Source organism: Cupressus sempervirens, chromosome 10, assembly GCF_028749045.1.
Source record: "Cupressus sempervirens isolate cs-2001-9-10 chromosome 10, ASM2874904v1, whole genome shotgun sequence".
NCBI classification, from domain to species: Eukaryota; Viridiplantae; Streptophyta; class Pinopsida; order Cupressales; family Cupressaceae; genus Cupressus; species Cupressus sempervirens.
In genome coordinates, this window is record NC_143127.1 from 290298476 (window position 1) to 290442654 (window position 144179).

Genomic DNA, 144179 nt, shown 5'->3' on the forward strand with positions numbered 1-144179 from the left:
ATGGAGAAGAATGTGTCACATAAATATTAGAGAGAAGATGGAAGTACAATTGTTTATATTTTGAATAGAGTGCAAGTAAAGAAAGGTACAAATACCAGAGACCTTTTGAATTGTGGTATGGATGTATGTGAAATATATCAATTTTTTTGGAAGAAAATTTTACATACTTAAAGACAATAGAAATACAATACTCAATGCTAAAAGTTATGAAGGTATACTCCTAGGATATTCCACTAAGAGAAAAACTTATAAGTGTTTGAACTCTAACACTAAAAAAGTTGTGGAAAGAAAAAATATGAAAGTTGATGAATATATAGAGAAAAATGAAGTTGAATGTAAAACAAAACCTGAAGACTACATTTCATTCATATATGTGAATGATGGTGCTCCAAGCACTCCCGTTGAATAAGAAAATAATGTTGCAAATTCTCAATAGGCTGAGGATGCTGAGCAATAGATAAATGATGTCAAGTCACAAACAAAGGAAGCCAATCATCAGGAACACAATGCCGATTGTGAAAAACATGAGCCAAAACCTAAACAAGAGAGAGATAATGTGCTTAAAATATATTTTTAAGATGAAACTACTAAAGGGAAAAGAAGAAAATAGCATGTGTTAGCAAAATATATGAGAAGACATCACACACCTAAACAAATCATTGGAGATAAAGAGTATGGTGTTATGAAAAGAAAAAGGACTCATAAGTGGTACATGCTTACTTTGTGAGTTTGAGCCCAAATTTGTGAAAGATGTCTGGATAATGATGATTGGATACAAGAAATGAATGAAGAAATTGAGTGGATTAAAAAGAATAAAACATGAACCCTAGTACCTAGACTTAAAGACAAAATTTTTATTAGAACTAAGTGAGTATTGAGGAATAAAATGAATGAAAAAGGTGAGGTCACAAGGAACAAGGAAAGATTGGTATGCAAAGGATATGCACAAGAGGAAGGTGTTGACTATGGGGAAACATTTTCTCCTATATCAAGATTAGAAGGAGTTAGAAAAAGCCTTGCATATTCTTCTTATAAAGGATTTAAGGTATATCAAATGGATGCCAAATTTGCATTTCTAAATGGGATGCTTGATGAAAAAGTATACATAGAATAGCTTGAAGAGTTTGTGAATCCAAACAAGAAGAATACAGTATGTAAGCTACACAAAGCTTTATATGGTTTGAAACAAGCCCCTAGAGCATGGTATGGAAGACTGTATAATTGTTTGGTGATGATTGGTTTTGCAAGAGCAAACAAGAACATCAATATGTATTTAAAGAATGGCAAGAACCATGAGGTATTGTTATTTGAAACTTTTGTTGATGATATCATATTTGGAGGTAAGAAAGCATTATGTAAATCATTTGCTAATGAAATGGAGAAGTAATTTAAAATTTCAATGTTTGGTGAGATTATATTCTTTGTTGGTTTAAAAGTGTATCAAATGAAGCAAGGTTTCTTCATTACTCAGTCCAAATTTATCAAGGAGATACTCAAAACTTTTGGAATGGAAGATTCAAAACTAGTGAGTACACCTATGGTTACTGGACATAAATTATCTAAGAATGATGATTCTACTAATGTGGGCTAGACACAATACATATCAATGACTAGTAAACTACAATATGTTGTTCATAACAGACTAGATATTGCATTAGTAGTCGGTATAGTTGCAAGATTTCTAGCAAGTCCTAAAGAAAATAACATGATGGTAACACAAATAATACTAAGATGTCTGAAAGGAATAAACGATTATGGATTATATTGCGACAAGAATGATAAGTTTGAACTGAAGGTATTCATTGAATCTTATTGCGAAGGAAATGTTGATGATAGAAAGATCACAAGTAGTGGTGCATTCTTTCTAGGAAAGAGACTCATTTCATGGACAAGCAAGAAGTATAACTACATTTTCCAATCACTAACTGAAGCTAAGTATGTGGAAGAAATACTGAATTGTTCAAATATAATATGGACAAATTGTTGAAAGGTATGAAGGAATATATTATTGATCCAATGATTATCTCTTATAATAACACAAGTGCTATTAACATATCAAAGAACTTTGTTATGCATAAAAAGACAAAGCACATTGTTATTAAGTGTCATTACTTAAGAGTGCTAGTTGAAGACAAAAAATATAAATTGGAATATGTGAACACAAAAGAGAAAATAAAGAGCATATTCACTAAAGATTTACCAAAGGATGCTCATGAATATCTTAGTAGTAAACTAGGATGATTCACCTAGATAAAGCTACTTAAGAAAAAGTGAAGCAATACATCAAATGTGTTGATCAAACTATCTTACACATTGATGCAGATAGTTCTACTTTAGGAGTTGCATAAGGTAGTAGTAAAGAACAATGAAAGAATAATGGATCAATCATATGAATATGAAAAAAGAAAAATTTAGAACTAGCATGAAGGTATCTACATGAAAATATACATGATATAGAGATAGTATCTTTGGCATTATTGCCAAAAGAGGGAGATAATATCTAATTTACCATGAAGAAGGAGAAATCACAAGGAAGAAATTTTCAGAGAGTTAGGAATGAAGATGAAAGAGGGAGATAATGAAAGCTTACAAAGATATCTACCTAGGAGGGAGTGATTACTTAGAGGGAGCTCATAAAATTTACTTGAGATGTTTCCATAGATATGAATTAGAATGAAACTAAGGATATTAATGAAGATTTGATACATTGAGGGTGTTTCTCATGTATGTGCAAGTTTTGTATTGTATGATACCCTAAAGTAAATTTCTAATTTTTTTTGGGTGTCTCCATTAATACCAAAGAAGGAGATTATAATGCCCCACCAAGGGATCCAAAAGAATTAACCTAAAGTTTTATTAAGTTTTCCAAACATTTTTTTTAAAAACAAGAAAGAATAACATACACATCAAACATAAAGTAGCGGAAGCAATAACATACAATCATCTATAAGCATACATAACAAGTTACATTCCTTAAGGATCCCAAGATGTTGAATCACATTTAAAAATAATTAATACTAAGTCTAACAATACCACATCCATATGAAAGAACAATTAAAAGTCTAATTTTCATTTAAATAATATACATTTTTTTTCGAATGCCACTTGGCAATAAAACTTGGAATGCTCAATCATCCATTGTACATGTCACAGGGTATGAAAGGCTAAAAGAATATACATTTATAAAAATAGAATTACATCAACCTCCTTGGAGCCATAATACAAAATACAATACAATAAATGAAACCATCCACAATAAAAGATATAAACATCCATCATAAGATATAATCATCCATCATAATGATACAAAGATATAATGAAAGGAAATGCAGACAAGGAAACTCTAACCACGGTAGCAACAGATAGATCTCAATGATAAGAGTAAAAAGCACTACCACCCGACTGCGTGGAACCTAAATGGCCCACTCCCACCACATTGAGGAGATAGTCTCAAGTCCCAAATAGTATAAAAAACCAAATGTCAAAAGGAATCTCTAAGTCTAGGAAACCCTATAAGCAATCTAACTCAAAGGTTCTAAGATAGATCGACATCTAGACCTAGAGGCACACAAAGACACGTATGAAACCTACTATGTAAGTGGGAAAGTGTTATTGCAAAAATGATGCTAGAGTTACCCTAACAAAATCTTAGGACCCCGACCCCTTAGTGATCCCTATGTGGCTACTAGTATCCTCTCGTACTAACAAAGCATACTACAGATGCAAGGTCGCAACCAAGCATTCTCTCTACTCCCATCCTAGTCGGTACTAGCACTCAAGGCATGGGAAAGAACATATAAAGAACCTTAGTATAGTGTTTTCACTTATTAATCAACTTACAATGGGTTACCCTGGGAACCACTTGGGGCCTCGGCCTCCATTGCAAGCCACTTCCCGACATTACATATAGATAACCTACCCTAGGCTCATAAAAGTATAAATCAAAGCATCATATAAAATCACCTTAGTCCTATACAAGCGACCAGAAAGCATCAAAAGATAATTCACAATAACACATCAATTCTCTATGAGCAACTGGAAAGCATCCTCAAAAATACTAATTGAAGACTCAAAATGGTTAAGTCAAATATCTCATAGCATGATATCACCAAGAACAAAACATAAAAACACCTCAGTCCTATAAAAGAAACTAGAAAACAATTCAAATACAATTGATCAAAGACTCAAAATGGTTATATCAGATAGGTCACACCTTTCACCTCAGTTTCATAGGAGAACACTGGAAAGCAATAACAATCAATAGATCAATACACATCATAGAGTATATTAGACACATTACCATGGTTGAATATAAAAGATCAAAATCAAATCATCATAACCTCACAAATGCAGAACTCCCAAGCCTTTGGTAACATCCTAAGATTGGTCAACACTCTAGTCAACCAAACCCAAAACATAGACAACATATATATAACAAAGTGTTGGTTTCATAGTTTGGTTTAATTTTGAAAACACATGGTTGAGTTAAATGTAAGATTTCAGTTTTCATTTTCTCAAAATATTATAATTACTAAAGTTTTCGAATAATAAAATTTCCCTAGTATTCCAAACCATTTTCATATATTTGAACCATATAAACACATCCAAGTTTATAAAAGAAAACATTAATTCTCCCAATTAATTACTTTGATTTTTAATTTACTTTAGAATTATATTTAAATAATAAAATAATAAATCAAAATTTCAAATAATTAAATTTCAAATTTTAACAATACTTATTAAAATTATTATTAATAATAATTTTAATTTAATTAAACTTAGAAAAAAATTTCCCAAAAAGGAAACCTGCTAAAAATAGGAACTTCAAAAAATAGAAACCCACTAAGAATATAAACTTTCCAAAATAGAAACCTACTAAAAACATAAACTTTCCAAAAATAGAAGCATTCTAAAAATAGAAACTTTCTTGAAATAGAAACTTACTAAAAGTAGAGACTTTGCAGATAGAAACCTATTAAAAAAAGAAACTTTCTCGAAATAGAAACTTGCTAAAAATAGAGACTTTCTAAAAATAAAAACCTATTAAAAACATAAGCTTTTCAAAATAACCCTGATATAGAAATCCAAACCAAACAGTCAAATTCTATAAAATGAATTTTTTTTTCTTTTCAGAACCCAAAACTTGATTTAATAATTCCATTTACAAAACCTCAATTTAACAATAAGGGTTTCAATTTAACTCTTTCATAGATATATTCAAGAATAGAGAACAATAAATCTTAACACAAGGGTTTTCTAGTTTCTAATTTGTATACAGATGTTTCCTAAGAATGATGAACAACCAAATCCACACACAAGGTTTTCAATCATTAAATTGGTTACAAAAGTTCCCAAAATGAAGAACAATAAATATGCAAAAAAGAGTCTCAACTCACAAGAATTCTAAAATCCAAAACACAACAGACATAGAGAAGACATGAATTCAAAGGACGAAAAACCAATGTACAAATAAACCATGAGATCCTACCTAGATCTGATGCTAAAACAACAATCACATGAAGCACACAAAACAATCCCCTTTCTTTGAAAACTTCGCTCTTCAAAATTGCTCCTCCAAAACCTATGTAATTGCATAATGAGCTCTAGACCTCTGATAAAGAGTTCTCCCTTAATTTAGCGCTCTGATTGTGCAATCACACAATCTTTGATAAAGAGTTCTTCTTTAATTTGAGGCTCTAATTGTGCAATCATGCGAGAGAACTCACTGATCAATTACTATTTATTACTTGTTATCTTTTACCTCTTCATGCACAAACTTTTAGATATTAAAATATCTTTGTTAAATTAATTAGCTTTCTCACTTTATTTAATTTATTATCTTTTAATTTCATGCATACACTTTATGCAATTTAACTAAAATAAACTTTATTAAATAATTTCTTACTCTCTCTTTAATTAATTTATTATATTTTAATTTCATGCATAAGTTTTATGCAATTTAATTAAAATAAACTTTATTAAATTATGTTTTCTCTCTCTTATTAAATCATGAGACACTTTAATAATATATTTATTAATTCAACTAGCAATATTATTTAGAGTTTATTAATTAAAATAAAACTCTTAAATAAATTATTATTAAATTAAATAAATATAAAACACCAAAATTAGAACTATAATCTTATCTTTTTCATGCATATTTATTGAATTATAAAATAACTTTATTTAATTTCACTTGACTTCTCTTTTTAATTAATTTAATAAATTTTAATCTCATGCACACTTTATGGAATCTTTCTACTTTTAATAAATTAATATCTTTTCCATGTTTTTAATTTATTTTTGAAATGTTAATTGATAAAATATTTACTAACTTAAATAATAATATTTAACATTTATTTAAAAATAAACTCTAAATATATTATTGTTAAATTAAATTAATATTATCACGTTTTAAAATTAAACTTATAACTTTTATCTTTACATTTAATTCTTTTTATTTATTTAATTTCTTAATTAATTAAATATAATTAAATATTAAAAAATACCATAATGATTTTCCATTAAATTAAATCATTTAATTAAACTTAATTAATAGAAAAGTCACCAAAGAGTAATAAAACAAAATACAAAAATCCATCATAGAAAATTGCATTTGAAAGGTAAACAACTCAGATACTTGTCCTACTTTTATAGGACAAATGGTTTAAAGGTTTAGGATTTGGACTTAACAATTTATCTCCCCTCTTTCCATTGAGATAATGTGATAGGGTACACTCATCTTGGCAATTTAGGGAAGTCGATACCCAGTACTTACAATCTGCATAAAATCCACATCCATGTACAAACACAATATTCTAAACTAAATAGGCAATGGTAGGAAGTGGTGCATTGTGTAGATCCTGACTAGTAGGTGACTATGACTCCCTTCCTTAACCACATCAGAAACACTATACATAAAGAAAATATACATGCATACCATACACATGTAGTATGGGGTAAGTATCTATAAGAAGACACATAATAATCCATCTAACTAATCATCATCAATAATTGAAAACACTATAATAATCATCTTACATACATGAAATATAGAGTACCAAGTAATCTCATCATAAATCAACTAAATATGAAACAATATCTGATAATCCCAAAACAATGCTACTAATAAAAAAACATAAAACTGGCCTAAAAGAGTTTAGCAATGATAACATAAATGTAAATTAGGGGCAAGCACTACATCCACCCCCCTAGACTTAGGCTTACTATTGGAAACCTACAAGAAAGGTATAACTAAAGAACTCATTGTGTAGATCCCATTGGACCCTTTTCCCCATAGGAGGATCTGACTCCACTTAGAACACTCCAACAATAATACCCAAGATAACAAGATGCTTTAATAACCATAAATGTACCACTATAAAGCATATAAAAAAAGAGACACATTTTGAAAACAATATAAGTTCAATTTTCAGTTTTGCCTATTTTTAGGTTTAAGTACATTTCAGTTTTGAAGTTTAAGTGTTCAAGTATGAGAATATACAACTAAAGTTTAAGTTTTGTTTCAGTTCAACTATTTCAGGTTTCAGTTTGAAAAAAAATTCACATAATAGTTAAAATTTTATTTTTGTTCAACTAGTTAACAACTAGTGGTGTTCTAATATACCTAGAGCCCCCAATGTAGAACTCGAGCTCTGATAAAGATTGTTAGAAACTACAATTGGAACAATTGTTATGTTGGCATTGATGTCAAATCTATTGATAAGATAGTTTTCTATCTGATCTAAATGTGATATCTATTTGGTTGATGAAGAGCATTTGAGAAATTGTTCATAACAAAGAATATAGAGGATAGGTTGATTTATGAAGAGGAAACTAAAAATGGACATTTGATTAGTTGGAATTTGAGAAGATAAATTTATAGTTTAAATTATGTTACAAGAGGAGAAGACAATAATGTTCAAGTCTTGAAAGTGTGAACAAAGATAGATCAAATGCACCGGCTTGACCAAGCAACAAAGTAGAAGACTAAAGAATTTTGTTGTACATGCTGAGTGATGCTAGTGTTAACCGAGCCATAGAAAGTGTTGAGAAAAGTCAATGTTCATTGAGCATCAATATATACCGAGTGACAACAGAGGTTCTAAAAAAGAAGTTTAATAGAGACTGAGTAACCCATTGATGATCCAGTGTCTGAACACAATGTTGGCTGATGAACAACATTTTAACTAATTTTGAGGAATCTTAATTTCCAACCAACTAATTTGATTTCTTAGGATATGGAAAGTGTGTTCAAGATAAGGATCAATGAGTTGGATCATTTAGTTCCAGGAGAGGATTTGGTAAATGACCTAAGGGATTGGAATCCAAGGGAAGTTTCTAGAAAAGGAGACAGAACATAGAATGACAATTATATTCATTGTATTTGATGGATCAAATTGTAAACCCTAAGATCTACAATGGTGTTTAAGTAGAGAAAGATTAGAACTACCTATTTAAAGAAATACAAGGGTCAAATTTATGTATCAATATAGATGCTATGCATGTGTTAGGGAGTTCTAGAGAGTTGGAGTTATTGTATTTATGTTATTGATTGGTGAGTCTATGTAGAAGGATGAATCAAGTTAAGAAGAAGTGAAGTGTGACTACTTGAAGGGTTACCAAGAAAATGAGAACTAAGATGACAATGGAGGCTAGACAGTGAATCAGTACATGAGAGCTGAACAGAGATCGAGATACATGTGAATAGAGTTGTACTTAACAAATCAAAACTTGATGTTACCTTCTAATCATTCTAAACAATATTTGAAATTCTTTAATCAAGGTTGACCTAACATTCATATGTATTTATCCTTTAATAGGGTGACATTCTAATGTAATGTTCTAAAGTCCTCTAAAAAGGTCACTCCTAATAGGGTGATTAAATCCTTTAACAATGTCACATTTTATAGTGTGTTTTGTAACCTTGACTAGGGTTGGCTCCTAACAGAGCTTACTTTAGAAGAGTGAAAATTGGTGACATATTGCTAGTAAATTTTCCCAAATTGGGTTTTTATGTTAAATCCTAGTGTTAAACTTGTGTGGATGTTATTATGATGTTTTACTGATTGTAAATTAAGATTCCTCAAAAATATGGACTCCACATATGAGCAAGTCGGTAACGTGAAATGTGAAGTCCATATTGTGTGATATATTAAATCCTTTTTTTATCTTCTTTGAATATATTTGGTTATAGGTCAATATGGAGATTGTTAGTTGTAAGAGGGCTATTGTTTTATTTTGCTAGAGGGGGTTATTTATTAATTATGGAGGTTACAGTCCACATAACATATTCTTATGCATTTAAGAGGGTAAGGATCTATTAAAAAGAAAATCTAGGAGAAAATTCTTATGTATTCTCATTCTTTGTAGAAACTATTGGAGAGAATATTATCTCTTAGCAAAGGGTTTGGAGTGAGGGTTATTGAGAGTTTTATGAACTAAGTGGTCTCTTGTTAGAAAAATGGGGAGATAAAAACATAGTGGCTTCTTTATGAGAATTTTCATGACTTTAAAGTCAATTATAAGGCTTGATGCCTATGTATGTTTGCATGGGACAGAGTTGCAAGTTTATTGCTTAGCATTGTAAAAAGTAACAAAAGGACTAGGCAGGATTGTAATATCCTCCCCTGATTTTGAACTTTGACTTGTAGAAATTTAACTTAAGGAATATTGTCAAACACTTTGTATGCAAACTCATAAAGCTGATTTCCTCAATAAATTGCTTTCCAATGAGTAGATTTACGAACAACTATGAAGTGACATTAAAATGCATAATACACATCATAACATTTTCACAAACACTTGGCACACATTCAACAGTATATGAAAAATCTGAAAACTCTTTCAATCTGCTGATAAAGGGTGATTTTTAAATGTAGATGTGCACTTACAGCTGCCTTAAAGGCTGCAACAACTATTCAGACTTGTATTCAACAATTATTATGCAAAGTATCAAAATTTGATAGAAGAAACCTGGAATTAGTTGCCGTAGTATTTTGCAGATGTAGTTGGCAGCCCTCCAAACTTCTAATCAGCTGAAAAAACAAGTAAACTTGATACCAACATTGTTCACGCTGTACTATAGCAAAATACTGTTCATGCCGACTGTAGCAAAATACTGTTCATGCGGCACTATAGCAATAACTAACTTCAGATCTGCACCTCAAACCCTTGTAAATTTCTTTATACGAACGCCCCAAATGAAACCCAGTGTGTTTCCTGAAGTGAAAACACCCTTGATCCTCCTGACTGTGTCTTCCAACAGTGAAGAGAATGCTAGCAAAGAGGGATTCCATCCTCCAAGCCTGATAATCAGATATCCAGCAACATAACATTAATCTTCATCCAAGCATACAAAAAAAAAGCTCTTCCATTTCTTTTATAGTGTTCTCACAAGAGCTCAATCCTTCGTTTTCTCAATGTGGGATAAAACATATCTCCCTTTATGTACCTTATGTCTCCAATGTGTTATAAAAATAAAGGGAACTCTTTTAATTTAAATATTTCGCATAAACTATAGTCTATGCATTAATAAAGTTAAATATTTAAATTTAACTTTATAAAATGGCTTTATCAATGCATAAAAAATCTTATCAATGATAAATAAGTTTTCCTATCGATTTTAAACAATTACCATCGACATACCACTGTGACTGAATGTCCGGCCATGTCCAAGATGACTTACTATAAATAGTAAGTATGCCCAAAGTTGCCCCAGAACGCCTCAGAAAGACCTGCAACTGAAACTGTCTACGCCAAATGGCCTCTAAGCCCCTTTAATGTCCTAGTTAGCCTACGAGACTGTGGGGAAATAGGCTAATGACAACATCATGCTATGAATGCTAGAAAGGGGACATTATAGTCCACCCTTCCCAAAATTGCTTGTCCTCAAGCAATTTCAGCTCTGGATGCTGCAATATTTGCTCATTTTCCCAAGTAGCATCCTCGACAGGTAGGTTCCTCCACTTCACTAGATACTCCCTGATAGTCCTCTAGCGAAGCACCCTCTCCCTAGAGTCAAGTATGGCCTCGGGAACCAAGATAAGCTTTCCCTCATCATCAAGAGGTGGCAATACTACTGAAGGCACCACATTGTGACCCAATGCCTTCTTAAGGCGTGACACATGGAACACATTATGCACTTTACTGTCTGCAGGAAACTCCAACTCATAAGCTACTTCGCCCACTCTCCTGATTACTTTGAACGGTCCATAGTAGCGTGGTTTCAATTTCTCTACTCCATTCTTCTTGAGAGAGGACTATCTATACGGCTGTAACACGAGGTACACCATATCTCCCACCTCAAAAGACCTCTCAACCCTGTGCTGATCAGCATATTGCTTCTGCTGATTTTGTGCTTTTTGCAAATTTTCCTTCAAGGATCGCATAATGTCCTAGCACTCTTGCAAAGTATCCTTGGCCTTAGGCACCCTGCTGTCCCCAAATAACAAATCCAAAAAATTAGGAGCATCATACTCGTACAGTGCCATAAAAGGGGACATTTGAATAGACATATGGAAAGAGGTATTATAGCAGTACTCCCCTAGATGTAGCCACTTCACCCAAGCCTTCTGCTCTCCTGCAATGTAGTTTTGAAGGTACCCCTCAACCCATTTGTTCACTATCTCTGTTTACCCATCAGTTTGGGGGTGGTAGCTAGTACTCGAAGTGAGCTCTATTCCACATAACCTGAACAACTCCTGCCAAAAGTGGCTCATAAATCTGCTGTCTCTGTCACTGACTATGCTCCGTGGTATCCCATGTAGTCTGAATACCTCGTCAAAAAATAGTTCTGTTGTTTGTGCTGCTGAATATGTAGAAAAAATTGCAAAGAAATGTGCAAATTTCGTCAATCTGTCTACCACAACAAAGATACAATCCCGACCCTGTGCCTTGGGGAGGCCTGTGATAAAATCCATGGAAATGCTATCCCACTTCTTCTCTGGTATGGGTAGGGGCTGTAGTAAACCACCCGGAAAAGAATGTTCCTATTTGTTCTACTGACACACAGGGCATTCCCTCACAAACTGAAGCACCTCTAATTTGAGTCCTTTCCAAGTGAAGCGCTCTCTCACCTGCCGATATGTCTTAAAGAATCTAGGATGTCCTGCCATTGGTGAATCATGAAATGCCCTCAAAACCTTTTGCTTCATAGCAGACCTGGGTACTAAATAAATCCTTTCCTTGTAGATGATCAGATCATTTACGACAGTATATTGACTATCTTGAATAGCTCCCTCAATAATGCTAGATGCCCAACTATCCTTAGCATATTCTGCCAAGATCATCTCTCTCCAATCATCCATGACTATCCCAAAAACAAGCAAATGAGGCCTTCTAGATAAAACATCTGCAACAATATTTTTCTTCCCTTTGACATAGGCTATGTCGAAATCATAGGCCTATAATTTACTCACCCATTTCTGTTGCTTGTCATTAAGGTCCTTCTGTCCAAGGAAATGTTTCAAGCTATTATGATTTCTTTTTACTGTGAACCGGCTTTCCACTAAGTACTGCTTGAACTTAGCTAGCGCGTGCATGATTGCTAGCATCTCTTTGTTGTAGATGCTGTAGGTTCTCTCCACACCTCGTAATTTTCTACTCTCATATGCGATGGGATGTTTTTCTTGCATTAGAACAGATCCTATGCCCTCTCCTGAGGCATCACACTGCAGCTCAAAGGGCCTGGTGAAATTTGGAATGGCTAAAACAGGACATGTACTCATCAGCTCCTTAAACTTGTCAAAACAATCTTGAGCCCTCTCTGACCACTTGAAACTATCTTTCTATGTCAAATCTATAAGTGGTGCTGCTATCTGTGAAAATCTCTTCACAAATCTGTGGTAGAACCCATAAAGCCCGAGAAATCCCTTGAGTTGTGAAGTGTTCCTCGGTGGTGGCCAATCCAGAATGGCCCTGATCTTGTCTGGGTCAACCCGAACACTTCTTGCACTAATAATATGCCCTAGATAGAGCAACTCTATCATCCCAAACTCACATTTACTCATCTTGGCATATAATGACTCCCTCTCTAGAATACTGAGCACTGTATCAATATGCTTCAAATGTTCCTCCCAAGTACGGTTGTATATCAGTATATCATTAAAAAATATCAACACAAACTTCCTCAACTGATCTCTGAACACTCTATTCATACAGGACTGGAAAGTGGCAGGGGCATTTGTCAACCCAAAGGGCATGACTAAGAACTCAAAATGTCCATAGTGGCATCTAAAAGCTGTCTTCTCCACATCCACCTCTCTAACCCGTATCTGATGGTAGCCGAATCTCAAATCAATCTTGGAGAAGTAGCATGCACCATGCAATTCATCAATAAGCTCATCGATGTGCAGGATAGGGTATCGGTTCTTGATTGTCTTCTTGTTTAGCTCCCTATAATCAATGCACATCCTCATTGTACCATCCTTCTTCTTCACCAATACTACTGAAGAAGCGAAAGGACTTTTTCTTGGCCGTATGTGCCCCATGTCAATCAACTCCTTAATTGCCTTTTCTATTTCATCCTTACATCTCTTCGGATGGCGGTAAGGTGTGATGATAACTAGCTTAGCCCCTTCCTCTAATTCAATAACATGCTCAATTCCCCTATCCGGGGGTCTCCCTGGAGGTATCTCACCAAACACCTTAGTATGTTTGGTTATTATTTTTTGTACATCAGGTGGATACTCTTGTTTATGCTGCTTTGTCATCTCAGGCATTACTCTAAACTCTACTGCCCACTGCACCTGATCATGTCTAAAGAAACTCTGCATCTGCTTGAGTGACACCACTCGAAGTCTCCCATCTAACAGACCTTTGAGCACTATCTTCTTACCATTTGCCTCAAACCTCATTTCCATTTTCTCAAGGTTAAATGTAAACTCTACCAGAGACTTCATCCAGTTCATCCCAAGCACCATATCCTGATCACCAATGTTGACCACAAAGAAATCTCCTGTCATGTCATAATCTCCCAAACGAAGCTGGAAGTTGGATATTTTCTTGGTACATTCAATTTTGAAGCCATCAACAACCATTTCCTTAAATCCCCTATGCTCCTCTGTATGTAGCCCTCTGCGTGTCACAAACTTCTCATCAATGAAGTTATGTGTCGCCCTTGTATCAATGAGTGCCACAACTCTCTGTCCATCTAAGGTTCCCCTAACTCTGAAAGTGACGGCCTCCTGTATACTTGACAACTGAGCTATCATGCTATCACCGCGTGCTTCCTCCTATGAAGAACTATCATTATCTCCATCTGATTCAGATGACTACTCTGAATCTCCATCTACTGACTCTTTGGCTGAAAAGTACTCCATCTGCTTAGCTTTTTCTTTCAATGGACACTTATGTGACAAATCCCAAGGCTCCCTGCAATGAAAACAAAGCTTCTTCTTCTTGAGATCATTAAGTGTCTCATTGTCCAACCTCTTACTTTCCTCCTTAGCTGGCTGAACCTCTTTATGAAAAGGTTTCCTGTTCTTATCTTTCCTTGAAGGGAAACTCTTTGCCTGGAATTTATTTTTTGAAGATGAAGAGGAATCCATGTCACGATCTTTCTTAATGGCTTCCTGCAAAGTGGGAGGGTTGAGAGCTTGAATCCACCCTCTCAACGAATCAGCTAACCCATCCATAAATAGGACTAGTATCCTCCGTTCAGATACATCTGTTACTAACACTGCAAGTTTCTGAAACTCTGAAATGTATGTTTCCAATGATCACCATTGTTTAAGCTGAGCTAACTCCTTGAAATGGAGTTCTGGATCCTTCCTATCAAAACGTTCAATTAGCCTCTCTGTAAACTCCACATACGAGGTAATGTGTGCATGTCCCATAGTGACCATACCATGATGCCACCACTTGTGTGCTAACCCATCCAGATGAATTGCTACATACTTAATAGCTTCTTCCTCGGGCATAGGGTTCAATTGAAAGTATGTGTCAAGCTTTTGAACCCAAGCTCTTGCTGTAGACTTTCCTAAGCCATCATAATATGGTAACTCAAGTCTCCCTACTTTCTTCTGTAGCTCATAGCTCTGGTTCCTATCATGTCCACGTGGCATATGTTTCATCCGCACATCCATATACTCCCTAAAGGTAATTGCAGAAGTAAAATTTGGCCCTCCGGCTTCCCAATCTCTCCTCAACTGGTCCTGTATATCAGTAATCTGGGGCTCTGGTACAAGCTGCTCTGGAGCTCTAGGAGGAAATGTAGGAATCATGGGCCTTGAACTCATTGTCCTAGCTCGCTGGGGTGCATGACCGAAATTGTTCCCAACTTGTTCATCTCCATTATGTGTCCCATCCTGATCATTTCCATTCTGATTGTTACCATTCTGATTATTTCCTCCACCCATGTTAGCATTCAACCCCATTTGACGAGCCATCATCTGCATCATAAGATCCAATCTCTGATTCTGTTCCTATGCCCTTTGTTCTACTACTCACTGACCCTATACCAAGGTCTCTAATAACTGTAAGAATCTTTCCTCTCCAGGTTCTGGACCAGCATTCTCGCCTCCACCTAATCTTGTATTCCTATCATCTCGGTCACCCATATTGCTGTCTTGATCAAAGAATACGTCCACTGTGTCTGTATGACTAGATTCTATACCCCCTGTACGGATGAACTAGACTGTTTTCTTTGCAGGTTTGAACTCCTACTTTGTCTTGCTCTGGTATTGCGGAAATTATAAGGCCCTTGTCACATGCTCAAACATAAATGCTCTGATTTTAGTGTTTTGACATTTCATCAAACACTTTCCCCTCTATCCGCCAGTTCCAAATTTCCTATAAGACCTCCATAAGATGGCATGACTTATAGCTCTGATACCACTGTAATATTCTCCCCTGATTTTGAACTTTGACTTGTAGAAATTTAACTTAAGGAATATTGTCAAACACTTTGTATGCAAACTCATAAAGCTGATTTCCTCAATAAATTGCTTTCCAATGAGTAGATTTACGAACAACTATGAAGTGACATTAAAATGCATAATACACATCATAACATTTTCACAAACACTTGGCACACATTCAACAGTATATGAAAAATCTGGAAACTCTTTCAATCTGCTGATAAAGGGTGATTTTTAAATGTAGATGTGCACTTATAGCTGCCTTAAAGGCTGCAACAACTATTCAGACTTGTATTCAACAATTATTATGCAAAGTATCAAAATTTGATAGAAGAAACCTGGAATTAGTTGTCGTAGTATTTTGCAGATGTAGTCGGCAGCCCTCCAAACTTCTAATCAGCTGAAAAAACAAGTAAACTTGATACCAACACTGTTCACGCCGTACTGTAGAAAAATACTATTCATGCTGACTGTAGCAAAATACTGTTCATGCGGCACTATAGCAATAACTAACTTCAGATCTGCACCTCAAACCTTTGTAAATTTCTTTATGCGAACACCCCAAATGAAACCCAGTGTGTTTCCTGAAGTGAAAAAACCCTTGATCCTCCTGACTGTGTCTTCCAACAATGAAGAGAATGCTAGCAAAGAGGGATTCCGTCCTCCAAGCCCGATAATCAGATATCCAGCAACATAACATTAATCTTCATCCAAGCATACAAAAAAAAGCTCTTCCATGTCTTTTATAGTGTTCTCACAAGAGCTCAATCCTTCGTTTTCTCAATGTGGGATAAAACATAATTCCCTTTATGTACCTTATGTCTCCAATGTGTTATAAAAATAAAGGGAACTCTTTTAATTTAAATATTTCCCACAACCTATAGTCTATGCATTAATAAAGTTAAATATTTAAATTTAACTTTATAAAATGGCTTTATCAATGCATAACAAATCTTATCAATGATAAATAAGTTTTCCTGTTGATTTTAAACAATTACTATCGACATACCACTGTGACTGAATGTCCGGCCATGTCCAAGATGACTTACTATAAATAGTAAGTATGCCCAAAGTTGCCCCAGAACCCCTCAGAAAGACTTGCAACTGAAACTATCTACGCCAAATGGCCTCTAAGCCCCTTTAATGTCCTAGTTAGCCTACGGGACTGTGGGTAAATAGGCTAATGACAACATCATGGTATGAATGCTAGAAAGGGGACATTACAAGGATGCTAACAAGTTCTTGTCATTACAATGTGGAAGTAGGAACTCAATGAAAGACCATGTTGATACAAGAGTTTTTTACATTATAATAATGACATTGATCTTGCATGTTTGTAGATCCAGAGAGGTAGCCAGAGTCTAGTGAACTCCAAAATCAAATCCTTTCTCTCTTGTTCTTTTTGATGCATGTTTCCATCTACCTCCATTATTTTCTACATTTCTAAGTATTATTTTTTAAGTTTGCAAGAAATGTTAGTATTGAACTTCATTTTAAATTTGTATCTTGGTGAATCTAAAAATTATGTGATTCATAATAAGGATTTTATAGATCACCTCTTAGCCAAATTTCCAACCATTGTTGTTCATTTGATGTTAATGTGATGGTTATTGATAAGAAATATCTCATGGGACAACTCCAATGATCTTGTCAAAAAATTGAGATTCATGCTTAGGGGTACGGTTAGGATCTTTGAGATCTCATGATGGCATAATGGTAGGAAGGAAACAAGCATGGTTGTTTTGGTTTGGTTGCTTCTCTGCTTGTGATTTTTCCTTCTTGACATGTTGCTTATGTATATATATCCTATGAGGATGTTGATTTACTTCATTGAGATGTTATTTATCAAGGTTTAGAGTAGCATGTTATTTATGGGAGCTATCTAGATCTTCTTTATGCTTTTGATTTTATCAAGTGTCTATTCCTTGAGTTTGGTGGTTTCGATACTTCCTGGTGTGGAGGTTCTAACCCTATTTGCTTCCTAGTTTAGCCTTCTAACTTTTCTTCTAGTCTTGGGCGATAGTAGGAAAACATATTGGATGATAATAGAAAAGTAACACACTAAAGAAATGAAAAATATTGTACGATACTGGTAGAGTATCACACTATAGGTACATATAATGTTATACGATATTGGTTAAATATCACACCATAGTTAGGAGAAGTATTATATAGCTTTAAATTAAGAAGTGTCATATTGTTTCTTTGGGTTCTTTGGTTGTATATAAAATATATCATTTACAATTGGCATACCCTTCTTTCTCTTCTTTCTTATACTTAAGATATATTTAATATATACGACAATTCATTTGGGATGGGCTTGAGCTCTCTAGGAGTTAAGATAAAATTTTCAAGATTTTATAGTTGACAAAATTTCTGACTTAGTCTTACTTCACGAGTTCACAATTCAGACTTAGCCTAATTTCAAGATGGTTATTCATGAATTTTTTCATGTTCTATGTATATGGTGAATGAAATTTGTATTTTTAATTCTTGTAGATGAAATTGAGTGTGTTATTGGTGATGAACGCTTGGGGATCTTTGGTGGTTGGTTTTAGTCTTCCTTTGCAATCTTATGTTTATAGTTGTTGGTATGTGTGCTTTATCTTAAAAATATATATGTTCATCTTTGTTTATCCTCGTCTCCAAGGATCTCTGAGCAGGGCATTACAACAACCTTATGTATGCAATGGTTTGCACTACATTGGATATTTATTAAGGAGTGGGATTAGTGAGAAAATTTGTTAGTAATTTGGATAAACAACATTGAGATGCATTTAAATAGATTTTGAGATAACATAAGGGTACCTCTAATTTTGTGTTGTGTTTTGGTGGAAAACATACATCATTACTAGGATACACTGATTCAGATATGGATGGAAATTTAGACAACAAAAAATCCACTACTAGTTATGTATTTTTATTTGCTAGGGAAGTGATCAGTTGGGCATTAAAGTTGCAACAAGTGGTCTCACTTTCATCTACTGAGGTTGAATATATTGCTCCCACCAAAGGGGAAAATGAATTGACTTGGTTATAGCATTTTTTCATAATATTGGTTGTCCTCAGCAAGGTTCAATTTTGTTTTGCGATAGTTAAAGTGTTGTTGATTTAACAAAGAATGCATTTTTCATGGTAGGACTAAACATGTTGAAGTTCATTATCATTTCATTCAAAGTACACTTAAGGAGGAAAATATTCAAGCCATGAAGATTAAAACCAAAGATGATGTAGTTTATGTACTTACAAAGGTTGTTCCATGAGAGAAGTTTGAGTTTTCTCAAGCTTCTCTTGACATTATAAAGAGATAACAATAGAGGATTGTAGGAGAGTCTCACACACTAAAGCAGTTGGATTTCAAGTGGAAGTGTTGGGTATATGTGAAGCCGAACAACTTGTATATTTTATTATCATATTTTATTATTGTTTCCCTCTATACTTCAATGACTCTTTAATTCTTGAGAGTCTTTATAAATATATATTTGGAGGCTTATTGATATATTTTATACAGCAAGCTGAAGCTACAACTGTGATGTAAGGACAGGAATTCAAATTTATAGGAGATTCCCCTAATCAGTATGAACATGGCCACAAATTGTAGTGAACCATGATAAACACTTGTATTGTGTGTTTACTTTGTCTGAACATGTTGTTCTAGATTTTTCATTTCCACTTTCAACATATCTTGAATATGTGTTTTCCAGTGTGATGGGATGAGATCTCATGCGCTGATGAGACTCTGCATGTTATGAGGATACCCCAGCATATTATGACTTGGAGTTGGACGAGCCCAGATTAGATGGGTAGGCTCAAGATGCAAAGTCCGATGGGCTCTGTCCAAGCTCAAGAGTCATAGGCATGAGTGGAGTCTCAAAATGATTTTGGCTTCCGAAAATATCTGAATTCAATGTAAGATCTCTGCATAGGTGAGATTGATCAGGCCCCCAAGCCGAAAGAAATCTTTCCCAAACTAGATATGGATGGTTCCACGGTGAGCTCAGAGATTAGGCTCGCTGAGATTTGAATGGATCATGCTCAATGTACTCGATGTGATTGACTGGAGGATTAATGTGGGCTGATAAGAATGAGCCACCCTGTACAATGTATTCAGAGATATAGATCGACAATGTGAGTTAGATCTATGTTGAGTCATCTCACCGAACCATGATCATTGTGGATGTGTACCAAGAAAGATGGGGTGTTAGGGACTGTCTCCGAATTACAGGGAAATGTTCTGGAGTGACTAGATTCCATGTTGGACCTCTTTCAGAGTTAGAGAAGTCTACATGAGACTCAGATACCGCGTGTCAGACTGCTTAATGCCAAATCTGTCGTCAATTGTTGAGCTTAGTTTGTATGATGGCATAAATTTCTGTGGGTGCAGTCACTATCAAAACTGTGATCAGCTTGGCAGAGGTGGGTGCTGATTGAATTGTGTACAAAGAGAAGTGGTCGCAGGGGACACAAAGAAGGATGACCAAATCCTGTGTGACGCTCCCTGCCAGATTGCAAAGTGAAATGTGATTCTGGTTGGAGGGAGGATTAAAAGACAATATCAAGTCGGTTTTAGCTCGATAGCAGATTACACAATGATGAACGCTTGATAGCGGACTTGGTAGACGCTTAACTTGGCCCTCGAGTTCATCATTGTGTAGAACCCGACTTACCACCTTCTCTACACACTAAGGCAAATAGAGGTGCAGAGACCAATTTGGCCCAATATAATTTTGCCCCACAAAATTGGAAAGAAGAAATTAATGATGAATATAAAACAAGATCCCAAAAGCTCAAATTTGACTTTTTCCCACATAGGTAAATTTATAGTCAAAATTCACCAAAATGATCACTCAGATTCGATGGTGAGGTCAGATCATTCTCTAGAAACTCTCACAAGAATGTTGATCCTCGATCTGAATTATGACCCTCTAAAATGAAAAAAATACTATCGAATGGCTATGCAATGAAACACTCATTTGGCACTGATACCATGTAAGAATATGGCTCTAATACCATTTAAGGATATGACTTTGATAACATGTAAGAATTTGCCTAATGCAAAGAATGGAATGCTAAGATTAAGAAGTTTAAGAGATAGCACAAGAGAGATAGGCAAAGTGATGAATGATTGATTATGTCAATGATGATCAATACTATAATATAGAATGCCCATTTTTTACAATATAGATAAGCTTGAATATATAGGAAATGTATGATAACTAGGAGTGATGATAGAGGCATGCTATCAAATATGCAAGGTGTAATCACATGTCCATGAAAGGTGGATCATCCTCTATTGTGTCATAAAGTATATGAAGTAATGAGAGTGTGATAATAGGATAAGAATAGTAAGGTGGAGCTCAAAAACAATAGGGTCTGAGACAACAACTAAGTGCAAGTGGATCTCTCCTACACCATGTGCTCAAATAGAATGCAAAATCCTAGGTGTCTATGTGAAGACTAATATAAAAATGCATTATTGCAAGAAAACATAAGTATAGTAAAATTAGTAATATTTAATTACATTGACATCATGATTGGGTTTAAAACCCTAAGTAAGTGAAGATTTATTTAAAAATGATACATTACTTGAAAATCCTCTAGTATCTATTAACGAACTTTTAGGGATTACAAGTAGAATAAACATCTTGAATTTTTCTAATCTATTTAGTTGAATAAACCTTCGAGTGTCATAGAAAAATGATAAGTATCTGAGAATCTTTAACACAATTTTATCTACATTAGTGGCTCCACCAACAACTCTAATTCCACAAATAACTTTTGTTATCTTCTACACATATGTTTTGATTGTCTCATCTTCAATCATCCTCATAGATTCAAACTTTGATTTAAGACTTTGTAATTTTTTTCATTGTACAATTTTAAAAAATTTTCATAAAGTGATTGCAGTTTCATCCAAATTTCATGAGAAGTCTCATGCTTCATCACATTTAAGTATATTTGATATCATGTAGGGAACTGAGTAAGGCTTCCTTAGGAATTATATTGCGACAAAAGTTCATAAATGTCTCATTTTCATTCTCAATATCTAGAATATTCTATTATGGGTCCCTTGTAATGTTTCCATGCTTTATACCCATGAAAATTAAGTGTTTATTTATATAGTTTCCTTTCCATAGTACATAGTTAGATCCATCAAACTTCAAATTTTCCTTGTTAAAGGGTATTGTAAATCTCCTTAATTGGTTAAGGTTTAAAAAGAGGACCAAATATCTTTGATACTAATCCTTAGGAATAACTATTCAGAAAACTCAACTAAGAAGGGACAATGAATCAATTGTTAGCAAATAAGATACTAAATCATCCATCACTTATTGGATCTATAACCTTAAACGTGATGCAAAGAAAATAACACTATAACACTATATCTTACTACCCTGCACTTTCTTATCCTGATGATGGATCATGTAGTGTGATCCGAAACGTTGATGAAATAAACAAACACAATCTAATCCAGAAAACTTAGTACTTTACATAATACCATTTTTTTAAGATGAAAAATTGATTAAGGAAAAAAACAAGGTCAGGATAAAACCCACTTGGAGCATCCAATGGTGTAAGGGCAGTCCTATATCACCCAAAAATATGCTTAGTGTTAGTTTTTTTTTAATGTGTCTTTATTTCTAGATACCCATTTGGGTCAAAAAGAGATTCCAACTCTCATAGTTCCACTACTGATTTTTTGGATCAGAGTTTTTGAGCACCTTGGGATACGTGCCAATATAAAAAATAAGTTATTTTGTAATCAATCCATAATGATGATGAGTTAGAGGGTGTAAGTTGGAGGGATGATTATACTTGTAATTTAAAGCACTCTAGAAATAATTAGGTCAAAAGGCTTTATAGTTTGAAAGTTATTGCAATTTTAAGTTGCCTAGAGACCCCCTAAGAATGCTTAAAAGTCAGATTTGAGGCACTAAATGGCCTCGTATGGGCTAAAAAAAATGGGGGTGAGCATAGTTGGTCCATACGGGAGCTTTCTAGAAATGAAAATGGTTTGTCAATCGGAGCCTTGGATCAAAAGTTATGCCTTCCAAAATTTGGACTACCATTTTTGGATTCTTCTAATTTTACATTGACTTCTAACATAATTTCAAGAACCTTCTATTTTGGTGGTGGATTCCAAATGACATATTCTAGAATGTATTCCTAACCCTAAACCTAATTTGGATTACTTAAGGTTATTTCTAGCACTGTAAATGCAATTTTGATGGAGTTTTGGAGAAGGTACCATGAGGAGGATTTTTCTCTAGAATAAGACAACATTGTAAGTCCCTAGGGCATGTCATTTAGTCTGTTTTCATTGTATTGAATGTAATAGCATATGACTTCTGATAATAATATTCCCCTTTTCCTATTGTGTTCATTTTGTCTTGGGTTGTGCCCTCATCAAGTGGTATCAAAGAAAGAGTTCCTAAGTGTGTGGATAGATCACCGAATGTGAGGTAGTTTGCACTAGGACCTTGAGTTGGGTAAAGTTTATCAAGAAGGAGTTCTTGATTCTATAGACAGATTGTCGATTGTGAAGCAGTTTGCACGAGTTGCTTCTATTGCACAATATTTTTCTTATGAAGACATAATTATGGAGAAGAGAAAGAAGAAGATGACTTTTGTTATTGGATGGATTCTAAGGATTCCTAGACTTGAGAAAATTAGAGCAAGAAATAAAGAGGCATTGCGAGTTGCATTCTTTGATTTACAGAAGCAAGCGAATAAATTAGAAGCAAAGTTGTGGAAGAGAAGAGTGTGCAATCAGAAAAGAGATGTTGACGATTCTTTGGATGTGAAAAAGAAAGAAGATCTAGTGGAGTATCACACATACAACACAAAAGAAGAGCAAAAGGATGAAGAGGAAAATATTTGTGAACTTGATGTTGACGAAGATGAAAGAGAAGAGGAAGAGCATCATGATGACAAGATTTGTGAGCTTGAAGTGGATGAAGATGATTTAAAGACTATAGTAGTAGAGGACACATATAATTCCTTGGTAGAGGACGTAGTAGTAGAGGACGCTTTTTTTTTTTTTTAATCCTTGATCTCAATTATGAAAGTGTGGGATTTAAATCATTACTTACTTATGGACTTGAAGATTCTCCATGTTCAACTTGATTTTGTGAATCATCTCTTTGTTGACTTCTTGGTGGAGTTCCTACTTGGTCGATTGGCTAGTTCTCTTGATCCTTTATATACCCCTCATCATAAGGTATTGTTGCATCACATGTCACTATTTTCCCTATATTTCCATCCACTTCATCATAAGGCATTCTTCATCTTGAAACATAACATCCCTAATCACAATGACTTTCTTGATGATAGGGTTAAACAACATATATGTCTTAAATTTCTCACCATAGTCAATAACAATCCATTTTTCACTCTTATCATCTAATTTAATTCTATTTTCCTTAAGAACATGTGCATATGCAATACAACCAAATACTTTGAGACCAAAAATTATATGAATCTTACCACTCTAGGCTTGTTGTAGAATCATACACTACTACATTTGGGCCCAAATTGTGACAACAAGCCATCACAATCATGATGGCCACACATCACCTAAGTGATAGTACCACAAATTTTCTCTTGTCAAACTTTTGTTATTGCAAATTACGACCGCAAGGGCATCCATCAAAATTGTGATGGATCAAGTTGTCGTAACTTGGAACAAGGCAAGGGTAAGAGCTTATCTTCATGCCATCCCAATTATGACAGTAGATTGTTGCAATTCCAATGACTTAAGTTTTTAGTTTGTTGTCACAAGTTCAATGGGTATGCGACAATAGTGTTGTGGGACTGACGAATATCCATCATAATTGTGATGGGTATGTAACAACAATGTTGTTGGAGTGATGACTATCTATTAGAACAAGCTGTCACAATTGTGACAACTTGCTCAATTATAAATAAATAAAATTGCCTGCAACTAAGATGATCTAGGGAAGAAAAAGGAGATGTTCTTGAATGCAACATCTTTCTTCATTGGATAAGGAAGAAGTGCGGCCATTGCAACATGGGACACTAAATTTTATGGAACACTTGGTTGGGGAACTTTTTTCAATAGATGTCTTGTTTAGGAGGACTAAGATGGTTGGATAAGAAACATGATCACTTGAGGGACATGGGGAGGGACATTGTAATTGGACAATTGCCATACCACCTTTGGTCTCCAAAGTAGGTTATTGAGGTGAAGTTGCATGAATTGCCATATTCTTTTAAGAAGCTAACACTCTTGGAGTATCTTAGTTTAGAAGGGTTTCAAAACTATTAAAAAGTAATCCAATACAAGGGACTGAGATTTGACATGTCTTACAAATGTCTATAAATGACTATTTGTAATCATTTGTCATCTAAGTACTAATTGATATCAATGTATCCTTTATAATTGTTGCATTTGTGTGGATGCACATTTTTGTTATCAAATCAATCTATTTTGGTTATCATTTACATATAATTGTGTACAGGGTTCTATTCTCAAAACTTCAAAGCTATTTTAATTGTAGTAGCATATTAAACTATGGCATCCTTCTACATTGCCTAAACCAATTATATACAAATTGTTATTTGTCATGTAATCATAGGTTAAATTTATTGAGATTCACTTAGTTTTGAGTATAGTTAAATATTCTATACTAATCAGGGAAAACCATGTGAAGGTGGAAACTCATTTGCCCCCCTTGCCCCCACCCCCCTCTAACATTTAAATTCCTCGTTAACATCTAAAATTCATTAATTCCATTAATAAATTTCTCGTTAACATTATGTCATTGATTTTATAAACTTGTGAATGCCAATCTAAATTGAGAATGCACATGTAGCTACGTTCTATATGCATGGATAATATGTAGAGCTGAAAAAGTCACCATGTTTACATTTATTTAATAGGTCTATGCAAACCTGTTGGGGTCTTTAAGCTCCACTTGATGTTGTATGCATACGAATTGAGATTGCATATTGAACTATAGATTACGTAAAACCAAGACATTCACATAGTTAGTTGTCATACAGTCATAGGTTAATGTTGAGATTCACATGGTTTTGATAATAGTTTATGCTGCATGTCATTTTTCTATCACATCCAAAATAAGATTATTCCACTCTAAATCAAGAATACACGTGCAGTTGCATTTTGTAAGCATGGAAAATAGGTGGAGCTGAAATAACACAACACGATTACATTTATTTAATATGTTTATTAAGATTTTAAAATTTTAGACCATCATGCACATTAGAACTCTAGCTGATATGGCCAAGAGAATGTCCTCAGCAAGCCAACAGATAGAAAGTGTTGATTTTCTTACATGTTGACAACATTACCTTGGCCTACAAGAGTCAAAGTTACAATGTTCGTGATGGTCTATAAACTAAAATGCCTAATTAAAGAACTCTAACAAAAATACAAACCTGTTACATTTTTCAGGTCCACCTGATGTCATATGCATATGAATGGAGATTGTATATTGAACTATATCATTGCCTAAAACCAAGAAATTCAGACAGTTAGTTGTAATGCAATCATAGGTTAATGTTGAGCTTCACTTGGTTTTGAGAATAGTTTAATATTATCTACTAATCAAGGCCAACCATGTGAAGGTGGAAGTTCATTTGGCCCCAACCCCCTTGCCCACTAACATCTAAATTCCTTGTTAACATCTATAATATTTAAGAAAGGAGATCAATCTTTAAAGTACTTGGAATGTTCTCATCACCTCCTCCTACTCTCAGGGGAAGTCCATCTTCATTTCTCATGAGAAATTTATCACAATTCATTAGTAATTTCCATACATCTAACATGGGTACATCCAAGAATTTTCTCATTGTGTCCTGCATAAAATGTATCCAATATTACAAAATGCCCCCTAATAAACAATAGTTTAAGTCAAATAAACACATGAAAAATAACAACGAAAAAGAGGAATCTGCTTAGCAATAGGTGTTGCCAGCACATTTGTGGCCATGCTACCTGTTGTGCAAGTTTTTATTGTTTTTAGTTTATATAAATACATACATAGACACACACATATGTGTGTACATATTAATATATACACATATATGTACATATACATATCTATATATATGTACATACATATATATATACATGTACAAAGATCACAAGGGCACAACAACAAGATGCAGAGATCAGAAGGGCATGACAACAAAATGTAGCTATCACAAAGTCATGACAATGAAATCGTAGATCTCCACTAATCTCCACAATCCACAAGATCTCTCTCTCTATATATACATACATAGAGACATAGACACACACAAGTGTGTATGTATACACACACACACACACACACACACACACACACACACATATACAATGCATATGTATATACTTACATACATATACATACATAAATACATCCGCTATGCAATTTTGTCACTTTGGAAAATTGTATTTGATCTTTCTAGCTTAGAAAAACTGATTGTTCTTGTTATGATATGTCTTTTGTAAATTTTCTTGTGAACTCTGCCCATTTTTGCTAGTTTGCATTACTTTTGTGCAGGATCTTGAGGCAAGTCACTTAGCATGGGTTAAGTGAGTTTTCTTCTTTTATTATTTTGATTTTGAAATCTTATGCAATTGGATAATTTTTTCTATTGTGCCAAGATCTCTCTATATAGATACGTACATAGGCACACACATATGTGTGTGTCTGTATATATATACACACATATATACATATACATACATATATATATATGTGTGTGTGTGTGTGTGTGTGTGTGTGTGTGTACATACATACATATATACATACATACATACATATGTATATACATAAATAATAGTAATATATGTGTTGCATCTACATTCCCTTTGTCATTGCTATAAGAGTGTTTCAAGGTTGGGAACCACTTCAAAATCCTTTGCATGGTTCAGAGGTAATGTCATTGTAGTAGAGGCTTCTACAAGGGAATGAGCCTCATGATTATGGCATTTACCTAGAAGAAGAACTTTCTTCTTCAACTCCTTACACTCAACTCTTCACTAAAGTTATTCTTCCACTAATGAGATTAGTTGTTACAAATTCCTAGGAGTAAAGCTACCCTAAACCTATGCTATGTTTTCTAAAGACATGAGAGAAGTTATGCCCAAATTAACAATAGCAGTAGCTACATGGGATCCTCACAGGGAGAGTATGATAATACATGCATGGTTACATCATAGGTTTACATACTTGGGAAAACATATGGAGCCTTTATATCCAACCATTATTTATAAAATGGGGAATGTGATTCATGCCTGGCATGAAAGTGATGCATCTGCATATGCAATTTTATTACCTTGGAAAACTGTATTTGATCCTACTAGCTGGCAACAACTGATTATTTCTTTTATTGTACCTAATTTGATGATAGTTCTATAGGAATTTTTAATCAACCTAGCTAATTATCAAACTAGACCAAATTAATCAAGTTATGGCTTGTTTCTTTCTAAAAATATTTGCTAAGATATATTTTTTGTAAAATTTCTTGCAAACTCTACCCATTTTTCCTAGTCTACATTATTTTTGTGTAGGACTACCGATATCACATGTAGGGACATTAAACTTGGATTGAGTAAGGGAAGTAGGTTGTTGTTTCAAGGAAGAAACAATTTGAGCAATAATAATAATAGTGGAATTAATAGAGGAAATAGGTGGCAATGACACATTCGACACACAAGGAAAGGTGTAAAAAAATAGCTATAATAGAAGGTGCTATAGGTGGGACATTGAGAACCATAGTAGGAGGATTAGGATAGGTGTAAGGAACACTATTCTATGAAAGCTGTGAGATAGGAAATGAACTAGGTGTAGCACTCACAAGTAGAGAAGAAATAGTAAGACCACTAATAAGAGGATTAAATCAGCTCTTCGCTTGCTACTACAACTCAAGATGAAATGAATAATAATTGTTGCAATCCTTCATTGATTATAAATTTTCTTTCTTCTTCTAGTAATCTTAATTAAAAGATCAAATAATTTTCTTTCAATGGTAGGAACCTCAACCATAGGTATTTTCTATCTTCAAACTGAAATTCTTAAAAGCACATAAGTTCAATACAACATTTGGGATCAAATTGAGATGAAAATTTTCTATGGTAGGGTAATTTGTGGATTTTCATCTTTTTTTTGCAATTGTCCGCAACTTCGTTGAAATACCAACATTTTTTTCACAATTGCGATGCCCACGTAAGTGTATGTGTGTGTGTGTGTGTGTGTGTGTGTGTGTGTGCAAAACAAATGGGCAGATATATATATATATATATACAATCAATCAATCAATCATTCCCCATTTGTTTTGATTGATTGTGGACAATGTGGAGAGATCCAAATGAGGGTGGAGAGCTCTAAATATTGGCATAGAGCTTTGAGTTCAAAATGTTGGCGGAGATTTCATTTTCATGCCCTTTTGATCATTACATTTCATTGTCATGCCCTTCTAATCTCTACATTTCATTGTCATTCCCTTGGTGGAGATCAGTGGAGATCTAGGATTTTTCTTCTGTGCCCTTCTAATTGATGCACTTTATTTTCATGACCTTGTGATCTCTATATTTCATTGTTGTACTCTTGTTATCTCTGTGCCCTTGCTCTGCAATTTCATTGTCACATCATGCCATTGTGATCTATGTGCCCTTGCTCTGTGATTTTCTTCAAGGGGAGAAGAGGTACCTATGTAAATGTTATTTTCTTTTCCTTTTAAACATGTATCTCTTTATATTTCCCCCACCAAGTGATTAGAGAAGCTTTTCCTTATGTATATTTATGTGTCTACACACACACACACACACACACACGTGTGTGTGTGTGTATATATACATACACACACATATATGTGTGTGTATATATATAGAGAAGCTTTTGTTTATGTATATGCATATGTATATATACATACATAGACATGTGTTTGTCTATTTATGGATGTATGTATATATATACATATACATATATCTATACATACATACATACATACATACATACATACATATACAAAGATCACAAGGGCACATGAATGAGATGCAAAGATCACAAGGGCACAACAACAAAATGTAGTGATCACAAGGGCACCACAATGAAATAATAGATTTTCATTGATCTCCACAATCCACAAGATCTCTCTTTATATATATACATACATACATATATATATACACATATATATACATACACATATACATACATACTTATATACATACATACATAAATACATATATACATACATACATACATCTACATACACAATTTTATCACCTTGGAAAAGTGTATTTGATCCTGTTAGCTGGGAACAACTGATTGTTCATTTATTATACCCAATTTGATGATAGTTCTACAAGAATTTGTAATCAACCTAGCTAATCAGCACTAGACCCATTTAACTAGGTTATGGCTTGTTTCTTTCTAAAAATATCTACTGTGACATGTTTTATAAAGTTTCTTGCAAACTATGCCCATTTTTCCTGGCCTACATTATTTTTGTGCAAGATTTTGAGGTAAGTCACTTAGCATGGGTTGAGTGAGTTTTATTGTTTTCTTATTCTGATTCTAGAATATGTATGCAGCTAGATAAATCTTTATTTTGTGCTAAGATGTAATAATCTCTATGTATATATACATACATACATATACACATAAATATATACATACATATATGCATGCATACATACATACATACACACATACATACATACTTTTGCATATGCAATTTTATCACCTTGGAAAATTGTATTTGATCCTGCTAGTTGGGAACACCTAATTTTTCATTTTACTATACCTAATTTGATGACAATTCTATAGGAATTCTTAATCAACCCAGCTAATCAACAAATAGACCCATTTAATTGGGTTATGACTTCTTTCTTTCTAAAAATATCTTGTTAATGATGTTTGGTATGCAAAGGAAGATTGGTATGGTGTTGTTGACTTTATTATAGGTGTGATTAATTCAACAAGATTAGAGGAGGATGAGAGTTATACTTGGACAAAGTTCATTGCACAGGAGTATTTTCAGCAGAAGACACTTGTTCTACCTAGCTGTTGGAAAAGAAGAAAGAAGGAAATATATTGACGATAGATACTTGTTCTAGCTAGGTGTTGGAAGAGAAGAAAAAAAATGGTCAGCAATGGCTACTTCATTTTGTGAATCTATATTCACAAAAATTTTCCTACCATGGGTGTCTAATGCAGGAGCATCTTGCATCACAAAAAAGGGGGTTTGATAAAAAATTATAAATAAAAAAAATCAAAGGAAAAAGAGGAAAAAGTGGAATTTCTATTTTGAAGGTGCATAGGTGGCATAAATAGAAAAATAAATAATTAGTTATCATTTCATTTATCGAGGTGTGTAGGTGGCATCTTAGAAGTTTGTGGAAAGTTCCTTAAATCATGCATTTAATATTTGCTGTGATCCACAAAGGAAATGTAATTTTGTAATTGGCCATATGGTGGTGCTTAGTTGTATTTGGGTGGGAATTTAATATCTGTTTTAAGGTAGCTATATTCACCTTTTATCCCACATTGGTTGTGTTTGTAATATCTTGGGTGGTAAGTTCCTATCTAAGAAAGGCTTATGAGAATTTGTAATCAAGCCCTTCAAGTAGAAGCTCTTCAACAATAAGCTCTTCAAGTAGAACCTCTTGAAGTATAAGCTCTTGAAGTGTAAGCTATTCAAGTGTAATCTCTTATAGTGAAGCTTCAAGGTGTGATCTCTTCTTGTAGAAGCTCTTGGTGTGCAAGCTAGTTGGAAGCTCTCTTATATTGTAAGAGTTTGGATTTCTCTCATTTGGAGAATATTGTAATGAATTTCATGTATTAATGGATGCTTTATGAAGCATTTTATCTTCTCTTTATCTCCATATTGTTGTATGTTTGGTTGTGAGTTGGTAAGGGTGGTGTGGCCAAGGAGATGAAGAAGTCCTAAACCAAGAAAAGGAGAAATTTTTTAGGGTCAATGCGAAGTTGGGGAAAAGACCTAAAATTGGTGTCGGTATGTTTTTGGAAAATCTAAACCTAGATGAGTTGATCGACTAGATCAATGAATTGAGTATGAGGATATCAGGGACCTTGATAGGGTTAAGTTTGGGAAGGCCAAACTGAAAGGTCAAGCCAAAATTTGGTGACAAGAGATTCAGTTGGAAAGAAATAGAAGAGGAAAGGAGAACATCACAAGGTGGGATCGCATGGTGGACTAACTAAAGAGGCAATTCATTCCTATTGATCATGAGCTTGATTTGTTCAAGAATATGCAATGGTTAAAGCAAGAAGAAAAATTTGTCCAGGAATACATAGAGGATTTTTACCAAGTCCTTATTAGGTTGGCACATGTGGAAGAAAACAAGGAGAAGGTTTTCTGTTACCTTAATGTGTTCAAACCTAGCATTTAGGCAGAGTTAAGTCTAGTTAGAATGACCAATATTGAAGAGGCATACGAATTTTCCTTGCAAGTTGAGGAGAAGTTAAACAAAAAGTTTGATGGAAGGAAAAGAGGGTGTAGTCAAGGAGGAAGGGGCAGTGGCAGGTCATTTGGAGGCCAAAATGAGAACCAAAAAAAGAAGAAGATGTGGGTACTAACCAAAACTAGAGGAACAAGGGTTTCAACCACTCCCATGATCAAAAGTTTGGAGATCAGAGAGGAAGAGTTAGAGGATTTGGACAAGATTCACGAAGAGGAGGCTTCCATGGTACTTGTTTTCATTGCAATGAAGAAGGTCATTGTGCCTACGAATGCCCTCAATGCCAAGGAAGGATAGATAGGAGATTTTATGGTCAAGAAAGGGTTCCTCATGTGGATGATGATGCACAATCATCATGTTCAAAGGATGTAGAAAGAGGAGAGTTTCTGGTTAATGAAAGGGTCTTGCTGAGTAGTGAGACTAAACCTAGACAAAGGAGGAGTTTCTTTCATACTAGGTGCAAGTGTGAGGGTAAATATTGTGATGTGATTGTTGATGGTGGGAGAATTGACAACTTGGTGTTAGAGGAGATGGTATCCAAGCTAAAGCTCAAGAGGGAGAAACATCCTCATCCCTATCATATTTATTGAGTGCAGGATGATCATAAGGTCCTGGTTAGTGAGCAATGTTTGGTAAAGTTCAAGATTGGGAGTTACCATGACGAGGCTCTCTGTGACATCATCCCAATGGATTTTTTCCATTTATTGTTGAGAAGGTCGTGGTAGTTTGATAGGAAATTTATACATGATGTTCATGCCAAATACATACTCTTCGACAAAGGATGAAGTTCACCACAAATTGAAGCCCTTGACAAAGGAAGGTGAAAAGGTATGTAGTAGTGCTAGGGTATGTCTTGTTGATGGAAGATAATTTCTAGATGGCATGAAACATCAACATATGTGTTATGATTTAATTCCTAGAAAGGATAAGGAAGTTAGTAGTGAAGTTCCACTTGAAGTTTTGGGTCTATTAAGTGAGTATGGAGATGTCATCTCTGATAATGTTCCAAAAGGGTTGACACCAATAAGGCAAATCAATCATCAATTAGATTTAGTCCTTGGAGCTAATTTGCTTAACAAGGCTTCTCATAGGATAACTCCTATCGAGACTGTGAAGCTAAATAGACAAGTTTAGGAGCTATTTAGGAAAGGTTTAATTTTAGAGAGCTCGAGTCCATGTGTAGTACCTATAGTGCTAGCACCAAAGAAGGATGGAGAGTGAAGAATGTGTACGGACTCTTAGGCTATAAATAAAATAACCATCAAGTACCAGTTTCCTTTGCCAAGGATGGATGATCTTATGGACTGTTTGAGTGGAGCTTAGTACTTCACAAAGATAGATCTCAAGAGTAGTTATCACTAGATACAGATGCAAGAGAGAGATGAGTGGAAGACTAAATTGAAGACCAAGGAGGGTCTATATGAGTGGTTAGTCATGCCCTTTGGAATGACGGATGTGCCAAGCACCTTCGTGCGACTTATGAATGAGGTACTCAAGAAAGTTTTGGGAAAATTTGTTACTATCTATCTGGATGATATTTTGACTTTTAGTAAGTCTTTGAATGAAAATTTATTGCACATTCATAATGTCCTTGAAAGGTTGAGGGAAGAGAAATTGTTGATTAATTTGAAGAAGTGTAGCTTTGTCTAAAGGTAGTTAGTCTATTTGGGGTTTTTTGTATCAGCTGAATGTCTCAAAATGGACCCAAAGAAGGTGAAGTTCATCTTGGAATGGCCTACTCCAAGGTTTGCCACTAAGGTAAGGTCATTCCATGGTTTGCCTAGTTTTTATAGGAAGTTCATTAGGAATTTTAGTACTATATGTGCACCCCTAACTGAAACAATGAGAGGGAATACAAAAGAGTTCAAGTGGACTACAAAAGCTGCAATGAGTTTTGAATTGTTGAAGAAGAAGGTGACAGAGAAACCTGTGTTGACATTTCCAGATTTCAACAAGGTGTTCTAGGTGGATTACGATGCTAGTGCTAGTGCTATTGGGGCTACATTGAGCCAAGAAGGTAAGCCTATTTCCTATTTTAGTGAAAAATTGAATGATACAAAGAAGTATTATGTTTATAATAAGGACTTCTATAAAATAGTTTAGGCCTTATAGAAATGAAGACATTATTTTTGCCAAAAGAATTTGTCTTGTATACTGATCATTAGGCATTATAGTACCTAAATAGCTAAGGTAAATTGAATCAAGGACATTTGAAATGGGTAGATTTTATGCAAAGCTATATATTTGCATTGAAACATAGAAGCAAAAATTCTAATAGGGTTGCAGGTGCATTAAGTAGGAGATAGTTGTTGCTGACAGAAATGTAGGTTAAAGTGGTTGGGTTTGATGAACTCAAGAATTTTTACCCTAAGGATCTTGACATTGTAGAGGCTTGGAAGGCTTGTAAAGAACGTGTCACTCTAGACAGGACCAGATGGCTAGATTACATGATCCAAGATGGTATGTTGTTTAAAGGAAGTTAATTGTGTATTCCAAGGAGTTCCATGAGGGAGAACTTGATCAAGGAGAAACATAGTGGAGAGATGGCAGGACACTTTGGTTAAGATAAGACCATTTTCATTATTAGTGAACATTACTTTTGGCCTCAACTATCGCAAGATGTGAAGAATTTTGTGTAGATTTGCTGAGTATTTCAAATAGCCAAAGGATTTAGTCAAAATACTAGAATTTATCAGCCATTGCTAGTTCCATTGAAGCCTTGGAAGGATATAAGTATGAATTTTGTTCTTAGATTATCGAGGACACAAAGGGGTAATGACCCTGTATTTGTGGTGGTTGATAGGTTCTCCAAGATGACACACTTCATTCCATGCCACAGGACTCATGATGTAGTGCATATTGCAAAAAAATTTTTTAGAGAAGTGGTGAGGCTACATGGTCTCCCAAAAATTATTGTTTCTGATAGAGATACTAAATTTTTTGGGTATTTTTTGAGGATTTTGTGGAAGAAGTTGAAGATTGAATTGAAGTTTAGTTATGCACATCATCCGTAGACTGATGGGCAAATAGACATAGTGAATTGAAGTCTTGGCAATTTGTTAAGGTGTTTAGTAGAAGATAAGCCCAAGGGATGGGACTTGATTCTACCACAAGAAAAAATTGCTTAAAATAATTCTGTTAATAGGAGTACTGGTAGATCTCCATTCCAAATTATGTATGAGAGTAGTCCAAGGATTGCACCAGAGCTGAGGAAGATGGAGGAAGGAGAGAGGATAAGTGCTAATGTAGAATTCTTTGGTGAACATGTCAAGAACCTACATGAGGAGGCACATGCACATATTACCAAGATGAACCTATAGTATAAGTGTAGAGTAGATCAAAAGAGGAGACCTAAGGAGTTCCAAGTTGGGGATTTGGTTATGGTATACTTGAGGAAGGAACAATTTCTAGTGGGTACCTACAACATGCTAAAGATGAAGAAATTTGGTCCCTGCAAAATTTTGAAGAAACATGATTTAGGAAATGCATATGAGGTGGAGTTGCTAGATGAGATTCACATTTCTCCTATTTTCAATATTGCAAACTTAATAGAATATCATGATGATGGTGTAGAGGAGGAGTTTATGTTGGAGCCATGTTGAATTCCTACTTCTGAGAAGGAAGAAATTGAAGAAATTTTGGATAGTAGTGTGGGCTAGAGTACCAAAAATAGGCAGTATGAAGAATACCTAGCAAAGTGAAAAGGATGACTAGTGGAAGATTCAAATTGGATATCCATAGCAGAGGTTGCCCATTTGGGTTTTCTTCTACCAATTATAAAGTGACAAGGTCACTTTTCAATCTAACTTGGGTGTCTGATGTAGGAGCATCTAATGGTGTATGGGCAATCTTGTATCACCTAAAAATATGCATAGTGTTAGTTTCTATTTAATGTGTCTTTATCTATAGATACCCATTTGGGTCAAATAGAGATTCCAACTCTCATAATTCTACTATTGGTTTTCTGGGTTAGAGTTTTTGAGCACCTTGGGATATGTGCCAATGTAGAAAATAAGTTATTTTGTATTTGAGCCATAATTATGATGAGTTAGAGGGTTTAAGTTTTAGGATGATTATACTTGTATTTTGAAGCACTCCAAAAAAAAATCAAGTCAAAAGGCTTTATGGTTTGAAAGTTATTGTAGTTTTAAGTTGCCTGGAGACCCCTTAAGAGCACTTCAAAGTCAAATTTTAGGCTCTAAATGGCCCTGTATGGACCCAAAAAAATGGGGGACAAGTAGAGTTGGTCCATAGGGTTATAGAGCACTTGGAGAGCTTTTCGAAAATATAAACAGTTTGTCAATCGGAGTCCCAAATCAAAAGTTATGCCTCCCAAAAGTTGGACTACTAGTTTTGGATTCTTCTAATTTTACACTGACTTTTGATGTATTTTCTAGAACCTTTTGTTTTGGTGGTGGATTCCAAATGGCATATTCTAAAATGTATTCCTAACCCTAAACCTAATTAGGGTTACTTAAGGTCATTTATAGCATTGTAAATGCAGTTTTGGTGGGGTTTGGGAGAAGGTACTGTGATGAGGATTTTTCTCCAGAATTAGACAACATTATAAGCTCCTAGGGCACATCATTGAGTCTATTTTCATTGTATTTAATGTAATAGCATATCACTTTTGATAATAATATTACCCTTTTCCTATTATGTTCATTTTGTCTTGGGTTGTGCCCTCATCACCACTAGATGATGTGGTAGTTCATATAATACTCTATTAAAGTATGAGGAATAAAAATTATTGTATAAACTCACCTAGAGCTTAATTATCTATTAAAACATGGGAAAAAACTCTAATTAGAAAAAACTCCAAATAGGTGGACACAAATCACTATGAACAACTATCCACTAAGATAAGCCATCTAAAATCATTAATCGTGCCAATACATTTCCTTTGGTGTACGATAAAAAATCCAATCATACCTCTTGTCAATCAAGTTTGATATCTGCCAATGATCCAAACTTCACATTTCACACTCTTTCCATTCGCTATTCTTAGTGAGCTACATGTATTCAAAAATTAAATCAATCTTTTATACAAGTATCCAAGGCTTATTAACTTAGATAAATATTATACCTAATTAAAAAAAAGCTATATCAACCTATGTGATTCCATAAGTGTTGGCTAGAATACATATAGAATACATTACAATATCAAATAACACACTAACATCCAATATTTAATCATAATAATTTATTGAAACAAATATTATGAAAGAATTATCCATGAAATAAATTCCCTTTTACTATTGAATGAGTAAACCAAATTCCAATCCACCAATCCTCAAGAAAATGCATAGATAAACATAATTTTGCATATCCATAATGTATCTTGAATTATAGGCCAACATTATGCTCTATTAAAACTCATCAAAGAGTATACCAAACCTCTATTTGAAATGGTTATCAATAAATACTATATATAACCAATCTTTAGTAAAACATCTGTAACTTTTTCAATCAACTCAAAAACATGTGTGATGGAAAATATAGCATGTACACTTATGAAACATTATCCCATAAGGTTCATGCGATTAGGTATAAAAAACTTCATCTTTATTGAAAGTCCTTTTGCATTGTACATCAACAAGAACACTTTGTAATAAACATAATACCAAAAATAACCAACAACAATTCCTAATAGGAATCTTTAACAATCTCCAACATTTTCATTGACCACTTCACAATGTTTAGTTCTCAAATACATTTCCAAGTGTGCATGTAAAGCTTAAATCTATTCTAATTCAAACCTAAAAGATCATTCCATAAAAGCATACCAAAAGTGAATGACCCATATTTCTATAGAAAGATATTATCACACAAGAAATATGCCATATGGTAAAAAATTGAGTCTTGTGATTTGCAATTGCCAATTTATATCAACATGAATGTGGGTAAAAAAGTGTTGTACCACCTCAAACATACAATAAATGGTCTTGAAATACAATATAGCTACATATGACCCAACTCTTTTTTATAGAAATCACTTATAACTTGTTACACTAATTGAATCTACAAGATATTATATGTATGTTGTCAGTGACAAAAGATACAAATCACATTATAGAATATTAAAAGAAATATTCCATGTCTTTCCAAGGTTTTATGTAATTCCAAACAAAGACTCTAAACATTTTAAGATATTATTTTGGAGCAAGATACTTCTATAAAATACTTTTCAAGGAATATAAAGAGATATAGGCCTAAATAAAGAACAAGTTATTAGTAATTGGAAGCACATGAGTACACATGAATATAGTGTGTGGCATGTTGATTTCAAATATCAATTTGAATCCATGTCTTCAAAGATGAAATGAATTTAATTGAGAGATGGACAAGCACAACATTTTACAAATGAATGAGTGGGAGCTATTATCTCAAATGGGACTTGTTAATAATATCAACTTAAATGAGTTTGACATTGGGAAATCATGGTTTTGACAACAATAATAGATTGTAAGAACTTAGTGTTCCTTCATATTTTTATGAAATTGTAATTCAATTTGTATATAGAAATAAGTTATCTCAAAACAATATTGATACCACCACTAATCAATATAGTCAAAACCACATGCTATCATTTCAACAACTAACACAAGTCTCTCATTATAGACCAAGTTCCATAGCCGATTTTGTAATATGAAATTTGTATATTTCTACACAAGGAACAACATGATGTCTAAAATCATATCTAATTAGTCATATAAGAAATGCACTTTTGAACTATAGAAAAAATAAATTAAATCCACTCCTTTTTATTGCTCCAATAGGAATCACAACATTTAATATACAAACATCAACCATGTATGCATTGCTCAAGATTTAGTTAGAGATATCAAACTACTACAATAAAAACATTGATAATATTCCAAGAATACATGAAAAATATATAATGCATTCTCATCAACAAGTTGAGATTCATATAATGAAAACTACTAAATTGAGTATAGATAGTTGATTATGTGAAGCAATAGTACACCAACAAAATATACCCTTTGGTGGTATATCTATAATTCTATTAGGAGACCTTTCCTAACTCCCACATGATATAGAAAAATTTATCTGTGCATGAAATACAAATTATAAGAAATCCATGACACAAATTTAGTTCAATTGTAACATTGTAGATAATTTTTAGACAAGAGGGTATGACCCACTTCAAAATCAAATTTTCTCAATAATTACAAAACATGCCCACTATGGAGTGAATAGAGCATGATTGGAAGTTGCTAATTATGTGCGCTCTCTCTCTCTCTCTCTCTCTCTCTCTCTCTCTCTCTCGCATGCGTGTGTGCATGCATGCATGCACACACACACACAATTGACATCAATTTGACCAAAAAATACTATTATTTTCTACAAATAGACCAGTATTATTTCACAACATAAAATGGCTAAAAAAAATCAATGTACCTATTGTACTTTTTTTTGCACTCAACCCAAAATGTTTAAATCTCTAGCAGTTGGAAATGATGGCCAAATTTCCCCTAAAGTCTTATTATGGAGATTTCAACATGTCATGCTGACAAAAAATCTATGTATAAAAGTTAGTATTTCAATAGATCTCTTAGAGAGGTCAAAGATAGGGTATCTTCCTATGACTCTAAATCCCAAAATTTTGAATAAATATTTTTATTGAATTTGATAAGTATAATTTCCCATCATGGGATAAATGACAACCAAAAAAATTCTGATACAACCCAAAACCTAATGCACTTGGACACAAATACTACTAACCATTGTATGGCCTATCACTATACATAAACCAGAATGCATAACACTAGATATATACATAGTTGATATATGTAAAAGTGAAATAGAAGGGCTCACCTTTACAACAGTCTTTAGATATAAACCCCTATAAGTGTTAGTGTAGTTTTTTATTTTTCCTATTTTGCTAGGTTTTTTCTACACTTTTAATAATCTCGCTTAGGTTAATAAAACATGTCTTATTAGGTGAATGGTTGTGAGGTGTCACCTTCCTACATGTGAACATCCACTAGCTATCTTGGGAAGATACTTTTCTATCTCTAGTCTGATAGATAGTTGCTCCTCATTGGTTGGTGTTGCCACTTCCTCCCTCTTTCTAGCCTATATAAGCATGCTACCTGACTTGTATTTGCATCTCTTATTTTTGCATCCTCTTAATGCTATTTTTCTTCCAGCATTTGCATTACTCTCTTGGAGACCAACTCTATGTTGCTATTTTGATTTTATATCATTTGCATTCATAGTTTAGATATTTATTCTTTGCACTAGTTTTCTGGGTTATCAATCTTTTTAGATTCTAACATGGTATCAGAGCTTTTCTATGTGCAAGAGTAGATTTTAGTTTCCTTATTTGAGAGATTCGGGGGGGGGGGGGGGGGGGGGAGCTGATAAACTTTATTGTAATTTTTTGAAAAATGAAGTATGCTCTTCTCTTGCATCTTTGGATGATCTTGAGAATCAGAAAAGTTTTGACAAAAATGGTTTTTCTCTAGGGTTTCAATCTCAAATCTGACAACCAACTTGCATATTCAGAGTTTTCAATTAGTTTTGTAGGTTCTAGCATGCCATTGATGGACTTAGGAAGCTGATTCAGCATTTGCATGTCATATTCTGGTTGCTAGGGTCATTTTTTGATTTTTGGAGCCATTTTTTACTGTTAAAGGCATCTAATTTACACTACAACAACATCTTCTGTACATTAGCAAGAAAAATGCTTTCTGGGTTTTGTTTGCATTCCAAAAAAACCATCTGGGTATCTTTTAGATTTTTCATGCAAGCTATATATTTTGTAGAATCGAGAATGAAAAGCTATAGCCATACCCCTCTCCATTGGCAATCACAGATTTGAATGTAGTTTTCAAATGTCTCGTTCTTGCTCATACGGACTCCGATTTTGATGGTTCTTCTTATGACCTTCGCTATTTTTTTGTGCTCTATCCACTAGTGGAGTTTTAAAAAAAATTTCATGCATAAATTTTTCAGAAATTGCAGATTCTTGGCCGTAACTGTGCACAGTTCTCATTTTGGAAACTTCAAAGGATCATAACTTTCTCATACGACCTCGTATCGAGGCGATTCTTTTTTTGAAAGTGCATGATTTTTTGAGTAGATCATAATGGGGCTATTTGTTTCCTTGATTATTGTGCCTAAATTTTACGTTCAACATATGCTCTTCATGAGGGTTTGTAATGCATTGAAATCAAGACCACTAAGTATTTCTTTCTAGTGGTAGTTGTAAACACACTAAAATAAAGTGCCAAATCATATTTCTTTGGAGGGGTTATTTGATTGAGCAAAAATGGAGGGGGGCATTGTCGTGGCTGGGTTCTCTTCTTTTTAGCATTTCTTCTCTGCATTTCTTCATCATGGATCAAACAAATATGCCCATACTAACTCCATACAATTACTTTGAGTGGAAATCATGCATGACAATTCACTTAAAGAAAGCTGGATTAAATAGGATAACTATGAGACTTGAAACTGAACTTGCTAAAGATGAAGATAAGCCTAAGTGGTTTAACAAATGTGATGAGGCATATGGAACATTGTGTTTGTCTGTTTCTCCTAACTTGCTATTTCACATTGAGTCTTTGGATACACTAAATGAAGTATGGACAAAGCTAGAAATACTATTTGGAACACAAGATTCAATGAGGGGTCATATGTTGAAAAATGAATTAATTAGGTTAAGTCTAGGAAATTTCAACACAATCCAAAATTTCTTCACCAAATTAAAATCACTAAGGCTACAGCTAAAACAATGTGGAATTGAAAAGAAAGATGAACAATTGATTCTTAGTATTCTCTCTAAGCCAAGTTCAGAATATTCTGTGTTTGTCTCTACCTTCTATGCTACTAAGGGTGCACTTGGTACTCAATTCACCATGCCATATTTAGATGATTTTTCTATCAATCTCACTCGAGAACAAGACAAGCTAATCCAAATGGGCACTCTTAAGTCCTCTAAGTCACATGCCTTGGCTGCCAACCAAGACACAAAAGAACAACAAGGACAAAGTAGTAACAACAATAGTAAGGACAAGAAAAAAAAGAATAGCAAGGAGAAGAAGGATCAGATACATGTTTCTTCAAAAGCAACTATTGATACACCATCTTCCAAGGGTGATAAGCCTAAGAAAGAAAAGGTCAAATGTGCCTATTGTAAAAGACCTGGTCATGATGAACATAAATGGTTGCAGAAACAACTTGATCACTTGACATACATTATTGAGAAGAATAATATCAATGTTCCTGAGTCTATCAAACAAAGTTCTAATGAAGGGTCTAACAAGGAAAAAGAAAACAACAAGGGGAAAGGAAAGGGCAAGGCCCTTTTTGCAGTTGCTTCCTCACCATCCACTTGGGTTCTTGATTCTGGTGCTTCACACCACATGGCTTCATCTAAGGAAGAACTTGCATCCTTGGAGTTGTGTACTATGCCTTCTATTTTGATGGGTGATAACACTCCTGTTGAGGTGTGTGGGAGAGGGTCTGTTGATGTGGGGGATGACACATTCCATGATGTTCCTTGTGTACCCTCATTGTCAACTAATCTCCTATTGGTATACTAGATCACTCACACAAGTTTAGGCAAGCGAGTTGAGTTCACACCTGATTCAGTGGAGATATGTGAGTTGCACAATGATTCTACAGTTGCAGTTGGGAGAGCAGATCATCAGTCATGACTCTATATATTTTCTCACTTTGTTCCTGATCCTCCTTTGACTGTTTTGCTCACTCACTCTAATGATGTGAGCAGATTATGGCATAAGCGGTTTGGCGATCTTAACTTCCACTACTTGCATCAGTTTAACCAGCAGAGCATGGTCACAGGGTTGCCTTCTACTTTGACATTGGAGTCACTTGGAATACATGATAGATCTTCTAATGGGTCAAATTCACTTGAGCAGTCTTCTACCTCCACTTTTGATGTAGATAGTGATTCAAAGGACTCACCTCCTTCCTCTCCTAGTCATCATTCACAAGTTGATTATTCTCCTCTAGATTCTCCATCTTCTGGTCCACTTTGGGCTAGACAAACCTTGCAGTTTGTAGGTGATTAGGTTGGGGATCCATCAGACACCAAGCAAACTCATTCACAATTCCAAGATGCTCTGCATATCTTCATTGCTACTGCTTCAAATCCACAGTCCTTTCATGAGGCTTCTAGTATTTTTGAGTGGGATACAACTATGCAGGAAGAGTATAGTTCCTTGATGAGGAACCACACTTGGGATCTTGTCCCTTTTCCTAAGGGAAGAAAAGTTGTTCAATGTAAGTGGATCTACCGGACAAAATTTGCAAGCTTTGCTGGGGGTGCGGGATGCTTCATCTTTTGGGGGGGCCTCTTCCTCTCACTTGGAGTCCTAATTTTATTTGGGGATTCTCTTTTCTCTCTCTTTTGGGAGAATTTTATGTACATGGGTACCTCATCAGGCTTGACTTGCCGGGACCCATTTCTACATCCACCTAAGCTCCGCTTATGGGGGGGCGTTAGTGTAGTTTTTTATTTTTCTTATTTTGCTAGATTTTTTCTACACTTTTAATAATCTCGCTTAGGTTAATAAAGTATGTCTTATTAGGTGAATGGTTGTGAGGTGTCACCTTCCTACATGTGAACATCCATTAGCTATCTTGGGAAGATACTTTTCTATCTTTAGTTTGATAGATGGTTGCTCCTCATTGGTTGGTGTTGCCACCTCCTCCCTCTTTCTAGCCTATATAAGCATGCTACCTTACTTGTATTTGTATCTCTTATTTTTGCATCCTCTTAATGCTATTTTTCTTCCAGCATTTGCATTACTCTCTTGGAGACTAACTCTATGTTGCTATTTTGATTTTATATCATTTGCATTCATAGTTTAGATATTTATTCTTTGCACTAGTTTTCTGGGTTATCAATCTTTTTAGATTCTAACAATAAGGCCTTCACATAGAAGATTCTTTCTCATGGGATTGATATTGAAAAATGAAAAGGAATCCTTAAGACATTTTTAGAAAGAAATAATAAGGTCACATGCAATTTATTTCTCATGAAGCTCAGGTATGTGACATTACTTGCACACACTCTTTGGTGATACTACATTTCAAACTTTTCCCGTATTTTATTTCAACCAATTTTTTCCTGTATCAATCATTGCTTTTTCTCCTTTACAAGTTCTTGCCATAGCTAATGAAGAAAAATGATAAATGAATATTTATTGCATGAAGCTCAAGTATTTGATGTGCTTGCACACTTTTGTAGTACTACAACTGAAAATTTTCCCTTCTTTCATTTCAACCACATTTTTATTTCTCACCAATCATAGTGTTTTATTCCCGTGTTTGATGATGAAGAGGAGACAAATAAAATTTATAATTACAAATACAATATATTTTTATATGCTCTAATGCATTTCAATGTTACATTTTTTGGGAAGACCTACACAAACTACAATACAACAATATTGTAACTTAAATTTATCCAAAGTTGATGCTTCTATATGCACCATTTCATTCTAAAATGTAATATATTATTAGAACATCTTAATATATTCCATTATATTATGCATAGCTACAATTATACTTTCACATCAAAGACCTATCAAAATATCAACTACAATAAATAAGAAGTTAGAAAAATAACATTTGTGAAAACTTTTAACTATCACATATAAAACCATATCAAATTTGATGGCAACTTGGTGGAACCTTAGTTATAAGCACTTGTAAATATCTATAATTAACAATAACGCCACTTGAAGTTCTAAAGGTAAGACGGATCTTAATCAAACTTTTTATATTCCCTCTTTATAGGGGAATGATAAAACTATGCAATAATTTTAATTAAATTTATTACTTCTTCAACCATTGTTTCTTGTTTGGGATCTTCTTTAATATCTATCTTTCTCTTGGAACCAATTTTAGAACTGATAGTTTTAGAGTCTCTTACATAGCTTCTTGTTTGCGGATTGGTAGCATGAGTTTCTTCTAATGATAAGAGCAGGTTTTACAGTCGTCTATGAATAGGTTTAAATGTTCAAAGATTGATTTTGGTTAGCAGGATATTTTTGGGGATTAATTTTTAGTCTTTAGGCTGAGAAATTTACTATCTGCGATTTCAAATTAAATATTTCTATGCCATCTATATTCTTCATATATTCATTCAAAAAGAAGATGGGCATACTATTATTGTGTCTTTGAAATTTTTCTATAGCATCTATATTTTGTGACACAGTAGAAAATCTATATTTTGTGACACAGTAGAAAATAAAAGAGCATACAATTCTTGAGTCTTTGAAATTCTTGTATAGTATTTATATTCTCCATATATTCACAGTAAACAAAGATGGGCATACTATTCTTGTGCCTTTGAAATTTTTGTATGGTATCTGTACTCTCCATATATTCACTGCAAAAGAAGATGTGCAGACTATTCTTGGATCTCTGAAATCCTTTGTATGGTATCTATATTCTTCATATATTCACAATAAAAGAAGATGGGCATACTATTCTTGTGTCTTTGAAATTTTTGTATGACATCTATATTCTCCATATATTCACAATAAAAGAATATGGGCATACTGATAATCAAAACCACAAGATTATAAGAAAGACACAAAGTTCTCGGCAATATGGAATTTCATGGACTTATCCTAAAATTGGTTACCGCAGCGAAAATGACATCCAACTCACTGTCAAATTCTCATAAGTACATTTTGATTCTGCGAAGTTCCTGGGATTCGATGCTGAAGTTCCGGGACAGTATTTTATTTGAATTCTGTTTGAGCTTATTACTTACAGTTATCAATACTGTAATGCAAATCCATATATGGCTTTATTTCCTCCACATGAGTACCTTCTATTTTCCTACTAGTTGTCCAAGTACTGCTCTCTACTCAAAATGATCAGCAGAGTTGTTGGAAGAATGACTGACCGCTAGTTGTTGTTAGGCACCGGTTATTTTCCCGCGCCATGTATGAATGTATCTCTGCCCATGTTCGTTATATATATATAATCATGACATAATTAGAAGTTATAATACTTTTGAATAAGACAAAATCGCACAATATTCTGATGATTTATGCAACTTCATTGCTTATAAGTATTCTTCTTCCTTTGGATAGTTAAGACAAATATATGTAAAAAAAAAAAGTAAGTGGATTTTATAGTCCACGACACTATGCCATAGTTTTTGGATTTACATATGGTGACAGTGATATGGGACTACCTCGTACTCTTTTTCGAGAGGCGCTTGGCGCTACAAACGAGGCATACATACCCTACCCCCTTAGTGGGATTTGAACTTGTGACCTCTCTTTCAAGAGTACAAGTTCTCCACCACTAGGCCAACTCGGGTTGTACGAAATTGTATGAAACATATTAAAAAGTTGTATGAAACTATTGGTCCATAATCTATGGGTTTTATCTGAATACCAAAATATTTGATCAAATGTCCAAATATTTGTGCACTATTGCTACCAAAAAACTTGCAGTACAATTGATTAAATTACTATTTATTTCCATAAATTAGGTAGCTATTGGCTCAGTTTTTTACTATATTTTTACATTGTGAAATCTAGAATGCAGTAATTGGTACATGTGTCATAAGTGGTGCTCTTCCCCAACCTATTGTTATGGTAGTACTAAATATAATTGTTGTGGGATCCATCATGCCTACAAGGCTAAAAAAATTGTCATTTCAAACTATAATTTAGAACATATGTTTTTTAAGGCATAATCTATTCAATTTGACAATTTTTTTATTTTAATTTTATAGATTTGATCGAATGCTTCTACACAAATGCCCAATATCATGTGCTATTGGTACCAATAATGTTGTATAATTTATTTAAGTGCTAACTTTCTTTCTAAAATATAGGTGGTTGCTAGCCCACTAAATGGTTTTTAATCAGACAAATGTATAGAACTATAGCAAGAACATGTGTGATAAGCACTTGTGTTCTTTCCTTACAACTCCTAAAATGCATATAAGATTAGAAATTGTCTATCCACATAGAGAAAGAGTCAATCAACAATGCATCTTAAATCTTGGATCAAAGTGAGAGTATTGTAGATATTCAAATTCATGATTTTTCTCACTTGGAAAATCTCATGATTTTCTTCTATTCTAATATAGTTTTTAGCACGCTAGTATTTGTAGTAGAGAGGCACAACATGTCTACAATAAAGATATTGTGGAAAACTCTAGACGAAAGATAAGTACTCATCCATGTATTAATTGTTAATGTGTTCTTGATAGCTTAAGTTTCTTATTACTATCTTTAAAGACTATGAATACTAGAAGTCTATTAACATTTTTTCATGTGTATTGATTAAAATACTTATACTAAGGGACATTCTATACAATGGAAAACAAAGGCCCATCATGAGAATATGTCAAAATAGATTCCTTGTTAATAAAAAAAAAAATGGAGTAATTTCAAACTTTTAAATTAAATATTAAATTAAAAAATAAAAATCATTTTTGAAAACATAAAACCCATTGTTTTTGGGGTTTTTTGTCATTGTTACTGCTGATTAGTATTTGGAGATGGGAGCCCGATTTGTGCTTGGAAATGAGAGCCCAATTTGAGCTTTCTACTGACCCCCCAACAATTTTTTCAATCTTCCAAATATTTTAATTTGTTTTATATTATTTTATTTCATTTTTAATTTTCTTTTGACTTTACAATTTCATCAAATTATTTGTTTTTGTTCACGATCAATAGTTTTATATATGTAAAATTCTAGATTTGTATTTTAAATTAATGTCTTGTATGGATTATTATTCAAATTATATTTAGATTATGTTTTCTCTCCTACCTTTTTTGATAGTTAGATGTTCATTTAAACTTTTGTGTTGTAGATATTCATTTAAAAATTAGAATTTTAGATGTTTGGATGTATTTAATTAATATGAAACATAATTAAAGTTAAAGTGATGAGATGATTCTAGATGCATTACATGTTTAGATTGTTCAAACATGTATTTACATTGATGCTTTAGATTTATTTCAACTTTAAATTAGTAATTATAATATTTTTTTTTGTACATATTAAATATTAACCAAACTTTATGGTTAGGATTTGTATAAAACCTATACTTGAACCTACACTTTACACTTAAATATATTTTTATGAAATAATTTTCTAACTCTAATATATTAACTTATTACCCTATTTGTACCCCTAATTCAACTATAATCCAAATCTTACATATATATTAGACCTTGAATTTAATAGTCAAACTCTAACCATAATCTTGAACCATAACTATAATTCACTTTTTGACCTTAACTATAACTAGTTCATATTTCACTTTACTTGAACCATAACCCTATTCTATCCTTAAGTCTAGTAAAAATTATGCTTCAACCATAAGAGAAATTAAACTATATAACTCTATCCTAATTTGAATGCTAACCATAATCCAATCTCAACTAGAGGCATAGTAACACTAACCTTAACATGCACATCCTAACTAAGCCTTACATAATGCATAATCTAAAACCATTCAATCTTAAAACTAAATCTAAACCTTAAATTCCTAGTTCTAAATATAAGTTTAAGTTTCAAATGTTATATTCCTAACCCTACCATATAGAGACTAAATTCTAAATGTAAATGTAAACCATGATGTTAGCCCATATCTATACCCTAACACTAAACTAACCAAGTTTTATGAACTGATACCCTAAAATGTTATTTCTAAAGCCTAACCATTTAACCCTAATCCTATAGTTTAAGGTATATCTTTTAATATTTCAAAAAAAAATTAAAAGTAAAAATTTGTATTTATTTTGACATTTTGAGCTATAGCTCAAAGGTTGACTTGCAACCAACTAAAGGTGATGGTAGTGAAGAAAAATACCATCACTTCTACAACTAGAGGTATGTCACTAAGTCATCATGACCTCAAGTAATTAAAATTATCATTAGTTATCTAAAATTCTTTCTTGATAAGGGATGTAGGATACTTTCAAAAGTTACAAGAAAAGGATGCTGGTTATTTTAGCCATCTATAAGCTATCCTTTGAACACTTAAAAAAATTACTTTACCACGAAATGTTTTACATATATATATATATATATATATATATATATATCCTTGAGTTTGAATCTTATATTTTATGCTTTTCTAAGACAAATATCGTAGGAGATTTAGACATAAATAAACCATCTATAAACCACCAATTCTGTTTATATTGTAGACCTTGAAAAGTTCAATTCCAAAACTTACATAGGTGATGTACATGTATGTTTGAATTGAATGTAAGTTCAATATTTTATTTCTGTATTAAATTTATAAATTGGTAAGTGTTGCACTCTCTCAATTATTCCTATATGTTCACATGTGTGAATTGATAACATTGAATGAAAAATCAAGCTAGAATCTATTTTAATTTTTAAATAATAAATAATCAATATTTTTGTATTAATATAAATTATAAATGATATATCAATTAATAGATTAAGTAATACCTGTATATCAAATGATCTAGAGCTAATAATAATAAATTAGTCATAATATGTAGAATAAATCAACATAATTATCTAGTCATGATATAAATATATAAAAATAAATATTAGCAAATATAATATTAATTCGTCTATTTCATCTATATATTAAATAGATCATTACAAATCTATAATGTATATGGATTCAATTGTTAATATTCCTTTCCCCCTTATTAAATACAAGTGTCATCTTTGGTTTGCATTGAATGTATACATGTTTATTGAATTTATGAATTTTTATAATTTGTAAATAAATCACATCTAAGAAAATACCATAGGATGGATTGTAAATGCCTTAACCACTAAAATGCTTCTTTTACACCTCAACCTAAACCCTAATCCTATATTCCTAAATCATATTCTCCTACCTAACAAGATTATCATAATTTATATATATTAAATTCCAAAACCTTTTTTAAAAACACATCTAATCCTTAGCCTAATCTTGACCCTTATCTAAATACGATTTGAATCCTAATCCATACCCTAACCCCAGTCCTTTGTGTAATAATAATTTTAACTGTATTGTACAATTGTGAGTTTGTAAGCCTTAACAATATAATTATATTGATCCATTTAGATCAAATTTAACTAAATAGTAAATGTAAATTAATTTTATGTTGTACATATTAAACACTAACCAAAGTTAAGGATTATATTTTACTTAAAACTACACTTTACAGTTATGTTTTTTTATGATTCAATGTTTATCTAACCCTAACCATAATCCAATCCTAGAACTAGAGCAAAAATAACCCTAATCTTAATATGTACACTCTAACTAAACCCTGACTATGCATAATACCAAACCCTTAACCTAATCCCAAAAAAAATTCTAATGTTATATGCATGTAGCTCTAGATAATATAAGCTTGTTTCAAACCATATTTCTGACAAAATTATCATTAATGTAAAAATTGAAGATTTAAGCCTAACCCTTAAATCATAAATTCTAAATTGTCATCTTAATTGTAAATAGAATTTTTTAATAAAAAATGTTAAATCCTAAATCTTAATCAACATATATTAATCTCAATCTAGTAAAATCTAATTTTGTAAATGTTAACACTTTAGAACACTTTTGTAAAGTCTACACACAATCATAACATTAACCTTTTTTTAAAACACTACTAATCCTTAGCCTAATCTTGACCATAATCTAAATATAATTTGAATCCTAATGCATACCCTAACCCTAAATTATACTTTATAGTTATGCATGTTTATGATGTACAATGTTTCTTTAATCCTAATATATTAATTCATTACCATGAATATCCTCTCCTCCTCTTTATGTTATATTCAAGTAATTAAAGATGTATTACATGTAAATATGTGGTTTTAAAGATGTATTTATATTTCAATATTTTAGATTTATTTTAATTAAATAGTAATTTTGTAAATTTTTATGTTGTATACAAATATGCAGATTATATTTGATGGACCCACCCACACCTCAACCCCTACCCTCGCTCTTTCTATCTCCACCTCCACCTCCACCTCCATCCCCACCTCCACAACCACCTAGTCCTCCTCCTCCCCCTACCCTAGAGGATCTATGTGAGAGCATGAGGCACAACCTTCACAACCTCATTTGAGATATAAAGACTATTAGGTGTGAGACCCAGTACCTCCCCACCTACTTTTCCTTGTAGATAGCATGTAAAGCCTTGTTTAGTCTATTGAGCACTTAGACAATGACATAGATAGCTTCAAAGCATGGAGGAAAAATATGCATACCTTCTACTCTAACAACCTATCTTATAGACAGGTCCATCAACTAATATTAACTAAATGATATTTTAAAAGAGATTTTGTAAATCTAAAGACAAGTATTGATATAAGTGAGAAGAAGCCTCATATATATATATATATATATATATATATATATATATATTAGATGGTGCACACATCCATGTATATGCGAGCACTATTGGGAGTGGTGGTGGATGGTATTTGACCATCGACCACATGCTAATCATGAGGTGCCCATGTATTTTCTTAAGAAATTATGGGCAGAGTTTGAATTGGGTTTAAAACCCAATTGTTTTGATATTAGATCATTTTAGGGGGTCAGTGGAGGGATACCTCAAGATAGGCCTTTTCATGTCCCCTTTTCAAATAATTAAAAATAATAATCTTTGCTAAGGCAGACAGGCCCAAAAAATTGAAGTTTCGGCAAAAGGGGCTAATGTTTGGAAACAATGGACTAATAAGTAAAAATTATTATTAAAATATGTTTTATTAACCCCTCTTGGATGTGAGTTAGGGTTACACCCTCTTTTAAGGGATTTGGTGGCATTTCGGGCTCATTCCAGAACTTGATTTTCGCTTATTGATTTGTTGTTCTTCAAAGGCTGCCAAACTTGTGGAGAAGGAGATCCAAGAACGGGAGTTTGTAGGTTTATAGGAAGGCTAAGGATGAGATTTTAAAGAAATTCCATGTGCAAGCTCATGCAAAGTTTGCCCTTCTGCTGAACAATGCAAATTTGTGGGTTTCAGGTGTGTTTTTGTAAGAGTTTGGTGTTTTTGGTTGAGTATTTCATATTAGTTTGGGTTGATGCTATATTTTAGACTTTTAGATGTTAAAATAGAGCTGAATATATGTATTAGGATGTGGTTAACTTCTGTGATAGATTATTAGTGTTTTTGTGGTGTTTCCAGGCTATTTTATGTTATTTTCGGGAGCCCGATGAGCATTGTTTTGTCCTCTATTTGAGAGCTATGGTGTAAATGATATATAGATCTGGAAATGTCATTTTGTAGGCCATTATGCTACTGAAATTTTTGTAAAAATTTCGATTTTCAGATTTATTAATAATATGTGAAGCTGTGAAGTTTTTGGCACTATTTCGGGCATACCCGATTTGGGTTTTATTGAGAAATTGGTGGATCTTTGAAATATTGGTTGTTTGATTTTAAAAATTTGATTGGAGGATTTAAATATCATATTAAATTAGTAATGGGATATTTTAGTGGTATTAGAACTATGATCTTGCCAACCTAAGGGTTTGTAGAAGTTTGCATGCAACCAAGTGAAAGAAAAAAGAGATATTTGCAGCGAGAAAAGAATAAAGAAATTTTGATCAAACCTCTAGTTAAAAGTAAAAGTACAAAATCCAAGGAAGGAAAAAGTATGGCTGATCAAGATAAGATGGCAAAGAATTTTTTCCAAGACATCCAAAATACTCAGAAGCAAACAGTGGATAGTTTGGTGGAAACTAGAGAGGCTTTGCGGATATTGACAGAAAAACTGCAAGGAGTTGCATCTATTAATGAGAAAGGGAGCAATTTAGAGGAGCCAAGAAATCTGAAACCTACATGCTCTAAATCAACAAAAACTAATTTCCTGCCTACAAATGAGCCACCAGTACCAAATCTAGCCCTTAATCCCGTGGAAGAGGTTACAGGTAACTTGATTGCATTAAGAGCTACTTACATTGGCTTAGATGATGACTTTCGTAGTTCAGTTCCTTTTAGAGAATATGTGGATATGATGAACACTTTGATGCCCAAGAAAGAGTATAGGAGGGAGCATGACATAAGTGGAAGAGAGCTCAAAAGTAAAATAAGCAAGTTTACAACACTTACTTTTGATGGAACAAATAAAATTTCAGCTAGAGCATGGCTACAAAAATTACAGACCTTCTTCACACTTAACCCCATGAAGGAGAGTGATGTCGTTCAATTTGCAAATCTACACTTGGAAGATGCAGACTATGATTGGTGGTATCATGGAATGACTACTCAAGGTCATGATCAGGTAACTACATTTGATGATTTCAGTCAAAGAGTGATAGATAGATTTGACCTCAAGGATGATGAAGAGTACTTTAAAGAATTGTCAAAGTTGAAGCAAACCAAATCCGTTAATGAGTATATAGAAGAGTTTCAAAAAGTGGCTATTATGGTACCTGATATGAGTGAAAAGAGGATTGTTTATCTTTTTTTTGATGGTTAGGAAGATTCTTTTAAGGGTTTGGTTAAGGCTTTCTAACCCTCAACCTTCCAGGAAGCTATCAAAATAAGCTTGCAACTTGAAACTTGTGTGCCTATGAAACCAGTCACTACTCAAAAACCCCCAAATCTTGGGCACCATAAGGGGAATTTTTAGAAAAAGAATTTCTCAACACTACCACCAAAAGATGTGATAAATGTCGCAAAAAAGAAGGTAGATGAAGAGGCTAGGAGTGAATTATGAAGGAAAAAGCTTTGTTTCACTTGTAGAGAACCATGGGTTCCAGGACATAGATGTTTGGGGAAAGGTCAAGTGCACTATATTGAAGTTGCTTCAGAATCTAATTCAGATGAGCATGAGGAATTTCATGACACTAAGGAGAAGGAAGAAGAAGAGAAAGGAAAAGAAATCAGCAAGGATGGCACTTTAGCAGCATTATCAAGAGTCCCAAGATACCATCCCTTTCGAATTTGAGGGGTACTAGCAGGGAAAAGGTTGACAGTTCTTCTTGATAGTGGGGCAACTCACAATTTTATTGATGAGGGATTTGTCATGAAAAGAGGGCTTAAAGCAGAAGATTTTGAGGGATTCAATGTTACTGTAGCTGATGGATTCACTATGCCTTGCACACGGGTGGTGAAACAACTCAAGATGACCTTAGGAGATTATGAGTTATGTGATGACTTCTATGTTGTTGGCATTGGGGAGACATATTTTGTATTGGGTGTTCAATGGTTGCACTCTATTGGAGGCTATTACATGAACCATCAAAATATGGAGTTTAAATTTCATTCCAATGGGAAAGAGGTCTTATTGAGAGGCTTATCGAATGGAGCACCTAAGGCAATCTCTGCAAAGAGGATGGAGAGGATTTTTTGAAGAGGAAAAGTAGCATGGGCAGCAAGAGTCATAATCCATTCAACTCAAGCCAAGGTTCTATGGGCCTTATAAGATCACCAAGAAGGTAGGAGAGGTAGCTTATGAATTAGAGCTCCCATCAAACAGAAAAATACATAATGTTTTTCATGTATCTTGCCTGAAGATGGTTCTAGGCCAGTAAACCATAGTATCTACAGAATTACCACCTCTTGATGATGAAGGGAAATTAGTTTTGATACTAGAAGAGATTTTGGATACAAGAGAGAAAAGATTGAGAAATAGGAGCATCACAGAGCATTTGGTCAAATGGAAAGGATTACCACTGGAGGATACAACTTGGGAAGGAAAAAATATTCTTAAGCATTCCAACCTTCATTGCATGAGGAAAAGCAATATTTGGGAGGGGAGAACTTGTCATGTCCCCTTTTCAAATAATTAAAAATAATAATCTTTGCTAAGGCAAGCAGGCCCAAAAAAAGTGAAGTTTCAAAAAAAGGGGCTAATCTTTGGAAACCAATGGACTAATAAGTAAAAATTATTATTAAAATATATTTTATTAATCCCTCTTCAATGTGAGTTAGGTTTATGCCCTCTTTTAAGAGATTTGGAGGCATTTTGGGCTCATTCTAGAACTTGATTTTCGCTTATTGCTTTGTTGTTCTTCAGAGGCTACCAAACCTGTGGAGAAGGAGACCCAAGAATGTGAGTTTTCAAGTTTCAAGGAAGGCTAAGGATGGGGGTTTAAATCCATTCTATGTGCAAGCTCATGCAGAGTTTGCCCTTGTGCTGAACAGTGCAAATTTGTGGGTTTCAGGTGTGTTTTTGTAAGAGTTTGGTGTTTTTGGTTCAGTATTTCATATCAGTTTGGGTTGCTGCTATATTTCAGACTTTTAGATGTTAAACTAGAGCTAAATATATGTATTGGGATGTGATTAAACTTCTGTGATAGATTATTAGTGTTTTTGTGGTGTTTCCGGGCTATTTTATGTTATTTTTGGGAGCCCGATGAGCATTGTTTTGTCCTCTATTTGAGAGCTATTGTGTAAGTGATATACAGATTTGGAAATATCATTTTGTAGGCCATTATTTTTTTGAAATTTCTATAAAAATTTCCATTTTCAGATTTATTAATAATATGTGAAGCTGTGAAGTTTTTGGCACTATTTCAGGCATACCCGATTTGGGTTTTATTGAGAAATTGGTGGATCTTTGAAATATTGGTTGTTTGATTTTAAAAATCTGATTAGAGGCTTTAAATATCATATTAAATTAGTAAGGGTATATCTCAGGCCTTGGGAAAATCTAAGTCATAATACAAGGAATCACCAACATAGTTAGCCCCTTATTCCTCTTCTTGTAATTTAGTAGACTAGTGAATGCAGGAAACAAATATTCATCCAATTGGATACATTTGTACTAGTTATTGAGGTATATGTAGATGTCTGCAAAGAATTTCTGATGTAGCACAGGATGGCCATGATGCTGAGGGTGGTAATTTTAATGATGAGGCATATGCTGGTTATGGTAGTGCTAGTGATGATATTGACATGTCATTATTTGTTCACATTCTTTGTGGGGAGGGAGATAGTTAGGAGCAGTAGGTAAAAATTAAATTAAATTTTATAAGGTAAATTATTATTTAATTTCTACATATATATGCATAATTTTATTAACCATATTAATGTATGTTGATTTTCAATTAACAGAGGATGGATGATACTATTCCTCCTAGGAGATAATATAGTCTTTTTTCAAGACCTTTAGACTTGGGCATCCCTCATACAACATGCACTTTAAATTACACTATAAATAATGTACATTGGAACTCGAATTTAATACTATGTAGCCATATATTCATTTTATCTAATTTTGTAGGGATTACCATCCATTACATAGTTAGATGCTTGTAGAGGTCTTGATCCATCCACCACTAAGGCATAACCTCTAATATGTATGGTATGAACTTTTCAAGAGAAATAATTTGTATTATTTTTATGTACACATTGTTATTAAATTATCTTCAACTTTGATTCATCTATAATAATGTATGTTGGTTTTACAAACATGAGATGGATCATACTTTTCCATGTAGGTGTTAGTATAGTCTATTTTTGACTCCTTCATCTTTTGACCATTTTAGACATGTTGATGATCATCATGGTAGTATATCTCTAGAGACATCTATGACACTGGCTAGTGCTCAACCATGATATATATGTTTTTATTTTAAAAAGAATAGTGTAAATTATGTATTTTTAATTTACGTACTTTGTAATTCATGTATATATAAGTTTGACTCAAGATTTATGTATTGATGATTTTAGGATGATTTTGCCATGAGTGTTGGTGGGCCAATAGGACTAAGCTAGATGGAGGTACAAACATCATCCTTTCAGGTCAGTATTGTTATTTACACATAGTTCATTATGATCTTTATCAAATTTTTAACATTTATGTATTCTATTATAGGACCTTAGGACTACCAGATTTGGTAGCTATGCCAATGAACCTCCTCTTGTTACAAAGGGACACCTATAGCTCATGTGGCATTATTTTAAATAAGTACTAAATATTTAAATTTATTTGCAAGCTAGATTTTGAAACCCATTTCAATTAAGCATGTACTTATTGTCTTCTCAAGATGTGACACACAATGACCCACAAGATGTCCCACATGATGAGGAAAATCATGGTACATTGGATGAGACACATCATGTTACATAGGATGATCCATTTGAGTCCTCTTTGCATGGAGTAAACAGGACCATAGATCAAGTAGATTAGGTCTTTTGCCACCTTTAGATTGTGTTTTTATGACACATGTTGTTTATTATGATACACTTTGTATTAAGGTAGTTATCTATATTATATATTGTCTTTAACTTCATAGATCATGTTACCACATGTTAGACCATGTTATATAATTTTATGAATTCTTATCATGCTAGTCTATCCAGTATAGATTCTCATGTTATTCATGTTATGACACACTTTTCTAGTATATGGTACATGAATGATGCAGGGAGTTTGGAGAATCATAACTTTTGCCTTGGATCTAGATTTTGTTAGATTTTTCTAGCTTTTTTTCAAAATCTATAGTTGAGGTGGATTCCAAATCAACCAGCTCTGATGGGGCCATTTTGATTTATCTTTTGAGAGCCAAAAATTCCATCTTGACCTCTGAATTTTAGTTTTAAAATATCTTAGGTTTTTTTTTTTTTTTTTTTCCTGCTTTGTAATAACTTTTAAATTTCTTTCTAAATTTCAGAGATTAGTCAGCAATTCAACTTTATGGTTTAAAGGGTAGATATAGGAAACTTCAAATTTTCTTTCAAATGTTTTTTAGAAGTTACCAAAAACAACATATTTTTCTAGTTGTTGAAATCTACCAAATTTGAAAATTTCCTATTTTCTCATTTTGGAGTCTATTGTTATTTAATGGAGTTAGAGATCCATGTAGAAGGAATTTTTGGTAATGAAAATTCAGAGTTTGAATCTATATTAGGTTTTGCTATGAGTTATTAAGTTCTTGGTGAATTGAGATTAGTGTGCTACATCATTGAACAATAATTTTAATACTTTTAATTAAATATTAGAATATTAATTTAAACATGTTTGAATGTAAAAGTAATGGAAAAATATAGGAGGTCATTACTTGAATTGATAAAGAATTTAATAGCAAGTGCACAACGTTAACTTTAAAATAGAAGTGAACTCCTATATTTTACACAACTAAACTCATATATTATAAAAAAAAAGTAATGTCATATCTTTAAAACAAGTGAAGCCATATATATGTAACACAATGTGAAGGACATAAATACAAGTGAACTCCTATTTTCAAATGTTTACAACAAGTTTCAATTTCAAAACAAAAAAGGTTCAACACATTTCTTCAAATTATATAAGTACATTTATAAAAAGAGCACAATAAACAAAAAACTTACATGTGTTTATTTTGTAGTCTTCCCAATGTATCATATGCATCCTCTCTCTTTTGCAATGCATCTATGATTTCCTTGTGGTAATCCATTGAAATTGTCTATAATACCTTATTGGCTAGTCTCCCTTTGTATCTTTCTAAGTTGATATTCATTGTCACAGCCAAATGAGAATAGTGCAAAATCCTTTTCTTAGATTGGTAGTCTTCAAGTGTTGGTAAACAATTTCTTCTTGTTAGGTACATACGTAGCCAGGTGCCTGCTACAATGATAGACCTAATTGGATACTCAAAACCATCATCATCTACTTGATGACATATCAATTTTTAATTAGGTGCCACACATCTAGCTAGCCAATATTCAGTCTATACATCATTATCATTAGGTGTAATAACAACATAAACGTGTCTTTCAAGATAAGATAAAGTGCATAAATGATTTAATCACATGTGTACATAAATAAATAATCTATTAATAACACATGCTTGAATTATAATTAATGAATTCTACATAAATAAATAATATAAATTGAAGCATGATCACAACAAAATTTAATTAAATTGTGCATACTAGGTTGTATGAGGTTTGAAATACAACCATAGTATTTTGATGCAAATGTAACATTTGGGCCTTCATTTACTATATCATCTTGAAAATGTGTGTCAGTAGGTGCTAATGATTTTTTTTACAATCTTCAACCCATCAGATATTCTCACATTCTTCTGATTCACTTGTAAGACAAAACTGATAAACACAAGCAAGCTCCATAGTCCATATCGTCCAAGTGTTAAAATTCAAACTCCTAAATGAATGCCATTTAGCTGACCCACTAATTGTCTCACAGTCATATCTAAAAAGGATATTCTTCTCTTCAATTGGGTAGAAGAAACATCTTATTGTAGAGTTCTGACTTGATCCTGTGTATTAATATTTATTACACCATTACATAATCTCATGTGCATTTTTGAATTTTTCTTTTTCCTCAAATTTTGATTTCTCTCTACTAAGGGCTCTCTTCACACATGCAATAGTACCATCATGTTCTCCTTTACCATGTCTAGCCTCAAAAAAACTCCACATATGCTGGATATTAGTTTTCCTATGTGTCCTACTCAATCAATAGAACATTCTAGCTTTCTTGAATTATCTTGAACAATTATCTGACGATATCCAATGTTGTGTCATTTGAATTTGTCTCTCTCTTAAATTATCACTCATAGAAATGGTACTCTCTCAATTTTTTCTATCATTCTTTATACTATTAGGTGCATGCCTATAAACTATATGAACAAAAATTGCTACTTACACTAAATTGTAAATTATGCTTTTGCCTCATCTTGGGGTGCAAGTGTGTAGTTCTCTACAAAATCAACAATTGAAAGTTTAGTACTAGTTGTAAACATATTCTTGCATATGTGAAATTGTTCATAAAGCCATCTAGCATATTGAGAGTGTTTAACATATTTTGGTATGATCTCACTCTCAAACTCATCCATAAATGCATGACAACTAACTTTATTTATAACTAGATCACACCTTCTTCCAATCTCCCCATCCTTCAATGGATATTCAATAGTTTTGAATCTTTTTACATCAACTAATTGTTTTACAAAATTAGTCAAATAATTTACATGCAAACATTCATCTAACAAAAAAATATTGCCACACATATCACATGTAACATAAAGAAATGCATTGAAAAGAAAACAAACCCGATATGAAATCTTTTATAGTTTGAGGTGGTATTTTTATACCACATTCCTACAACATTTCTTTACTATGCATGGTACCATGTATAGATTGAAATACATCATAATGGTAATGAAGTTGAACATGAGTTCTACAACATGTGATTATTTCCTTGGTAATCCTTACATACCATGGTTTACACTTTTCAAAATATCTTTGAATAATGGTAATAGTTAACACCTTATCATCTAAATTTTTTCTGAACAATTTAGTGTGAGTCATGTCCAAAAGGTGTTTAGGATGTGGATCACCTATTTTTGAGCCAACTCTCAATTTATGAACATCTCTTGAATTAGATGATACTCTTGTATTATCATGCCAAAAAAATTCAACCAAACTTTTGACTTCACTTGTAAGTTTTATATTAGATCTCAAGAGTCTACCATTAGAAGTCCACAAAGTATTTGTTGGATCACATTCAAAGTTAACCCTTCTCTTTACAACTCTTTCTAAAGTTTCACGACTCACATTAAGATATCCACTTATGTTGCTAATCAATCCTTTGTTAGTAGTTGATTTATTAACTAAAGCTGTTGTTATTGCTTGTCAAGCTAAATTCTTATATTTAGAGCAACTTCTCTTGTCAATAACATTAAAGGAACTAGCAATAGTGGATACATCTTGTTTTAAAGAATCATTTTTATTCTTGGGTTTTGCATACATTCTTAACCTTTTAATTACTTTTTGCATCTTAGACATTTTAATTAGTTGTAACATCAACTGACATTAAAACCCAAAAATCTTATTATAAAAAAATTGTCTATATAATCTCTTAGCATGTGTCCTAATCTGACTCCACAAAACCAATCCATAGAGATTATCTAGCACATTATTAGAAAAATAAAAATTTATGTTCATGCACTACAATATCATTCAAACATGTTTTCTTAGTACTTGGTGTTTCCATATCTACATTCATATAATTGTTATTTTCAATTTGCATTTCATTTTCAATGTTATTTGGAATTTGAATCTCATTTTCACTTTTTCTTGGTATTACTTTTGGGGCTTGTGTTTCCATTGGAGTTAGTTATGCATGATCATTTGATCAATAATCTATTCTCATGAAGAAAACCAAAATCATTAGAATTGTAACCTACTGCTACAAAATCACTAATTTCATTATCAGAAAAAACTTGAGGGTTTGGACATACACTTGTATTGAATGTTTGATTAGAATGTGCACCTAAATCTCTTTGTATTATGTTCTATTTTTCAACTTCTTCATCCATCATGGTATCCTCAATATTTTTCTTTACTAAAGCAATATTTGAAATTGAAGACCTAACATTGCTCAACTGTATAATTCTTTGTCTTCTCTCTCATTGGCATTGTACTTCCTTCTCTTTGTTTCTTGCAATCTCCTCATTTCTCAGAATTTTTAGTTTATTCTTTCTTTGTTGTTTTGATCCCATGTTTGTACCCATTTTGAATTCAAATAAATTGCTTGCAAATTGTAGAAGATGACAAGAAAACAAAATAGTTATGACAAAAATTTGTTGTTGTAGCTCAAAATTGTCAATCAATCATTGCAATGATTGATAAGTGCTTTGTGGGTCATCTTTTGGGGCCCAATGGGTACTTAACAATTGGGCATCTAATTTTTAAATAATTGGGTACCCAATTCTAAATCAAGTGCTTGATTTGTACAATGGATAAATTAGAATCAAGCACTCAATTTTTGAATTGAAAATTGGGTGCCCGATTCTAATGCCATGAACAAGAATTTCCCTTTGGCATTGGGTTTTTCCTTAGGAAAAGACATTGTACAAACTTGGTTAGACCAAGCCTGTGTCTTCTTTATGTATAAAATTCTAGCTAAGGCAATTACTCGACAATTCCATGGTTTGTCATAATTTTTCTACAGTCTTCTACATTAAATTTTTTGACAAAATGAAAACCCATTATAAGTCTTATTGTTCGAATTTTAAAAATGTAAATTTTATAGTGTTATGAGTTCATTTTCTATTTTGCATAATTTATTGATCAAAGATGTCTCTTCAACATAAAATGGTGAGATTCACTAAAACTTTAATAATTTTTTAAAAATATATATATTTCTTAAATAAATTTATATGTCATCAATCTACACACAATTCTTTTGAAAATTAAATTAAAAATTCAAAAAAGTTAGGTTTTGATTAAATTATGGTGTTCGTATTAGAAATTAGACATTAATTAAAAATTAATGAAAAAAATCATTAAACTATTAAAGAAAATCATTCTCATCAATCTTTGGTGTGTAAGGTAACTTCTTTAAAAATGATTCACAAAAAATAATTTAGTTGTGTCAAATTATGGTGTCCTTACATGAGTGTGGTATGGTCCTAAATTAGACATTTTGAAAAAGTGGTTTTTAAATATCCACACCCAAAAATATTTCTATCATATGAGTACACAAATAAATTAGATATACAAAAAGGAGATTCCAGGCACTAAAATTTTTATTTATGAATATTTTTTATATTTAATCTCAAAATGCCTCAAATTTTGACACCAATTGACAATATATTTTAAAAACAGAAAAATACTTCCACTTTTCGACCAAAAGTGAGACTCAACTTCTTGTACTGACCCATATATATAGATATATATGCATACATACATACATACATACATACACATATATGCATATGTATGTATATATGTATATATTCATATATATAGACATATGTATGTATATATGTATCTATGTATATACATACATACATACATACATACATACATACATATAGATACACACACACACACACACACACACATTAAGGATTGTTTCTACATGCAATTGCATTTCCATTTTTGGTATATGATTTTCAAATGCATTAATCTCCTGACAGACATATATATATATATAGTGAATGAGACATGGAGAGACATATCACCTCATGAGATGTGTCCATCCATTACAATTAATAAAATAACAAATTATACAATATCTCATATATTAAATATATGTATGTGTGTGGGTGTGTGTGTGTGTGTGTGTGTGTGTGTATACTATAGTCTCATAGGTTTAACCAATTGAAGCTACCAAACATCAACAAACACACACACACGTTTGACCTTCATTTCATTTGTATGAGCTTTTAGTGATGTTCTATTTGATCATGGTTGTTGAACAACATTTCAAAATTTATATATTTTAACATGCTTACAATTTGTTTCCTATTGTTGTTCATATGGACATACTTATGATTATCATTTTATGTATTTATATCAACAACCTATCCTTTTACTCTTATTTTTATTCATAAAGTATCCAATATGATCTTCATTCAATTGCAACTTATAGAGCAATCCTAGGGAAATTGATAAAAGAGGACATTAATTATCAATAAATTGCTGAATGATACATTCATTTTCTCTTATGATTAAATTTTTCTTCATGAAATATTTCATTCCTTTTATTTCAAGAATTCATGGAAGGATATAGAAGGATATATGCAATAGACTTATATTGGAGGATATTCTTTTTCCTCTATAAAGAAATGAGTTTGTTAGAGTTTTCATCTAATATATGCCTTTTCTCTAGAATGTATGTATTTAAGGATGTATGATTATTTATTCTTGGGGGGTTAATTGATTGACAAATTTATATAGCTACAAATTATGCACAGATGGGTTTGCATATACAACCTTCATTTTTGCAAGTCTTATTACCATAAATTATTCTATACAATCTTTAATCCATTCCAAATGTAAAATTAAAACCATATACATTAATCGACCTACCATCTTATACTTTGGTCCGATAATAGAATGGAAAAAAATCTTTCAATTTAGTTATACGTCCTTACATAAAGAAACATTCACATCATCATTTTTTTAAAGATGCCATGAAATGTTATGTCCTTGATAAAGAAATGTCTACAATGTACCAGCTTAAATAAGTTTGCAATCATAAATTTGATTAGTTCGCAAAAAAATTAATTCTCAAAATGAAAGAGAACATATTTTGATTTTGATCTACATATACGATCATCTAGGGGAGATGGCCTAGTAGCTGTCTAGGCTAACTTTGGGCACCTAGAACTCCCAATTTGTATGTTAAAATTTGCTGATTTTTTTGGTGAACCTCTATAGGTGAGCGAAGAGCTTAATGCTGAACTTTCAATTTTTTTGCATTTATGAAACTTTCTATAGAACTCATAGGGTGCAAGGTGGTCTAAAAAACTTGTTATGTTTACCCCCCAATAGCCACTCAGTATGTTTTGCACAAATGGGACAATTAGAAACCAATCAAGCTTAAAAATGATCAACTATTACTAAATATGTGATCACTATTAGTACATGTGCTATCATTTTTTATCAGAAATAATTAGAAAGTAGCATTCAAACATAGATGACAAGATTCATCCCTTAAATCATCTAATGAACAAAAGGTTCATGGCCATTAGTGTCTAAAAAAATTGATACTAATGTTCAAGCATAAGATTACACATCATCTTTCATTAATGATTTTTTGTAAATATATTTAATATAATTGGCTTTTACATGAAGAAAAGCCATTTAACATCTGATACAAAATAATCTAATTCTATTTCACCCCATCTAATAGCACATTGCTCTATTGAAGTAGCGCTATAGCATTTATGGAGGCTTCAACACAACTATCTTAGGAAAATGTTAGAGGATCTAACATTGAACTCAATGGAAAGTTCCTACCCATGACCAATGTTTGTCCTGTAATTGAGTTGTAATTCTCATCACAGGTAACAATGTGGTGTGCTTTACATATCTAAAGACTATGATACTGCTGACTATTCCATCATCCATTAAATACATCTGCAATTGTTTAATGAGTGTCTGACTCTAAAATATACTTTCAGTAAATGCACTAACCCTCAAAACAATTATGAATTTATTTTTTCCATACCAACTGATTCCATAGTGAATAGCCATAGAAATCATGAAGACCCTAGATTTGAAAGTCCACTTTAGTTAGAATTGAAACTTGAGCTTGTAGAAGAAGATAAAATCATGTGGATGTATATGAGACTAATGTGTTCTTCCATCGACACTCAGATTCTATAAAGATTTTAAGTTCCCTAACTTGCAAGGCCATAAGTTGAGTTCATTATATCTTAGCAGAGATTGAAAGCTTTGCAAATAGCCTAAGTTTACTTCTTTTATACAACATAGAGTATGGGATGCACCACTTATGATGAGGGTAACATTGTAAGGAAGAAGAAAGGTCCATGGACTCTTGTGTTGGAAATTGAACATTGAGAACATGCAGGTTATCCTTGAGCCCCGCGCCCATCTACCCTGTCACTTTGTTTCCCACAGGCATCCATGGACGACAGACATTTATTTTGGTAGGTAATTTTGAAATTTGAACGTTGAAAGGGAAAATAGAATATGACAAAAGGAACATTTTCTACATTCATTCATTCAGAGAGAGAGTCAGTTCAGAAAAGCAGAGAAGATAGAAGTTGCAGAGCAGAACAAAGCAAAAGGAAAGAGATTAGTAGATCTAGTTGGCAAGTGTTTCCCTTGTTCACTCTGTAAGTTTGCTATTGTTGGTTTTGTCCTATTGAAGCAGTGATTGCTCCATGCACCATTGTATGCAGCCATTAGAGTTGCAAGTTTAAAGTTCATTGAAGTTTGAAGTTTTACTAGTTTAGGGTTATTTTAGGTTTTTCTAATTGAAGCCGAATGCTTCCAGATTTTGTAATATTTTTAATCAAAATTGAATAGAAAGAAAGCAGGCATACTTGAATCCATTGTTCTTCTTCTATTCATTATTTTTTGAGAAGTTTATTATTGAATACTTCAGTGTTCGCTCTCTAGTTTTAATGGTGGAAACATTCATGTTGAAATTTCTCTAAGTTATAATTTGTCTAGTTTGAGCCAAGCTCACTTGGCATCCATTGTTGCTGAGCATTACCCTTTGTGTGCTGAGCTTACTCGGCTTCTTTGTGTGCTGAGCTTACTCGACTTCTTTTTGTGATGAGATAACTCAACACCTACTGCCTATCACTTGACACGTTGACGTGCCGAGCAAACTACCACTTGGCTCCTTAAGGTGTCGAGCAAACTGGCACTTAGCAATAGTTAATGCCAAGCAAAGTTTTTAAAGTTGTGATTTATTTCTCACATGGTATCAGAGCTTTGAGGCTCCACATCCATAGTGAGTTAGGGCATTTATTTTCTTGGGATATTTGACATGACAGTAGATATAGGAAAGATATGGCAGGAGCTACCATCTTTTAATGGGCAAAATTATCATACATGGGCAAAGAAGATGAAAACCATAATGGTTGCAAATGATTTATGAGAGTTTGTTATAAATGGATTCAATGATGTGATAGACCCAACTTAGTATGCTACCCTCACAAATGCACAAAAGACTCATTTGAAAGAGTCAAGGAGGAAAGATGCAAAGACATTAAGTCTTATTGAAGTAGCAATGACAGAGACAATTTTTTTCAAAATTGCAAAAGAAAATTATGCAAAGGAAGCATGGGATATCCTTGAGACGAACTTCAAGGGGACTGATAAAGTCTATATAGTAAAGCTAAAAAATATAAGGAGGGAGTTTGAGAACTTTTAGATGAAGGAAAATGAATTAGTTACAGATTTTAGTTCAAGGAACTCCAATGTGATTAACCAACTGAAGTCAAATGGAGAAGACTATCAAGAGTAGAGGATAGTGGAAAAGATATTGAGGAGTTTACCTCATAAATATGACAATTTGGTCATGACCATAGAAGAGGCAAAAGACCTCACTATTTTGACAATGGATGAGTTGATGGGTACTCTTCAAACCCATGAGCATAGGATCAACAAATCTACATCTTCTTCTTCCCAAGAGCAAGCATTCAAGGTTTAGTCAAATCCAAGAGGAAGGGGGAGAGGAAGAAATGGCTTAGGCAGAAACTCTAGAGGCAGAGGTCGAGGTAATGGATGACAATGAAATGATGCAGCAAAAAGCTCAAGAAGAGCAGATGGAGCAAGTAGCTCACAAAATACTTCAAGAGGAGGTAAGAAAAAATACAACTCAAATAGGAGTAATGTAGAATGCTACTGCTGTCATAAATATGGGCATTATACAAGTGAATGTTGGAAGAAGAAAAATGATCAGTCAGGACAAGAAAATGTGGCTGATGTGAACATGAAAAGTGAAAACAATGCCATTGCCTTCATCATGTGTAATGTTAGTGAAGAAGGAAGCCCTGAGATTTGGTACCTCGACAGTGGATGTAGCAACTACATGAGTGGTAATGAAACCTTGTTTTCATTTACTGACAAGAGTTTCAAATCTGAGATTAAAATGGGTAACAATGGAACCCTACCAGTTGTCGGCAAAGGATCTATTATGGTCCACACCAAGAAAGGTGAGAAGAAGGAAATACAAAATGTGTATTTTTCCCCTAGTATGAAGCACAATTTGATGAGTATTGGTCAGCTCATTCAAAATGGATACAAAGTTCTGATGGAAAATGACACGTGTGTCATTCATGAAAGGGATGGGAGCAAGAACTTACTTGCAGTAGTTCAAATGACAAAGAATAGAATGTTTTCCTTGAGGATAGAGACATGTTTCTCATCTCAAGTTGGTGTTGCACCTCTCACACAATCAGCTCTAAGGAGTATGATTGAAGACCCCTCACAGCTATGGCACCTCAGGTATGGTCATCTTGGCTATGCTGGTTTAAATTTGTTGTCAAATAAAAGAATGGTAGAAGGTTTGCCACATATAGAAAATTCATGTGACAACTGTGAGGGTTGTATTTTGGGTAAGCAACATAGGCTTCTCTTTAATTCTGAAAATTTTAAGAGGGCTAGATATCCATTAGAGTTAGTGCATACTATTCTAGTTGGTCCTATGCAAGTTACTTCCATTGGGGGGGAGTACTTATTTCATGACATTTATTGATGATTTCAGTTGTAGGACATGGGTTTATTTTTTGAAATCTAAATCTAAGGCATTTGATAAGTTTCTTGAGTTTAAAGTCCAAGTTGAAAGAGAATGTGGACACTATATTAAGGTCCTAAGATCAGATAGAGGAGGGGAGTATACCTCCAATTCTTTTGTAAATTTTTGCAGGAAACATGGTATAAAGAAAGAACTCACAGCTAGCTATACACCAGAATAGAATGGAGTGGCTGAAAGAAAGAACATGACCATTATTGAAATGGCAAGGAGCATGATGAAAGAGAAAGGTCTACCAACTGAATTTTGGGGAGAGGTTGTTGCAATAGAATTTTACTTAATTAATAGGTGTCCTACAAAGACAGTCTATGATAGAATTTCAATGGAAGCACAGTCACTGGACAGTTGAATACCTAAAGGTGTTTGGATGTGTTGCATATGCACATGTGCCTAAAGAGAAAAGGCAAAAATTGGATGACAAAGGTGTGAAGTGTATCTTTACAGGGTTCAACTCAGAATCAAAGGCATACATATTATATGACCCATTGAACAACAAGATGATTCTCTCAAGAGATGTGGAATTTCTTGAAAATTAGTCATGGTATGGACTAACTAATGAATCACCAAGCACCTCAAGTAAATTGCCAATTATAAGTGAAGAAGATGCTGATGAACAACAAGAAGGAGTAGATAGAAGAAAAGGCAAGCAACCTCAGTCATTGTCGAGCTCCTCTAGGCATGACTGAGTGTCAGTGCCAAGTAACAGTGAAGACCGAGCTGGTTGCTAAAACAGTAGCAGTGAAGATTTTGATCCCACACTCTCCTCCCCGTTACCAAGAAAGAACAAGAGTCTTAGGGAGATATACCAAGATGAAAGGTATGAAGATTATGATGAGAGTGTTAATTTGCTTTATTTTCTCATAGTAATCTAATATATTTTGAAGAAGCTATTAAGGAGAAGAAATGGTGTAAGGCCATGGATGAGGAGATAGATGCTATAGAAAGGAATGAGACATGGGAGCTAATTGATTTGCCTCCCAAGAAGCAAGTGATTGGAGTGAAATGGGTCTACAAGACCAAATGCAATGCTGAAGGAAAAATTGATAGGAATAAGGCAAGGCTAGTAGTCAAAGGCTACAAACAATAGTATAGCAGAGATTATGATGAGACATATGCCCTGGTTGCAAGAATGAAAACTGTGTATGTTGTCATAGAAATTGCAGCTTAGCACAAATGGAAGGTATATCAAATGGATCTGAAGTCCGCCTTCTTAAATGGTGTATTGAAGGAAGAAGTATATGTAGAGCAGCCACCTAGTTATGAAGTTGTAGGTGAAGAGAATAAAGTATATAGATTGAAGAGAGCTCTTTATGGGTTCAAGCAAGCTCCAAGGGCATGGTATAGTAGGATTGACTCATATTGGATGAGCAATGGCTTTAGCAAAAGTAATGGTGAGCCTACTCTCTACATCAAGGCAGAAAATAGAAATGTGTTGATTGTTGTCTTGTATGTAGATGGTTTGATTTTTACTGGTAATGACAAGGATCTAATTGGTGAGTTCAAAGAGGCCATGAAAAATGAATTTGAAATAATAGACCTAGGTCTCTTGAAGTACTTTCTAGGAATAGAAGTAAAACAAATGCATGATGGCATCTTCATCTCTCAAGAAAAATATGCAAGGTAGATCTTGGAGAGATTTAAAATGCAGAATAGTAAGGCAAGCCCAATGCCAATAGTAGTAGGTCTGAAGTTGAGCAAGGAAGACTCTAGCAAGAGAGTGGATCCAACACTATACAAGAGTATGGTTGGAAGTTTAATGTATTTGACTGCAACTCAGCCAAACTTGATGCATGCAGTAAGTCTGATTTCTAGATTTATGGAAACACCAAAAGATTTCCATTGGCAAGTGAGAAAGAGGATCCTAAGGTATGTGAATGGTACCAAGGTATTTGAAATTTTTTATACTACATCAAATAATTTCAAGTTGGTGGGTTATACTGATAGTGATTGGGCCGTAAGTATAGATAATAGGAAGAGCACTTCTGGATACATGTTTCATATGGGATCGAGTGCAATTTTATGGGCATCCAAGAAGCAACCTATTGTTGCTCAATCTACAATAGAGGCAGAATACATAGCAGAAAATGTAGTAGCATGTCAAGCTATTTGGTTAAGGAAGATCTTGACAGACTTGAAAGAAAGGCAAAAGGATGGAACCACAATTTATTGTGACAACATCTCTTCAATTGCATTGTCCAAGAATCCATTCTTCCATGGTAGAAGTAAGCATATTAAGACCAGATATCACTTCGTCAGAGAGTTGGTGGAGAATGAGGATATTAAAATAGAATTTTGTAAGTCTGAACATCAACTAGCAGACATTTTCACAAATTCATTAGGCATTAGAAGTTTTGTACACCTAAGACAGTGTCTTGGTGTAGTTGATTTGGATCAATAGTGATCCTTGTTTGTGGGTCTCAGAACAAAGGGGGAGTGTTAGAAATTGAACATTGAGAGCCTGCAGGTTGTCCTCGAGCCCCACACCCATCTACCATGTCAGTTTGTTTCCCACAAGCATCCATGGACAATAGGCAGTTATTTTGGTAGGTGATTTTGAAATTTGAACATTGAGAGGAAAAATGGAATATGACAAAAGGAATGTTTTCTACATTCATTCATTTAGAGAGAGAGTCAGTTCAACAGAACAAACAAGATAGAAGTTGCAGAGCAGAGCAAAGCAAAAGGAAAGAGATCAGGGTAAGTGTTTCCCTTGTTCACTTTGTAAGTTTGCTATTGTTGATTTTTCCCTGTTGAAGCAGTGATTGCTCCAGGCACCATTGTATGTAGCCATTAGAGCTGCAAGTTTAAAGTTAATTGAAGTTTGAAGTTTTACCAGTTTAGGATTATTTTAGCATTTTCTAGTTGAAGCTGAATACTCCCAGATTTTGTAATATTTTTAATCAAAGTTGAATAGAAAGCAAATAGACATACTTGAATCCATTGTTCTTCCTCTATTCATTATTTTTTGAGAAGTTTATTATTGAATACTTCAGCTTTGGCTCTCTGGTTTTAATAGTGGAAACATTTACATTAAAATTTCTCTAAGCTATAATTTTTCCAGTTTGAGCCAAGCTCACTTGACATCCATTGTTGTCGAGCATTGCCCTTTGTGTGCCAAGCTTAATCAGCTTCTTCGTGTGTTGAGATAACTTGGCACCTACTACTTGTCACTCAACACCTTCACGTGCCAAGCAAATTGCCACTTGGCTCCTTAAGGTGCCGAGCAAAATGACACTCAACAATAGTTAGTGACGAGTGAAAGTTTTGAAGTTGTGATTTATTTCTCACATCCTGAAGAAGACCTTTTACTCATTCAATACATACAATCTCATGGTGTAGGACAGTGGTGTACTTTGCCCCACAAAGCAGGTTTGGAATACTTAGCCTTAAGAAAGATCAATCAATCCTTTTTGTTATTGAATAGTGGAGGCTTGTGGCTTTGATGATTGTGTGTGTCTTTGTCTTATTTATTTATTTTTATCATATTTCATAATCAATTATGAGAATATTGAACTAGACAAGAAAAAACCACAGACTTATCTTTTGTTTCAGTTTTAAATGCCAGAATTTTTCTATTCTGCTTCGACTATGAATCCTTTTCCCCATTCAGGTTTGCAACGATGTCCGAAAGGCTGCCGGTTGCGGTGGATGAACTACCTGCGTCCAAATGTGAAACAGGGGAACATGTCTTTGGACGACGAAGATCTCATTATTAGACTACATAAGCTCATTGGCAATAGGTATAAAGTGTTCATATAAGTGCTACTCAGTTTAATTTGAAAATATTATTTTTAGATTTACTGCGTTTGTGGGTTTTATACACATCAAATCTAAAAGTTATCTTTTAAAGATAGATATAAACTTATGAAAGTATTTGTAGGTTGTAAATATATGATTTTACAATTTATAATATATTATAAGTATTATATATAAATTCTTATATTAATTGAATTCATTTATTTCTGTCAATCTCTTATATCAAACTATATGATGCATCATTCAAAAGAAGTTTTAAAAAAAGAGAATCTAGTATAAGTAGTATAAATTAATTTAAAATATTCATAAAATAAATTATGAATACCAAAAAATATGCTCAATAATTGTGTATTATTTGCTATCTTACGTATGTGCAAGAGGCTTATAACAAAGCTTATCTTATTTGATCGTTTTATTTGTAAATTCAGGTGGTCCTTGATAGCTGGAAGGATCCCCGGTCGAACAGACAATGAAATCAAGAACTATTGGAATTCTCACTTGTGCAAGAAACTCCCTTCCAATGCCCTTCACCACAAAGCCCGCCCTTCCAAGAAATCCTCCTCCCTCTCAGAACTCTCTAACATCAATCCATTGCCCACCTTTAATGGGCATTTGCAATGTAATACAGTGGACTCTCTAGTAGGAAATCAAAGATGCAAGAACATGAATTCTTTTCCAGTAGATCTAATTAACCACAAAGTCTCTAATGAGAGCAACTTTCTCTCTAACTATAATATGGGCCCTTTGACAACTCAGTTGCATTCAAATGAGCACAGTCTCCTGAAAAGCACCATTTTCAATGTTGGGGTACCTACTCAAAACTATCAACATCAAATTTTCCTCCATAATCCAACAGATGCAAGCTCTTCGTAGTGCCATGGTGTATACTTCAATACAGTGGACCAGCTAAGGATATTGTATTGTGTGAGAGATGACATTGAAATCCCCATGATGGGAGAAATGGGAGCATCTCATCAAATACAACGGTTATTTGGAAAACCTAATGAGTTCATATTCTCTTCAAGGGCGAACAATCAATTTTCTCCTTTACCATCACAGAATGTCGGCGATAGTACTGATGATGGTGCTAATCAACTTGGACCATGGAATCAGTTCTCTGTTGGTTGTAAAGATCTACGAGAGACTACTCAGCTCAAGTCATATGATGGCCATCTGTCTTCGTTATATGAAGATTATTCTACCACTGATCTTGCTGTAGTTGCAAATGATTACATGAACCAGGATGATAGTCTAGGGTCTAGGTATTTGGCACAGAACTGAAGGGATATAGACTCACAATCCACTAGGGAGAAAAGTATCTTGAAGGCTTTGCAGAAATTGATCGTTCCATATGAATGTTATGTTTTTCATAGACCAATTAGATATCAGTGTAAGACCTCACTTAAGATTTGAATAGGATCTTTTATTTGCTCGTAGAATGTTCTACAGAGTTACCAGCCTCTCTAAAATCAACCCACCTTTATTTAGGATGTGAATCATTTGTCAAACTTTAATATTTTCGTTTACAAAATCTTTGCAAATTTTTTTAACCTACTTCATAGACTATCGTAGCCTTCTTAATGTACTTGATTCTACCAACTCGTTCACAAATTGGTTATGTTATATTTTTTGGGTTATTGCTATTTGAATTCTAATGCTTAAAATTTCAGATCTATATGAGAAATTTCTGTTATTTTGTGCCATCAAAGCGTACGGTGTTTTAAAGCCATAGTTGTCTACTTTCTTTCTCGATTACTAGATTTTTTAAATTTGATTAAAAAAAGAGTTCAAAGCCCAAAAATATCAAACGATAGTTCTCACGTGGTACCGAACTTCTAAGCTTTAAATGATGGGTAAAATAGAACACAATGTGCTGCAATACAATTAAATTGATTTTATTTCATTTATGGTGCTTTCAAAATGAATATATAATATTCTTTTTATAGGGAAATTAAAATATTCTAGAAATTTCAAACATTAGTCGATAAAAACAAATATTACAATATTATGGAAATTACTACAGCCGATACACACAAAATCGCTTAACCTAAAATTGTAGAAATATCTAATGACAAACAAAACTAAATTAATTTTAGAGAGTAGAAATTAATATTTCTAACACTCCCCTCTAATTTCTATGTCAACTGATGAAATTGCCACTATAGGTTGCTTCTTTGATGCCCATGCCACAATACTTGTCCCAATATGAAATGCATATCAAGATGTACTCCTCATATAATTAGCATTCCTTGCAAAATCACTATCTTTATATCCAACTAATTGGAAATTATCTCAAGTAGAATATAATATGCCATGATTTATATTTCGTTCAATAAAACTCAATATTATCTTTCCTATTGGCCAATGTGAGTTCTTAGATGAATCCATGCATCTAGAAATCAAACTCATGTCGTACATAATATCATCTAGTTGTTGTGAGATACATCAAACTACCAACTAATTTTTTGAATATAATTAAGTCAAAATCTTTCATATTATCTTCTCTACATAATTTTGTGCCTACTACCACTCGTGTAGAAAGTAGACTCCAATTTATCAATCTAAATCTTCTGAAAACATCTTTTGCATATTAACCCTGACAAATGAAAATGCTCTTATCATTTTGAGTAACTTTAATGGCAAGAAAATATTTCATCAATCAAAAACCTGTCACATCAAATTTCTTTTGCATTACATATTTAAACATGTCAATAGAAATATTGCCTATAAAAATCAAATCATCAACATATAAGAAAATAATCAAAATCTGTCCTTGTTTATTGATGTTTGTATATAGCGTAGGCTCACTAGTTTTTCTATTAATTATATTTTCTATCATGTATGAATCTAGCTTACTATACAAGGATTTTGGAGCTTTCTTTAATCCATAAAGTGCCTTCTTCAACTTATAAAGTTCATCTTCATCTACTTTTATTTCATAACCTCATGGTTTTTTTTCATCTATTTGATAAATCGTCAATTTATTTTGAGCTGCAATAGATAGAACCATTTGAATAGTATCATGTCTTGTTATAGGTTGAAATGTTCCAGTGTTCACCCTAGCCAACCCCATATTCTTCTACAAATCCCTTAGCACTTAACACTGCCTTATATTTGTGTACATCTCCTTTTTCTTTAAACTTAGTCTTATAAACCGATTTCATGCCTATGAATTCTTTTTCCTTAGGGAAATAAACTAATTCCCATGTATCATTCTTTTCAATAGATTCTATTTTATCTTTCATTAGATTAACCTAATATTCTTCCTTAATTACATCTTCAAAATATATAGGATCTTGAGCAATTAAAGAAAAGTTTGTTTGCAAAGATCTATTTTACTTCCTTGAACATAAATCTCATTCAAGATTCTATTTTTTTTCTTTTAATCCTTGATCTCAATTGTGCAAGTGTGGGATTTAAATCATTACTTACTTATGGACTTGAAGATTCTCCATGTTCAACTTGATTTTGTGAATCATCTCCTTATGGACTTCTTGGTGGAGTTCTTGCTTGGTCAATCGCCTAGTCCTCTTAATCCTTTATATCCCCCTCATCATAAGGTATTGTTGTATCACATGTAACTATTTTTCCTATATTTCCATCCACTTCATCATAAGACATTCTTCCTCTTGAAACACAACATCCCTAGTCACAATGACTTTCTCAGTGATAGTGTTAAACAACACATATGCCTTAGATTTGTCATCATAGCTAATAAAAGTCCATTTTTCACTTTTATCATCTAATTTACTTCTATTTTCCTTAAGAAAATGTGCATATGTAATACAACCAAATACTTTGAGATAAGAAATTATATGAATCTTACCACTCTAGGTTTGTTGTAGAATCATACACTACTACATTTGGGCCTAAATTGTGACAATAAGCCATCACAATTGTGATGGCAACTTGTCACCTAAGTGATAGTACCACAAATTGCTCCCATGGGATAGATGTTAGACTTTTTCTATCACAAATTATGACTGCAAGGGTGTCCATTGCAATTGCAATGGATCAAGTTGTCGTAACTTGGAACAAGGCAAGAGTAATAGTTCATCTTCATGCCATCCCAATTACAATAGTAGATCATTGCAATTCCAATGACTTAAGCTTTTAGTCCATTGTCGCAAGTGCAATAGGTATGCGATAATAGTACTGTAGGAGCGATGACTATCTATCATAATAGTCCATCAAAATTGTGACAGGTATGTAAAAATAATGTTGTGGGAGCAATGACTATGTATCAGAACAAGCTGCCACAATTGTGACAACTTGCTCGATTATAAATAAAAATTTGGCTGCAACTATGATGACCTAGGGAAGAAAAAGAGGATGTTCTTGGATGCAACATGTTTCATCATTGGAGAAAGAAGAAGTGCAGCCATTGCAACATGGGACACTAAATTTTATGGAACACTTGGTTGGGGAACTTTTTAGAATAGATGTCTTGTTGAGGAGGACTAAGATGGTCAAATAAGAATGCATGATCACTTGAGGGACATGGGGAGGGACATTGCAACTGGACAATTGCCATACTACCTTTGGTCTCTAAAGTAGGCTATTGAGGTGAAGTTGCACAAATTGCCATATTCTTTTAAGAAGCTAACACTCCTAGAGTATCTTAGTTTAGAAGGGTTTCATAACTATTAAAAACTAATCCAATACAAGGGACTGAGATTTGACACATCTTACAGGTGTCTGTAAATGGCTATTTGTAATAATTTCTCATACACGTGATAATTGATATCAATGTATCTTTTGGGTGAACCCACAATATTGGGTACCACTTTAGGGGGACGAAGGATATTGCAAAACAATGAAAAATTCGCATATAGAATTTTACATATGTTTGCCCGAACATGCCAACTATGTTTGCACGAACATATAAGCATGCTATGTTTGTATTGTTGATATGTTCATGTGAACGTATTTGTGAAGGTGATTTTGCAATTAAAATTCCACTTTTCCGTTTGAGATTTTGATAAATTTGCATTTTTTGTATGTTTGTGCGAACACAAATGATTATAAATGTTCACGTGAACACGTTAAATTAAATTTTTGGCTATCAGATTATTTTTCTCATACGTTTGTGTGAACATTTTTTCACACAAACATCTTAGACAAGTTCGCGCAAACATTGTGTTCGTGTGAACATCTCAAATTACAAATTTTTGGTGTTGTTTTCTGGAGAAAAAATGAAATTGGCTCTTTTGACCCCTAAAATTGAGATTGAATGAACTGCTATTGTAAAATAAAAAATGCCAATTTGTGCTACTCAGAACAAGCTTTCCAACGACTATAATTGTAATGCATATTATATTCATTAAGACTTTCAAATATGAGTTTAACTCATTATAGGTTCATTACTGATTCAACATCAACCGACTTCGACACCTCAGGAAAATTAGTAAATTAGGTTAATTTTTTTTTGAAAAATATGTAGGAACTAGCTTATTGAGATATCTTTCTATTAAAAAAAAAAAAAAGGTTTCTGATAAATTAACTTCAAATTATCTATGTCAAATGGAACGTATGTCTGAATTATGATTTGTGTCACTTCAAAACTTCATATACTATACAATATTCAACCAAAATGAATCAAACCAAATGCATCCTTTGGATGTTGATGTTAGGAATCTAACACAGAAAGAATTACATCATTATCATTTCTAGAAAAAAAAGTTATGTGTCAAATAGACTGTCACTCTTTAAAAATATTGAATTTTATTATGTACCACTTTTGGAAGGAGATGAAAAAATTAACCTAAATAAATTTTTTTTGTTAGATTAAAAAATATGGTTACAAAGTAGGAATAGAGTACTCAAAATCATTAGTTTATGTCATCTTGAAATTATTTATAGTTTTCAAGATATAGTCAGTTGAACGTGACATTTGTTGCAAAAGTATTGATTTCAATGTCAAAATTGGTCAAAAAGTTGAACCCATTATTGTGGGATCACCCATTTATAGCTCTTGCATCTATGTGGATGCACATTTTTGTTATCAAATCAATCTATTTTGGTTATCATTCATATATAATTGTGTATAGGGTTCTATTCTCAAAACTTTAAAGCCATTTGAATTGTAGCAGTTACAATAGCATATTGAACTATGGTCTCCTTCTGCATTGCCTGAAACCAATATATATAAATCGTTATTTGTCATGCAATCATAGGTTAATATTGAGCTTAATTTAGTTTTGAGAATAGTTAAATATTCTCTACTAATCAGGAAAAACCATATGAAGGTGGAAGCTCATTTGCGCCCCCCGCCCCCCTTCCTCTAACATTTAAATTCATCTTTAACACCTAAAATCTATTCATTCATTCCATTAATAAATTCCTTGTTAACATTATACCATTGATTTGATAAACTTGCGAATGCCACTCTGAATCAAGAATACATGTGTAGTTAAGTTCTATATGCATGGACAATAGGTGGAGCTGAAAAAATCCACCACATTTATATTTATTCAATAGGTTTATGCAAACCTCTAACAAAAATACAAACCTATTGGGGTTTTTAAGCTCGACTTGATGTCGTTTGCATATGAATTTAGATTGCATATTGAACTATGGCATCCTTTTGCATTTCTTAAAACCAAGAGATTCACACAGTTAGTTGTCATGCAATCATAAGTTAATATTGAGCTTTACTTGGTTTTGAGAATAGTTTAATATTCTCTACTAATCAGGGCCAACCACATAAAGGTGGAAGCTCATTTGCCCCTCGCCCCCATCACTAACATCCAAATTCCCCATTAACATCTAAAATCTTTAAGAAATGATCAATCTTTAAAGTACAAAAAGTTCCAGACCTGCAAAAGTGACATCATTTTCCCATCTTTTGGTGCATGTGATTTTTATGTCACATCCAAAATAAGATTACGCCACTCTAAATCAAGAATGCATGTATAATTGCATTCTATATGCATGGACAATAGGTGGAGCTGAAGTAATGCAACATGATTACATTTATTTAACAAGTTTATTAAGTTTTTAAAATTATAGACCATCATGTACATTAGAACTCTAGCTGATATAGCCAAGAGAATGTCTTCAACAAGCCTACAAATAGAAAGTGTTGATTTATTTACATGCCGAGGATATTACCCTTGCCTATAAGAGTCAAAGTTATAATGTTTGTGATGGTCTATAACTTAAAATACCTAATTAAAGACCTCTAAGAAAAATACAAACCTATTGCATTTTTTAGGTCCACCTAATGTGATATGCATGAACTGAGATTGCATATTGAACTATGTCATTGCTCGAAACCAAGAAATTCATACAGTTAGTTGTCATGAAATCATAGGTTAATGTTGAGCTTCACTTGGTTTCAGGAATAGTTTAATATTCTCTACTAATCAAGGCCAACCATGTGAAGGTGGAAGCTCATTTGGCCCCAACCCCCCTACCCACTAACATCTAAATTCCTCATTAACATCTATAATCTTAAAGAAAGAAGATCAATATTTAAAGTACCTGGAATGTTCTCATCACCTCCTGCTACTCTTAGAGGAAGTGCATCTTCATTTCTCACAATTCTTTAGTGATTCTTGTAAATCTAACATGGGTACATCTAGGAATTTTCTCATTGCATCCTACATAAAATGTATCCAATATTACAAAATACCCCCAATAAATAATAGTTTAAGTCAAATAAACACATGAAAAATAAGAGAGGAAAAAAGGAATCTACTTACCAATATGTGTTGTCAATGCATCTATGGCCATGCGACTTGTTGTGTGAGTTTTATTGTTTTCCTGTTGTGCTAAGATCTCTTTGTTTATATACATACATACATAGACACACACATATGTGTGTACATATGAATATGTACACATATACATACACATACATATCTATATATGTACATACATACATACATGTACAAAGATCACAACGACATGACAACAAGATGCAGAGATCACAAGGGCATGACAAAGAAATGCAGTGATCACAAGGGTACAATAGCAAAATCATAGATCTCCACTAATTTGCACAATCCATAAGATCTCTCTCTCTCTCTCTCTCTCTCTCTCTCTCTATCTATCTATCTATCTATCTATCTATCTATCTATATATATATATATATATATATATATATATATATATATATATATATATATATATATATATATATATATATATATATATATATATATATACATATACATACATACCTACATAGACACATAGACACACATACATACATAGACACACACACACACACACACACACACACACACATATATATATATACATACATACATAGACACATATATACAATGTATATTTATATACATACATACATATATACATGCACACATATATACATACATATATACATATATACATACATCTGCATATGCAATTTTATCACGTTAGAAAATTGTATTTGATCCTGCTAGCTCAGGACAACTGATTGTTCCTACTTTAATATATTTTTCATAAAATTTCTTGTGAAATCTACCCATATTTTCTAGTCTACATTATTTTTGTGCAGGAGCTTGAGGTAAGTCACTTAGCATGGGTTAAGTGAGTTTTATTCTTTTATTATTTACATTCTAGAATCTGGATGCAGCTGGATCAATTTTTCTATTGTGCCAAGATCTCTTTGTATATATACATGCATAGGCACACACACACATGTGTATGTGTATATATATACACATATATATACATATACATACATATATGTATATAGATACATACATACATACATAATAGTAATATGTGTATTGCATTTGCATTCACTTTATCATTGCTATAAGAGTGTTTCAAGGTTGGGAACCACTTCAAAATCCTTTGCATGGTTTAGAAGTAATGTCATTGTGGTAGAGGCTTATGCAATGGAATGAGCTTTGTGATTATGGCATTTGTACAAAAGAAGAACTTTCTTCTTCAACTCCTTACACTCAACTCTTCACTGAAGTCATTCTTCCACTAGTGAGATTAGTTGTTACAAATTCTTGGGAGTAAAGCTACCCTGAACCTATGCTATGTTTTTTGGAGACATGGGAGAAGTTACTACCAGATTCAGTACCTCGTAACATTCTAGATCATATAGTGATGCCCAAATTAACAATAGTAGTAGATACATGCATTGTTACATCATTGGTTTCCATAGTTGGGCCAGTGTATGGAGCCTTTATATCCAATCATTCTTTATAAATTGGAGAATGTGATTCATGCATGGCATGGAAGTGATGGATCTGCATATGTAATTTTATTACCTTGGAAAACTATATTTGCTCCTACTAGCCAGCAACGATTCATTACTTCTTTTATTGTACCTAATCTAATGATAATTCTACAAGAATTTGGTATCAACCCAGCTAATTAGAAACTAGACCAATTTAATTAGGTTATGGCTTCTTTCTTTCTAAAAATATTTACTAAGATATATTTTTGTAAAATTTCTTGCAAACTCTACTCGTTTTCCTTGGTGTACATTATTTTTGTGTAGAACTACCCATATCATGTGTAGGGACATTAAACTTGGATTAAGTAAGGAAAGCAAGTTGTTGTTGCAAGTAAGAAACAATTTGAGAAATACCAATGATAGTGGAATCAATAGAGGAAATAGGTGGCAATGACACATTTGACACATGAGGAAAAGTGTAAAAACTAGCTAGAATAGAAGGTGCTATAGGTGGGACATTAAGAACCATAGCAGGAGGATTAGGATAAGTGTAAGGAACACTATTGTATGAAGGTTTTGATATACGAAATGAAGCAGGTGTAACACTCATAGGTAGAGAAGAAATAGAAACAATACTTATAGGAGGATTAAATCAGCTCTTGGCTTGCTACTACAACTACCAAGATGAAATGAATAATACTTGTTGCAATCCTTCATCTGACTATGAATTTTCTTTCTTCTTCCTCTACTCTTAATCACAAGATCAAATAATTTTTTTTCAAAGGTAAGAACCTCAACCATAGGTATTTTCTATCTTCAAATTGAAATTCTTAAAAACACATAAGTTCACTACAACATTTGGGATCAAATTGAGACAAAAAATTGCTATGGCAGGGTAATTTGTGGATTTTCATCTATTTTTTTGCAATTTTCCTCGACATTATTGTAATACCAATATTTGTGTCACAATTGTGACACCCACGTGAGTGAGTGAGTGAGTGTGTGTGTGTGTGTATAACATGACATAAATTGAGACAAAAAATTGCTATGGCAGGGTAATTTGTGGATTTTCATCTATTTTTTTGCAATTTTCCTTGACATCATTGTAATACCAATATTTGTGTCATAATTTTGACACCCACGTGAGTGAGTGTGTGTGTGTGTGTGTGTGTATAATATGACATAAATCATTCTCCATTTATTTTGATTGATTGTGGAGAGTGTGGAGAGATCCAAATGAGGGTGAGAGCTTTAAACATTAGTAGAGAGCTATGAGCTCTGAATGTTGGTGGATATTTTATTTTCATGCCCTTTTGATTTTTACATTTCATTGTCGTGCCCTTCTAATCTCTGCATTTCATTGTCATTCCCTTGGTGGAGATCTAGGATTTTGTTTCTTTGCCCTTGTGATTAATGCACTTCATTGTCACGACCTTGTGATCTCTATATTTAATTTTCGTACCCTTTTTATCTCCATGCCCTTTCTCTACAATATCATTTCCCTATCATGCCGTTGTGATCTATGTGCCCTTGCTCTGCGATTTTCTTCAAGGGGAGAAGAGGTACCTATGTAAATGTTCTTTTCTTTTCCTTCTAAACATGTATCTCTTTATATTTCCCCCACCAAGTGATTAGAGAAGCTTTTCTTTATGTATATGTATGTGCATATATACATACATACACACACATGTGTGTGTCGATGTATGTGTGTATGCATATATATAGAGAAGCTTCTCTTTATGTATATGTATGTGTATATATACATACATACACACACATATGTGTGTGTCTATGTATGGATGTATGCACATATATACATATGTTCATACATACATACATATACAAAGATCAAAAGTTACAAGAATGAGATGCAAAGATTGTAAGGCCACATCAATGAAATGCAGTGATCACAAGGGCACCACAATGAAATCCTAGATCTCCATTGGTCTCCACAATCCACAAGATCTCTCTGCATATATATACATGCATACATGTATACATACATATATATACATACACATATACATACATACATACATACATACATATCACCTTGGAAAAGTGTATTTGATCTTGTTAGCTTGCAATAATTGATTGTTCATTTATTGTACCTAACCTGATGATAGTACTGCAATAATTTGTAATGAACTTAGCTAATCAGCAACTAGACCCATTTAATTGGGTTATGGCTTGTTTCTTTCTAAAAATATCTACTATGATATTTTTTGTAAAATTTCTTGCGAACTCTGACCATTTTTCTTGGTTTGTATTATTTTTGTGTAGGATTTTGAGGTAAGTCACTTAACATGGGTTGAGTGAGTTTTATTGTTTTCTTATTTTGATTCTAGAATATGTATATAGCTAGATCAAATTTTTATGTTGTGCTAGGATGTACTAATCACCTTAAAAAAGATCTCTCTTTCTCTCTCTCTCTCTATATATATACTTACATACATATACACATACATATATACATACATACATACATACATATATGCATACATGCATACATACATACATACATACATACATCTGCATATGCAATTTTATCACGTTTAAAATTGTATTTGATCCTACTAGCTAGGATCACTTGATTATTCATTTTATTGTACCTAATCTGATGACAGTGCTATAGGAATTTGTAATTGACCCAGCTAATCAGCAACTAGACCCATTTAGCTAGGTTATGGTTTGTTTCTTTCTAAAAATATCTACTATGATATTCTTGGAATTTACAAGTGGGAAGATTTACTTCTGGGGGGCCGGGGTGGGTGAATCAGAAGTAACTAACTTTAACCTCTTTAAAACCTTTCAACTAAAATCATTCACATGTATCTAATCCATCTAATAAACATGACAGAAAAGACACGTATGAAAATAGATAACACAAGAATTTGGTAACTTATAAACCCTCCAAAATGAGAAGGTAAAACTGGGGTGGGGATGACACCCACAAAGTATCGCTACAACAATATGTAACTGTTTAAAGTTACAAAGTTTGACCACTTCCAATGGTCTTCCCTATAAAATGCCTCTCCTATTAAAGACTTTACACTCTATTAAAAGTGACCCAGTTAAAGGATTTTCAAATATTCACTTGGAATGTTACCCTGTTAAAGGATTTTCAAACATTCACTTGGAATGTTACCCTGTTAAAGGATTTACAATCCTATTAAGGATCTCTAGCATGGCTATTAAGCCAATATGGCTACTAGACCAACCTATCAACATAGGATTTCCATTCCCACAATACAATGGTTAGAAAGTATAGAAGAATATCTTGACATAATGACTTGCAATCCTCAATTGTTGATTTCAGATCCTCATTCTGCTCTGTCTATTCTGATCCTTGCTTGATTTGATATGTGTCTTTTCAAAACTCTAATACTCTATTCTTGATCAATTGAATTCTGCAATGTTGTTGTACTCTGTCTATGTCTTTAAACTCTCCTTTGTAGTTCACTATAAGTCACCCATACACTCTTGCATCCTCATGCATAATGGGATTTCATCCTCCTTTTAAAGACTTCAAAGCCTTAAGGTTAGATATGAATTTATGATCAATATTTAATCTTCATTTTCCGCTCAATTCTTGCACTTTTCCTATTGGTTGCATGCCTTCTCCATTTTTCTTATTGGCTACATGTTGATTGCATAGGTAATATTCATCCTATGTCAGCTCCAAAAATTGGTTACATCTGAGTTTGTGAAGATACAAACTCATATGTTGATTTTGTGTTACTCGACACTTACTAGTTGCTAATGCTCAGCACATATAGGAATTTTGTCTCACTCGGCTCCTATAGTGCCTCTGTTTCTCTATGCATCTATACTTTTCTCAACATCTATAGTGACTCGACATCACTTATCACTTGGCACTTGAACTTTGCTTGACACCTGAAGTTCATGTTGGAAATTTGATTGAAAAGATCATTGTTGAAGATCAAAGAGAGATTGTTGCAAAGAAGGAAGTTGATTAATAAAAAATGTTTTAAATCATTGTTTTTTTCATTGATGTCAAACCTACTATTTGTAGGAATGACAACTGCTTATAAGATCCAAGTACTATCACTTAGTTGATTGATGAAGAGGATATAATTAACAAGATGTAACAAGAGCACCTAAGGGAAACATTGAGTTATGGTTTTTTAATGAAGTACAAAGATTAGTTAAGACAATGGTAAAATGATGTATTGATAGTATACTAGAAGATACAAGTGGTGGCCACACTTAGAAACATTGGAGAAGTAAGTTGTAACAAGGTTGATTGCAAAGCTTAACTAAGTTCATCGATGAGTGTCGAGCAAGCTAGTTCAAGTCGAGAAAATTTTTAGTTGGAGCTGAGCAAATGCAAAATCTAGTGTGTGCCAAGTGAAGTTCAACTGCTAAGTGATATAGAAGGAGCCAAGTAAATAGAAAACTTAGTGGATGCTGAGTGAATCTATAGTAGGTGCCAAGCATCAGTAAAATGTAGTTGATGCTAAGTAACATAGGGTGTGCCAACCACCATAATTTCAATAGTGTCGAGCTATTGCATTATTGAGCACCAAAATTTTAATAGTGCCAAGTTGCTACATTATTTTAAAAGTCAAAGATTTGCCAAATTTGAGCTGACAGAGTTGTTATCTAGAATTTTGTGAACTAGTTGGAGGATAAGGATGATGAGCTGGTAGCACATAATTCTATGTAAACTATTTTTGAGAGAATTCAAGAGGATTCTTCAAGATGTTTCTAGATGAAACAAAATGTGGGTTAGATTTAGTGAATCCTACCTAATCCATTCGAACTAAAATCAAAGGAGGGAAGAATCAAGTAGCAAAAACAATTCCAGACTTCAATTTAAAGAGTCACAGACCAAGAAGAAAGAGTTGATGGTGTGCCAAATTGCAAAGTGGTTGAAGGGTGTTAAGGAGAAGGCATCTAGGAGAAGGAAGTATAGAGCACAAAGACTCTACTTTGATAAGTGGTTAGAGAGAGATGATTGCACTAGTACATTGAGCATGAAGAATCAAGGAGCCAAACCTTGAGAGGAGGACAAGATGTCATAGTTGAAGAGTGATCTGAGATTTGCAAGATAAGTTGTGAATTGTAATTAGGTCAAAACCCCTTATTGTTACTATAGCAATTTTACCAGTTAGGGAAAAAATCCTATGGAATTAGGTTGGTTTAATAGCCATTTGTACATCCTTTAATAGGGTGACATTCCAAGTGAATGTTCTAAAGTCCTCTAACCAGGCTCACTTCTAATAGGGTGGTTAAATCCTTTAACTAGGTTACATTTGACAGTGTGTTGTAGCCTTTAATAGGGCAGGCCTCTCACAGAGCATCACTTTAGAAGAGTGAGAATTGAGTAGCATGTTACTGGTGGTTTTTTCTAAATTAGGTTTCCACCTAAATCACTTTGTTATGTGTTGATTTTCATGTGTTATGCTTGCATGCTGATTTACAGTAACTTGCTAAGTAGGAAAGTTTAAAGCTTGGATGAATGAACAATTTAATAGGACTACTTTACTTAATGAAAAGTTTGAATTGGACATTTTGACCTTGAATATTTGATTCACCCCACCCCCCTCAGTTATTCTAAAGCATTTCTAATAATTAGTATCAAAGCCCTCTGCTGATTTAGTTTAAAGGTACTCAAAGCAGGAAGATCAAAATGTCCAAGAGAGAAGTTCCCAAGCTCAATAAAGATAACTTTGTTGCATGGAAAATTCTAATGAAGCTATACCTTGGATCAATAGGTGACTATGTAAAAATCTCAATTGGAGTGGAACATGTAGACCCAGTTGGACCCCTTTCTGTGGATGACTTGAGCAAAAGGAAGGAGCACAATCAAGCAATGCTAGAGACTGCCTCTGCACTCAGTTATCTTGAATTTGATGACATCAAATGATGTGACACTACATTCAAGATGTGGAAAGACTTAACATATATCTATGAAGGAGATCAGAATGCTCAAAGAGCAAAAAGAGAAAGCCTTAGAGGAAAGTTTGATGACATGATAATGGAGGAAGGAGAAAATGCTACTCTATATGGCTCTAGAATGAAACAGGTGGTAAGTGCAATAAGAATTTTGGGTGGTTAATTGGAAGAAGAGATTATCAATAGAAAATACTTGAGAACCCTTCTCCCTATCTATTCTATTAGAGTTTTAGCCATCCAAGAGCTAAGCTGCGTACAAGGAAACACACTAACCTTTGAAGGAATAGTTGGAAGACTTACTACATCTGAATTGTCTAGCTTTGACAACTATAGACCTTAGAACCTTGAATCTACTTTCAAGGCCAAGTTGACATTAAAAGACACTAAGGAGGTGAAATCAAAGAAGAATAGTAAAAAGGAAAGCATGCATCCAGTAACAACAACACAGATGAAGAAGATGTGGAACAATTGGAAGCACTATTGGCAAGAAGATTTCATAGAGGCAAAGGTAAATTCAGAGGTAAGTTTCCTATTTTTTTAAAAATTGCAATGAAGTAGGTCATATTGCTACAAGGTGTAGAGAGAAGAAAAAATACAAAGAAGTAAACAAGGACAAGAACAAGAGAGAAGATGATAGTAGATATTACAAGGACAAAGGCAAAAGATGCTACATTATTGAAGAAGACTTTGATGAAAATGATGATGAAGTAGTTTATGTGGCCATGAAGGGTGAATCAAATGAAGATGAAGCAAAAAAAATGGTAACTTGTGTGAACAAGAATGACAAGTGGATCATATATAGTGGATGCTCACATCACATGATGGGAAGCAAAAGGAAGTTTATTACCTTTACTCAATATGATGGAAATAGTGTTAGATTTGGAAATGATGCTCCATTCCAAATCAAATGAAAAGGTTCTATCAAACTTATAGAGAAAATTTCATGTGATAATGCATACAATGTTGAAGGATTGAACTACAATTTTCTATGTGTATCACAATTAGGCAATGTAGGTTACAAAGTAGAATTTGGAAACAAATATGCCAAAATCTATGATACTGATGGAAATCCAATAGGAAAAGGTGAACAAACTAGGAGTAAATTGTTTTACCTAGATATGGAGGATGCAATTTGTCTTGTTGTTAGACTTGATGATGTTTGGTTATGGCATAAAACAATGTGTCATGTTAACTTTGACAATTTGATTAGCATCAGAAAAAAGAAGAAAGTCAGAGGTTTTTGCAAGCTGAAGAAACCTGAAAACACAATGTGCAAACAATGGCAACTAGGAAAGATGACTAAATATAGTTTCAAAAGAAAAACGTACACTTCCAAGGAAGTATTAGAGCTAGTCCATACAAACTTATGTGGTCCAATAGAAGTACAAAGCTACCAAGGAGATAGATACATAATGTTATTTGTGGATGACTACTCTATAATGATGACTGTCATGTTCTTGAAGAAAACATATGATGCATTTCAAATGTTCAAGTGGTATTTGGCTAGAGTTGAGAAGGAAATGGGAAAGAGTCTAAAGTGCCTAAGATCAGATAGAGGACATGAGTTTACATCAAAAGAATTTGAAACATTTTGCAATGATTAAGGTATCAAAAGACAAACATCAACACCAAGAACTTCACCTCAGAATGGTATTGCTGAGAGAAGGAATAGATTAATGATAGACTGTACCAAAACATTGTTGCTGGAGAAAAATGTTTCTCTAAAGTATTGGAGATAAGCTATAAGTGCTACTATTTACACCATAAATATAGTTCAAACCAAGAAAGGTACAAATGCAACACCTTTTGAACTATGGTATTGTCACTCACTTAATGTAGAGCATTTCAAAGTATTTGGTTGTAAATGCTATATTCTTAAAGATACTAGAAATAGAAAGTTTGATGCAAAGAGTGATGAAGGCATGTTCCTTGGATACTCCACTAGAAGCAAAGCATATAAGTGTTTGAATACTAATAATAACAAGATTTTGGAAAGTGCAAATGTAAATTTTGATGGGCATGCAGAAGTCCAAGATGATGAATCTAGCAAATAAGAAGATTATAGATCCTTTGTATACCTCTATGAATGAATTCCTATTGAAGATGAAGCTGCCAATCAAGTTGGAAATTAATGACAAATTTTAGTATCGGTCGAGTCTCAACTAGTGAATGCCAAGCTACATTTAGAAGCCAAGTTGCAGAATGAAGAAAATGCACATTCTAACTCTGAAATCAGTATACATGGAAGAGATGATTAAATACTAGAGGGTGAAGTGCAAAATGACTCTAAAATTAAACTACCAAACATGGAAAGAAGGACAGAACCAAGATTAGCTAATTATGTGAGAAGACATCACCTTGCAGAATAAATCATTGGTGACAAGGATGCTAGACCAATGACAAGGAATAGATTGAGGAATGAGACATGTTTGATGAACAAGATTGAACCTAAAATAGTGAAAGATGCACTGCAAGATGATGACTAGTATAAAGCTATGAAAGAAGAGATAGATCAAATTGAGAAGAACAAAACCTAGACCTTAGTTCTTAGACCAGCTAATAAAAATGTGATTGGAACCAAATGGGTGTTTAGGAATAAACTTGATGAGAATGGTGGATAACAAGAAACAAGGCTAGACTAGTCTGCAAAGGTTATGCACAAGGAGTAGATTATGGGGAAAAATTTTCCCTTGTTGCAAGAATGAAAGGAGTAAGAATAGTGCTTGCATATTTTGCTTACAAAGGTTTCAAAGTCTATCAAAAGGATGTAAACTCTTCTTTTTTAAATGGTATGCTAGAAGAGGAAGTCTATATAGAACAACCAGAGGGATTTGATGATGAGAAGAACAAGGATATGGTTTGCAAATTTCTTAGAGCACCCTATGGTTTGAAGCAAGCACATAGAGCATGGTATGAGAGATTGCACAAATATCTTGTGAAGATTGGATTTGAGAGAATAGATGACAACATCAACCTATACATCAAGGCAAAAAAAGATAAATAAATTTTGATATTTGAAATCTTTGTTGATGATATTATATTTGGAGGAAAATATGTTCTATGTAAAGATTTTGTTGATCAAATGAAACATGAGTTTGAGATGTCAATGTTTGGAGAAATCAAATTCTTTGTTGGATTGCAAGTACATCAACCGAAGCATGGCATATTTGTGACCCAATCAAAATATATCAAAGAAATACTCAAGACATTTGGCTTAGAAGATTTAAAACCAGTCAGTACACCAATGGTAATAGGACATAAGTTATCCAAGAATGATGAGTCTGCTGAAGTGAACTAGACAATGTATAGATCAATGATTGGAAAGTTGTAGTATATTGTACATAGTAGACTAGACATTGCATTAGCTGTTGAAATAGTGGTAAGATTTTCTACAAATCCAAGAGAAAATCATCTGATGGCAGTAAAGAGAATGCCGAGTTACCTAAAAGGAATTGATGACTTTGGTTTGTATTATAAGAAAAGTGAAAAATTTGAGCTAAGAGCCTACATTGATGCAGATTGGGGAGGTAACATTGATGATATAAAAAGCACCAGTGAAGAAGCACTTTTCTTAGGTAGAAGGTTGATCAATTGGACCAGTAAAAAGAAAAGTTGTACTCCACAGTTAATAGCAGAAGCTGAATATGTCATAGTTGCTATCAATTACACCAATATTGGAGTTAGTGCAAGAAGTTGGGTCTCAAAAATTTTTGTCAATTGATGTCAAAATTTGAGGCATTTAGAGATTGAATATAAAAAAATTTTAGAAATAAAATTTTTAGTGTTTGGAATCTAGTTTTCGAATATGTAATTTATTTTTTTACCCATATGATAGATTATTTTTCTTGGTATGGATCTTTAAAAACTACTTTTTCAAAATGCCTATTTCAGGACCATACCACGCTTGTGTAGGGACACCATAATTTGACACAAATAAATGAATTTTCACAAATCCTTTTAAAGGGAGTTACCTAATACACGTGAGATTGATGACAATATTTTTCCTTAATTTTCATATTTAATAATTTTATTATTATTAATTATTAATTGGCTATAAAGGTAAATTTTAAAATCCCTTGTGTATGGACATCATAATTTGATCAAAATCTCACTTTTTTCAAAAAGAAAAAATTAACCTCAAAATAATTGTATGTAGATTGATGACATATAAATTAATTTAAGAAAAATTATAAAATAAAAAAGTTATTAAAGTTTTAGTGAATGTCACTTTTTAACGTTTAAGAGATAGTTTTGATTAATAAATAATGAAAAAATAGCAAATAAACTAATAACACTATAAAATTTACATTTTTGGAATTAGAGCATTAAGACCTATAATTAGTTTTTGTTTCATATAAAAATTCAATGGGGACAACTATAAAAAAATTATGACAATCCCAAAAATTGTTGATTAAATGCCTTAGAAAAAAAAAAGGATCATAAAGGCATGGCTTGGTGTGACCAAGCCTATGCCATGCCTTTTCCCAAGGAAAAACCCCATGAAAAAGTCACGTGCCATACCAAATTCTCACTCATGTCTCAAGAATCAGGCACTCGATTTGTAATTCAAAAATTGGGTACCCAATTGCATTTTAACCATTGTAAGAATCGGGTACCTGATTCTTTTAAAATTTGGTACTCGATTTGTAAGCGGGTACCCAACTTTTAAAAATTGGGTACTCAATTTTTAAACAATCGGGTACCTATTTCTTATGTACTCGTTGGGCCCCAAAAGTTGCCCCATAGATCAACTTTCAATGATTGAAACGATTGAATAACAGTTTTGATCTACAACAGTGAATTCTGTCATAGTTATTCTATTTTTTTGTCTTCTTATACAATTTGCCAGCTATTGATTCAAATTCAAAATTGGTACAAGCATGGGATCAAAATAATGTAGAAAGAAGAAAGCAAAGGTTTTGACAAATGAGGAGATTGCAACAAATAAAGAGAATAAAGTATGACATCAACAAGAGAGAAGACAAAGAATTAGAGACTTGAACAATGTTTCAAAGTAGAAAGACTTTGAGGATACCACGATGGATGAAGAGGTCAAAGAAGAGAACCCAATACAAGAAAATTCAGCTGCACATTCTAATCATGCATTCAATATAGGCGTGTCTCCAAACCCTCAAATTTTCTCTCATGATGAAATTGGTGATTTTTTAGAAGCAAGTTACGATTTATATTTTCTTCATGAGAATAAATTTTCAAATGATCATGCACAAAAAACTCCAATTGAAATGCATGCCTTGAAAGAAATACAAAAAAAAATTGAAAATGAGATTCAAATCCCAAATAACAGGGAAAATGAAATGTCAATTGAAAATAAAAATTGCATGAATGTAGACATAGAAACACCAACTACTGAACAAACATGTCAGAATGATAGTAAAGTGTCTAAACATAATTTTCATATTCCTAATGATGTGCTAGATAATCTTGAGGGATTGGTTTCATGGAGACAAATTAGGACACATGCTAATAGATTGTATAGGCAATTTTTTTATAATAAAAAATTTATGTTTCAATGTCAGTTGATGTTGCAACTAATTAAATTATCTAAAATGCAAAAAGTAATGAGAAGGTTGGGAATGTAACCAAAACTCAAGAATAAAAATGAGTCTTCAAAACAAGTTGTATCCACTGTTGCTAGTGCCTTTGATGTTATTGGAAAGAGAAGTCGGTCTAAAAATAAGAATGCAAGACGATGAGCAATAACAATAGCTTTAGTTAGCAAATCAACACCTGACAAAAGATTGTTTAGCAACATCATTGGATAACTTAATGTGAATCGTAAGACTTTAGAAAGAGCTATAAAGAGAAGGGTTAACTTTGAATGTGATCTAGCAAATATTTTATGGACTTCTAGTGGTAGACTCCCAAGATGTGATATGAAACTTACTAGTGAAGTCAAAAGTTTGATTGAAAATTTTTGGCATGATAATACAAGAGTATCATCTAATTCAAGAGATGTTCTTAAATTGAGAATTGGGTCAAGAATACGTGATCCACATCCTACAAACCTTTTGGACATGACTCAAACTGAATTGTTTAGAAAATTTGTAGATGGTATGATATTGAATATTACCATTAGTCAAAGATATTTTGAAAAGTATAAACCATGGTATGTAAGGATTAACAAAGAAAGAATCACATTTTGTTGTAAAACTCATATTCAATTTCGTTGCCATTATGATGTATTTCAACCTATACATGGTACCATGCATAGTAAATAAATTTTTTAGGAATGTGGTATAAAAATACCACCTCAAATTATAAAGGATTTCATATTAGATTTGTTTTGTAAGCCACCTAATGATCAATACTTTCTTTTCAATGCATGTCTTTCTAATACATGTGATATGTGTGACAATCTTTCTTTGTTAGATGAATGTTTGCATGAAAATGCTTTGACTACTCCTAGACAACAATTAGTTGAGGTAAAAAGATTTAAAACTATTGAATATCCATTAAAGGATGGGAAGATTGGAAGAATGTGTGATCTAGTTGTAGATAAAGTTAGTTGTCATGCATTTATGGATGAGTTTAAGAGTGTGATCATACCAAAATATGTTAAACACTCTCAATATGCTAGATGGCTTGATGGAAAATTTTGAATATGTAAGAATACATTTCCAATTGGTACTATACTTTCAGTTGTTGACTTTGTAGAGTACTACACACTTGCACCACAAGAAGAGGTATAGCCACAATATTACAAGTCAGTGCAAGTAATAATTTATGTTCATATAGTTTATATGCATGCACCTGATAGTATAGAGGAGGATTAAAAAATATTGAGAGAGTACCATTTTTATATGAGTGATAATATACTCAATTCATTTGAGTTTGTCCAATATTGTTTCAAGGTCTTTTATGATAATTTAAAAGAGAGACAAATTAAAATGACACAAAATTGGATATGGTTAGATAATTGTACATGACAATTCAAGAATGCTAGAATGTTCTATTGGTTGAGTCGGACACATAGGCAAACTAACATCCAACATGTGTGTAGTTTTTTTGAGGCTAGACATGGTAAATGACAATATGATGGTGTTGGTGCATGCATGAAGAGAGCCCTTAGTAGAGAGCAATTAAAATTTGAGGGAAAAGCTAAATTCAAAAATGCATATGAGATTGTTGAATGGTGTAACAAATATTTATACACCGGATCAAGTGAGCACTCTACAATCAAACTATTTTTCTACCTAGTTGAAGAAAATAATATCCTTTCAAGATATGATTGTGAAACAATTAGTGGATCAGCTAAATGACATTTATTGAGGAGTTCAGATTCTAACACTTCAACTATATGGACTAGGGAGCTTGCTTAGTTTTGTCAATTTTGTCTTGCAGGTGAATGGGAAGAATGCGAGAATATAAAATGGGTTGAAGATTGGCAACAAAAATCATTAGCACCTATTGACAAGCATTTTCAAGATGATATAGTAAATGAAGGCCTAAATGTTACTTTTGCATCAAAAGACTATGATCCTATTTCAGACCTTATAGAACCTGGTATGCACAATTTAATTAGATTTTATTGTGATCTCATGCTTCAATTTATATAATTTGCATATGTACTCATGTGATTAAAGTGTTTTTGTACTTTATCTTATCTTGTAGGACATGTTTATATTGTTATTGCACCTAGTAATAATGATGAATAGACTAAGTGTTGGCTAGCTAGATGTGTGGGACATAAGAAAAAATTGATATGTCATCAAGTAAAGGATGATGGTTTTGAGTATCTAGTTGGGTCTGTTGTTGTTGCTGGCACCTAGCTACATAGATACCTCACAAGAAGAAATGGTTTACCAGCATTTGAAGACTACCAATCTAAAAAGAAGATTTTACACTATTCTCATTTGGTTGTGGCAATGAATATCAAATTAGAAAGATACAAAGGGAGACCCGCCAATAAGGTATTATGGATAATTTCAATGGACGAGCACAAGACAATCATAGATGCATTACAAAAGAGAGAGGATACAGATGGTACAATGGGATGACTACATTTAAATCAAACACATGTAAGTTTTTTCTTTATTGTGTTATTTTTATATATGTACTTATATAATTTAATTACATGTATGTTTGTGTTGTCAATACCAAATTAGAGAACTTATATATATTCCTCTTTTTCAGGTCTCAATTACAATTTATGCAAATTTAAGTGTTAAAGTGGATCGATCATCAACATCTTGTGCAATTCCACATAGTGAGTACATACAAATTACACATATATTTACATAATTCAAATACCTTATATTAATTTATGTGTTTATTAACATGTGTTTTTTTTTTACAATTTTATTTTACAAGACCTCATTTGAAGAGATGTGTTGAACCAATTTTATATTTTGAGTTCACTTCTATATATTTATCATTAACATTGTCTTACATATATTGTGAAATATGTTGTACAAACAAATTTAAAAATAGGAGTTTGCTTCTATTTGAAATTTAAAGGTGTGCACTTGATATTATAAATTAATTGTCAATTTAAGTAATGGCCTCCTATTTTTTTCCGTTACTTTTCATTCAAGCATGTTTAAATTAATGTTTGTTTGAAGTTTCAAATTACTATTGATTGTAATTAAAAACCCTTCACTTGTACATGATAATTTAAAGATCATTACTCATTGTATTGATTATATGCTATTGTTATGTTGATCATTGACATGTATGTTTAACCATGTTAACCATGTTAAGTGAGAGGGAGGGAAGGACGAATAGAGGGAGAGAGAGGGAGGGAGGGATATGGGGAGGGTTATAAGTGCTTATAATTTATCAAAAAGGGGTCCCATTACGACACCTTAGGACAAATTAGCACCTCTTAGGACCCCTTACAACACATTAGTTATTGTAGTCCTAAAAGTAATCTTTTCTAATGTGTCCTAGTACATTCTAATATTTCCAAGACGTTTTGATGGGTCATATGTGGTCATAAGAAACCTTAGGACCCATTATGACTCCTTGGAACCCATTCATACCATTAACACACTTTATGAACCCTTAGAACACATTAATCATCGTAGGATACACTTTAGGGTTGTAATGTGTCCTATTCAATCCTATTTTTTCCTAAGGAGTTTTAGTGGGTCCTAAGTGGTTCTAGGAATCCATGAGATCTAATGTGCCTTAATGAGTCATATGTTCTAAGGGGACATTAGGGATTTTTAGGACCCATTAGTACACATTAGGTCTCATTAGGAGACATTAGGATCCACTCGCGCACATTAGGACCCATTAGCCCCATTAAAACCTCTCATAACACATTAACCATTGCAAGACAAAGTAATGTGTCTTAAGTGGTCCTAATATCTCACAACGGATCACAATTGGTCCTATGTGGTTTGAAAACTCATTAATACTATTTAGGGTGCACATTATGACCATTTAAAACATATTAAAATCCATTAATGCCTCTTAGATAATTTGAAGGGGCATTTAAGATACACTAATGGGTTATAATATGCCCTAATGGGTCCTAATGTGTCTTAAGGGGTTATAATGTGTTTTAAGTGATGCCATGACCTTTTAGGACCTGTTAGGAACCCTTATAATCCATTAGGGGCCATTAGGACTCATAAGAACCAATTATAACCCCTCTGAACACATTCAACATCATATGATGCACTACTATGTCTAAAGGCATTATAATAGTTCCTAAGTGGTTGTAATCTATCCTAATGTTTCCTCTTGGATTTTAAAATATGGTCTTAATATGTAATGAAGGATCATAATTGGTTCTTAGTGGTCCTAGGAAATTTTAGGGTCTATTAGGATCCCTTAGAACACATTAACTATAATAGGACACACAGATGAGATGTTAATGATTCTAATGTATCATAAGGGATCATAATGGATTGTAAGTGGCCCCAAGACCCATTAAAAAACCTTAGAATGTATTAGGACCAATTAGGACACATTAAAACTACCTCAATTGGTTATTTAATTACTTGGGATGTAAGAAAACCTAAGTCAAAGTTAGAAGGAACCATCTAGGTACATAACTTTCCTAGGTACATAATCGTATGAACATACATACATAGCCTTGATGAGAAAATGTGTGCAAGGAAGGGTACAATCAATCATTTCATTAAAAAAACTTCAATCTTTACCTAAATTTTATAAATTTGAATTTTTAGGATGAAAAATATTTATAATAGTAAGTCAAATTTATTTGTATGAATCTCAATGCATAAATTTGATGTGATATTTATCCAATAATCTTTTTGATATCAGTACTAATGCTCTATAAATAGTTAAAATTATTGGTCATGTAGCATTTGAAGCTACAAAATGTGTCATATGTTCATGAATAAAATATGTTGCAACAAAGAAAATTTTTTGAATACTTAAAACATGATGAAACATAATAATATATACTACATGCACTAGCATAATAAGAAGTCGTAAAAAAATAGTGCATGGTCTAACATGTCATAACATGATCTATGAAGTCAAAAAATACATATAATACAATTAACTATCCTAATACAAAGTGTATAACAATAAACAACATGTGTCATGAAAACACAATCTAAAGATGCCACCAAGACCTAATCTATTTGATCAAATGTCCTCTTTACTCCATGTGAAGATGACTCACATGGATCATCCTGTGTAATATGAGCTATCTCATCATGTGGGACACCCTATGAGGTAGATGGATCATCCTTTGTGATGGGAGGAAATGCACTGGGAAAGCTACCAAATGCAATAGTGGTGAGGTCCTATAATTTACAATACACACACTTTTAAAATTTGATAAAGAGCATTTAATGAACTATGTATGTACATAAATCACAATCTTGACCTCAAAAGATGATGTAGGTACCTCCATCTAGCTAAGTCCCATACTCTTAGTGACACTCATGGAAACATAGTCCTAAAATTATGGATACATAAACATTGAGTCATAATTATATATACATAAATAATTACAAAGTACATAAACTAAAAAGTAGATAATTTGTACACTACATTTTGTATACACTATAAAAACATGTATATATATCATACCTGAGTAGTCACCACTATCACAGATGTGTCAACATGTATGCTAGCATGATGATCAAAAGATGGAGTAAAAAATAAACTATATCGAGGCCTATATAGATAAGTATGATCCATCTCCTGTTCGTAAAATCAAAACACATAAAATATATACATGAGTCAAAATTATTTAGATTATAAGTTAATAACAATGTAGATACATAAAAATAGTACAAATTATTTGTCCTTGTTCAAAAGTTCATACCATATGTATTTGAGGGTATGGTTAAGTGGTAATTGGATTAGGACCTCTACTAACATCAAATTGTGTAGCATCAGACAATCCCTACAAAACTAGATAAAAAGAACATATGAGCACATGTTACTAAATTCATGTTTGAATATACATTTGTGTAGTGTAATTCAAAGTGCATACCATATGAGGGACACCAACATCTATAGGTCTCAAAAAAAGACTATACTGCCTCCTAGGAGGAATAGTATCATCCATCCTCTATTATTGACAAAGTCCAAATTAATGTGGTTAATACAATTACACATGTATGTAAAACGTAAATAGTTATGTACTTTATATTTAAATTCTAATTAAAATTTTACCTGTTTCTCTTGACTATCTCTGGGCTCTCCTTGCATGAGGTCAACAAATGATGACACATCAATCTCATCACTACCATCATTGTGGGTAGCATATATGTCATCATCAAAATCAGCACCCTCAACATAATGGTCATCACGCACTACATCAACATTGCTCTTGTGACCTTTGCATATGCCTCCATAGCTAGTACAAATATGTCTAAGTGGATGAGCATGTGTCGCTTGCATCCATTCCCATAGTAAATTTACTAAAAGGACACTAAAAGAGGTAAGAGCAAATGAAACTGCTTGATGATGGTGTGGAGCTAGTACAACGGGTGCAAGAAGAGGTACAAGGGGTTGAGGTCACCTATAGTTTCTCTCTCTATCACTCATCTTTTCCCTAGGCCTATCCTGAGGCATCCCTCCACCAACCCTCTGAAATGATCTAATATCAAAATAATTTTGTTTCAAACCCAATTCAAACTTAGCCCATAGCTTCCTAAAGAAGTACATGGGCACCTTCATGATTAGTGTGTGGTGGATGGTCAAATACCATCCACCACCACTCCCAAAAGTGTCCTACTATGCGTGGATGTATGCACCATCAAATAGAAATATGAGGCTTCTTCTCATTAATCTCCTCACCCATCTTAGGGTTTACAAAATAGCTCTTAAAATTTCCTTTACCTATTTTGAGGTTATGGACCTCTCTGTATGATAAGCCATTAGAATAGAAGGCACACATGTTTTTCCTCCATAATCTTAATGAATCAACCTCACAATCTAGATGTTGTATGGAGTGAATGACACCTTGCATGCTATCTGCAAGGTGTAGTAAGTGAGGAGGGGGGTGTGCCTTGTTTCTGATAGCCTGAATATCTCACATGAGGTCATTAAGGTTATGCCTCATGCTCTCTCATAGATCATCTATAGTGGGTGGTGGAGGAGGATTAGGTGGTCATGGAGGTGGAGGTGGAGGTGGAGATGGAGGGGATGGATGCGGGGGTGGGGGATGGGGAGGGGGTGGTAGTGGGTCCATCAAATATAATCTACGTATATGTTTAAACAACAAAAAAAATTACAAAATTACTATTTAATAAAATTTAAATCTAAAATATCAATTATATAAATGTGCAGATCTTTAAAAGCATATCAATTAAATAAATAAAGTTAAACACTTAAGTAAACTTTAATGTTAAGGCCAATTGAATATTATACAAAATTTGAGTCTAATCATAAAATTATACTCCAAAAGACTATATTAATAAATCAACTATATAAATCTGGTTTTAATGCTAGATAAGAACTTGTTTTTGTCTATGCAAGTTGAAGGGAACATGTTTTTGATATTAAGGAAAGGGATGTGAAAGTGCCCAATAGTTTAACCATTGTTTTGTTAGATTGTGATCTAGATCCTAAATGGAATTTCTTTATGAAATATATTGTAGTGATTTTTTTATTATTAATATTTTATATTGAATGCTAGAGTAGTTATATTCCTATTCTATTTAGTTTTTGAAGTGTTGTTGAAAAAAAAGTTACAGTTATATGTTTCTGTCCTAGGCCCCTAACTAACCTTATAGAAAGGGAAAATATATTTTGGTACTCCTATAAGATTTGTTATTGAACACAATTTCTGCATTTATTTGGCCCACTAAACTTGTGAGGAAATGCACAAAATCATTAATAAATATAAGAATAAGATGAGATAAAAATGAGGATAATTAAGATTATGGAAGGAATGTATGAAGAAATTGGCAGGGGGACTAAGAATGCAACTTCTAATGTGTTGTTTGTTCTAGGGTTGTTTGCCTCAAAATTGTTTCCGTTTTCTATATTCAAGTAGCTAGATCAATTTTTATGTAAACTTATTTTGTGACATTGGGGGATTGTATTCTCATTATGGATTATATGTTCATCTCAAGATCAAACAAATTTAATATTATGGCAAGGTTATGGTTTAGAATTTTGTTATGTTTAGGGTTTTCATGATGGCTAAGCTTAAGATTATTATAATGATTATGACTAATGTTAGGGTTTACCTACGATTATAGTTTTTTAGTTAGAATTATATTTAGGTTTCAGATATTTATTATGTTTCTATTGTTTAAAGGATATATAATAGATGGCATTAAGATGAGATTTAATGTTACAGTTAGAATGAAATCTTAGAGATAGAATTATGATTTTTTTAATATTTATGATTATAGTTCATCCTAAATATTATCCGCTAATGCAAACTATAAGTCTAGATCCTAATTCTAATACATGAACCCTATCCCTAACCATACTAATCCTAATTCTTATCATTATCCTAATTCTAATCATATTACTTAAACTTAAATTATCTTCTTTAGTAATTTAAATCTTAACTTATCATTTAACAATTTTTATGAATTTTTAGCTAATAGAACTTTTCTTCCCTCTAAATCTCTATGTTGGAATGTGTTATATTAATTTCATTTTCTAATTATGACCAAAGTCTTTTTACTATTAGAAAACTTTGTATTATATTAATCGCATCTTTTTATAATTACTTTTGGATGCTTACTTGTCTTCAACCTGCGAACTACTCTTGGCTCATCCAAACATTAGCCTCAGTAGTTTCAATGATTAAAATAAATTATGTTTTCTTAATTCTGATTTGTAGGTGGAATCAACTTCACAAATTATCATTTTTCTTAAGGTGTTTTAATGCGTTGTTGGATATAAACCTTAATTATAAACCTTAATCATAAATCTTAATTATAAACCTTAATTATAAACCTTAATCATAAATCTTAAATATACACCTTAATTATAAATTATAATACTTATCCTATTTATATTCTAGAATTGAATACAAATCCTAATACTAGATCCTAATCTTAAATGTTAAATGTTAAACTAGGGGATTGTATTCTCATTATGGATTATATATTCATCTCAGGATCAAACAAAGTTAAGATTATGGAAAGGTTATGGTTTAGAGTTTTGTTATGTTTAGGGTTTTCATGATGGCTAAGCTTAAGATTATTATAATGATTATGACTAATTTTAGGATTTACCTAGGATTACAGTTTACTAGTTAGAATTATATTTAGGTTTCAGATATTTATTATGGTGCTATTGTTTAAAGGATATATAAGGGTATGTGCAAGATCATGGTGTACCAAACTATGGCCTTAAGTGGCAGTGAAAAATCAGCAAATCAGGTTTATGTCAACCTGACACATAATTTTGAAGTGGTTATGGACTTTATATCAAAAAGTTGTAAGAAAATAATTTGTAGAAAATTGAATGTAGTTTCTAAACTACTAGGCCTTATCAAGATAAAAAAATAATTGATGGGTCAAAAGTTTGAATTTTAATGCAGTACTAAGAAAATTTCAGGGTGAAAATAAAAAGTAGGTGTATGTCTGACCATCTTAATCAAAATCAAATCATAATTTTTTTTAATATAATTATAGATATGAAAACTAGACTCATGCCCGGATGTGACACATATTTTTTGATATTTTTATTCCAAATAAATAATTAAATATGAATTTTCTACCAAAACTTTTTCAGATTAAAAAAAGTCCCGTGTCTGACCACCCTAACTAATAGAAAATTTGATCAAATTTTTCTTTTTTTGTTTTTTTCTTATACTAGGTGAAGTATAGAATGTGACGCAACTTTTAGATTTAAAAAATGTTATACCGTTTGAAAGTTATAGCTATTTTTCATTCAGTATGTCAATCAGCACTTTACAATAATCTTCATTGATAATTAACTAATAAATACTTATCAAACTCAGAATTTGACAGAAATTATATTGATGGAATCTAGAGAGCGATATTAAAAAACCCATTTTGTTTCATTCAATTTTGATCAAAATAACATTGTCAGACGGCTACCCGAAGTCTAAGTATCTCAAAAACTCTCTATAAACACGTCTTTGGGGTTGACCGGGTAGGCTTGGTAAATACCAAGCCTGATCGGATATCCGATTCAAAATCGGATATCTGATTTCAAATCGGATATCCGATTTGACATTGGATATTCGATATGGCTCGGTAGTCAAATTCCAAAAATCTTCAAATTTTGGAGGGAAATTTGATTTAAACGTTCTAGTTTTTTATTTTTAAATTATTTCACTTATATTAATATGTAAAGGCATATTCTAATATATTATATATATATAATAACGTAATGTAAACATACAAGATATAATCTAGTAATATATAATAATATCTTATGTTAATCTTATTACAATCTATAAATATAATATATATTATTATTATTTTTACTAAATATAATAACGTAATTTATATATATATATATATATAATACGTATTATATATTATTATATTAATATATATGTTATTAATATATACAGTAACGTAATATTTTCATTAAATGTAATATGTATTATATATTATTATATTAATATGTATAATAATATAATATTTATATAACAACGTAATATTTTTATTAAATATAATATATATTATAAATATTATTATATTAATATGTATGTTATTAATATATTTACATAATAACGCAATATTTTCATTAAATATAATAATGTAATATGTAAATGTATATATATATATATATATATATATATATATATATATATATATATATATATATATATATATATTGATATGTATATTATTAATATATATGTATATTATTAATATGTATATTATTAATATATAAGAGTCAAAAGGGGTCATAGGGTGACCTATAACCCTCTTTGACCCATTAAACGATGATATATGTCTCTAGGGGTCCTAGGAACCCTAGGGACATATGTCGTCCTTTAATGGGTCAAAGGGGGTCCCTTTGACCCATTAAATGATGACATATGTCCCTAGGACCCCCAGGGACATAGCCGAATCGTTCATATCGGTCAAAGGGGGTCATAGGGTGACCTATGACCCCCTTTGACCCATTAAACGACGACATATGTCTCTAGGGGTCCTAGGACCCCTAGGGACATATTCGAATGGGTACTATGGGTCAAAGGGGGTCCCATTAAACAATGACATATGTCCCTAGGGGTCCTAGGACCCCTAGGGACATAGTCGAATCGTTCATATGAAGATTCAACTATGTACCCCCAAGGACTTAGTCGAATCATTCATATCGGTCAAAGGGGGTCATAAGGTGACCTATGACCCCCTTTGACCCATTAAACGATGACATATGTCCCTAGGGGTCCTAGGACCTCTAGGGACATATTCAAATGGGTAATATGGGTCAAAGTGGGTCATAGGGTGACCTATGACCCTCTTTGACCCATTAAATGATGACATATGTCCCTAGGGGTCCTAGGAACCCTAGGGACATATTCCAATCGTTCATATGGGTCAAAGGGGGTCATAGGGTGACCTATGACCCTCTTTGACGCATTAAAAAACAATATATGTCTCTAGGGGTCCTAGGACCCCTAGGGACATATTCGAATAGGTAATATGGGTCAAAGGAGGTCATAGGTTGACCTATGACCCTCTCTAACTCATTAAACGATGACATATTTCTCCAGGGGTCCTTGGACCCCTAGGGACATATTCGAATTGTTCATATAGGTCAAAGGGGGTCATAGGGTGACCTATGACCTCCTTTGACCCATTAAACGATGACATATATCCCTAGGGGTCCTAAGACCCCTAAGGACATATTCGAATGGGTAATATGGGTCAAATGGGGTCATAGGGTAACCTATGACCCTCTTTGACCCATTAAACGATGACATATGTCCCTAGGGGTCCTCAGACCCCTAGGGACATATTCGAATCGTTCATATGGGTCAAAGAGGGTCATAGGGTGACCTATGACCCTCTTTGACCCATTAAACGACGACATATGTCCCTAGGGGTCCTCGGAACCCTAGGGACGTATTTGAATCGTTCATATGGGTCAAAGGGGGTCATAGGGTGACCTATGACCCTCTTTGACCCATTAAACGATGACATATGTCCCTAGGGGTCCTAGGGCCCCTAGGGACATATTCGAATCGTACATATGGGTCAAAGGGGATCATAGGATGACCTATGACCCCCTTTGACCCATTAAACAACGACATATGTCTCTAGGGGTCCTAGGACCCCTAGGGACATATTCAAATGGGTATTATGGGTCAAAGGGGGTCATAGGGTGACCTATGACCCTCTTTGACCCATTAAACGATGACATATGTCCCTAGGGATCCTTGGACCCCAAGAGACATATTCGAATGGGTAATATGGGTCAAAGGGAGTCATAGGGTGACCTATGACCCTCTTTGAACCATTAAACGACGATATATATCCCTAGGGGTCCTAGGACCCTAGGGACATATTCAAATTGTTCATATGGGTCAAACGGGGTCATAGGGTGACCTATGACCCCCTTTGACCCATTAAACGATGACATATGTCCCTAGGGGTCCTAGGACCCCTAGGAACATATTCGAATGGGTAATATGGGTCAAATGGGGTCATAGGGTAACCTATGACCCTATTTGACCCATTAAACGATGACATATGTCTTAAGAGGTCCTAGGACCCCTAGAGACATATTTGAATCGTTCATATGGGTCATAGGGTGACCTATGACCCCCTTTGACCCATTAAACGATGACATAGGTCACTAGGGGTCTTAGGACCCCTATGGAAATATTCGAATGGGTAATATGGGTCAAATGGGGTCACAGGGTAACCTATGACCCTCTTTGACCCATTAAATGACGACATATGTCTCTAGGGGTCTTAGGACCCCTAGAGACATATTCGAATCATTCATATGGGTGAAAGGGGGTCAAAGGGTGACCTATGACCCTCTTGACCCATTAAACGATGATATATGTCTCTAGGGGTCCTCAGACCCCTAGGGATATATTCGAATGGGTAATATGGGTCAAAGGGGGTCATAGGGTGACCTATGACTCTCTTTGACCCATTAAATGACGACATATGTCCCTAAGGGTCCTAGGACCCCTAGGGACATATTTGAATGGGTAATATGGGTCAAATGGGGTCATAGGGTAACCTATGACACTCTTTGAGCCATTAAACAATGACATATGTCTTTAGGGGTTCTAGGACACCTAGGGACATATTCGAATCATTCATATGGGTCAAAGGTGGTCATAGGGTGACCTATGACCCTCTTGACGCATTAAACGATGATATATGTCTCTAGGGGTCCTAGGACCCCTAGGGACATATTCGAATGGGTAATATGGGTCAAAGGGGGTCATAGGGTGACCTATGACCCTCTTTGACCCATTAAATGATGACATATGTCCCTAGGGGTCCTCGGACCCCAAGAGACATATTCGAATGGGTAATATGGGTCAAATAGGGTCATAGGGTGACCTATGACCCTCTTTGACCCATTAAACGAGGACATAAGTCCTTAGGGGGCCTAGGACCCTAGGGACATATTCCAATCGTTCATATGGATCAAAGGGGGTCATAGGGTGACCTATGACCCTCTTTGACCCATTAAACGACAACATATGTCCCTAGCGGTCCTAGGACCCCTAGGGACATATTTGAATCGTTCATATGAGTCAAAGGGGGTCATAGGGTGACCTATGACATCCTTTGATGCATTAAACAACGACATATGTCCCTAGGGGTCCTAGGGGTCCTAGGACCCCTAGGGACATATTCGAATTGGTAATATGGGTCAAATGGGGTCATGGAGTAACCTATGACCCTCTTTGACTCTTTAAATGATGACATATGTCTTTAGGGGTCCTAGGACCCCTAGGGACATATTCGAATCGTACATATGGGTCAAAGGGTGTCATAGGGTGACCTATGACTCTCTTTGACCCATTAAATGATGATATATGTCACTAGGGGTCCTAGGACCCCTAGGGACATATTCAAATGGGTAATATGGGTCAAAGGGGGTCATAGGGTGACCTATGACCCTCTCTGACCCATTAAACGACGAGATATGTCGCTAGGGGTCCTAGGACCCCTAGGGACATATTCGAATGGGTAATATGTGTCAAAGGGGGTCATAGGGTAACCTATGACCCCCTTTGACCCATTAAACGACGACATAAGTCTCTAGGGGTCGTAGGACCCCTAGGGACATATTCTAATGGGTATTATGGGTCAAAGGGGGTCATAGGGTGACCTATGACCCTCTTTGACCCATTAAACGACGACATATGTTCCTAGGGGTCTTTGGACCCCAAGGGACATATTCGAATGGGTAATATGGGTCCAATGGGGTCATAGAGTGACCTATGAACCTCTTTGACCCATTAAATGATGACATATGTCCCTAGGGGTCCTAGGACCTCTAGGGACATATTCGAATGGGTAATATGGGTCAAAGGGGGTTATAGGGTGACCTATGACCCTCTTTGACCCATTAAACGACGACATATTCCAATCGTTCATATGGGTCAAAGGGGATCATAGGGTGACCTATGACCCTCTTTGACCCATTAAACGACGATATATGTCTCTAGGGGTCCTAGGACCCTTAGGGACATATTCGAATGGGTAATATGGGTCAAAGGGGGTCATAGGGTGACCTATGACCCTTTCTGACTGATTAAACGACGACATATTTCTCTAGGGTTCCTTGGACCCCTAGGGACATATTCGATTTGTTCATATGGGTCAAAGGGGATCATAGGGTGACCTATGACCCCCTTTGACCCATTAAATGACGACATATGTCCCTCGGGGTCCTAGGACCCCTAGGGACATATTCGAATGGGTAATATGGGTCAAATGGGGTCATAGGGTAACCTATGACCCTCTTTGACCCATTAAACGACGACATATGTCCCTAGGGGTCCTCGGACCCCTAGGGACATATTCGAATCGTTCATATGGGTCAAAGGGGGTCATAGGGTGACCTATGACCCTCTTTGACCCATTAAATGATGACATATGTCCCTAGGGGTCTTAGGACCCCTAGGGACATATTCGAATCGTACATATGGGTCAAAGGTGGTCATAGAGTGACCTATGACCCCCTTTGACCCATTAAACGATGACATATGTTTCTAGGGGTCCTAGGACCCCTAGGGACATATTCGAATGGGTATTATGGGTCAAAGGGGGTCATAGGGTGACCTATGACCCTCTTTGACCCATTAAACGACGACATATGTCCCTAGGGGTCCTTAGACCCCAAGAGACATATTCGAATGGGTAATGGGTCAAAGGGGGTCATAGGGAGACCTATGACCCTCTTTGACCCATTAAACGATGACATATGTCCCTAGGGGTCCTAGGACCCTAGGGACATATTCGAATTGTTCATATAATATAACATATATATTACATTTTATATATTTTTATATTATATTTTATATTTATTATATTAATTTACTATAAATTACAATATAAAATATTATTATTATACTATATTATTATAATTTATAATATATTATACTTTTTAATTATATATTATATTATAAGATATTACTTTTCATTATTATATTATATTATATATATATTATATTATATTACTATATATTATAATATATGTAATATTATATTATATTATTATAATATAATATGTTATTATAATATTATTATTATAGTATAATAATTATTATAATAATATTATTATTATAATATAATAGTATGATATATTATTTAATAATATTATTATTATTTTATATCAATAATAATATATTTAAATAATATATCATACTATTATATGATTTTAATTATTAGTCGGATATTGGATTTAAAATCGGATATCCGATATGATATCGGATATCTGATAAGGCTCGGCTTAACCTTCCAGGTTTGGTTCCTGGATAGGTAAAAAAAAGTCAGAGCGGATTTTGAAGCGCTTTTAGGCGTCTTCAAACTCTCTTTTTTTCACATCACCACTTTTTGGCAAACCATGATCCTGCACATACCCATAATAGATGGCATTAGGATGAGAGTTAATGTTACAATTAGAATGAAAGCTTAGAGATAGAATTATGATTTTTTTTATATTTATGATTATAGTTCATCCTAAATATTATCTGCTAATGCAAACTATAAGTGTAAATCCTAATTCTAATACATGGACCCTATCCCTAACCATAATAATCCTAATTCTAATCATAATACTTAAACTTATAATTAATGTCGATAGGCATTCTACAGTGGCAAAATGGGTGAAGTGGGAAGGTGCGAGTGTGTTAATGTTAACATTTACTTTCTAGGTTAAATTTGACAACCATCTACATATCAAGATCGTAATATTTATTATAAATATGGTATATTATTTTTTTAAAGTTTAATAAATGGTCCGTAAAATATTTTAAAATTATAAGTTAAGAAATATAAATAATCATTAAAAAAATTTAAAAAACTTAAGTGTGTGCAAAAAAGAGGCAAAATATAAAAAATTAAGTGCAAAAAAAGAATGGAAATAAAAATATTTTTAGATGTGGTAAATTAAAATTTAATCATGCTTATAGTGGATATCTATCAGCATTTCTTTAGATAGATTTATTTAAGCTATCTATACTAGTTTATCTTCTTTACTAATTTAAATCTTAACTATTATTTATGTTAAATGTTAAATGTTAAATCTTAACTGTTAAATGTTAAATGTTAAACCCTAACCTTATATGTAAATCATAGTTAAGGTCAAGATTAGGGTTTATCATTTAAGCTTAATATTTCTATTTAGAATTAGGAGAAGGGCTTAGCACTTATTATTACTTTTAGGATAAAGGTTTAGCATTTAGGATGACTTAGTTAGGCCAAGGGTTAATAATTTAGGATAAAGGTTTAGGATAAGGGTTAGACTTGAGATTAGAATTTAAAACTTAATATCAAGGTTTAATATTTTGTATTAGGTGCATGTTTTACCATTTAAATTTAAATTTTTGCATTTATAATTAGGGATGAGATTATAATATCATTGACAACTATAGTTTAGTATTTGAAGAATTTAGATTTTTTCATTTTAAATTATCATTTACTTTAACTTAGGGTTATTGCTTAGGAATGGATCTAATATTTAGTATTTAATACTTTAGATTTATGTAAATCTTTTGGGATTAGGGTTAGCATTTTAATAAAAGTTAGAGATAGTATAAGGGTTAGGATTTAGAGATAGGGTTAGGATTAGGAATTTATTAATGTTTAAGATAAGGGTTAAGCATTTAGGGTAATATTTTATCATTTAAGGTTAGGATTATGGTTTGACATTTATAATTAGTACTTGGTTCTTAGGATACTTATTTAGTTATTTATATTAGGGTGTAGGTTTTAGCAAGTAAGATTATGGTTAGGATGACAGTAAGGGTTATGATTAGAGTTTTGGTTAAACTTGGGATTATAGTTAATCCTAAATGTTTTCCCTTAATCCAAAACTATTAGTGTAAATCCTATGCATGATACTTGAACCCTAACCCTAACCATAATAATAACCTTGATGTAAAGTCTAGCCAAGGGATGCAAAGAACTAACCAAAAGTTTTACTAAGAAAGCAATAACATGTACAATAATTTACATAAAAAACATAAGAGATTACATTCCTTAACGATACCTTAATGAGCATATTTACATTTCATTTTAAAATAATTATAAGTACTAGAAGTAAAATAAATAACACATCCACCTGAAAGAATAGCTACAAAGTTCAATCCATTAAAATAATATACATTTGTTTCGAATGCCACTTGCCAAATTAATTTAGAATGCACAATCATCCATTGTACATGTCACAGGGTACGAAAGGCTGAAAGAATATACATTTATAAAATAGTTTGCATCATCCATTTGTGATCCATGAAACAAAGTACAATACAATAAGTAAAATCATTAAATATTAAGTTTTGTGTTTGGATCCCTTGGTGGGGTGTTAAGTGATTAAATACTTAGTTATATGTTTAGGGTTTTATGGTATAGTTATATGGTTAGGTTAAGGTTAAAGACAAGTAAGAATATAATTAGTTTTATGGTTTACAAACTAATCTTTAATTAATCACTAGTTATTTGAAATCAATATTTATTTGTAATTACATGTTTAAACAATGAATTTAAATCTATAATCTAATCATTCAACATTGTAATTTACATATTAAATACATTTCAAAACATCTAAAATAACAATTTTTAGATGAACATCTATGAAACTATTTTTTAATTAACACATACAATAATCTAAAGATAATACTCATTAACAATAAAAATTTACAATTTTATGTATATTAAAACTGAAAAAATAATAATAAATTGATGGTATATAAAACGTAAAATTGAAAATAATTAAGTAAAATAGTACAAAACATAATAAAATACCTGGTATGTTGAAAAATAGTAGTAGAGGGTAGTTGGTAGAGGTCAAAAATGGGCTCCTATTTTCTAAATGATGAAAATGACACTCAAATCGGCTAAAAAGGGGATATTTGTATATTTTTGAAATTGGGTACTTGATTTGTAAAATATCAGGTGCTCGATTTTTAGGTAGTTTAGGCACCTGATCCGATTTTCAAAAATTGAGTACCAAGTTTTGAATTGCAGTTTGGGTACTAGAAGAAATTTTTTAGAAACGAGTACCTAATTCTAAGAAAATCGGGTACCCATTTCTAAGAGGTCCAATTCCACGGATTTGACTTCCATAGAATTGTGACCCAACTTTGTGCTTATACCCATTGTATGTATCAAGCATTTGTTGCAAGGTATGAAGGAAGAAGTAAATGAGATTGTGATACTTTATTGTGATAATACAAGTGCCATCAACATATTAAAGAAACCTGTGATACATGCCAAAACTAAGCATATTACAATCAAGTATCACTATGTAAGATAATTGGTGGAAGATAAGCAAGTGAGAATGGAATATGTTAGTTCAATGGAATAGATTGCTGACATCTTTACAAAAGCTTTACCTAAAGATGCTTTTGAATATCTCATAGGTAAGTTAGGGGTAATACCCCTAGCCAAGGCTACTTAAGAAACAACAAGGATTGTCCTGCATCAAATGAGTGGATTGAAATATTATAAATTGATGTAGAGGATACTTACTTTAGGATTCATTCCTAAAGTAATAAAAGTGCAGAAATTACAAATTAGTCACAAGCAAGGTGACAAAGGGATAAATTGAAGTAACCTACAAATGCTACACTTGCATGATAAGATGCTAAGATAATATGTCTTTGGCATTGTTGTCAAAGAGGGAGAAATAGTAGAAACTAATCAATAGACAAAGAGGGAGAGATATCAACAGCATTAAATTGGATAAAGAATAAAGAAGTAGAGGGAGAAGTGAGGAGAACTGATCAATAGTAGAAGATGAAGCAACTGTAAGAAGGAAGAAAGGAAAGAAAAAGGATATAACAACTAAGAGGGAGAAGCAGAAGTAAAGTAATCTAGATACAGATCACAAAGGGAGAAGTGAAAACTGATGGCAACACATGATGGTAACACATTTTCTTTTGGCATTTGACTTACTGTTTTAACCTAGTTAGCATTTTGAGGACTTGGTTGAATATTTTGGTCTAATGGTGGATAGGTTTGGTTTGCCATGAATGCCAAAGAGGGAGATTGTTGGAAATCTAATTGAAAAGATCATTTTTGAAGATCAAAGAGAGAGATTGTTGCAAAGAAGGAAGTTGATTGATAAAGAAGGTTTTAAATCATTGTTTTTGTCATTGATGTCAAACTTGCTATTTTTAGGAATGACAACTACTTATAAGATCCAAGTACTATCACTCAGTTGATTGATGAAGAGGATTTAATTAGTAAGATGTAACAAGAGCACCTAAGGGAAAGGTTGAGTTATGGTTTTGTAATGAAGTACAAGGATTAGTTAAGACAATGGTAAAATGATGTATTGATAGTATATTGGAAAATAAAAGTGGTGGCCACACTTAGAAACATTGGAGAAGTAAGTTGTAACAAGGTTGACTACAAAGCTTAACTAAGTTCATCAGTGAGTGCTAAGCAAGCTAGTTTAAGCCAAGCAAATTTTTAGTTGGAGCTGAGAAAATTTAAAATCTAGTTTGTGCCAAGTGAAGTTTAAGTGCTGAGTGAAGTTTAAGTGCCAAGTGATATAGAAGGAGCCAAATAAACATAAAAGTTAGTGGATGTTGAGTGAATCCATAGTAGGTGTTGAGCATTAGTAAAATGTAGTTGATGTAAAGTAACATAGCATGTGCCAAGCACCAGAATTTCAATAGTGCCGAGTTGCCTCATTATTGAGAATCAAAATTTCAATAGTGCCAAGTTGCTGCATTATTTCAAAACTTGGAGATTCACTAGGTTTGAGTTGGCAGAGTTGTTACCTAGAATTTTGTAAACTAGTTGGAGGATAAGGATGATGAGCTGGTGGCATAAAATTGTATGTAAACCATTTTTGAGTGAATTCAAGAGGATTCTTCAAGATGTTTCTAGATGAAACAGAATGTGGGTTAGATTCAATGAATCCTACCTAATCCATTCAAACCAAAATCAAAGGAGGGAAGAATCAAGTAGGAAAACAAATTCTAGACTTCTATTTAAGAGTCGTAGACCAAGAAGCAAGGGCTCCTAGTGTGCCAAATTACAAAGTGGTTGAAGGGTGTCAAGGAGAAGGCATCTAGGAGAAGGAAGTATACAACACACCGAATTTGCTTTGATAAGTGGTTAGAGAGAGATGATTGCACTGGTACATTGAGCATGAAGACTCAGTGAGACAAAGCATGAGAGGAGGACAAGTTGTTAGAGCTAAAGAGTGATATGAGATTTGCAAGATAAGTTGTGAATTGTAATTAGGTCAAAACCCCTTATTGTTACTCTCTAGAAATTGTATCAGTTAGGACAAAAATCCTATGGACTTAGGTTGGTTTAATAGCCATTTGTAAATCCTTTAATAGGGTGACATTCCAAGTGAATTTTCTAAAGTCCTCTAACCAGGCCCAGTTCTAATAGGGTTGTTAAATCCTTTAACTAGGTCACATTTAACAGTGTGTTGTAGCCTTCAATAGGGCAAGCCTTTCACAGGGCATCACTTCGGGAGAGTGAGAATTGAGTAGCATGTTACTGGTGGTTTTTTTGAAATTGAGTTTCCACCTAAATTGCTATGTTATGTGTTGATTTTCATGTGTTATGCTTGCATGTTGATTTATAGTAACTTATGAAGTAGAAAAGTTTAAAGCTTGGATGAATGAACAGTTTAATAGGACTACTTTACTTGATGAAAAGTTTGAATTGGACATTTGGACCTTGAATAATTGATTCACCCCCACTCTAAGTTATTCTAAAGAATTTCTAACAATTCACTCGACACCTATTGAATCTCTGTCTCAACACACACTATAGCTCGGCTTCTGTATTATACTTGGCATCATCTTGAGAATTTAGTTAAATGTGTTGACACTCAAATGTCAAAACCAATATGAGACCAACATATATGTTTTTTGTAAAATTTCTTGTGAACTTTTCCCATTTTTCCTAGTCTACATTATTTTGTGTAGGATTTTGAGGTAAGTTGCTTAGCACAGGTTGAGAGATTTTTATTCTTTTCTTATTTAGATTCTACAATATGAATGTAGTAGGGTCATTTTTTTGTTTTTCTAAGATGTAATAAGAACATTTTAAAAGATCTCTATGTATATATGCATACATACATACATACATAGGCACACACATATGTGTGTATATGTATGTATATATATATATACATACATAAAGAGAAGCTTCTCTATACATACATAAATACATACATGCATACATACATAGACACATAGATAAAGAGTTTTCTTTTTTGGTTTGAGATGGTGGGCTTGCACTAACTCTAGCCAAGTCAGGATGGTGAATAAGTTAGGAGTTGTTGGGAAAGGTATGTGGAGTGTTTGTAAGTTTTTGTTTTTTGCTTAGAAAGGCATAGTTCTAAGACCTCGACACATGTGCATCTCTAGTGGGTTTCAAGTTTTTTTTCTATTTTATATATGGATAAGGAATCATAATATGTCATGGAGGAGTTAGGAAGTTCAAAGAGGTAAAAGATTTCAAGTTGTGCACCTTGCTATGAAAGTTTTTAGACAAGCACCATAACTCAAAAACATGTATATTGGTGTTGTAGGGCCACAATCATGTTTTTAATAGCATTTTTGGCTCAATCTAGATGATTGAAGGGTTCCCAAAAAAACAAGAAATAAAGTTTTTCATAAAATTAAAAAGTTGTCAAGATATGCAACTTTTTGTAAAAAAAATTGCTTGACAACATTTTGAGCAAATGTTGCAAAGCACAAGTTTGAACTTAGTGGTTATTCCAACCACCTAAAACCTCCTTGGAAGGCTATATATCCATCATCAAAAACACATTCCAATGGTTGGGAATTGTAATAAGAAAGCCTATGTAAGTTAATGCACATTCGTGCGAGACAATTTTGTACTTTGATGGTCTTGTATAGACAAATGGATTGAATAGAACAATCTAATTTTGGATTTGTGTTCTCTTGTTTATACAATGATTTCCTATTTTGGTTGTTAGGTTGTAAATATTCATTTGAGTAAATTTTTAAAATATTTTAAAACTAGTCAATATTTTGGCCATAATGGCTCTTCCATCACTTCCTGCCATGAGTTCTTCATGGTTTCAAGGCACATGGTAGTAGAGCCCATGTACATAATGTATTCTATGGTAGGACCCTAAGAATCTTGGAAAGCAATTTAAAGGTGACACCCTAGCAAAGTCTGTGCACTTGGTTAGGAGTTCATAGAGCAAGAAGAGAAGTGTTGAGGTTTGAAAGTGGTTAGATACTTCATACTAGTTAGTATATAAGGTGGAGGTATGAGTAAGGTTGAATCCTACAAAAGGAAAATTTTCTAACATTAGTTTTGGTGGGTGAAAGACCATACCCTAGTCAAGATAGTCAAATTGTTTTGAAACCCTTGAAAGTAGGCTTAAATTGTACTTTTAGGTGTACAAACGCTTTAGGGAACAAAGATCCACAAAATCTTTAAGGTTTCCTAAAAGGGTATCTAAATATCTAGTTTGTTTCCCCCCTCTTTTGGAAAAAATTGGAGATAAAGTCCAAAAACTCAATTTGGAGGGCTAATTCTAGTAGCCCTATTTTGAGCAATTTTGACTTGTATGTAAGGAACTTGGTTCCAACTTGCAAGAATTGTGTCTACAATGCAAAAGAGAGTCCAAGACCATGGAAGGAAGTCATCATGCTACCTAGATGGGAGGTTTGGATAAGAAACCATAATAGAAAGATCAACAATGAGGTATGAAGGAGCATTTGTATATGGAAATAAACCTAACTATTGGTGTAACTAGGTTGTATTGGGATTGGCAGATAGAGTAAAAATCCTCTAGGGATTGGGGTAATTAAGAAGCCCTAATAGGCTAGTGATAAGCCCGAGTGAATCCTTGATAAGGAAAGGATTTGGGTAGTAGTAAACCTTGTGTTACATTGGCCTCCTTAAGAGGTTTTTGGTGTCTAACTTCCAAACATCCCAAAAAAACCTTAAAAAAATTAGGGTTCTAGATACCCTTTTCAAAGTTATATCAAATCCCCAAGCACCAGGACTTAGTTCCACTTCAAAACTCCCTTTCCTTCATTAAGAAATGTACTCCTAATTCACCTAATTAGGATTGGTTTACAAAGAAACTATGGGGAAGTGGGGTCATGTAAACACACCCAACACTAAGGAATGTCTATTCACCTTCCTCCAACTTCCTTTCAAATAATCAATCCTCCAACATGTCTCCTTCTCCTATTATATTTCAAACAACACACTCACAAGGTCAAATCCTCATAGGCATCTAAACTAGGGCTGGTATGGAAAAATAGAGAAACATGTTGCCCTATCTTGAAACCCTAGAATCACTAGGAGGACCCATCTAAATTTCATTCCCAAAGAGGCCATTAAAAACCAACTATGGGAGTCATAGCTATGGGCCCATCTTTGAAGCTTGCAAAAAAATGTTGTCCTACAAAACCTCCTATACAAAATATGGAATAACTTGAACCAAACTCCACAAAAAATGATGAAACCAAAAGCTATAGAAAGGTAAGAGAAAAAGATTCCTCAAAAAAAATCTGATCATGCCTTCTAGTTCATAAAATGTGTACAAAGTATAAGAAACAAGTAAATTTTCTTCAAAACTAAAAAATCTCTTATTGCAACATCTCCCAATCCGTACAATTTTCCCTTTATGACCTCAAAAATGAGGTATATATCATTCCTACATCTATCTTAATGGTTATAAATATTTTTTGAATAGTTACAACTCCTTTTCAACTAAGTTGCATTTTAAGTAACATTTACAATTTTGCAATTTTGCAATTTTGCACAAAAAGTGCAACTTTTGCAATTTTCAAAAAAATTCAATTCTAAGACTTGGAAAAAGTTCCAACTTATTAAAAAACACCTAGAAACTTTGTCTTATAACTTGGCCAGATTGACCTTGGCATACATGAAGGTGTCTTTTCATTACAACCATGGATTTTTCATTCAAGACATATTTATCCTAGCATGATTACGTGAGAAACTAAAACATTAAACCAAAATCTAGAATAGTGCCTTGGTTCTCTACACCACCACTCATGATATGACTATTGATATAAAGAATTATTAAAATTACACTAATTAGTTTAGATAATGCTTAACCAAATATGAGTTATATTAAGTTGTTGATCTGTATAAACATAAATGGATCATCTGCTCAATCCTATTATGAATTAATGTCATTGCATCTGACCATTACCTGGAAAATATTATGCATGAGATCTTTACTCAATCACCAATAGAAAATGTAATCTATAAGTATAGATTTTTGCATACTTAGTTTGGTATGAATAGTTTCAATTGAATGCAAGGATAATTTCTTGTGTGAATTCAAGACATGAATTAATTAATTTAATTTGGCACAAGTACTATGCAAGTGTGTATGTATGCATGTAAAGTAGTTCACATAGTGAATTGATATACATATATACATGTAAAGATGCATACAATCATCATAATCAGTTATCCTTGAATCTAACCAAAGCTACCATATATCAACAAAAGATACATGTTTAGAAGGGGATTTTTTTTTTTTTACATAGGTACCTCTTCTCCCCTTGAACAAAATCATTGAGCAAGGGCATGAAGATCACAAGGGCAAGACACAATAATGAAATAAAATGATTACATGGTAATGGAAAAAAAGCCCTAGATCTCCATTGATCTCCACTAACATTTAGAGCTCTCCACTCTCATTTGAAGCTCTCCATGTAAGGAAACTTGGCAATAAAGAATATAACCATTTCCACATAACCCATAATAGATCTAAAATAAATACGAAATTAAAATCCACATGCAAGAGAATATACAACATACCCACAAAATTGTGACACAAGATATACCCTGGAAAACCCTCATTGAGGGAAAAACCCAGCCTCCAAAAGCATCCATCACCATGTATTATTCAGCAAAAAAATACCATTTCCATACAACCATGGAAGCCTTCCTGGCCATAGCCACAACCAAGAAAACTATGTGAACGAGCATGAATCCACACATCCCATGCCATGCTTCCAACCTTCACAAATGCTCCCTTGGCTAACCTGTCAAGCCTTGTCCCACTTGACTCTTTCATTTCTCACTCTTACTCTCGACAACAACTACCCTTGTGGCTGCTTATATAGTAGCAAGTCCCACAAAACTACTAAGTGGTATTACATAAACCATGTGCTAAAACCATGTGCTACCTAACCCATTGACCCCACATTTAATATTGGGCATTTAATTCTTTTCCTCAATATTAAATAATTACATGAAATATTATAACAATGTTACAATACAACTCATGAAGAATATTCCATGAGAATCTTTACATATTGCACGTCCATCTAGGCACAACATTACATAATAAAATAAAATAATAAAATAACAATATTATGCAATGTGTGCAACACCCATTATCTCAACAATCTCCCACTTGTTGTATACATTGCATAGGGTCAATCCGTAGCCACATAAATGAACAAGGGAACAATCCCTCCCAGCATATCCACCATCATGGATCAAAATACACCAAGTGCTCCATCCTGGTACCCGCGACAAAATCAAAGTATCCAGCATCTCAAACATGAATGATCTCACCTCCTATTATCCCACTCCCATTGGACATACATAGAAGCCATCCAAAGAGATAAGCGCCCAACCTGTTGCATTAGAAGATCATAAAATCTTATACCAACTGAAATGCCAAGCACAAATAACCTGATCCAAAGGTAATCACATCTATCAGTAGTTGTCAAATTATCCATAGTTGAAATAGCACCCACAGCAAGTGCCAAACCCATCCAACTATCCATACCTCAAAGGTATAAAAAGTGAATCTTATATCACCGACATATCCAAATTGCAACCTGCAATCACAAACCTCAAGAGCAATACTTGCCACATATATACCAAGAAGCTCCCACTGCAAAAGATAATGTTAAACCTATAACCAATCCACTCAACACATCTCAAAGAAGTGAATCCATGTAGTATCAAAGACATCCACAATACATAAACTGATATCCTGCAAGAACAACTCTCATAACAAGTCTCCAATGCTCTCCCAAGTTCTCCATGACCAACAAAGGAAAGAGAAAGAAATAACCATGTCATCTCTCACATGACATACATGAGCACAAACTAGTGATCACAATCTCTAACCAATGTCAAATCCAATGTAAGAAAAATTGAACATCCAGGAAGATAGCCAAGACTAGAGAAATCATGCAAATCATAACTTGTATCATGTCCTTCTACACACACCTCTAGATGTAAACTATGCAAGTATGATCTCTTCCATAAAACCCCAACAAGAAGCCTCAACAACACCTAAACCATACCATATAACTAATCATGGATGTAAGCCTCTCACAAGAAGATCAAACTCAATAAAACCATTCCTAAACCAAGGAATAACCATTCCTAATCCAAGGAATATGCCCAATATAAAACCATCTCCTAAACTCAACCAGCATAACAACATATGCACATGGAGATAACCAATGCTAAACCATCTCTCAAATGAATCCTCTAGAACTAACTCATGTACCATAGCTCAAGATCCATATCCATGAAAGACAAGCATAAATATAATGCAACTGAGAGAAACAATGAGCTATAACTCTCAAGTAGCAAACCACTGAGTAGACCAAGAGTGGGGAATGAGAATGCTCATCAAGATACTCAAGTCTCCAACCAAGACTCATCTAAGAACAATCTCCTCTCAAGTCCATATCAGGTGACTGCCCCTCGGACTTCCTGCTGAAACCATCAACCATCCCAACAAATACTTCTCTAATCCAAGAGAAATCAGCGTCACCACCATCTCTAAGTATCCATGAGCACCTGTAACCAATCAATCCATGCCAACTCCAAATGCAACATAGCAATATCATGAAGTATCCAGCTTATGATCAGTGTACTCAATACCAAGAAACTAAACCAAGATCAATGTCAAAGTTCCAACCATGGCCTTAGAAACATAATTATGACAACATGATCTTACCATCTCAACTAAAGAGATAACATGCTCCATATGAACACACCATAACATGTCACAACTCTAAATGCGTATCAAGAGTATATCATGACATAATATGAAACCATCCTCACACCAAGGATAACATGCCAAATAAAAGCATAAACCACACCTTTGCCAAGAACCCTGTGAGTCCTCAAGATGCAACCATCTCCACACACCATGAAGAAAATCATCTCCACATACCAAGAAGAACCATCTCCACATACCATGAAGAACCATCTCCACATACCATGAAGATAACAAGTGCACCATGCAAATGTCAAAGATGCTTCTGTAGCAACAGGATCTAAGCCAAACCTCCAACATCTGCAAACACTCAATAAATATATCAATTCCAACAACTTCCACTCAACCGTGGTACCAAGTTACCTATGACATCATAAAATCCATCCTCTCCAAACCAAGAAGATATAAATCAAACTGGGAACTAATCTTGCACTGTCACCCCATCATTGTCACAAGCTCCCACTAAGCCATGTATCCAAGCTATCCATGACAAAATGATGAACAAATCCATCCTCTAACCATGAGAATCAACCAAAGCATCAAACCATCAAAGAACTCAAAGTGCACATCATAAGCTCCTCAAAAGAAAACCAAATAACCATGATCCTCAACCAAGAAGATATACCACCATAACTGAATCAGAAATCCAAGCTAATGAACATCAAGGATGTACCTATATATCCAATCATGTCATGTCAAAATCAATGATACCATGATCACATCCATGAACCGAGCATCTGGCTCTCAATATGTCTAACTTGTCAGCATAAAATAGTCAACCACAATCCTCCACCATGACTGTCCCTGGTAACAACATCTCATCCATTCTACATGAAGATAAAATCATAAAATCATGTGACTTAGGGCATAGACAACCCAAATCCAAGCCACCAATCTAAATATGCTTAAAAAATGAAAGATCAATGGGCAAAGATAACCCATAACCAAGCCATAAATGCAACCTGTAAGTATAGACCGCTTACAACACTGCACAACTTGTAGATCCAACAAGTCATCATGCATATCCAAACCAAACACTAATAACCATATCATCATGAGACCAATCTAAAATATGAACTGAGTATACAATGACATCAAATCTTAAATCTCCAATGCCATAAACTCACAATGCTACCATAGTCAAAATATACCTATAAATTGTTCAGATCAATATATCAACAAAAAAATCATGCCAAACCTGCACCAAATCTAAACCAATGTGTAGAGCTCTCCAGGAGCTTTTCGTTGACTACTCGAAGTCCAAAATCTAACTCCGTATGCCCAAGTTATGCCCTAATCCGTGTTCAAAATAAATAATATCTGACTTTATGGCTCTTAAAACCTAATAAAATTTTAAAATTATAAAACCAAACCTATACCATCTTGTAGTGCTCTGAATTAGCTTTCCAATGCCTATAAGAACTTTGAAATCTGATATCCTGAGAGAAAGTTATGGCCATTTTACTAAGACAGTCTTTTTACCATTTTTAGTACGATTTTTCATTTTTTATTTTTTTCAGTGACGGAAATTCCGACGGGATTAAATTTGATGGCCATCATGGGCTGAAACCAAAAAACTCTTTCATTTCCTCTGAACATGGCCAAACTAGGGCATATTATATATTAAAATTCATGAAAACATTGACCTGGATCCAATAGTGAGGTTTGTTTTTACCTAGGAGGTCATTTCTGCATGCTACCCCCCAAAACCCTCATTTTAAATGAAACATCCAAAAAGATTTTTTTTTTTTTTTTTTTTCCAACAATTTCAAATGCCCAAATCTTTTAACATCCCATCATAACAACAAATCCAAAACCCTCAGATCTGCAATAAATCATTCATATATCTTGCCCCTTAAAAAAAAAAAAAAACTTTTATCCTCTCATGCATTCCCATGGATTCAATTTAAAGTTACAATAATAAAACCATAGCTCCGATACCACTTGTAAGGAAACTTAGCAATAAAGAATATAACCATTTCCACATAACCTATAATATATCTAAAATAAATATAAAATTAAAATCCACATGCAAGAGAATAGACAACATACCCACAAAATTGTGACACAAGATATACCCTGAGAAACCCTCATTGAGGGAAAAACCCAGCCTCCAAAAGAATCCATCACCATGTATTATTCAGCAAAAAAATACCATTGCCATACAACCATGGAAGCCTTCCTGGCCATAGCCAAAACCAAGAAAACTATGTGAACAAGCATGAATCCACACATCATATACCATGCTTCCAACCTTCACAAATGCTCCCTTGGCTAACCTGTCAAGCCTTGTCCCGCTTGACTCTTTCCTTTCTCACTCTTACTCTCTACAACAACTACCCTTGTGGCTGCTTATATAGTAGCAAGTCCCACAAAACTACTAAGTGGTATTACATAAACCATGTGCTAAAACCATGTGCTACCTAACCCATTGACCCCACATTTAATATTGGGAATTTAATTCTTTTCCTCAATATTAAATAATTACATGAAATATTATCACAATGTTACAATACAACTCATCAAGAATATTCCATGAGAATCTTTATATGTTGCATGTCCATCTAGGCACAACATTACATAATAAAATAAAATAATAAAATAACAATATTATGCAATGTGTGCAACACACATTATCTCAACACTCCACCCTCTTTTGTGCGTAGCTCTCCACAATCAATCAAAATAGGGAATGATTAATGTCATATTTTTATTTTTATTTTTTGTAATCCATAATCCATAATCCACAAGATCTCTTTTTATATATACATACCTACATACATAGACACATAGATATGTGTGTGTATGTATGTATATATATGTAGATACATACATACACACACACACACACACACACACACACACACACACACACACACATTTATATAAACCTACCTATATATATATATATATATATATATATATATATCCACATACATACATACATACATACATACGTACATACATAGATTCATACATGCATGCATTACATACATAGATGCATTTATTCTTATCTTAGAAGTCTCCTTCTTGTAATACTTTGATTATTAATTTATGGAATTTCGTTCTTCTATATATATGTTGGGGTGTTTGGAAGGAAAGGAATGATAGGGTTTTTAGGGGTAAGGAGACAAATTTCAATAAGATATTCCATAAGATAAAGCATATTGTGATTGAAAATATAAGGATTATTGGGAAAGGTCAAGAGCCTCAAGATGAGTGGGAAGCCAAAGTGACTCAGAATTGGAATTTGGAAGGGATCAACCACTCTCAGAGTGATAGCTGCCTTGAAAATTTGTCTAGGTAGGATTGTCCACTTCAGGGATCATGTATAAGATTAATTTTGATGGGGTCTATAAGAGAAACCTAAGGATAGTGAGTTGTGGTATTATTAAATGGGGATAGTTTTTGTGTTATGGTTGTTCCTCTTGGAAATCAAACTAATCATGTTGTAGAAGATAGTTTGGCTCTCCATTGTCTATTATATACCAAAAGGATGAATATGGAGAAAATTTGGCTCGAAGAGGATTCGCTTAATATTATTAATTATATTAACAAAGTTAATAACCCTTCATGGACCATCCACAATATTATTTGCAAGGCTATTATTTTGATTAATTCTTTTGCAGAATGTGTTATCACTCATAATTATAGAGAAACCAACATAGTGGCCAACTGGGATGCAAATGTAGAATGCAAAAGCCATTCAAAGATGATATGGAATTATGGTGACAATTGTTGGAAGTATAAGGTAGGATAGGTTATTGAGAGGGGAGGGGTAAATCAAGAACCAATAAAACATTATCTTACTTCACCAATTAATCCTTCATATATTATTCTAATCTAATTGCATGCATGAAAGGATCAAAGTAATAAAACATTCATAACACTTTTACACAAGATATGGTGACCCATAAATCTTTCAATTAGAAAGTAAAACTAGGGTGGGGATAATACCCACAAGTTTAGTACTGTAGTATAAAGTGAACCTATTAAGGCTTACAATTGACCACTTCTGGTGATCTGCTATGTTAAGAGAAATAAGGACCTCGAGGTCCACCTTGTTAAAGGATTTACCAACATACAATGAAGTATGTATTCAGTTAAGAGATTTAGTAAAATACTATTAAGTCTACCCTGTTAAAGAATTTGACTAATGCACTTGTTAGGATGAATTAGTGGTTGATCTCTGATCTACAATTCTGATTTGCTGAATGAGTTGCGTTGTATTACAATGATCACCTGAATGTGATAGATAAATCTCTGTTGTCCCTTATACTGCTTGAAGCTTTCTTCAATTCACACTCATCCACTTCATAATTTTTTTCAATGACATATTTTTGGATATGATACAATACATTTACATATATACCAATCCAAATAAAAACTTATTAAAGTTGGCTACAAAACCAATTTCATCATAATTCATAAAGTTGGCCAAACTATTGTAACTTGGGCTCTGAAGACAACATTGGTGATGTTGTGATACTCAAAAAACATTGTCAATGTTTGAAAAACTTTGGAACTTTATTGAACATGAAGCTTAGTCCATATTGATCATTTCCAAGTAGCTCAAATTTGATCAACAATGTGTGACTTGGCAACCACTGAGAAACACAGCAGTTGTGAAATCACTTGTTTGATGCTCCATGACTTGGTCAACACTAGATTCACATTGTTAACACTATGAGCTCTATAGATACAATCGAACTTGGTTAGCATACTAGAGCTTAGTTAACACTATGATCTTCTTGAGTTCTAATAAATAGCTTGGCAGCCTCTACTACTCTCAATTTGTACTGTACATAGTGTTTGAAGCTCAGTAAACATTGTAAACTTACTTAGGTGCTTGGTAGACATTGCATTGTGACTACTTGGCTCAAGAGCAACTAAAACACTTGGTTAATAGTGTAGGATGAATGATAAGCTTGGTAGAAACTATAGAGCTCATTAGCAATGCAACCATTTGACTAAGTGTTGAGTCAGTGATAGATAAATTGATGTAAATGCCAACATACAACATCCCTACTCATGGGCTATCTTTGATAGAGTATGACAAGATTGGAAGTATGAAAAAGATTTTTAATAATGATGGAAATGAAATTTAGGATCAATTATGACATGTATAGGAATGGGGAGTTATAGGTTATGATTATTTTTGATGCAACAACTCATTCATTACGACATGGATTGTGGGTATTTCTATATAAGAGAAAAAATTTCTGCTATATCAACACTGAGATTTCCACTTCATTTGAGCTTGTTAGGAAAGTGAGAAATTGTTGTAGTTTGAGGAATATGGGTGACAAGAGAAGGAGAATTGAGCCTAAAAATTGCAAGGAATAGAAGAAAAAGACAAAATTTTGGGATATTTTAGAACAGGGTCAATTTATAGGATTCATGGAGAAGTTAAAGGGTAGTAATCTATCCATAACCTGCCAGTTTATCAAGACATAGAAGAATGGTAGCATCTTGCTGGGAAACCAAAGAATGGAAGTCATAGAGGAAATTATAGCTAAAGCCATTGCTCTTGATATAGATGGGATCAACTTCTATAGGGATAGGAAGGTGTCTAATCATGTTGTTGATGAGTTTGCAGAGTCAACCAAGGAGAGAAATAGGTTGGTCAAAATTTGCAAGTTCTATTTTATCCCTCATTCCATTACCAGACCCTAGAAGTTTATTATGTTTGTTGTGATTGAATATCTAATCCTTGATGGCCATTTTATAAAGATTTTTGGGCATCACTTTATGCTGGTAAATTGTTCTAGACATAGGGTTAGAATTAGTTTCCCTTTTTAGCGAAGGAAGTCACTGGATAATACCATTTCAGCTGTCTAGGATGACCCTAATGGGGATCATGCTTTCCATAAGGGTTTGATGGTGTTGATTGCGAATCTTCTTAAGTCTAAGAAAGTTGACAAACCCCATATTAGTATAAAGACTTTAGAATGTGATATAGTGAAGGGAGTGATCAAGATAAGGTTTATGAAGAGGAAATGGAGGAGAAAGAAGATGAGATGGTTGGCAAGAAAAGGAAAAACCTTTCACCTGGGAGCTCATCAATTGAGAAAAGGAAAAGTAAGGAGGTGAATTATGAGATGGAGATGAGATCTGATGAGGATTATGAGAAGGATAAAGGGAAGAAAACCAAAGGTAAAACTAATAAGATTATTACTAGAACCAATACGAAGAAGACTGATAGAGTTATAAACATTCCCTTTGATGATGAGCCTCTGATAAAGAAGAAGGATTTGAAAGGTAAGAAGGTGTTATCTCAACAGAAGGCTGAGGATAAAGACATCAAGGAGGTAGGTTTTGAAAGAGATATTTTGGATATGGATGAGGAAAACCTGAACCAGAGCAATGCCCAAGATGAAAAGGGGTTTATGAAGGGTATCCTTGGAAACGTGGGAGTGATGAAAAGGGACATTACTAGTATGAAGGAACAAATATAGGATATTAGGAGGGATTTTGATTAGCTTAGCAAGACTACCAGAGGGGAGAGGACTACTGGTCACCATTTGAATAAACTCTTAGATATTATTGGAAATGTAGAAGAAGTCAAGAATATAATGAAGAGACTCTTGCCTCTCGAAGTGAAGAATAGAGAGCTATGAAGAAAATGATGAAGGACATGTAGAAAAAGATGGATGTCATGGGAAATAGAGTTGACAATAGGGTAACTGCACCAAGTTGTGGTGCCAAAAGGGGTGTATAAGTGGACACTTTTTTTCTAAAATCAACAATTTTTGAACTTTGACAAGAATTTGAAGATAATTACACTCAAAATTTAAAGATATGACAAAAACAAAAGTAGTATTCCTTTGAATCTTTTTTCTAAACTACTATTTTTTTTCAAAATGGTTTAGTTTCAGGTCCTCAAAAAAGGGGGCCATAGAAAGTGGTACTGTTTATTTAGAAAAAAATATAACACAGTACAAAGTGTGCCCCCCCTAAAATTTTAACTTTTTTTTGAAATTCTTTAATCACTCTAGTCAAAAGTTACCTAACACAGTTTAGTTTATCCAAGATTTTTTGAGTAATTTTGTAATGTGTATTTTTCTTTTTATGAATTTTTTAATTGGACACATCCCAAAAATATGAAATAACTATGTTCTTCCCCTAGAAATGATTTAAAACTAATATAAAATCAAAACATCTTTTTTTCAAAGTGTGTAGAATGGAGTCTAGTTTCTAAAAAAAAGTTGTTGTGAAATTCGATGAATGAGCTAAAATCTATAGCCTAATTAGTACATGTTGCTTTTTGATAGAAAATGGACATGCATTCAAAATAAATTATAGTTGAAAGGCTTGAAATAGTTCAAATAAAAAATAAATTATATGGTTATATAGTTAAATGCTCAACCATGAGGAAACTTGAAGGAGAGCACACAAGAAAAATCAATCATTTTTTGTATGTTTGTAGTAAAACAAGTCTCAGACCAGTTTAGAGACTCCAAACCTTTGGGTTGGATCCCCAAGGAAAAACCAAGCCTTAGGCTTGGTAGAATGCAAAAATTTAAAAATCATGTGTGTGCTATAGTGCGCGCATGGTATTTTAAGTTTTTTTAAATTTAGGTCTTAATAGCATGTACATTCTTTAGTAGCCTAAATTTCAATAAAGAGGGAAGGAGAGACGTAGAGAGGGTAGAGAATGAGAGAGATTAGAAGGTGGGAAGAGAGTAGGAGGTGGGATAGGGAGGGAGGGAGGGAGGGAGGGAGGGAGAGAGAGAGAGAGGGAGAGAGAGAGAGAGAGAGAGAGAGAGAGAGAGAGTAGGGGATTAGAGAAGGTGGATAGGGAGAGAGGGATAGAGAGAGAAAGATAGAGTAGGGGATGGGAGAGAGAGAGTAGGGGATGGAAGAGAGAGAGAGTGAGAGAGAGAATATGGGATGTGAGAGAGAGAGTAGGGTAGTGGAGGAGTGGGAGAGAGAGAGGGGATTGGAGAGATAGTGAGAGAGAGAGTAGGGGGTGGGAGAGAGAGAGAGAGTAGGGGTGGGAGAGAGAGTAGGGAATGGGAGAGAGAGTAGGTAGTGGGAGAGGGAGTGGGAGACTAAGAGAAAGAGAGAGAGGAGAGGGGGGATGGGAGTGTGTGTGTGAGAGAGAGTAGGAGATGGGAGAGGGGAGAGAGAGAGAGTGTGAGAGAGAGAGAGAGAGTAGGTAGTGGGAGAGAGAGCAGTGGATCAGAGAGAGAGTGTGTGAGTGAGAGAGTAGGTAGTGGGAGAGGGAGAGTGAGATAGAGAGAGAGAGAGGGAGAGAGAGAGTGGGGAGGATGGTAGTGTGCATGTGAGAGAGAGTAGGAGATGGAAGAGGGAGAGTGAGAGAGAGTAGGTGGGAGAATGAAAGAGATATGGGATGAGAGATATCTGAGAGAGTGAAAGAGAGAGTAGGCCATGGGAGAGGGAGTAAGAGAGGGATATGGAGAGAGAGAGAGAGGGGGGATGGGAGTGTGTGTGTGTGTGAGAGAGAGAGTAGGGGATGGGAGAGGAGAGAGAGAGAGTGCAAGAGAGAGGGAGGGAGGGAGAGAGAGTGTGAGAGAGTAGGTGGTGGGAGAGGGGATGGGAGTGTATCTAAGAGAGAGAGAGAGTAGGGGATGGGAGAGGAGAGAAAGAGTATGGGATGGGAGAGAGAGAGAGTAGGGAGTGGGAGAATGAGAGAAAGTAGGGGACAGGATAGAGAGTGAGAAAGAGAGAGTAGGTGGTGGGAGAGGGAGTGGGACAGGGAGAGTGAGAGAGAGGGGGGGATGGGAGTGTGTGTGTGTGAGAGAGAGTAGGGTATGGGAAAGGGGAGAGAGAGAAAGAGAGAGGGGGGGATGGGAGTGTGTGTGTGTTAAAGAGAGAGAGTGGGGGATGGAAGAGGAGAGAGAGAGTAGCCCGAGAGAGTAGGGGATCTGAGAGAGTGAGAGAGAGTAGGTAGTGGGAGAGGGAGAGAGGGAGAGAGAAGAGGGATGGGAGTGTGTGTAAGAGAGAGAGAGTAGGGGATGAGAGAGAGAGAGAGAGAGAGAGAGAGAGAGAGAGAAAGGGGTGGCAGAGAAAGAGAGAGTAGGGGATGCAAGCACTAGTAAATTTGGACCCAATTTTCAACCAATGTTGGTCAAAATTTTGACCCAAGTTTATCGCTATTTTTCTCATCAAAATTTTGACCAAATTTCAAGTTGGTCAAAATTTTGATGATTACATTTGTCAAAATGTTTTTTTTAGTTGAAACAAAAACATTTTGATGAATGTATTCCTCAAAATTTTGACCAGCTTGCAATTTGGTCAAAATTTTGACAAGAAAAATAGGGACGAAATTGGGTTCACATTTTCAACCAACATTGGTTAAAAATTGGGTCCAAATTTACTAGTGGAGAGAGAGAGTGGGAGAGAGAGTAGGTAGTGGGAGAGTGAGTGGGAGAGGGAGAGAGTGAGAGAGAGAGAGAGAGAGAGGTGGATGTGAGTGTGTGTAAGAGAGAGAGAGAGAGTGAGAGAGAGAGAGTAGGGGGTGGTAGAGAGAGTAGAGGATGAAAGAGAGAGTGAGAGTAGGGGATGGGAGAGAGACTAGAGAGGGAGAGAGAGTGAGAGAGAGAGAGTAGGGGTTGGGAGAGAGAGAGATAGAGAGAGAGTAGGGAATGAGGGAGAGAGAGTAGTGGATGTGAGAGAGCATAGGAAGTGAGAGAGGGAGTGGGAGAGGGAGAGTGAGAGAGAGAGTAAATAGGAGAGAGAGAGAGAGAGAGTGAGTGAGAGAGAGAGTAGGTAGTGGGAGGGAGGGAGAGAGTAGGGGACGAGAGAGAGAGAGAGAGAGAGTGTGTGTGTGTGTGTGTGTGTGAGTGAGAGAGTACATGGTGGGAGAGGGAGAGTGAGATAGAGAGAGTAGGAGATATAGAGAGAGAGTGAGAGACAGTAACAGGTGGGAGATAGAGATAGTGAGAGAGAGAGAGAGAGATCAGAGAGGGAGAGAGAGAGAGTAGGGGGTGGGAGAGCAAAAGTGAGTGAGAGAAAGAGGAGAGGGGGGATGGGAGTGTGTGTGTGAGAGAGAGAGAGAGAGAGTAGGGGATGGGAGAGAGAGTGTGTGTGAGTGAGAGAGAGTAGGTTGTGGGAGAGGGAGTAGGAGAGGGAGAGCAAGATAGAGAGATAGAGTAGGGGGTGAGAGAGAGAGATGGAGAGCAAGAGAGAGAGTAGGGGATGGGAGAGAGAGTGAGAGAGAGTAGGCAGTGGGATAGGGAGTGGGAGAGGGAGAGAAGAGATAGAGAGTGAGAGAGAGTATGGGATGGGAGAGGAGAGAGAGTCAAAGAGAGTAGGGAGAGAGAGACTAGGGGTGGGCGGTGGTGGGATAGGGTAAGATTATTTTTCACATAGTGCATATGCACTATAGTGCACATGCGCTTTATGAAAACAACAAAAAATGGTCGCAACAAAAGTTTGGGTCCCTACTGATCTATATTCTATTTTTTGTTTATTGTGTATTTTGTTGTTCTGATAGAAAACAAGGGTTTCGTGCTATTGGACATTAGAAAATACTATATTCAATCATTGGATACACTATTTGCTGGCTTTTTGAACATTCTTTCATTCTATTTGAAGATTGCAAACACCAAATTCAATCATTGGATACACTATTTGAAGGCTTTTTCAATATTATTTCTATAGAAAAGGTTATTGCAGTCCTTTTTAAATATTCTTTGTTATTACATAGAGACAAATTTGATTATAATTTGACAAGTTGTTTAATATATAGTGAATTCATTGAATTTTGTATGTTTGAATGAATAGTTATTTGGAAATGGTTATAAATTTGACAAGTTCTTTAATATATATTGTGTATTCATTGAAATAATTGTAATTTGTATGTGTATTTAAATGATTTGTAGTTTACAAATTGTAAGTAGTTCAGATGTTTGAATAATTTGACACATCAAAATATCATCATGCCAAGGAAGAAACCAAAAACTCAAACAATGGAAGAGAGGGAGAGAGATATGGCAATTAAAAGAGATAAAATTAAACTACTACATGAGCAAAGAAAATTTCAAAGCAATAATGAAGAATTTTCTTTCGAAGAGGAACGAGAACCATGGATACAAAGAAACAAAATAGGAGAATTGGAAAGACAAACAGAACAAATGAGATTGTTAGGCTCAAGACGAAAATTGAATTGTGAAGCTACACCATCTTCCAATGTTGGAGTCATATCATCATCTCATGTTGAAAAGAGGCTAATTTGTACATCCAATGATGTACACACTCCATCATGTCATGTTCAAGGCACAACATCAACATATCAAGTAGGTGATATTCCATCTTTTGCATCTTATTGCAAAGGCACATCATCTTTGGTTTGAGGTACATAAAACACTCAACCTTATGTTGATGTTCAAAATGTTGAAGGAATGGAAGAGATTATAACACCTTCTAGAATTCATTTTACAAGACAAAAATATTTAATTGATATTGATACTAACATTTTGAAAACAATGCCTGACAAGATTAGCAACTATACTTGTCAAAGAAAAGTTAATCGTATGTGGAGATTATTCTTTGAAGAATTAAATATTATATTTCAATGCCAATTATTTTTCGAAATGATGGGGAATTTTAAATTTAGGCCTATCATGAAAATTCTTGGGCTAAGAATGATGGATGATTCAAATGAAAAAAGTATTGTAAAGAATCTAATGAGTGCTTATGAAAAAGTGGGTTCTAAATCACACACCAAAGATAGTAATATCACAAGATGAGTACTTACATTGACAATAGTAAGTACCCAAATGAAGATAGCTCGATTCATGAGAAAGACAAGAAAAAAATTGAAAAATGGTAGAGGTACTCTAAGGAGATCCATGCTAAGGATGAGAGATTGGAAGATTAAACAAAAAATGAGGTATGGACATTTAGTGGTAGACTACCATAAAAGGATAAAGAAATTAGTCAAGCTTTGAAATTATTGATCAAATATTTTTGGAAAAATAACACAAATGTTTCCCCTAATAAAAGAGATGTTTTAAGAAGGAGGATTGGTAGCCAAAATCACAACCCACATGTGAAACATTTTTTGGACTCAACTCAAACACAATTTTTTGCAAAATTTAATTGTATGTATCCTCAAATTCAAATAAGTCAAAGAATTTTGAGATGGGTAAACCTTTTTATGTGAAGATAAATCTCACACACATAACTTGTTGTTGTGGGGTACATATTGAATTTTCTAACCATTTTGATATTTTTAGGCATATATGTGTATTTTTGCATTCTGCATTTTTTTTGCAGGATTTTGACATGAATGAGCCACCTAGATCTTCAAGGGAATTCATATCCAACATTTTATGTGAAATAGGGGACAACCAAAAATTTTGCAAGACAACATGCTTGGATGGTACATGCTTATTTTTTGGTTCTTTGCAACTTTTATCAACTTGTGAACATATAGATAGTACAAATGCAATTGAAAATGAAATAGTAGATTACAAAAAATATAAGATAGTGACATATGCTCTAAAAGATGGGAAATAGGGTAAAAGATGCAATTTAGTCATTGAAAAGATTCTAGTTTATGAGTTCATGATTTTTTTTCTGAAAAGATTATTTATGAGTATGCAAGACATACACATAGAGATCGATGGATGGATTTGCAATTCAAGTTGTGCAAGGATATGTTTCTACTAGATACCATTGTTTTGGTTGTAGAATTTGTAGAGAACTACACACTATAACCACAAAATGAGGTGCAAGAAAAGTATTATACTTCTCAACAGGTTTCCATATTTGTTTACATAACCTTCATGCATTCACCTACAAGTACATAGCAACATAGGAATAATTTGAGGGAGTATCATTTTTATATCAGTGATGATCGATCACATTATATGGATTTTTAACATAGTTGTTTTCAATTATTTTATTGAGTTTTGGCTAATAGGGGCATACCATATCATTAGCACATTATTTGGTTAGACAATTGTGCATCCCAATTCAAGAATGCATGGATGTTCTATTGGTTGAGCAAGATGCATAGGTTGTCTAGAATTCAATATATGTGAAATTTCATAGAGGTTGTTCATGGAAAGGGAGAGCATGATGGTATAGGTGCATGCATCAAAAGAGCCTTATCTCATAAAGAAGTAAAGTACAAAGATGGGGAAATATTGACATATGCAAAATCCAACGTCAATTGATGTAATGCTACAATGGGTCCAGGTAAGGAAGGTGAGTCTATCATTCATAGATTTTTTTAGTTGATGGATAATACGAACATTGCACCATATGAGGATTGTTGCACAGTAATAGGATGAAGTGAGTTACACTCTTTTAGAAGCTCTAATGTAGGTTCATGGAGTATCCACACACAAAAGATGGCATGCTATTGTCCATCATCTGTAGAGAAAAATTTTGATGAGTGTGAGTCAACTGAATGGGTGGACAAATGAGATATACGAGTTTTGGACCCAATTGACACCTATCATCCCCCACAAGTACTTGAAATGGCAGAGATGGATTCATCCATTGGCTTTGACCACTTGTTTTCTCTAGTGCAACCTAAATATATATATATATATATATATATATATATATATATATATATATCTTTGTAATTTCAATATGTAACTTTATAACTTTTACCTAAGTATTTTTGAATTAATGACTACATTTTGTACATTTATCATTGTAGGCCATGTTTTTGTTGTTATTGCACCTAAAGACAATGAAGAAGGGATAAATTATTATTTGTGTTGTTGTGTCCAAGCCAAACAAAAATTGGATCACTCGGTTATAGATGGTGAAGGTTTAGAGTACCATGTCAATGTAGTGGTTGTAACTGGCACATGGTTTAGATGATATTCTATGAAGAACCCTAACTTGTGGTTATTCAAAGATTGGCAAACATAGAGGAAGATTCTTCATTATTTGAACCTTGTTGTCACATCAAATGTCCACTTGATAAAATATGGTGCAAAATCACCTAATAAGACTCTTTGAAAATTTTGTGAGTTAGACCATGAGGCAATACTTGAGACATTAAAATTTAGAGAAAATCTAGTTGGTTCATTAGATTGAATAGGGAGAGAGGGAGGGAGGGAAAGAGAGAGTGGTGTAGGGCCATCTTGAATTATAGGGCCCTCACCTTTTCATTTTTGTTGTGTTATTCTTCGAGTGATCCTCGTAAGTAGAATAAGGGTCATTGGACCTAGGTGTGGTAGTTAGGGTATTGGATGTCATTTAATATCCTTAGAAGAGTCACTATTTTGGCCTAAAAATCAAGGCATGCATTACCATAGGGCAATGAGTAACCTAAGAGATGAGTCATTATCTTAGGGAAGGTTCCCTAGCATGAAATTGCTAAGGGATAGCCTAAATAACTAGTTAGAAGTGTTAAGAAGAGCAAGCAAGAAAAATTACAAAAGTTACTATATTGCAATTTGGCAATTTTTGCAAAATGCTGATTTTGCAAGAAATTGTGGGTTTTCCTTTTAAAACTTGAAGGAAGCTGGTGCAAACCATAAGGATGAAGGGGAAAGACCTAGGAGGAGATATAAAGACTTTCCAAACCCTAAACTAAGAGAAGTTAATATCATTGTGTATGGTCAACATGCTATAGCATGGTATTTGAAGGCAAAATTACTAAGTTTCTGAGTTTTAAGGCATTTTTGACATTGTTTTTGTAGACTGTACTAGTTTCAATGGTAGATTGGATTTTTTACAACAATTTTGTTTTAGGAAGTTTGGTTTGATTTTCTTTCTCTTCATAGTTTTAAAAATCTTTATCTTTTCAATAGTCTGTTGTTCTATTTTCAACAACTTGTATTAATAATGGTGTAACTCACTATCCCACTATTGGATTGGTATGGCCTCTTTGGGATAGTGAGTATACATAATGTAATATATTGTGGCAAAATCAGGTCCCTTTAAAAATTTGGCAAGCAATTTTAACCCCTTGCCCTAGGCGAGCTAGAACATGTCTAACAAGTGCATCCAATAAAGAAAAGGAAGGTTATCACAAGGTGAAGGGTCCTAGTGCCGAATGTATATTATAGGTATGGAGATGGGCTTATAGAAAGGTTACATGGTTAGTTTAAATTTCCTAGCTATTGGAGGAATGGATTTGAAAGTATTTGACACTTTTTCCCAAAGTTGCTCAAAAGTTGCTAACTTGGTCCAGACCTAAAGTAGGTGATCCAACATGGATCTAGTTATTAAAAAAAATTAAAAACTTAGACTCCTATTCATTTTTTAGGTTTATTATTCATATTTGGTGTTAGTTACCCAAGGGCTTATATTTATACCTAATCTTGGAACTAGGCCTTACAACTGGATCAATGTGCTAACCTATCTTAAGTGAAGTATCTAAGATCCTTAGGTGCCTTCTTTGATGAGTCTAGAGTGGGTACTCCTACACCAGTTATCTAATTGACTGGGACATGTTTGGGAACTAAAAATCTCCATTTAAAGGTGGCAATGAGCTTTTTGTTGTTCTATTAACATCATTTATATATTTCAATGAAAACTTTGAGGAATCATGCCCAGCTTGAGTATCCTGGCTTCCCAAGTCCTATAAATGCAAGGCCATTGATGAATAGGAATTTCTAATTGAAACATATATGGTGCTGGAATGAAGTGTGTAACCAAATTCTTTGCCTACTAATGAGCCAATTTGAAGCTTCACTTCACATTGCGCTGTGGATAATTCTATAGCACTTGTTATTTCTCTACTTGAAAATTTTGTGTCTGTGTACATGTGCACTCTTTCCCAATAGTCATTGGTTTTGTCTCTTAATCCTAACTAATTGGCATTACTAGGCTTGTAGAATAGCCCAAGATGGACCCATTTGACCTAAATATGTAAGGAACAAAAATTGCTCAAAAGTTGCAATGTTGCTCAAAAAGTTGCTTGAGCAACTTTTTCAATTTTTGCAAAAAGGTTGTAAATGGAAGTTTGGAAAGTTGTAACTATCCATGCTTAGGTATATGAGCATGGGAAACATATTTTCAAAGGTTAGAAGGCTTCCAATCAGATTTTCATTTTTAAGAAACTTTTACAACTTTTGCAAAGTTCATTAGATTTCACTTCTAGGGCTTGGAAAAGGTTACAAACTACTAAAAACCAACTAAAAACACCTAACCTTAGGCTATCTTGACCAAAACTCAAAAATATCCAAATTTTCCTAATTATCAAATTTTGCTCATATCTTGCACAAAGTGGCCTAGACATACATATCTTGCTCATATCTCTCTCACTATTCGTCATGGGATCAAACTATTTGTTCCATTAGCTCTAGGTTGTTGGGTAAACCCTAGCTCCAAGCTTCTCCCATCCCATTGGGTGCTCAAACATTCTCAGGCATGCTGACCTAAATCATCCCTACGAGTCACTAAATGCCATAGGGTAGTGATATTTGATGGGGCATATCTTAGAGCTCATGTGAGGTATGGATGTGATTCTAGGTGCTATAGGACCATGTTGTGGAGACCTACAACAACCTCTCTCTCCTTTTGGAGATCTTATTCCATTTTTATTTTGCGACCCCATCTTGGGTGATTCTAAAACTTGTAGTGTTGGCCAGTATAAAGTTTCCAACTACAGAATCTCCCTCACCATTCATCATGGGATCAAACTATCTATTCCATTAGCTCTAGGTGGCTAGGTAGACCCTAGCCCCAACGTCATCCTATCTCATTGAGCACTCAAACATTTTTGAGCATGTCAAACTAAAACGTCCCTAAGAGTCACTAAATGCCATAAGGTATTGATCTTTGATGAGGTCTATCTCAGAGTTCATGTGAGGAATGGATGCAATTCTAGGTGCTATAGGACCATGTTGCAGAGACCTATAGTAACCTCTCTCACTTTTGGAGATCTATTTCTATTTAGATTTTGTGGCCCCATCTTGGGTGATGTTGAAAATTGTAGTATTGGCTATTAAAAAGGTATCAGCTGCCAAATTTCTCTCACCATTCATCATGGGATCAAACTATCTATTCTATTAGCTCTAGGTGGCTAGGTAAACCCTAGCCCCAAGCTCATGCTATCTCATTGAGTTCCCAAACATTCTCAGGCATTCTAAACTAAAATGTCTCTAAGAATCACTAAATGCCATAGGGCAACAATCTTTGATGGGGCATATCTCAAAGCTCGTGTGATGTATGGATGCAATTCCCAGTTCTAAAGGACCATGTTTCATTGACCTAAAATAACCTCTCTTATGTTTTGGAGATCTTATTCTATTTTGATTTTGTGATCCCATCTCGGGTGATGCTTAAAAATTATAGTGTTAGCTAGTACAAAGTTGCCAACTGTCGAATCTCCCTCACCATTTTTTGTGGAATCAAACTATCTATATCATTAGCTCTAGGTGGCTAGGTAAACCCTAGCCTAAAGCTCATCCTATCTCATTGAGTACTTGAACTTTCTTAGGCACACTAAACCAAAATGTCCTTAATACTCACTAAATGCCATAGGAAAATGATCTTTGATGAGGCATATCTCAAAGCTTTTGCAAGGTATAGATGTAATTTTAGGTGCTATAGGACCATGTTGTAGAGACCTACAATAACCTCTCTCACTTTTTTGAGATCTTATTCTATTTTGATTTTGTGACCCCATCTTGGGTGATGTTGAAATTTGTAGTGTTGGCCAATACAAAGTTGCCAACTGTCGAATCTCCCTCACCATTCATTGTGGGATCAAATTTTCTATTCTATTAGCTCCAAGTGGTTGGATAAACCCTATTTCCAAGCTTATCCTATCCCATTGAGCACTCAAATGTTCTTGGGCAAGCTGAATTGAAATGTCCCTAAGAGTCACTAAATGCCATAGGGTAGCAATCTTTGACAGGGCATATCTTAGAGCTCATGCGAGGTATGGAAGAAATTCTAGGTGATATAGGGCCATATTGTGGAGACTGAAAATAATATCTCTCACTTTTTAGAGATCTTATTGCATTTTGATTTTGTGACCTCATCTCGAGTATTGCTGAAACTTGTAGTGTTCGCTAGTATAAAGTTGCCAACTGCCAAATCTCCCTCACCCTTTTTCATGGGATTGAACTATATATTATGTTAGCTCTAAGTGGTTGTGTAAACCCTAGCCCCAAGCTCATTTGGTTTCATTGAGCACTCAAACATTCTCAGGCACGTCGAACCAAAACATCCCTAAGAGTCAATAAATGCCATAGGGCAGCGATCTTTGATGGGGCATATCTCAGAGCTCATGCGAGTTATGGATGTGATTCTTGGTGCTATAGGACTATTTTGTGGAGACTTACAATAACCTCTCTCTCCTTTTAGAGATCTTATTCCATTTTGATTTTGTGACCCCATCTAGGGTGATTTTGAAACTTGTAGTGTTGGCTAGTACAAAGTTGCCACTTGCCAACTACCGAATCTTCCTCACCATTCATCATGGTATCAAACTATCTATTTTATTAGCTCTAGGTGTTTGAGTAAACCTTAGCCCCAAGATTTTCCTATCATGTTGAGCACTCAAACATTCTTGGGCACGCTAAACTGAAATGTCCCTAAGAGTCACTAAATGCCATAGGGTAGAAATCTTTAATAGGGCATATCTCAAAGCTTGTATGAGGTATGGATGCAACTCTAGGTGCTATAGGACCATGTTGCAGAGACCTAAAATAACCTCTCTCACTTTTTGGAGATCTTATTCTATTTTGATTTTACAACCCCATCTCAGGTGATGCTGAAACTTGTAGTGTTGGCCAGTACAAAGTCGCCAACAGTTGAACCTCCCTCACCATTCATAGTGAGATTGAACTATCTATTTGGTTAGCTCTAGGTGGTTGGGTAAAACCTAGCTCCAATCTCTTCTGGTCCTATTGAGCACTCAAATGTTCTTAGGCGCGCTGAACTGAAGTATCCCTAAGAGTCATTAGATGCCATAGGGCAGCGATCTTTGATGGGGCATATCTCGGAGCTCATGTGAGGTATGGATGGAATTCTAGGTGCTATAGGACCATATTGTGGAGACCTACAATAATATATCTCTATGTTTGGAGATCTTATTCCATTTTTATTTTTTGACCCCATCTTGGGTGATGTTGAAACTTGTAGTGTTGGCCAATACAAAGTTGCAAACTGCTGAATCTCCCTCACTGTTCATCGTGGGATCAAGCTATCTATTATATTATCTTTAGGTGGTTGGGTAAACACTTTCCTCAAGATCCTCCCATCCCTTTAAGCACTTGAATGTTCTTAGGCATGCCAAATTGGATCGTCCCTAACACTCACTAAGTGCCATAATGCAATAATTTTTGATGGTGGTAAATAGATATGTCATCCAATGATGGAGACTCATGATAAAAGTTAAAGAGGTGATCATACACATAATTTTTAACATGCTATTGTTTTATGGTAATAAGGTAATCCTAATTTTTAAGGTCAACGAACTTAAGGTCACATATAAACCCAAGTTGCCTTAGTCCTAACAATTTTTCTTTTTTTGTTGTTTTTGTCAATAAGTTGAATCAATAAGGGTTTTGAGAGTCATTACACCTTATATAGGTCCTATGTGTTACCAAAAACCACTTGGTTAATTTCTAGGAAGAGATAGTGCAAAAATTGCATTTTGTAATAAAAGTTGTTGACAACTTTTTGGCAATTTTAGCAATTTTTTGGAAAACCTTGAAATTAACCTTTTGACCAATCAAACCAACTGGTAATTAGTTAGAATGGATGTCAAATGATGAAAATACCCTCTATGAATTTAGAGGATGCATACAGTATTGGTGATTATTAATTTTTTTTTATATGGCAAGGAATCACTACTGATGTTAAACTTGTATATAGGATCATTGAGTTATTGTCAAATATCATTAGTTCCTGTTGATAATAGAAAACTTGTAATTTGTTAGAATGAAAAACAACTTTAGCTACATGTTATCACTGAATGAACTTAGTGGAAGATGTTAAGGATCTTCTTGGTTGTCTTAATAGCCATTTCATTGGTTTGAAACATAATCACTTCCCTTTGCGAAGAGTTGTCCAAAAATCAGCAAATTACATGTTGTTGCAAATAAAATATAGTCATAGGATGTTGGAAGATTGTTTTCACTCATAGGATGTTGAAGAATCTCTTGGAAGGATGGGATAGATGATAGATTAAATTTTGTGAGATAGTTATTAGGTGTTCCTTGAAGTGTCTAAGGTGTTAGTTTGAAGCAAGAAGTTGATTTTGATCCATTTCTCAGATTTGCTCATTTTTCCCTTATTCCTTCCCAAGTCTTGAATAGGGAAAGTGATCAAGTAGTTTTGTGAATTTGGGTAGAAATTTTCTCAATGTTGTAACCAAGTTGGAAAGAGTCTTTGAAGACACTTAGAAAGGTGGAAAAGGTAGTTTTCCTTAAAAGTGTTCTTGCTAGGAATCCACTAGCTTTTGGTGTGAGCACTCTGCATCATTTTGGATGCAATTTATATTAGAATGAAACACATGAAATTTAATTAAAACATAAATAAGAAAAAAAAGATATATTTTATGATAACCAATAATTTCATACATGAACAAACATATCATATATTATTATAACCAATAATGTCATACATGAATGAACACATAATATATTATAATAACCAATAATGTCATACATGAAAAAACATATAATATATTATGATAACCATTGATGTTATACATTAAAAAACATATAATATATTATGATAACCAATAATGTCATAAGTCTAATAATGTCATGCATCAAATATATGTCATACATCAAATATTAAATGTCATATATACATCAAATGTATATCAAATATGTCCACTAACATAAAATCCAACATATATGTCCACTAATTCCTATGTATGTTTCTATCAACTATAGCTTCTTTTTCCCACAAGGGGAAGGAAAAAAATCTCTAGAGGTCTTCGGTCATTGTGTGGAGGGAGATAATGAGGATGATGGGGTCTTCCTCACATGCTCACTCATTCTCTTATTTAGGCTCTTCTCTAAATTGAGATGATACAAACAAAGTAGATATCAATCAATAATTATTATACATTGAAATCAAATATATGTACACACAAAATTAATTATTTTCTTACAGCTATCAAATATTCACTCTGTATGTCCACCTCAAAGGCTCGCGGATGATTAGGTGTAATAAGGCCCTATAACAATTCAATCGATATAATCACTTATAAATAAATTTTGAATTTTTGATACTAACTATTATAAAAAAACACTAAAACTAAGAAAATTATTTCATAACTCGATCAATGGCTCTGAACTAGCCATTGTTGTAGCAACTCCACATTCAATGGACTGGGGAAGATGAGGAGTCTCAAATGTCAATAGCTACATGTCATATAATAAAATTTACATGTAACATGAAACATGAAACAAATATAATCAAATAAATTAAATTAGGATGAAACGAATGTACCTCTACAAAGCTCCTATCATGCTTAGGCTCAGAATCCCTTATGAATATCAAGGGTCCAATAGAGAACTAATGCACATGCATAATTTTTTTTTATCAATCATTCATATGATTAATTAATAAATATATGTATTAATTTAAATGATTAAATCAATACATACATCTCGACTCGTCGATGACACAAAAAATGGGGCTAAGGAATCTATACTAGGGCCATCAACACTCTTACCCTAAATTTTGAACAATGTAAATACATGCTAATTAATTAGTCATTCACTATACATATGAAAGGTGATCAAATTACTTTATTATAATTGTAATTTTCCTATCTGTTAATGCCAAATGTGTCACTCAAGAACTCATCAGTGACTAGCCCATCATCCATACTATCTCTAGCATAATTGCCAAATGTGCATAAGGATCCACATGATGTGCAAATGTGACCGTGATGCACAGAAGGCTGCTCCTCAACTAATGGACTAGTGCAATGAACGAGGGTTTGTGTTAAAGCATTGATAGTCCCTAGAGTGTTGGTCTCTACATGTTCCTTCACAACTAAAGAAATAATCACATGCTCACCCTGTGGCTTCACAACAATTGCCCTAACTACTTTAGGGTCATGACATGCCCTTGGCCTCTCAAATGATTACCCCCCACCTCTACCCTAAGATTCTAATATATCAAAATAATTGTGGATCTCCCCAAGGACAAATTCACAATACAATTTCTTTAAGAAAAATATTGGAACCTCATGATTATTTCAGGGAGGGGCATCAAAGACCATCCACCATCTATCCAAAAAGTTATTTCTAATATCATCATGTATGCACCAATGGATGGGAAACCTTTTAGTTGTATGTTTAATAGTGTCTTGTTCTCCAAGAATTTTAAATAATGCAAAATGCTACCTTTTGCTATCTCCTTTTTTTTTAACATCCTTATATGATAATTTTTTTGCATAATATCTCCCTTGTTCATCCCTCTTAACATGCAAATATCCAACCAACCACTAACAAAAGCTACGTGGGTCATAATGGACTCAAAGGAGGATGCCAATTATGCTCTCATCAGATTGGTTTATCCACAAGCTTTCAACCTACCAATGAGTGCTTCTAATTCATTTTTCCCTCTTTCTATTTCATTCAAAATGTTGTCTTGGGTGCCAAGAGGAGGTCTTCCAATTGGTGGAGGTTGCAGAATTTCTTGCTCTTCTTATGGAGGGTTTTCATTTTGATTTTTTTGATCTAGCTGGGGATTTTGTGTTCATTATTCACATTTCCTGATAAGAAACCAATTTCAATCTAAATAAATAAACAATTTTAAAGTAGAACTGAAGAAACCTACAAAACAATGTAAAAACTTATGAAAAAATGCAAAAAAAATATAAAACAATGGAAAAAAGAGCAGAAAACATACTATGTGATCTCGATCTTTATCTTCAATGATGAGGAGGCATTTTGAGGAGGCGGGTGAGAAAATTCTTCAACTTTTGCAACTTGTGTGCACGTTGTTGAGCAGAAAGAATGTGAAAAAGAAAAAGAGATTCGCCATGGCTTTGTAGCCCATACATAAAAGTTTATGATTTCAAAAAGTGCATACATGCTATAGTACACATGCACTATAGTGTGTACGCACTTTGTGAATTTTAAAAAACTTTTTTGTGTCATGTTTTTGGCATCACAATTTGGTGCACTTACCCAATACTGAGAATGCGGTGTAGAACTTGGAGACCAAAGTTGTTCCTTCTTGAAGATTATTGTGGATAACATTAAGATTCCATTCGAAAAAAAAGAATAGTGGAGAATTCAAGGTTCTAAGGACATGAAAGAGGATTAAGGACCCACTAAGTGCACAAGAGAAAATTCAAAGAAGACATATGTTATGGATGACAAAGAAATTGATGAGCTGAGTGCCTCTATTGTGAACATGAATACCATTACAAATTGGGCTGCTAATTTACTGAATACCTTATAGCTATCCTAATGTTGTTGTTTTTCTATCTTATTACTCTCTTTACTCCTTTTTGATGTATTAAGGATACTTGTCATACTTTGTTATGTTTTTAAGTGGTGATGTGTAGTTCCTCATAGGATTTCTTAGCTTTTCTATTTGGTACTTTGTAAAAGTTTTTAGGTCCTTTAAAACCTATTTTTGTTAATCAAAACCATACACTTTCTAAGATTTCACAATTTTTCAAAAAAAAAATATGTTTTACAAGAAAATGCACCTAAATCTAACTGTTAGCTCATAAGCAAGGACATGGTATTGAAACTATATAGAAAGTGACTGACATGAGAGGTTTGCAAGTGAGGGTGTTGACCAATCCTAAAAATTTGAATGCTAAAGTGAAAGCTATTGATGATCAAAGACCTATGCTTGAGTTAAAACACAATGTTAAGTTTATTTTATATATGGTAGAGGTAGATATTCAGAAGTTTGATAATCAAAATTTAAGGCATAAGAGAGAAGGAGAAGAAGAGCCTTTAGAAAGGAAAGGAGAAGGAGTGGCTTCAGAAAGAGATTGCATGATAGAAACAATAGGTAGACAATATAGAGGATATTATGGGAGCCACTAATAGAATCTCAGAAAGTGTTGTGGTAGTATTATGAAATTGGAA